Raw genomic sequence first — 108613 nt, 5'->3', positions numbered from 1 at the left:
CATCTGTTCACAGACACAAATTGCTACTGCCTGTGCTGTGTCTGTTCAAGGACAGAGGAAAAGTTTCAAAACTGAGTCAGTACCTTTCACCAGCACTAAATCCATATTTTGAAAAACAAGACATAAAAAGGCAATGATTATAATATACTAAATGAGAGACAGTACTGTAGGCCAACCATTATTTTTTCCTTCAGGCTGCAATTCTTTATGCCACTAAGCTTCTGGTGACTCACACCACCATATTGTACCAAAAATGCTCTCAAAATGAAAATTGCTAATGACTTCTTTTAGCCCAATACAAAGCTAGGAAACAAGTGCAATTCAATGCAGTATTTCCAATAGCATCATAAACATCTTTCCATGTAAGTTTAAACTAATGGCACTCAAAGTTTTATCTCCTGCCTAAAGCTATTGTCATACTTTGAATAGCTATGATATAATATTTGGAAAAGAGTAGCATTCTTGCATATGGCACACTGCTTCACAGAGTTAACATACCTTTTATGTACTTGAATGGGTATTAGTGGAACACAAAAAGTCCTTTCCCTTCTTAAATATATTTATATTATTTTTATGACTCCACTGCTTTAAAGTATTTGCCTTATTGTGAGCAACAATTTCTGGGAAATCAGTACTCTGATACCTGTTGAATTGGGAATAAACATGAGGAATTAAGAGATCTGTGTGCAGTTGCAGGACCATGATACTGTTATGATCAGAGAGACATGGTATGATGGATCATATACCCATAGAGTTGAAACAGATGGAAACAGGCTCTTTTACAAAGAACAAGCCACAAAGATGAAGCAGTGAAGTTGTCCTTTATGTGACAGAACATTTGGAATGCATGGAGACAATCGAGAGCACTGAAGGGCAGCCTGGCATGGGTGATATTACATTGGATATCTGCTCTAGGCTACCTGGCAAGGAAAAACAAGCAAATGAGATCTTCTGCAGACAGGTAGAACAGGAGCTCTGATCAGGTGTACTATTTTCACTCAGTGAAAAGTAAAATATGTTCCTACAAAACTATAAAGCATGCAGATCACCTGACCCTTGGGCCACAGGCAGAAGACTAACATCACATTAATTTTGTGCCTTTTTCCCACTATTTTCAGATCAGACAATGTTAGGTAATAAATTCAGTTTCTATTCAGATACCATGTTAAACCACAAGTACATTTCTCAGTGAATAATCTGCAGGTGAATAAATTACTCGGGTCTAGTGAGGCACATGTAAAATATGCAGTGCAAATGTGCTCACTTCTCATCAGTTTCTCAAGCCAGACAGATATAAACCTAAGAACTGAACAGGATGGTGGGTGTCAGAGAGAAGTACTTGTTCCCCAGCCTTCTGCTAAACAATGGGGTTTTTGCAAATCAATGTTAGACAGTATTACATTAATGTAATTTTTTCTTTTGAGGGTAAAATCAAATGCCAGTGACAAGAACTACTATTCACCATCATTGTACTAAATTTCCCTGATTACATATGAAATCATTAAACTGGAACAGGAAAAGACTTGTTATTATGTTGCTGGCAATACCACTGTAGTATACTACCTGTCCCAACTATGCAACAGCAGCTGATGAACAGATATACAGCAACATTAAAAAACATTTTTAGGAGCTTTGATGGAAATAGAGCAGTGTAATCATTGTAACACAGAGTGTTAACACAGCACCACTGCTGCAAAAACACAAGAGTTACCGGAGTTAATCACTGGTTCTACTGTTGACATGAATAAGTTAGAAATGGGGTTGAGTGCTTTGTTGATATAAATCCACTTTACTTTTCATTCTCTAAACAGGATGAAGCAAATGTGATTATTTACCATCTCATTTACAGCAGTTCATTGTCACCCATTTCATAAAGAGTATTTCTGCTACTGCAGTTTCTCTTTCAGAAGCACTTAGCACAAATACACTTCAACAGAATAAATTCTTTACAAAAAATATTTTTCTGGCTAGGTCTATATGTATTTTATATGAAAGGTCAAACTGTAGCAAGTGTTCTAGTTAAAATGTGATAATTGTACATCTGTGAGTGCTTCAGACAGACTTATTTTGATTCTTTTGTTTAGTGCTTAACTAACACATTCAACTTCTGAAAGTGACAAATGAACCCCGAGAATTAATTACACAAAACCCAGTTACCTTATTTACCTCACCCAAGCCACCATACACATCAGGGAAGTGAAGAATAAAAGAATGAAGTTACATGATTTAGCTCAAAGCTTCTCTTATTAGCTAAGTACAGGCTCAGCTCCTCTTTTAAACTTTGCCACTCATAGTTTCAACTCCTACCACTGAATTACTCATTGCCTTATTAGTTTAGAAGGCATAATGCTCCAAACTCAGAATATTTTCAAGGACTGCAAATACATTATGTGGTAGATAAATGAATTTAAAAAGAATAAAACGTGTTCTATAATTTCCTAATGTTTCTCTTTGTCAAAATTATCCCCCCAAATCCCTTTTTAACCTATTTTAATTCCTCATTTTAAAATTATCTTAGGTTAAATTTGTAACCTCTTCCTTTAGCTTAAAAACAGGTATTGTATATATAGGCAACTATAAAACCTGGTGTTTCTTCACTAGCCTAAAGCTAAAACAATCTAACCCATATTTTAACATTTTTGAAAGTGAATTTGAAATATGCTAGAATAATGGCAAATTACTAGAACAGATGCAGAAATTACTTAGAGAATTTTACAAGCTTTATTACACACGGAGAAAAAAACTCCAAACAAAACTGCCAGAAATTATCAGGAAACCTTAAAACTACAATGCTTCTTATGAAAAATGCAAGAATGCTGCATTGGAGAGATCATTCCAATTCTATGAATACACTATATAGAAGCAGTGGAGCATGTTACACTAACGAAAAAATGACCATAGATGTAATGAAAGTTTAAGCTGTAGAAGTGAAAGAATGGTTCTTAGCATCTGGAAACATAATTTTGTATGTCGCATGCCAGAAATAAAGTCGAAGGTAATACCTCCTGCATAACCACCTAAGGCAGATGAAAAAATAGCAGAGTTCCGGTTATCACTGTTAAAATTTAAAAACATAGCCTCGATTCTCTTCACTCCAAAGAGTTTTGCTTACATATTAAAAAAAAAAATCAAATACTGGGCTGCAGTCACACTCTCAGATATGTTGTGCATGAACCTAATCACCTTTGCAGGTATTTCATCTGTTTACAGGACACATTTTCCAATGGGTGAATATGCAGCCAGTCACGGTAAAAGAGGATTGTTAGGCAACTACTGTGCAAGTCAGCTTCTCGCTTTAATGTAGCCACTGGGACACTTCACTACCCAAACACAGGGACTGCACAGACTGAAGAGGGTTGATTTCTCATTAGTTTTGTGACTATCAAGCACCATATGAAAAACTGTATACAACATACTTCATGCTGACCCGAGCTTTATATGGAAAAAATAGAGAAAATAAAATATATTTCTGCATTTACTTTTATTTCAGGCATTAAAGTTGATTTGCAAATTAAATCTCCTTCCTAACTGGAAAACCTACAGAAACAGAAAGTGCCTAATTTACCATAGGTGTCTATATGAACCTTTGATTAAACTTTGACTTATCTATCAAAGAAAGAACTGATATCTCACCTATTTCCAAAAGCATAGGACCATTAACCCACAGAGTTCACTTCCATGAACTTCCAGAGTTATCTTGCATTTTCAACTCAATGTCAGTTTGAAAAGTGCATTTCTTTCCTAGGTTCTGCAAACAATATAATTAAACAAGATACAGTTCCAGAAATCTTGATTTTAATTTACAGAATAGCCAGAAATATTAGGGAAGGGCACACCATTTAAAAGCAAGCCATGTTTATAAGAAAACATTACAGAAAAATAAAGGAGGAGGATAATTTTTGCGAAGGTGAAGAAGAAAGGAGCCATGGTCCTCTTTGCAGCTGCAAAATGATGTTAGAGATGCAGGTACACAAGGTACTATCAGTAAGTAGAGACAGCTTCTGTTTGCTCAGCATGCAGGGGTCACATCAAGAAAGGACTTAGAGATGAACAGAAAAAATTAGCAGTTATGAAAGGAACCACTCTTACTCAAACAACAAAAAAAGCACTCTTCTCCAAAGAGTGTACAGCGTAAGATCAGCTTGAACAGGAAAAAGTCACATTTACTTCACAGCACAACCCTTCCTCATCAGCAAGACCTACAAGCCTCTAAATCACAAACTAACCTTACAAGCTCCTGACTTGGTGCTTTCCCACAGTACCAGCTGGCAGAAGTGATCCTCTAGGCCTTCCCTTTGGAAGCCTTCAAGGACATGTGTTCTTCTGCCCAGAGTAGTGAGCACAACCCTTTCCTACAAACTAGAGTGCTCACAATTACAGTCAATACTTAAATGCTTATCTTACGTCTTATTCTTCCTTTAGAAAAGTAGCCAGCTGTCTCCAAGACCCAGTATTACCAGACATTCAAAAGGGATGCAATGTAACAAAATTTATCACTGACCTTTGACTGCATTATCTACCTTTTGACACCCTTTGTCTACACTAACGTGCTCAGCATTTGGGGATTCCAATAACTGTTGCTAATAATTTCGTAAACCACATGACACTTCTCCATGTGAATTTCCCCCCAAATACTCTGACTCTAGCCTGAGTTCTATTCAGTCATACGCCAACAACATTTGCTTTTTAAGCTTGTGACATTTTAACGTGCAAGATGAGATATTTCATTGTCTGGCCAAGCTAGAAATGTTAAGGCAAAAAATCTCACTGAGACTCATCTTTCAGTCCTGGAATACTCAAAGAAAACTAATGTTACTATGTTTTTAATATGTGTACTTGTACACAGTCAGTTTTACCTTAATGAAAAGCTATTGCTGGTCAGTACCAGAAGTATTTTGGATTTATACTCGTTTTCTACCTACAAGATCTTTTGGACTACTACTATTTAAATATTGTGTCTGCTTTTTTGACCAAAGAATGCAAGAAAGATGCATTCAGACCTTTTAATTCTTAAAACAATTGTTCTATAGCAGACGGTATAGAGGGAATGCATTCAGTGACCCTACTTATGTACGTCATAGATTTGAGATTTGTGAGACCCCAAGACCTCAGCCTCCAACGCATGAAATTTCTATATAACAGAGACACCCCATGTTTGCAAATTATTGTAAATCTTGGCACATACATGTTACAAAACACTGCATTTTCATTTCCAGACTTAGTTCAACATCTAAGCATACTTTTCAAAAAAAACAATGGAGTACATTATCCACATAAATTTCTTATATTTGTATTTTAAACTATAATTCACAATCACTTTTAACATTAATAAACCCTACTATTTCTCTACTTTTTCACTATTCTAGTTCAATATCTGATGATATTGAACTAGAATAATGAAAATAAATAAAATTCTGCTGCTTCCTAGAACAGGTATATGTTTTACAATTATATATTTGTAAGTTTAGCTTCAGTCATCTCTTCTGGTTGATAAAATGCCTACTGATTTGACAACCTTCATCTCAATTATTTTGAGAAGAAACAAGTTAGTGTTTAAAATGGGGAGGAAATGTTACTCAGCTTCTCTTGATAATTAAAACCAATTTTTCATTAAGCACTACAGCTCTCACAAAAATATGTAAAGTTTATGACAATACCTAGCAAAATGTAGAGCTTGATTATTTCTAATGAAAAATTATGTAAAGAACTGCAATTAAGTCATCGGAAGCATGATTTTGCATAATCATCATGTGGAAAATACTGCAGGGATGATCTTATTCAATATAATCAATGTCATATGTAACTGTTTAGCTTTTGTACCCATTTTAGGATGCTGATGATAAACAATTTCCTTACCATTCTAGAAATGTTTGCCTGTTTATGAAAGAAAATTCGACAACAGGAAAAAATCTAGATGATTGCAGTTGACACATATTCCTAACATAAAAACACTGTTGGGCTTTTAGATTATCCATTACTTCATTTACAAAAATACTCAAGAGATTATGTAACCAGAAATAATGGTGCAAGGAGAGTGCCAAAAAAGGTCTAATACGTAATTGAGCTTGAGCAGCAGCTTACTATCAAAATATCATCATAATGGTTTGCTACAATGGTTAGAAACCTTTTTTCTTCTCTTTCAACTTACATATGCAAGGAAGCAAATAAAACAGCTTGGCATCTAATCTGGACATTTTCACCTCTTACCACAGAGCTCTTAACATATTACTCCATGACCTTGAGAACAAAAATATTCAGTTTAAAGACAATATTACATATTATATATAAATCAGAAATAAAGTCAGATTCAGAAGTCAATTATGGCATATTCTTTGTACAAAATTGCCCAGAAGCATAGACCTATACCACATCAGTTAAATTCTCTTTATTTTCTTCAACTTCTGTTTCTATTCATGCTCAGCAACTCACAGAATGTAATAAATATGAACTTGTTGCACATTCATCAAATATGAAATGAAAAAAAAAAAGCTCTTCACCACTTTCCACCCATGAATATATGGCTAAATATGTGGCACTTCATCATTTCCCACTAACAAATATAATGTTTCCATAGTCAAAAGTCTTGTGTTATATTTTCTGGAATGTTCTATGGCTTTATTAAATATAGTAACAAAATATGTTAATGCAATTACATTTTAAAAGAAACATCATAATCAATGTGTATGAATTAGAACCCACAAATATAAATACTGAGAAGAGTTGTTAATGGTTAAAACTCTTCATGCAGAAAGCAGTGATATTGCAACAGATTTTTTACTTGGAAGACAAAGTACAAGTTTATCACTTCATGTTAAAAATACTTATGCTAAATGTTAAACTAAGACATTCATTCATTAAGTAAATGAACAAGAATAATTTTCACACAAAAGATCAGAAAGAAAACCAATTCATCCTGATCACTTACAGATCATGTTATTAAACTTGTTTCTACTCACTTTTACACCCTGAAGAAAGTGTTTTTGTTGAAAATTACAGATTATTTGCTAGATGAACTAACAAATCACGTAGGCAATGCAAGTTAAATATACATCTGCTGAAGGAGGAGATATAAATGAAAAGAAAGTTAAACTAAAAGCATACTAATATTTAGGAAAACCTAAATTTAGAGAACATATTCCTCTGTGGTGTAAAAGTGAATTCAGGATTTTAAATTGGGTGAGGTTGGATTGGACCTCATGATCTTCTAGTCCAAGACACTGCTCAAAGCAGAGACACTTCCCTTATGTATGGCCAGTTTGTTTAAAGGCTCCCCAGTTCGATCCTCCTCTACTGAGGAAAGTTCTCACTACTCTGGATGCTCTCTCTGGACTCAGGAGTGTGGAATTCTTGAAAGCAAATCTTATGAATAGAGACTGAGGCAATGCCTACCTTGAGTATCCCAGATTTTCTATATCCTTTGGGGCCCAGCACCCTGCACCCACTCAGCAGCAGACGCACATTTTCCAAATTCTTTCCTTTTTTTCTGCCGGTAAAACCGTAGAACTCACTTTTGCCCTTCACATCCCTCACCAGCTTCAGTTCCATCTAGTCTTGGCTTTTTCTAAGCCAGTCCCCGCACCCTCAAGGCAGCGTTTCTCTCTTGTCTCCTAAGTCCCTACTTCCACATCCTATATGGTTGTGACTGAGCTTTCTTATGAGCTTTGTATCAATTAACACAGGCCTCCCATCAGCTTCCCTTGACATTCAGATGAACAAACCTTGAGTTTAGAGGAGGTGATCCAGCAATTCTGGATCCCTCTTCTCTCCGGAACTATCACATGGGTTTGCCACAAGCAGAACTCTAACCAAAGCAAAGTTTATTCCTCTGAAATTCAAAGCTGTGATCTTATTTGCCCTGGTCTTTTCTTCCAGGGTCCTGAACACCATCATTTTACGGTCACTGCAGACAAAGCTAAGACAACCTTCATACCCAGTTCCTAATTATTGACACCAGGTCCACTAGAGTGCTTTGCATCATCAGGTCTTCAGTCAGCCTGTGTCAAGGAGTCATCACCAGTGAGCTCCAGATGTCTCCTGGAATGCTTGTGACCTGCTTTGCTGTCCTTGCAGCAGGAAGGAATTTATAGATTTTATGATAAAATCCAATCTTAAAACCTGATTGTTCCTCACCAGAAATTGCCTAACATGTTTATTTAAAATTAATGTTTGCAATTATAGATGGCAACTCTGAGCCAACAGGTAGTGGTCACCAAATCTGATCGTGACTGCATATTAGTAACATCTTAGAAATTGTAAACTAGTCCAACTGAATCCAATCTTAGCAGTTCAGAAATACACCTAAAGGCTGAAAATTCAATAAACACCAATATTTATGCATGAAATCTATGAAATTATTAATAGCTCAAGTTTCCACATATTTTTACTTTGGCATGGGTAAGCAATTGGTAAATGTAATCTCTGCCTCACGTTTTGGTCAAGAAAAGCATTTGTCAAAAACATACATGAGATTTCAAGATTGTACCTACATAATATATCCCTACATAATTCAGACAGTGGTGGGCATGGTTTTTTCCCCCTCAACAGTCCCATTTTGAAGGGCTAGCAGGTTTGCAGTGTGATACAGTGAAAAAGGATTCAATACATGGTAAGGAACATTCAGATACTAAGTAGAATGAGACTGGCAAATCACTATAGATCCAGAAAGAACTACTATCCATGCAAAGTAGCAACAAGTCTTCTGGCTGAAGCTGTAATCCTTGTTGGCTCTATTCTTTGCATACATGCAGCACTTTCACTTATAAAAATTATGATCTCGCACAGAACTATCACAAGTACTCAGCTGCCTCACCCCCATACGCAGAGCACAAAGGGCAGGAACCCTTGCTCACTTTGCTCCCTTAAAAGTCACTTACAACTCAATGTCCACAGAAGGCAGTGCCAGTCAAAATGAGAACAGAGTATATGATATGGGAAGTGTGCTGATAACATCTCAGAGGATCAGACATGCTGTCAGCAAATAATTATTCCTTGAATGAGAGTCAATGTGGATGCAACTGTGAATGGCAGACAGCATCCACCAAATTTGTGAGAGAGAATAATTTCAGCTCCAAACAATACTTCTTACCAAAACTTGGCTACTAAATGAATGACCAAGTTGAAGTCATAATGTTTGGCAAAAGTCATTGCAGCAGTACATTTATCAAAGAAGGTAGTTGTTGATTGCCTTTGGGAAAATGACAATATTTTAAATATGAAGTACATAAAACAAGTGTTAAACATAGGGATATCCTAGGCTAACTATTTTAATACATTTCTTGGAAATAACTGAGTCTTATAGAATACAAAACTCTGGCTAAGGTAAACCTTTCATGATCCTATAGCAGTGCAAATGATGATTGATATTTCACTGACAGCAGTGCTATCTTCCATAAAAGCCATCTCTGATTGAAACAGCATTAGATCATAACTAGAATAAGATAATTTGAAAGCAGGTTGGTTTTGCTTCTAATCAAATAATGTCTGGTGTAAGTCTTTACCTTGTGGTATTGTTCTTTGTAGACCTTGATGCTTGTCTGTCCAGTGGACTGCTGCCACAGCTAACAGTCCTGGCGCCAGTGTATATAGACTTGTTCAAAGCCTGCAGAAAGCACTGGATAACAATCCACCCATCTGGATTGTCAACACTAAAGCAGCAGACATCTGCCAGAGTAATTTGGCTGACTCTGACAGGCCCTCATTTATGGGAATTACCAGGCATGCTGGCATAGAGGGATGTAGTATGTCCAGAAACTTAGTTGATTTCTCCTGGACAGCTTCCATCAGAATCTCCAGTGTGACTCCCATTCTGTGCAGGAGCTCTTGAGAGCTTTTATAAGTATCTGGCTGTACTTTTGAGTATCAGTGGTAGCACAGTCTCTTCTGCAGACAAAGGTAATACACAGTAGAAACTGTATGATTAACAGCCTGCAATTTCTCTTCCTCAGAGTCTGTAAGACAGATGTTTCAATCATACACAAAGTTCACATACTTGGGATGAAAAAGACCTGACTGGAATTGATATAACAGAAGCAGGTACAATTTGGTTACATTTCTGGCATGGATAATAAAGAAAATATGTTCAAGGATACGAGATTCACTAAATCATAACGTCAGTCCTAGTCCTTGGAAAGCAACAACAAGCATTGCAGTAATTAGGAGAACACAAATTGTAACGTTCTGTACACCATTGTGCTAATACCACATGAGTAGCACCACAGAAGGTTTGGGTTGGAAAGGACCTTAAAGATCATCTAGTTTAACCCCTTGTTTTTAGAGTAAACAGTAGAACAGCCAAAATCACAGACTGGTATGGCAAACCAAAGAGAGAATACCTGGTGGATCTTTTGTAGGTTTTAAATTTTACTTCACAATAACAGAATTAAAAGACAACTGATTCTTTTTCCAGAATGCAGGAGGAAAAACCCAGACCCCACCTTAGGTACATAGCTCAGCTTACCATGTGAAAACTATACTAGAGCATTTCTGTGTGTAAACACCTCTGGCTTTTGTGTTTATTTAAAGAATAACTCACAAAATAGCATATCTCAAAAATGTACCTGACATCCAAAACAGTGTAAAAATATTTCATGGACTCATAATGCAACATTATTGTGCCATAACTACCAAGACTCCAAACAACTGAGGCTTATACTCTATCATGAGAAAAAAGCATTAGTAGAAACAATTCAGATGAAATTCAATTGTACTTAAAAGAGAATGAAATGTAAAAAAAAAAAAACCAAAAACAAACCAAAAACCTAAGAAAAACAAACAAACCCCCAACAACAACAAAAAAACTTAAATAAAAATTGACATTATTGGTAAAAAAAAAAAAAAACAGCTGACAAACAGTAAATTATTTGGATTTTGACAAAGTGCCAATTTACTGAACACTTGCTCTGCAAAAAAGGAATTGTGGTAGAGTTGGTTTCATTCTTCTTATATCTCCACGACAGCAGCATGTCAACTCTCATCACGCAAATGGACTCAGATGATTCAGCTCAGTAAGAGAACCTGGACTGACATGTGGAACACAACTACATCATCAATAGGATCAATGAACAAAATTGATAATATTCCTTTAACTTAGCCCGACCCCTTTCATACAATAGCAAAGAAAAGAACTGCTGCTCCTCTCAAACACCAGCTGTGGTCAGTCTTAGAATTGCTGTGTACCATCCAGAACACTCACTGCCCTTTAAGGGGCTTAATCCACCAATGGTTCCAGCACCATTGCTAAAGGACTTTCAAGAGTCAACATTTCTAAAAAAGTGTTAGTGTTAGTGCCTTAGTGTTAGTTATGCAAAACAAATTACCTCAGCACTATCAAAATGATATGAACAGTAATGGTGAAGAGTAGAAATCACAGGAATTTTAGCAGGCATGCACTGGAGAGCCAGCTTCAAAGCCTCTCACAGACATCCTGGGCTCAAATGAAGCTCAAAATTGCAGTTGCACCTCCTGCTCTTTTCCTGTATTTTTTTCTTGGCTGAAATCCTCTCATCTGCCTGCAAAGGAAAGAGGCCCTGTCTTTCTTATCCTCTTTATTGTTCTCATAAGGAAGCTCCTGCTGTTGGTTGGTTACAGAACAATTGACTGTGGCTTGTCCACAACAGTTTTGTGGACTTCTCTCAGAAACGCAGATTTTTACATGAAAACAGAATATTTCAGTATCACCTCTGGTTTTTTCCTTAATTAAGATGCTACTACTGCTTAAGGAATCTTCCTTCCTCTTTTCCTCTTTCCACTTTATTGATTAATTGGGCATCATTAACAGACTTACATATGGACAGTTTTGCAAAAGGTCCTTCAGAAGAAGAAACTTAGTTGTTAATTTGTTTTGAACAGTTCAGTTAATTCTAAACATAGCCTATTGGCAAATTATTCCTACAAGAATAGACCATTTTATACAACAAAAATAATTCTAAAAAAGGACAGACACAGTAACCAATATGCTTATCACTAACTTTGCTAGAAGAAACTATGCATAAATTGTTCTCTTCTGCTGCTGCACAATTCCTTAAGAAATATTTACATTTCTATGCACTTCCTGAAAATGAAATTCTGAAATGCCTTTCAAAACAAACAGCAGAAAACATTTTGAAGTCTTTCCAACTATGATATTAATTTATAACACAAACAAATGTAACATTTCATTCTATAAATACACATAACTATAATTCAACAGAGGACTGAAATGGATATCCTGGATCTTGGGCAGAAATTTGGTAAAAGTCATCTCATTTGTGGGGTTTCACCCCCACCCTTTTTTTGTACATTCTCCTGACAAATTTATAGAAGGTAAGTTTAAAGTTCTCCAAATATTTAGAGCTGTGCTTCTGCACAAGTCCAGATCTGTCCTGTTATATGCAGAATTGAGCCTATTTCATGGTAAATCAATTTACTGATTCTAGGTGACTACCAATTCAGCAGGAGGAACAACAACACAGTGCCAGGCATGAGTCTTAATTTCCTACAGTCAATAATGAAGTGTGCTAATTACCTCTTATCTGCCCTGTGAACTGCTGATACACTCTTTCCATTATTAGCACAGAGAATCTCCACTTTAACACCTGCTTGTTGGGTTTGGTGGGAGGGGTTTGGAACTAAAACACTGAGGTATTTAGATAGACTAATACACAAGAAGGGATTAGTATTTTCACAACTCAGACTAAAATACAGCTGTTTGTATAAAATGTACAAGATTCAAACTAAAAATAAAACAAACAAACAAACCAACCTCCACAAATCATCTTTTAAAATCAGAAGTAGCAAGCCACTGAGCAAATTAACATTGACCAATTATTTTTGTGCTATTTTAAGATTCAATAAAATGATTTATTAAGGTTGCTTAAATAGCTTCTCTTGCATTGTGAAGTTTTTCAATTCTGATATTAGAAAATAATTGACTTTATACAATACATACCTGCTTTATTTATTCTTCAGTCAATACTAGGCATTAGGTTCAAGCCTTTGTACATGGCAGTTACAGTAGTTACAAGACTAAATGATACTATTACAATCGTTATGTACCGCATTCCTAGAAGAATTCAAAATGAGTATAAGAGAAATTCCAGGCATGTTATCACCTAGATTTTATTTACTTCCATATACCACAGGAGATTTCAGATGTTAAGAGTTCATATTTTGTTGTAACTAGATGCAAAGTAGAAGCTAGAAGAATTTCTCAAAATAATTGTTATTGTTCTGAAAGCAGTACTGGGTTAATGTTTTCTATTTAAGAATAATAAAAAAAAAGTCACGAATAATGGTAAAATATAGAGGCTGATGTATCAGAACATTTTACATTTTTACTAAAATTGAAAGTTGCAGGATGAAGAAATAGAAGTGTAGATATCAGAGTGCTAGGATCCCCCAAGGCATTATGAAGAGCTGTACACAACACACATTGCAAATCTGCAGGTGTACAAATGTTTTCTGCCTGTTCAGAGCAGTTGATAAGTCACTGAATTAATTTACAGACACGTGCTCTGGATTTCTTGATAGCCTAGTTAGAAGTTTCTACTCATCACTAGAATCACCTTGGATCTTCAACAAACCTTAAAAATTAACAACTAGTTCAAGAAACAGTAGAAGATCCTGGGGCAAGTACCACAAGTTTGCCCTGACTTCGTATTCTTTCACAGATATCAGCTTGTGTCTCATAGTAGACAATTAGATAGATGCTGTAGATGGACTTTGTGAATGACCCAGGTCAGTTGTACTCATTGTAGCTGTGCTTTGTATTAAATGACAGAGGCATTTGAAAGTGAGCCCCATGTGAGATGCTGCACACTTGTGGGTGCCAGAGCTTCAGAGAAGCAGACGCTCCAGCCATCTACCCAATTACTGGGTTGATAGCTTGTTCTCCAACCTTTAATAGACAGACCAACATATAAAAAGTAAACCTTGCTGCCAACACAGCTCCAAAGCACTCCTCCTGTTCTGCCAAGGCTGAGCTAAATGAAAAGTACCTGGAACAGCATACATGGCTTTTGCTTTATTAATTGAACAAAACTGTACAAATACTTAATGTGAGGGAGAAATACAAATTAGCAAACAGAGATTGGATGAGAAGTATTAAACCACGTACAATCAACTCTCAAATTTGTCTCCTCTGTAGCCAGGCAATTAAAGTCAAAGAAAACACTTCAATTGCCCAGAGGCAAGTACAGGCTCTATAGCAAGGAAATGAAAATAATAAGAAGAAACAATTCTGTTTGTGAGAGAGGCTTTGCCCGGAAAGGATTAAATGCACTTTCTTCATTTGGAGAAAAGTGGGCACACCAAAAATTTTCCTTAGTCAAAATTTGCTTAGTCCAGCATGACATTTTCCTATGAAACATCTTACCAAGAAGTTACTTTGGCAAGGTAGGTGGTTTTCCAGGAAGTTAGCAGTGAACAGTGGCGAATTCCCTAGTGCTTTGCCTTGAATGGCAGCATGCTTAGTGCCCTGCACCAACCTAAAGGAAAAAACAAACATGAAGTACCAGCTAAGAGGCACACAGCCACTGAATGTGTGGTTTCCATCACTGACATTAAGAGATTAACTAAATTTCAGCTGGCCCTATTTGCTTTCCAGGTAACGCAAAAAACCCCAAACCAAAACAAACAAAACCAGCCAACAACAAAAAACCCAGACCCAGACAACAACAACAACAAAATGACAGTATGCAGACACCTCTACCTTTTCTTCCACAGGATAATAGACACATTTCACTTTTTAAATGAAAAACTGAAGTTTAGTTTTCTTTCTACATTCTTAGCAATCATATTTGACTATGTTATATTTCTGGCTGAGAAGAGTCCACTTTCGGTAAGAAAATACAGGCAAACATAGTTAATTAGGAATTAATAAATATTTCTAGCCATTAACTCTGTATAATGCAACTTGACATAATAGACATGAAAATACAAATTAATTATTTCAACTTTAACACAGTAGCAGTCTAAGCTATCATCAAATTTCAAGAATTTCAACTCTTTAGTGAATCCAGTTTTGATCAAAAGAGATGATACATCACACCTTTACAACAATCCTGCTTACTTATGTAGATGAGTTCTTCTTTGTAAATTGCCTTAATCAGAGGTAAGGCTTTATAAACAACACAAATGGACATTACTTTTTCTGGTTTTCTGTGAACTTTGTTATACTAATCCACCAAAAGGAACTAATCTGTTCTAAAAGCATACAAAGAAACAAATTATCCATGACAAAGAAATGTTTTAGTTCTAAACAGCTGGGATTAGATGGATTATTGAAAAGGTTACTCTTTAATATGAGTCATTTTAAAAGAATGAACTCATCAGCCATTGAAGTAGTTTCCATTCAACCTGTAGAATATATAAAGCGTGCCATTCCAGAAATGGAAAACAATTATTTACCACTGGAAAAGGTTTCTTAGAATTTGAGAAGTACCAAACCTCTCAAGTGTTAAATAACTAAAAATGTGCATCACATCATACATCCTAATTCTCTCTCTTCTCTCTCTTTTTTCTCAAGGTCTTCTACTCTCTGTTTCAAAATCTCTGCAAGAAGTAGAAGATGAAGATATGTTGCTAGCAGCATTAAATCTAGGAAAAACTCTACGAAATGGAGATAAAACTATGAACAGGGGAGTGATACCTTTGCTGAAGCACTACAAGACTGAAGACAGCACTGTTTTCAATGAAAAGAATGCTGGAAACACGAAGTTTTTGGTGAGTTCAGCTATACATTTTGGCTTAATTGTAAAATTGAAACTCATTTATACCCTTTTAGAAAGCAAGTACAATGATTTAAAGCAATAACCATGTAAATATACAAAAAATATCAGTTTAACATAACATAGTCAAGAAAAAAAATTCAACTCTATGTATCTAATGCCAAGATTCTAAATGCGTAACTTGGACAGTTGAATGAAGTCTGATTTTTACCGATAGTAGCCAAAACTTGGAGGATGGGCAGGGGGGGAACCTATATTTATATTTGATGCATGTCCCTATATGCAGCAACAGGTTTTTAACTTTGCCAAACATGACACTCACTATTTAATTATGTCCATTAAACCATTTTGGCCAAAGATGTAAAGGAGGCGTTACTTTCAAGATATGATCTTGAAACAAAGAATACCTGCACTGTTGAAGTATAAAGTACCAAATGTGAACACAACTCACTTTAAAGATAAACCTCTTGTCTTCCCTCAAAACAGGACAGAGGTTCCAGACATGATTTCTTCAACCATGTTATGCCAATCAACTTAGGTAGAAAACAACTACCTTATCCTGCACTGAAGGGAGCCATGGCTTTTCCAGCTGACACTGAAATTCAAAATATTCAGTCAACACAGGAAAGAGAGACCACAGATGAAGAAAATTCAGCTAAATTCCCTATAGGAAGAAGAGATTTTGACAGTAAATATATTTTATTTTTACACAAAAGATTATTTCATTCTGGTAAATTACAGTGCAATGTCAATATAGCAATTTGATAAAGGTTCATTTAGAACCTCCATGTCTGTTATGATTCGGTGCACAGGGGAGGGAGCGTTTGTTAAATAAATATTTCCAGAGGCCATAAGAATTCTAGTTCTTTGATGATATAAACTTTCAGACTCTTATTTTTTCTCCTGTAGTCCTCAGGTGTATGCTGGGAAGAGTCTATCGACCTTGTTGGCAAGTGTGAAAACTACTGATCTCCACCATATTCTTTGAAGATTAAACATTTTATTCTGAATTTAATGTAATTTGAAGTTACTGAGTGTTAGTGTGGTTGTACATACGCATAAAAAAAAATTTCCCATCAAATTGTAGAGGGATACATAATTCATTACCAAAAATAAGTGTAATTATTAACAATGTATTGTTACTAAAAAATAAAAGACTTCAGCATAATCCAGACTTGTAAGCAGTTGTCTAATACAATACACAAGATACTTTCAATTATTTACATATGAAAGGAAGTAATTCATGAATTTCACCTGTTTTCTTGCAAAATTTTACAACTGTCAACATACCATGTACATGAAAACAAAAACTTAGAGCTGAAAAAAGCGAGTTAATTTTGCCTGACCAGCAATCAACTTATTCTTACTTGCAGTTTTGGTCTGTTTTCTTTTTTTACCAATTTTGCTGTCCAAGTCCTTCTGAGAGCTGTTTGAAGTCTTAAGTCTTTTAGTATTTTTTTGCAAAGATGGTTCACTTTCCTTGTCACAGATTATTTTGTCGTTATTCAAATCCATCTGTTCATTCTCGGAGTTCTTGTTCCTTGGCTGACAACTCAGCTTTCCCATTTCTGTATAACTTCTAGTCTGGTGAACACTTTCAGAAATAGTTCCAAGCACTGGTACATCAAGACATGAATTTGTACCTTCTGTCATGTAAGAATATCAAAAACATATGTGAAGAAATAAAAAGTTACCTGAGAATATACATCCTTTTTCTATAAGGACTACCATGTTATTTTTTTTCTTTTAAATCAAAACTAATGTATTACCAATAAAACTAAGCTACGCTGGTCATTGCTATTACATTTGCTATGTGTTCATAAGTGCATTGCCAATTTAAAATTACACTGCTCAAAACATGTGATAACTGACTTAAGGAAGTGGATTTATAACTTTAAGATATTGGAAGAGAGGGTTAAAGGGCATAGAAATTTTATATATTGTATAGTTTATAGTGCAGTAAAACAAATTTTCCCCCCAATTAATGGCAAAAATACAGATTTGACTTGGATTACTTTTGCAGAATAACAACAAATATGTCATATATGCAACATATATATTTTTTTTTACCTCAAGATAGCATCAACAAATTTTTCAAACATTTCTATTTTCAAAGCATTGACATTACAGTTTTATTGCAAAAAGATTTAACTGGCATATGAGACATTGAGAACAATGAGATGTTTTTGTTCTTTTTGTTGAAAACATTTATACTGAGTTCTACTAAAGGCTTTTTGGACAGCATTTAAAATATTACCTATCACATTTATTTATTCAACCCTACCACAGCTTACCTGTGCATTTTCCATCTTTTGAACGTTGCTTTGGTACAGGATGTTTGCAGGTTGGAATTGCATGGGAATGCTGACCACTCACTTCACTCAAATCATTTTTATATGTACAGGCAAACTGGGATTTAATTGAAGACTGCTTCATCTGCAAATACCAATCTGCAATTAGCTTTTATTATTTACAAAAGAGAAAGACAACACCTGCAAGACTAGTAAAATAATCAGCTTTCCCATTCTTCTCACAGAAAAATGGATATGCTCACATTAAAAAAGAAAATTAAGTATTCATTTACAAAGTGTAAGGGCTTTCAAGGATAATCATTTACTATTCTATTAGAAGTCCTAAAATAATTAAAAAATCTCTTCTTCAGCTCTTTCAGAAAGTTACACATTAACTCTCTCAGAGCTCCAGCTTAAAGTTTTCTCTCTTAAGTTAGGCCTTAGTCTTCCGATAGACTCCACTGTTTTGAGTAGGTGTCATAGCTACCACAGTCAATTTCCATACTTCTATAGGTCATCATCTATACTTACACCTGAAAGGGGAATATAAAGTGCTATTTCAGATTTCCCATTTATTCACAAAACAAAGCCATTTCACTATTGAATGCCAATGTCTAACTCCACATTTGTCAAAGCACACTCATTTAGCTCAAGTCACAGGTAAAATTTCCTCAGCTTATTCTTAAGTTACAGTTTCATATCACCTGAGAATTTCAGGTCAAGCTTTGTACTTCCCATACCATTGATCATAAATGATATAGATTCTGCAAGACAAATTCTGCCCCCACTTTCATCTCAAAGTGCACTGGATTATACAAATTACATTGAAAGATGTAGCACAAAGCAGATAATTACAATACATTTGGATTTTTAGCTAATAATTTTAACACAACAAAGGCAAATTTAAATCAATTCGAGCTGAACAGGTGCAATAGCAAAAACATCAGAGAAAAGAACAAGCAATAAACACTGTTACAAAATAAATATTGCTATACAAATAGATAGCAGGAGTGATTTTGTTGAATAAGAGGTTTACAGCCACTTTTCTGATTAAAAGGTTTGCATTATGCAAGTATACTTTTCTTCTTAGCACAAGCAAGATTAAAACTCACAGTTCAGATTTGACCCTTAGAGATATAATTTTCTTCTAACTCAAATTCTCAGATTTAGAAGGGAAGAAAATAATGTTTCCAGAAGCTGCCTTTCACAGAGAACTTCATCCACAAAATTCAGTCACAATTTATGCCACTTTCATCACATCCTGCTTTCACACACATACATAACAGACTCAAGCTTATCACTGACATGCAATCTAGTTCTCTTCATGGTACTGCTGTTGGCCAGGTGAACACACTGGTCTATTTGGAGAAAAATATCCCATTCATTTACAGAAACATAGTTGTTCTTTCTGGTTTAATATGCCTGGACATACATGGTTTTACTTTAATCCTCAGTATTCCCTTCAGGAGTCAAAAAGGCTAAATTTTCCCTGTTGTCCATCATTCTTAAACTTCAATTTATCTGGGCCGAATTACAGACTGAGACAACATGGAAAGAAAAGCAGATTTAACAGGGCAAACTAGCAAGCCTGACTCTCAACAACTCAAATCTCTTTCAAGTGTTAATCTACTTTGTACTTAAAATATTTACCACAAAATAAGACTATATACATAGACATTTCAAGGTTTGTGTGCTTCAAGATTAAGCCTCAGCTCACTGACTCTAAGTAGAATCATAGAATATGCTGAGCTGGAAGGGACCCACAAGGATCATCGAGTCCAACCCCTGGCCCTGCACAGGACAGCCCCAAGAATCACACCATGTGCCAGAGAGCATTATCCAAAGACTTCTTGAACTCTGTCAAGCCTGGTGCTGTCACCACTGCACTGGGAGCCCGTTCCAGTGCCCAGTCAACATTCAGGTGAACATCATTTTCCTAATATCCAACCTAACCCCCTTAAAAAGCGTCATGCCATTCCCTCATGTCCTATTGCTGGTCACCTGAGAGATCAGTATCTGCACCTCTTCTTCCCCTTGTGAGGAAGCTGTAGACTGTATGTCATTAACTTTATACTCTTTTCAGAAAGTGTTTTGAAGTATAGAGCAGCTGTCTAGTTTAAATTTAATCAACATCATATTGTACAATTACAATATTAAGAAAATTAAGGGTTGCATCTCCTTTAAGCTTCAGGTTACTGTAATATGAATGAAAATATTTTCCAGTACTTGATATGTTTCTGAAAAACTTCATCTAAATCCTTTAAAAATTCCTCAATTCTCAATTATTGTTCAATAAATGAGACACATCAAAAATTATGCAATACCTTGAACAGCTTTCTATCACATTCATATTGCAAGAGGCAAATAAGCTACAATTTTGCTAAGCTGATGAATCTGTAATAAATACAGCATTAAAAACAAAATTTGAGCAAGAAAGTCTGATAGCTACCATTCTATAACCAACAATAAATGCAGTTATTTTTTTATGAACAACAGTGTTTCTTTTTTACCACTCCCATCTGACACTTCACTAATTCAGTTTGTAGGGACAGAAGATGTGGAGTCAAAGGACAGAAGTCAAGCTCAAATACTGAAAAACAGCATAAACTCATCTGTGTTTCAATTTCACTAAAGCTTGAAATATGTCTGTATTGCATCACCTACCATTCAGGCATTTGCAAACAGTACACAAACCTTTACCAAACCAGACTGTTGATGCTAGAAGTAATCTAGGGGGCATATATATAGTGTAAGACAACTTGTTGAAGCAGTCAAACATTTCAACTAGTCTGGGAATGTATATTCACTAGTATAAAGAACTGTATTACATTGGGTGAAGTAGCAATAAGCAAATTTTAACAGCCTGAAGGCAGCACAAAGGATCACAAGTCTAGCGCTGAATTAGGAAGTAGAGCTTCACTGGAATGTTTTTAAGAAGAAAGATCAACCTAAAATTTACTTGAAGCACACAATGAAGCCTGTCAACAGCTTGAAAAAGCTCTTAGGAAAAGAGCTCTTAGAGTTCTTTTAAATTAAATTCCATAAAATTCACTGCTTTAAGAGCACCACTCCAGTGACCCACAGCTCAGGGAGAGAAAAAAGGTTGGGAGATCACTTTGCTAACTGAGTAGCTGCACACGAAGGGCATACAACAAACGCAGCCTTACTATGCCCCCTTTCCTCTTCAAAAGCAAGTGGGATGTTGCTCTTATTCCCATAAGAAGAAAGAAATTCTGCTTCATTTCAGAAAAAAAAAAAAAGGTTCACTGTTTTCACTCTTCAGCTGCAAGAAGGTAGGAGAGAATTACAACTGGTTCAGCATAAGTAGGTCAATCAGAAGTCCTATAAGAAGCAGATAAAGCAGTACATTCTCCCACCTTGACATCTGTATCTCGAGAAATTTTTCAGTTGGTCAAGATGCCCATATAAAACATTCACTTTTATGTGAAATATTAATGGTGCATGCTCTATTTATTTCTAAAAGTCAGATTATAATCTGTTCCAGATCTCCTTCCAGCATCTGCATACAGACAGTACTGCCAATATTTAGTCACTAAGAATGTTGAGATTTGGTTTTTATACACTGGAATGGCATAATAGAATTTGAAAACCTACATCAGTAACAACAAACACATGTTTTTATTTTCTAGCCAAACAACTAGAGTACTATCTGGAAGAAAAGAAGAGATAAAAAGAAATTTATTTTCTCCACCTTTACCCTTTTCCTTTTAGAAAAAAAATCTTCAAGGAAAGTTGAAAGAAGGAGTTGAAAAAGGGAAGAGAGTACAAAGGGAAGAGTAACAAAACAATAAATGATCTTTCCCAAACCCATGGCATGTTATTAAAAAAATATCCTGGATAGCTCAGGTAGTGGCAAGCTTTTATTGTACTGAAACAATCACTTTTTTTTTTAGTGTGATATTGTACCAGCCTTTTGCTATCCCAAAATAACCTGCTACTGTTTTGAGAACATAAACCTCAAATCACCTAATTATTGGCTTTCAAACAAAACTCACGGCTATGGATCCTAAATAAAGTAGTTTAGGGGTTTTGTAGAAATAAAAATGGTATTTTCTACACAAATGTGGTTTATCAACCGACACCAAGTCTTTCTTCAGATTTTGTAGTGAACTTAAAACCTTTTCCTTCCCTTCACTTCTCTAATAAACTATCAGTCAATTTTGGTGTTCTCCTTAATTATACTCTCCTTAATTATATATAATTATACTTTGGAAATAAATATTTCTTGCAACGACAGATGAGACTACTACCTGAAGAAGATTGTTTTCTTTATTACTATGACTCTTCTGTTCACAATTACAGTGGGCATACAAGAAAACTCTTGATAACTTCCTGTTCATAGTTTTCCAAGTCACAGTTTATTTGTACTGGAATCACAAACAGGCAAAACAATTCTCTCAAGTAACAGCATTTAGAGAACTAAGCAATGAAAAATAACAGCAGTGCATGAAGCTAGATATTAAGTCATTTTATAGAGACATGAAAAAGTCACATGAGAAAGGCAGACCAGGATTTTTGCTTTGTGGAGCTTTTTTCTTGGAAGGATTTCTATACACAGTAAAATTACAATGAACTTCAAGCATGCCAAGATTTGTTAGAGTTCTTAAGCCACAAATTCTTCTTAAAACTAAAACTGCAGCTATGTTCCCAATTGGAGGGAAATAGTGCCTCATATAGGAAAGGTTGTCTCCAGTTACATTAAGAAAAAAACACACCGAACTACTGAAAGTTCTTGCAGCTGTTTCAGGGTAAGTCTGTTAACAATACAGCAGGATTTCTAAAACAAAATATTAAAAGGCTAAAATAATCTTAACTTTACAAAAAAATATCTGTTACACTCTCATATATTGCATGCTTACAGCCTAATAACTTTGGTTCGTCTCTTCTTAACTCCTGAAGTTCTCAGTTTTACTCATTAGTGAAATCCCATTAGTTCAGGAACAGTACTTCACCTACAACTTGAAAGTCTCATTAATATTTTGCAGTGCAGAAGAAAGATGAAAATCTTATTCTGCAACATTTTTGTTGTCCTAAGTTGCTCTTCAGCCTAAACAAGGCAGGGTTATTGTAACAGCCTGTTCATTCCCCTCTCACACCACTAAGCAGGGTTTTAACAATGCATTGAAATCAATAAAATAACTAGTCGAAGAAACAGGGTATCTACTCATTTCATAGAAATAGAAATATGATTCAAAAAAGCAGACATAAGGCTGGACAAACCCTTTTCAGATAAAATAATTTTCTCCTGTCCAATTAAGCTTCTTACATATTTCTGTAAAGCAGAGGAGTGGTAAGGACAGCTGACAAGAGACATAACTTAATACGTGTTCCACAGACCTTTCTGAATTAAAGACTCCTTCTACAAAATACCATTCACCAGAAGACACTTCACTTAAGCAGTAGATAAACTTGAAACTAAATTGTCTCCCAAAGCAAGACCAAGTTTCATATCATTATTCTTACCTACTTCTGCTAGAGGAAATGAAACAATACAACATGCTTGTTCCCCAGACTTCTTTCTCATCAAGCAATACGAGCAACACTTTTGCTTGTGAACAAATGCCATTATAGCTAGGTGATCTTTCTGTGTTTCTTCCAGTATTTAATGAGGATTGAGAGACAAAAAATATTTCTTTGTCATTCACTGTTGCCAGGAGTTTGTTTTGGCACAACGGAAATATCCACAAGATTTATTTTATTTCTGAACACCAATTGCAGTTCATAGCTACCTGTTTACTTTATCCACTGTCCTTATTTTTAGATACTAAAACACACACGTGTGATGATGTATCCTAGGTCCAAATATTATCAAACTGCATTCCTGCACACAATTCCACAGAAGCTGAGAGATCAGTTCCTCTTAAGGAAAGAGAGGGCACAACAGCTTTTTTTTCTCTCTTACTTTTTTACAAATTTATTTTTAATTCAGGTGTTTCTCTTTTTTCTTTCTAGATTTTACTGAATTTCTTCATTTAACATACATATTGATGGGACTCAGCATACAGCCAAACTAATCACCACTACTGTGTTTTTCATCCCTTCTCAAATATCATGGAAAATGTAACTTTTATGGGACAAGTCCTAATGAAACATCATTAATTTATACTATAGACTAACCACCTAACACCTATCAGAGGCAGCATGGTAAAAAGGTCCTTCGGGCAACTTTTTTGAACTAAAGCTACCATCACATATATGGCAAAAGCAACTTCGCTGAAGGATCACAGATATTGAGAAGAAACATCATATTGCTATTCCCTTATTCAAAATGCAAATATCTGGTACCTCTTCTGAGTCAATTCCTAACATGAGTGCAGTATGCATAACAAAATTTGTAACTGTGAATTTTACAAGCAACCTGTACACATTTCAAGATGGTTGCATGGAATAACAATGGAGACTGACACTCACTGTAAGAAGGTGGCAACTATTACAACAGTACTTGAGATCTGCAGTCATGGACAAGGAATTCTTTGTGCTATGTGCCATACAGTAAGGACCAAACAAAAATTATTTCTACCAAGAGACATTACAATCCTAGACAAGAAATATATGGATTCATGGAGAAAGGAACTGAAATGAGTCACTGTAGTGGGCATTTATCTCAACAAAAAGCACTACTAAGGTTTGGGGAAAGGTTGATTTAAAGGTACTGAAAAAGGTTTGAAAGGAGTTTAATGAGTTCTGCAGATAGCTATAGGAAATCCCTTCAGCCATAAGAAACCGTGTAAAAGACAGCTAAAAGGATTCATCTGAAAATTAACAAATGAACAACAAAGACTGGTATTGCAGGCTGAATATAAGCAAGGACAGAGCAAAGCAGCAAATTAGAAAAAAATCACTGGATTCAGACAGGCTAAAACAAGTAGTTTATATGTACCACAACTTAAATGAACAGACTGAGATGCGAACAGTAGGATAGCATCTAGTGTCTAATCACTTTGATAAGAATTTTTTGGATAGCAATCTCAGTGAAGAAAGGTAGGCGAAAGTTGCAACTACCAAATCCAAGAAAAACACACAGCAGTACTTCAAAAAGTAAAATGGACACCTAATAAGTTACACTTGAGTAGACACAGAGACAGAAAAAAATTCCAGAAGTGTCGTGGAGTGAAAATATAACACATACAATACCTAATATGTACAGTACCTTCTTCAGTGTTAAATATACCAGGAAAGACAGACTTACCACCTCAAGATCAAGAGCTGGCTATCCACAGAATAGTATAGAATTGACAAAAGATGTCCGTTTTGACACAAGAACACTAAGGTCACTCTAGATCTGTGAATTGTTGAAAGCTGAAGTTGTTTGTAGATGTATGCAGCCACAAAGAAAGTACAGAAAGAGAAGAGAAAGATAGGGGACTTAATTTCTTCATAACAAAAAAGAAAGAATATGGAGGAGTAGAAACATGCAAATTAAACTGTAGAAATTGTTAGAAAACTAGAGAGAAAAAACCCAAAAATAACATGAAAGATCAACATTTTAAGAAAGAAGTAGGATTTTATATGAGAGGGTGGAATTCAAATATGAATGGCAGAGAACTGAGTTTTAGTTATAGAAGTCAGTAGTTGTTTGGCACCAACCATTTTAGTTGACTCATATTTTTGCTTGTTTCTGTCAAAAACTTGTCAAACCAGCAAATGTCTCAAATGTGACAGGTAATTACTTTTAGATAATAATTTTTGCACTTTGATACTGAACACAGCTCTTGCATCCAATTACAAAACTTCCATTAATATAAGGGAATGATGTATCTCAACATTTTATGCACACACCATGATACGTTTTTGCTATTTGATGAGTAAAGCTGCAATTTAAATATGTTGTTTACATAAAATTAGAGAAGCGCCTTTATCAATTTTTCATAATTTGCCTATGAGTTTTAAACTAAATTTCACCCTAATTAGTGCATGTATCCAAAATGCCCATCATTGATCCAATCCACAAAAAAGGACTCAGAATGAAGTTGGAGCATATTTAAAATGCATGCTGAAAACACTGACAGTGCTATTCATTTTAATGTCTTTCTACTTCTTAGGCATGCACTGTGTGTTCAAGCTTATCTAGTGTCCAGTGACAGAAAGATATTTTCCATTGTGCTGTTCTAGAACCAGTTCTGATGACTTAAAACACGTCTTCCTTATATACTAATTAGATTTGTGTTTTTACATATTGTCAGGACAAAGTTTGCAAAAAACATTATGCCACTACTTTTATTTAGCTTTCTGTTGAAATAGAGCAGAAGAGAAACTCTGCTTCCATCCATAGTCTCAACATTCAAGTCTAGCAATTTTAAGGAGAAATACTATGTAAAATGAAGTACACTGAAAGACAGCAGTTTTCAGAAATATTGTTCTTTTGAATAGAGCCCCTCACAATACCAACACGCTCTTGTAAAGTTCCATTTCATCTACAAAAAGCAAACATTAGCATCTTTATTTTACTGTTCACAAAGCAACGTTATGGAAATGTCCTCAGATTGATACAAACAAAAAGCATCAAAAGAAAAAAAGCATTGAAAATGTCATTATTACAGCTTTTCAATGTCTGTTTTATCAAAACTAAAATCAGGTGAGAGTATTCAGTTTTCTCTGTTTTCAGATAGCTTGGTTTATTTCTATGGTCCTGAAATACACAGATAGGTAAATGAACAGAGAGATTAACCCACTAAGAAATCTTCATTAGGAAGTACTTTAAAGTTTAAAGCCTCTTTTTTCTGGAGTTTTAGATATTTCTATTCATATTACAGTACTGCTCTAGTTGGGCCAATTACTGCAAGTTAATCACAATTACATTTCTTCAGCTATGGGGTAAAAATCTCAAATATCTGGCTGAAATGTAATGCTGCTATTTTTATTTTATCACTATTATTACAATGCCTCTATAGTGGCATAGCAATTACTACAGAGTACCTTAATTACTTTTTCATCCATAGATTTCAGAATACGTTGTCTAAGAGGTTTTGGAGAAGATCCATCGGATCGTGCCGGAGAGCTACATTAAAAAGAGATAAGTATTTAGAACATGTAAAAGCAATTAGTTAATAAAAGTTTTTGCCATACCAAGTTCCTCAGAAACAGGAAGGCAAATATCTTCACTCTCCAAGCTTTACTTTGATTTCTACCTTCCTAAAGAACCACGTACATTGTGACAACCGAAGAGAGCATAAAGAAACCAAACCAACAGTTCCAATTTCTGGTACTCATTTTGCAGTATATTTCCAATACTGTAGCTCTGCAGACACAGTATTATTAGTAGTAGTAATGCTGGTGATGAACTTCTAAGCCACCATTCTACTTACACCCCCATGAACAGCATCAGATTGATATTCAGTATAATTTTCCTCCTATTTGCAGACTTCTCAATAGAAATATTCACACAAAATGTTTCCACTCTTACATGCTATTATGTAACTAGTTATGTACATCAACGAAAAAATTTGATGCTTATGATGAAAAAAAATTAATGATGCACATAAAGGGGGATTTTTTGGTCTTGCAATAAGAACTAAGCTATGCTTTCGTAAATGATTACTTCTCTCTTTAAGCTCATGGCAGATCAATGTGCATATGAGGACAGGTTTTTCATTAATAATTCATTCTTTATTTACCTCAATTCATCCAATTTTTTTCATAAATAAAATTTGGTTTCTTTAGTTTGCTCTTTATTTTATTTCTAATTGTCTGTGGTGCAAAATTTGTGCCAGCCTTGCAATGGTTCTCCTATTTTAATTGCCAAAATATGTAGCTTCAAAATAGCTTCATCATGTTACTGCCTACACTATTGTTCTGGTTCATGAATCCTCTTTTTAACCCATAGTGTCAAAATTCTTAGCATCCTGTTCTTTCAACAACTGAAGATTCCTCAGGACCAGTGACCAAATAAATCATCACTGCTTCTTCAGTGCATGGATAGGGGAGTTTCCTTGTCAGTGCCCAGAGAAATGGGTTTTCAAGAGTCCTTCATAAAGTCTGCGTGGCCCAGAAATGTACACTCTCAAAAAGTCCATGCTACAAAAGTATCTTGAAGATACAGAAAATGCAAATGAAGACTTAGAAAACCCTTGAAAACTCAAAACTGTTCTAAAATTGCTTTCCTTTTACACCTAATCTCACAGCAGACAGCACTGTGTTTATTTGCTTCGTCTAAGTAACATCAATGCTTTGTTAGACACTCAGATCCCTTAAAAAATCCAAACAAACTAACAGAACAAAAGCAACCTCCTAAAACTCACCTGAAAAGTGTCAAAACAGAGGTGATACCAAATAAATTTAAACTTTCATTGTCACATAACAGATCCGCTTTGTTCTGGGTAGGAGGACTGACAGCTTCTTCATCCAGAAGAACTAGCAAGACCTTTACAGTATCTCTGCCACAATATGCAGTGCCATGATTTATGGAATGCAATTTTGGCTGCAAGTAAATAAAAAGGAACATAAAATGGCAAAGTTCAACAAGCCAGGCCAATAGCTCACCTCCAAAATCAATCCACATCAGCACAACATGTGAGAACCCCCTCCTTCCCTTTTCCAGTAAGCATTTATGGGGAACTTCTCCATGGGAAAGTTTCTCATCCCAAGCAATTAGTAGAGTTTAGATCACTTCCAACTACAGGTATACACTGATGAGTAAGTCACATAGAAAAATATACAAATCTATGCTGAAACTGTGCAGCAGAAATGAGCATTCTATGTTCTGGTACACAAACACTTTCTGGTGAAGTCCAACCAGTCTGACAAACAATCTGCTAAAGCTGTTGGTTAAAAGCAAGATTTCCATCAAGATTTGACAACAGAGGTACTTGGCACAATTTCCTGTTGTTTGGGTGAGTTCCTCATGATTTTCCCCAAGAATAAAGAATTCCTTAAAAAGAAAAAACCAATCCACATCTGGAAGTGCTCAATACAACAGTCAGCAGTACGGATGGAGAAATCCAGAGCCACTGTGGGACTTTACAAATTGAACGTTTGCTGTAATTTTCTTTAAAGGTACTAGGAATTCCATGGAGAAATTTAGGGCTTAATACACAGTGGTAGTTTTAAAAAACTATAGGCTCTCTTATTTACTAATACACAGAAACATTGAATGCCCTGACTTTATTCTGAAGGGCAAGACAAGCAATGAACTGCATTTATCTAATCAGTTAACTGCTTTTAAACACAGTCTTGAAAAGATCAAATTCTATTTTTCTCTCTATTTGATTACATCAATTAGTGTATGTAGCTTTCAAGAAACCATAGCAACACATGTCAGTCAGCTACTATAAGTTATAATCAATGGCTAGAAATAGCAATTACAGAAATGGCTGTTACTTGGCTTTACAGAATTGGCCTATTTCAGTACCATTTAATTTCCTCAAATTTTATTCTGAGTCTCTTCAGTCATTACATCACCATAACATAGATTAAATGTCATGTGTGCCATTGTGAATTTATCTTAATGAAAAAAGTAAAAATTTGGCATCATCTTGACTGATGATACACAAAGGAAAAAAAGTCTTTAGAAATAACTCAGAAATCTCAAGTACTACAACATCAGAGACTCAACTCTGTGTACTAACCATGGACAAAAGTCCAGGGCAAAATAAGAATTCCAGGTAAGACAACAAAAAGATCTCGGAAAGACAAAAAAAAAATCTTGTTTATAAATAAGCTTAAAATTACAAATCAAAATTTTTTTTTAAATAAAATAGTTGCCCAGTCTTTCAAGAGTAGTGACCATTAGCTACTCCAGACTATTCTGCTTAGTTGCATCCAGAAACACCAGCCAGATTCCATTTACTGCAGTAATTTTCTTAGGAAGAAATTAATCATAATTCCTATTAGTCACTCATGCAGGCTTCAACACAAAGTAGTGCTTCCTGCTGCATAAAGTAATAACTTTTCCTGGAGCTCTAGATTCTTATAAACCAGGTATTTGCAGGAAAACTGAGCAATGATGGAAGAAAACTGCCACTGCCAGGAGAAAAGCAAATATTTTTCTAATGAAGTTACTCTTTTCAGGTACATTTTATGAGGAAACAGCCTTACTGGGAGCTAGTGGAGGTATAATTTTCGCCTCTATACTTATTTTAAATTTGCACTCAAAGAAATGATTCAATCTCTTACATAGGAAAAAACCCCTAACATCCTATTGAACCAGAACTTATACTGAATTTAGATTTTTTCTGAAAAATTATAGCATCATGGGGTTACTCTATTAAGTGAAATCAAAACCAAACCTCCAAGATCTATGTAAAAATCTGAACAAAGCATTAATCTTTGCTGTCCTGAGATCTTAAAAGAACAATACAGATGTTCTAATTTTTTATAGAGTTCAAATTAATTTGGAAAACTTATGGGACCTTTTCAATTTTGCTTTCTTTTTCCATTACAAATGGCAACCTATCCCTCTATATGTTTAGTAAAATGTTCTTCCACACCAAGGTCCATTTGATATCACTATCTTAACATTTTTCTAAGTTCCCTTTTCCACCCCTCATCTCTGTGAATCATCTGTTTAAGGATAATTGTTAAAATAGACCTTCATCACAATCTTCACAGACTTCATTTACATCAACAAAAAGAATTCCCCACACCAAAACCAAAATAACAAACAATGCTGACAAAGGCAAACAATTTACACATATTCTATCTCTCATTCCTTCACAATTAAAAAAAAAATAAGTTTCCCCACACTTAGTCTGTTCTCTATGAATGTTCAGTCTACATTTTGGTCGTTACCTCTCTCAACTACTGTCCTTATCTCTAATTCCTCAGGCCCCACAAAGGACTGCAGTGGTTGACCCTAGTTAAGCTGCCAGGTGCTCGCCAAGCTGCTCTGTCCTTCCTCCTCCTAAATAGGACAGGAAGTGAAAAAATGTTGAAAAAAGCTCATGGGGCCAAAATGAGGACAGGTTGTTCACTTACCAATTACCATCATAGGCAAAACAAACTTGACTTTATGAAATCAATGTAATTTATTGCCATTTAATCATAATGGGACCACATCCTTCTTCCCAGACTCTACATCACTCTCAGCTTTTCCACCTCCTTCCCTCAAGTAGCACAGGGGGATGGGGAATGAGGACTGCAGCCAGTTCCTAACACTTTTGTCCCTTCTGTTTCTTCTTCCTTACATTCTTACTCTACTCCTCTATGTGGGATACCTCCCATGGGACACAGCCCTTCACAAACCTCACCACTACAGCTCCTCCCCACAGGCTGCAGTTCAACAACTGCTCCAGTGCGGGTGATTTCCACGGGGTGCAGCCCTTCAGGAACAGGCTGCTCCCGAGTAGGACACCTATGAGGTTGCAGGTCCCACCAGAAAATCTGCTTCTGCAAGGAATTCTCCCCATGGGCTGTAATTCCTGGCAAGAACCTCAGCCCATAAACCCACTACAGCACTGGATTTGTGAAGTCAAGTGCCACAGGCACATCCAGACAAGTCATCTCCAATGGCTCTCGTTACATCCATACTGTGGGGAGTATGGATGTACCGTGGGGAGTACGGAGAAGAGGTTTAGCTTAACACCCACCATCTTCTGCTGTGCACCCAAGTGTCCTCACTGAAAAAAACAACAGCAGAATCTGCCCATCCCCAAGTAGGTGGGGTGTTCCAGCAATAACTGACTCAAGAATTGACAAAAAACCTCAATATAGAACCACAGACTCACAAAACTGAGTTCATAAACTGCCCTCAGGTGCCCATCTTGAGAAAAATATTAACTCCACTCTGTTCTCAACAGGATAAGGTATTTATCCACATTCCTAACATCATCAGGATACAAACATCTTTGCTATCTTCTGCCTCAACAAGGATACTGGTAAACACTTCTATGAGTTGTCAGACTATGAGCTTCTGGAGAACGGTAAGAAACAAGCATCATTTTGGAAAAGCAATGGTGAATTTCTCTGAAGAATGAAGTTTCAATAAAATGCTTTTACCTGGCTTATAATGATCTACATAATTTTTCTAAATTTTATTGGTAACACAAGTAGCTAAATGAAGACAGAAGTGATGATATTTATAATTTTTTCAGATAAGAAAGAAACAAATAGAAGGATATGAAAGGGAAACAGGGAAATACAGGGAAGAAATATTCATAGCACACATGAAAATGAGAATGAAATATATACTCCAATATACTCAGTGGAAACACACATTTAAACCAGCTTAAACTGGCCAACAGGCTCTGGCTGGTTTTAGCTGTTTCAAAAAAGAAAAAGGATATTGAAGGTTTGAATAAAATTTGTTAAAAATCTTTTGCTACCATGGCATAATTCCAGTGACTTCACAAAACAAAGCATCCTAACAATTCTAAACACATTCAAGGTGTCTATAATTTTTTTGTAATTTGCTAGAAAAATACATGGCATTAGGTATCTTATACATCAACAATGTAAAACAAAACCATTCAAGCTGGTTGATTTTTTCATCACAAAAATATTATTATTGAAATCTGAATAGATTCAAAGTACATGAACCACAACTAGAAATCCTGTATTATACTCTAAACACCTGACTTACAGAACTTAAAATATCCTGATTCCTTCCAAGAAAACAAAATCATTGATAGTTTCATTAGTGTCTTGAAACACCAAAAGAGAAAAGGTTACACATGATTGTTTGGGGCTTTAACTCCCCTCCCACTCCACATTTTACCATGTTTTAGACTTTGTTCATATTTAACCTTACTTTGAATGCCTTAGCCTTAGAAGTACTTGATGTTGAACTAATTAAAACCTGTGTGTTTTAATAAAAAATTACTGATACATGTTCTCAAATCCTAATTCTACTTTCATGAGGTTCTTTTGTTGGGAAATTTGTTATAGATTTACTTCTTTGAAATTAATGGCAAACCTGAGGCTTCTAAGTATCTACATTTATAATAACTGGACAACCAAATTAAGCTTTGAAGATTATTTTATTTACAAGTTTGAGGTAAGAAATTTAGGTTATGTAAATCAGCTATTTGAAATCCACAGTGTAATCCTCAAGTATAAGTCTTCCAACAAGTTTAAAACCACAGCAGAGAGGAAATGACACTACTTTTGTACTGTTAGAAAAAGATTATACTCTATAGATAGTCCTTTAAAAATGAAAAAGAAAACAGGCAAAAGACATTTGCTTTCTTATAAAACTAAATAGCAAAAAGAACAAAAGAAGTCCCATTACCCGTGCTGGACTGACTCCAGTAGTGCTAGCAGTCAAGGTTTCCTGTTGTGAATCGATAATATTTTTAATCTTCAAATCCAAATCTTGTACAACTTCCTCTACTGCCTGACAGAAAGGATCCCCATTGCTTCGGCCTTTTATCAAATGCATCTTCACTGTTGACAGAATTCGCCCCCCTGCAATTCTGAAAATAGGCACAGGGTCATCTCCACATTAATCTTGGCAACACTTTAGTATACCTATTAATGCTGAACATAGCCAGTCTTCATTGTTAATCAGAGAGAACAGCTTTGATCTTTTAAATCAAACAGCAGTGGAGATGTATTGTCCAACACAATAGTTTGCTAAAAAAAAAAAAATTATTATAAGGAAAGGTAATGAATTCAGCATTTAGTAATACTCTGAGCTGCAACACAAACTAACTTCTCCTTAGAAGTTCAAAGAAAAGTACTTTCTTTAAACCTACATTTACAGTTTTGCTCATAAACTGTTAAGTGTAAACAAATTTTTTCACTCAAACACGCATTCCTGTTTAATGTCCAATTAGATTTTTGAGTCTTTTGTGCTTTGAGAAGGTGCTCCAAAATCCCAATCTTCTTTCAATTTTATTTAAATAGATAGTAATAGATAGTACTTTAATTAAGATTTTATGAAAGAGAGAATAAGCTCCTTTAGCTAAAAGCGTAACATTTTTTCCAGCCCCTAACCAGTATGTTTTACCATTGCTTGAGCAAAGAAAATAAAGCATTACAAGAACCACTCAGCCCTCCTATATTATAATGTATCTCTTCCCAACAGCTTTTTTTTCTAAATTAGGTTTAGAGTCCACACCAAAGCAGAAATTCAGCATCCTGAGATGCTATTGGTACCCACAGAATAATTTTTAGATACATTTATGATGCTGCAAGTGACAGTTCTGTCAACACCCAAAAAGCAATGGCTTCATTACTCCAGATCACATAGCCAAGAGTGACATGACTTATTTTTCAGCTTCCTCCATGCTTACTGGTTTCCTTCATGCTCCTGCCAGCTTGCCCTAAAAGGGTATCTTGCAAATGCAAATAAAGATGTTTTTTGTATACATTAAATTCTGAAGATAAATTTGAGAATTACAGTTTGGAGAACCTTCATCAAATGAATCTCTCCATGTCTACAATCATATAAATATAAAATAATTGGGCAGAACTAGATAAGAACAGGAGTTAAGTCAGACAAAAAATTGTTTGTTTATATTGTTTCCACTTTAAATACATGGAGGGAACTGAGCCAGGGACCTTACTGTTTTGGCTTATTCTGGGTGAACAAGACTCCTGTAAATAACTTGAAAAACCTGAAGTAAACATGCAACTATTTTTTGTGGGGTTTTTTTTGTTTTTTTGTTTGGGGTTTTTTTTATTGTCCTTTTTTGGGTTTTTATGTGTAAAACCCAAATATTTCCACACAATTCTCAGCTTCAGCTTTTACAGACTAAAGATTATACAATTCACATTAGATTTTTCAGGCTTCATTAAACAGAAAAACTTACGCTTTGAAGAAATTTAAGAACAATGTATGCACTTGGCCAAAAGAAAAATCCCCATGTCAAGTCTCTCTGTAGACTTGATCCTGTAGACAGATGGGTCTGTTAAGACCCATCCAGATCTTGGAAAAGACAGTTTAAAGAAAAAAATTTAAAAATCTACTGTACCACTGCTCCAAATCCCACAATTCTATCTAACCACAAGAAAATAAAACGTTCAAAGGGAGGAAAAAAAAAAAAAATCCACTGCAAGTTGTCAAGAGGTAAGAGGAGAGCATTGTTGAAGAAGAGCTCTGTTTCAGAGATGCATATAGGAACTGTAGCCAAGTCTCCTGATACTTCTTGCCAGACTGATCTGTTTTCCTCAATCCTAACCTTACATTTTCCAAAATAATATCCTCAAACGAGAAAAGTATTGTATTAAATTAGGAGTATCTGTTCCATAAATACTGCACTGAACCTAGAACTGCAAGAAAAATGAGCAGGTGAAGGGATTGACTGAAATTCCCTGTGAAAACCAGGGTCACTTATTTCTATCTACAGGTATGTTGAACTTACATCTTTATCATTTGCACATATTTAAGATATATACACATATGTATGCTGGAAGAAAAAATATTATTGTACAACTAGTGCTGGGTACTAGCACAGTTAATTAAGATAATTATGCCCTTAATTTAAATGCTTCGCTCTGCATGTGACTCAATTACCTTATAGATTTTCACTGGGAAAAAATAACAAACTTTTGACAAAAACATTTTCATTTTCTATGTTTACTTTTTTGCCTTTATTGTCCAATGCCAACTAAAGATACTAGAAATAAAAGTTCATTTAGTATCTTCTTCTCCCCATATTCCTTCTCCTTTTCCAGGAATGAGTTCCAGTCTCCTAACAGATATACAGAGTACTAACTGGAGCAAAGAAAAGTTTATTTACACTTCAACTAGAATTTATATCAACAGGCCAAGACATAAAATGCTGATTCAATGTGTGCAGATTAGTACTGAAATGCCCTGCTATAGCTTATGCCATTTTACACCAGAATATAACATAAGTTGTGTTGTGTCATTAGTCTTGCATATATATATATGTTGAATATATACAATATATATTATAAATATTATGAATACATATAATATAATGTCATTAGTCTTGCACATATGTAATGTTGAATCTAGTTATTAGATCCATTTCTAGTGAGGTTCAAAAAGACTAACTAAAAGCATGATGATAAAAGTAAAATGTGGTAAAAAAGCACCTTGGGGTGTTTGGGATTTTGGGGGTTTGTTTGTTTTACAAAGATTGGCTTCACAAAGATTTACAAACCCTATTCCAGATTGTTCTGATATTACTCTTTTATAGATTTATTTTACTCAGAAGATCAGTTGAACTTAAACAAACTTTAAAATATCTGACATCGCACTAAAAAAATATTTATAGTAATAAAATAAAGTTGGAAACTGTTATCCACTTTGCAATTCCTAACAGCCAGAAGGACCACAAAGGTTTGTTTTAAATATAGAATTACATATGCAATATGCATCTCACAATAATTTTTACAGCAGCAAAAGTGAAGAATTTTTTCTCTTTTTAATTCTGAAAGTGGAGCAAGAAAACTAGTTGAATTCAAGAATGAACCTGTTACGTTAAACAAAACAATGCCATTTGTCTAAGGCAATAGAGAACTGAAAAGACCTTGTCCCTTCTAGTCAGTGCTCCTGCTAAAAAGCTTTCTGGGACGTTTTATTCAGATCACAGGCTACTGATATGTGATATTTTAGGATAAAGTGCTTCAGTATCACATCTATAGTCTTTTAAACTGCATTGAAGGAGGATTCTTACCAAATTCAGTCAGCAAATATAGTCACCAAATGCCACCATGACACATTGTAAAATAGCATTTTTTTTTTAAAGCTAGTAATACGATTCTGTTCAGAGTCACATGCAGCATTTCTCTGTTCCAAATGTATGAACCAAAAGAAAAATCAACTAGAAAACCAAATTCTATCTTCATCTATGATAGAAATAACAAAAGGAAATTCATCCGTGTAATTGTAAATGGAAGAAAAACCCCAACACTTTAGAAACAACCATCTTCCACTGTCCGACAGAGAATGTTTGAACAGATGCCTGAGGTCAATAGTACAGTGGCACCCTTCCAATGAATGGATCCAGCAAAGTCCAAACATGACCATCAGCAAGAAAAGTCACAAATATTTTAGACCAACTGACAGAAGGAATGGCTTAACTTCTTCAGCTTTAACCAGCACTAAAACAAGCAGGATTCAGCTCACAAGTGTCTACATATAGATAAAATGAATCATATGTAAAGAATGCCTTCTTTGCACCACCGCTCCTAAAGAGAGTTTTAAAAGAACAGTACAATGTAAAACTCCACCTGTTACCCAGGCACTGGACAAATCATATCTTTTGTCACTGGTTTCTTCTACTAAAAATATTCACGGATCTTGTGCCCACTTGAATCCTTTTTGCCTTACATCATCCGAGGCCCAACCTGACCCATTTCTATCTAATTTTCCTTATCAAACCATCTTTTCTTATGTAGAAGTAACTAATTTATAAGACAATAATAGCATACCTTGTCTATTCTGTTCCTACTGAGATTGCCAAATTAACAAGCTTCTCTGCTTACCAAAAATCTAAATGACATCGGCAAGAGCTCTTCTTACAGAACTCAGGCCTTACTGTGAAAAGTTAATACAATGCAGGGGCACTTTTATTTATTTTCTGGAAATACATCTTTTTTGGAAAAGACTAAAATAGCATGAACAAAGAAAAAAAAGTCAAGAATATGGACAATACTCAAAACCTGATAAAAAGCAGAACAGACTCCTAAAGTCTATTCCAGGAACAGAAAAGAATACATCAAAATTCTATTACACTAAGTTCAACATTTTTATTCATTTATTTCAAGTTCAACAGAGGTAAAAAAAAAAGATGACAAATATATAGCTATCTGATTTAGGTAGTGGGAACAAGTGCCAGAAAAAAGATCACAAACACCCAGTGATCACAGGGTGGGAAGAGATCACGGCCTTTTTTCCTTGTTATGGATTTAAAAGATGTTTTAGAACTTGACAAAAAACTGATCAGTTATCTAATTTTTTGGTTTAGAGCTATAGGAAGAGATTAGCAGTAACTCCATTCTCAAACACCAAGCAGCAAGATGTCAACTAGAACTTGATCTACCTGGGTAGAAGAGTGAGTCAAAATTAATCTAGGAAACAATACACTACAAATGCTTCTAACAGGGCAGTAACCATGCCTTTAAAGCAAATCTAAAGTTTTATTTCTAATTATGTTATATGCATAAACTAATAAAAGTTAGCAGTTCATGTTAATTTAGATTTCAAGATTTCAACAATAAAATCGTATCAGTGAACTTATCTAGATTTTAAATACATCTGTAAAAAAAAACTATATCAAAGCACTCAGTACTCAAAAATTCAACCTCAAGCAATGGATGTATGATTATTAATCTAATTTCCTAACAGATGTCAACATTAAGTGAAGACTCTTCCTTAGACCCTTTGGAGTTTCACAGTTTATTATATCCATAACAAAAACACAGCAAAAAACCAATCCTGTTGCAGAGTATTTTTTTTCATGTTGCTGCTGCTTTTGCTGTATGGGCTAAAATTTCTCTTTTAGCTTGGTGGAAGAAACTAGAGTGACTCTTCTTATTCTTCATCCCAAGCTTTGCTACCCAAGTCTGGTGACAAAGGTAGTATAAAAGTAAACAAGTAATCTTCCCAGAATAAGTCTTGATAAGCAGTCATTGAATCCCCTGTGATAAAGTTCTGAAAGGCAAAGGAGCTCAGGAAAGCCGTTATTAACTATAATATAAATGATATTATACTATAATAATATTATGAGCACAAGACAAGTCCATCACAATACTTAGGAAAATATGCAGAAATATCAGCAGACCAGCTTGGCTAAACAGTGAACTGATGACAGAGCTTGAAGGCAAAAGGGCTTCACACAGAATGGTGAAGAAGGGTCAGATCACAAACGATCTAGAAACATCACCCTAGAATTTAGGGATGTTTTCAGGAAAACCAAAGCTCACCTGGAGTTGAGAATTATAAGGAATGTCAAAGGAGCTTCACCTGCTGAACAAAGAAAATGAGGGATCTTTGCTGAAAGGCAGATTTTGCAACAGTGTGGACACAGATAAAACAGAAGTACTCTGTGCCTTCTTTGCCTCAGTCTTCACCAACATGGTCTCCTGGGCCTCTGATAAGAGCAATTTTTCAGAAAAGAACTGCCAGCAGTGGATAAAGATCAAATCAGGCTTCACTTGACAGTACTGATTACATTCAAGTACATTGAACCAAATGGACTGCTTCCAAGAATCTTAACAAAACTGGCAAATACCCTCACATAAGACAACTTCCTATCATCTTTGAAAAGTCATGGTGACCAGGTGAGGTCCCCAACAAACGGCAAAAAGCAAATCATTGCAAAAAAAAAAAAAAAAAAAAAAGACCAGACAGACAGTTTGGGGGACCACAAGTTCAGCAGCCTCACTTTGTTCCTTAAGAAAATAATGCAAAGTCTTCTAAGAAAACATATCTGGGCATATGAAGGATTAGGTGGTGGCTGGTAACTATAAGCATGTATTTATCAAGTGTAAATTATACCTGACCAATCTGTTTTCCCCCTATAATTAAACTACTTGATTTGCAGACCAGGGGAGAATGGTGGGTGCCATTTAGCTTGGTTGTAGCAAGGCTTTCAACACTGTCAGAGAATACTCTCAACATACAAGTATTGATGCTACAGTCTGGATGGATGGACAAAGAGAGGAGTTAACAACTGGTTGGATGACCACGCTCAGAAGGTAGCAAACATGTTGTAATAATGCAGTAACACAGGGGCCTATCCTGAAACCTGGTTTTTTTCTATTATCTTTGGCAGTGACTCTCTAAAAATACATGCTCATCAAGTTTGCAGATGACACCAAATTGGATGGAACAAGTCAATACGCTTGAGGGCAGAGCTGCCATGGAAAAATACCTAAACAGACAAGAGGAACGGGCTGACAGGAACCATATGAAATTCAACAAGACATGCGAAGTCTTGGAAAGGAATAACCCCTTGCAACGATACAGCCGGGGAGCAGCTCTGTGTAAAAAACCTGGGAGTCCTGGTGCATGTTCAGCAAGTGAGCCGTGAGCCAGGAGCATGCCTTGGCAGCAAAGAAGGCCTACAGTATCCTTGGCTGCATCAACAGTAGCGTAGCCAGTAGTCTGAGGAATGTGATTATCCCTCTCTAATCAGCACTCGTTGGACCAAATTTAGAATACTGTGTCCAGTTTTGGGCCCCCAGTCCAGGAAAGACACTGATAAACTGGAACAAGTTCAGCAGAGGACTGCCAAGCTGGTCAGGGAGACATGCCCTTTGAGAAGTAGCTAAGGGAACAGTTTGTTCAGTCCGCAGAAGAGAAGGCTTCAGGGGGATTTACTAAACAGCTTTCCAATACCTACAGGGTGGCAACGAAGAAGATGGAGCCAGACTCCTCATGTTGACAGACAGTGAAAAAAGACAATAGGCATAAACTGAAACAAGAGAGGTCCCAACTGAATATAAGAAAAAAACCCACAACTTTTCACCATGAGGACAAAAGCAGTGGAATAGGTTGCCAAGAGGGAGATTAAAAACCTCCAGGGATGGAGACTGTACAAAGCTTCTCTGGATAAAGCCCTGATTAACCTGAGCTGACTCCATAATTGACCCTGCTTTGAGCAAGATGTTGGACCAAAAACTTTCTGATGTTCCTTCCAACCTGAATTATTCTATAATCCTAAATTTAAGCAATCCTATATACAATGTTTTGCATATGCTTGCACAACTTTCCAGCAACTTTAGACCACAAACCTCCAGGGCTGTGTGAACACAGTCCAATTAACTCAAAGATCCAGCACAATCCCAGACAGAGTCCAATGTGCTTTCTCTCCCCAAACACTACTGCACCCCGAGATGCAATTACAGCTTCTCAAAAGAAGCCCATAAGAAATAGCATTTTCCCTGTCGAGGGGAAGCTGAGAGCACTAATCCACACGATGAAGGCGAGCTATACGATGCTCCAGCAGGCTGCGGAGGCTGCAGGGGCCCGGGATGCAGAGCCGCTCCGAAGCGCTGCGCTCACTCCGATGGGGCGAGCTCGACTCGGCTCCAGCGTGAGCTGGGCGATGGTGACACCCAGTGGCCACTGCCTGCTCCGAGGGCAGCGCCCAACTGAGGGGAAAACACGCTGCCAACCTCCCAACTCTGCTACTCTACAGAATCGGTGGGGATTTTTAAACTATAAGTATACACACCCCACACACCTCCCCATACGAACCATCAAGCACAGTAACCAACACAACAAATGACCTTCCGTCATTCAGCTTTAAGTCACACGCATTTTTTTAACAAACTTGGGAAAAGTAACTTCCAGAAGTTCTCTTGGCCTAAAAGAAAAGGGTTTCCAGAAGGATGGATTAGCACTGCAGTTTCTCATTTATACCAACAGGAAAGAGTTTTCAGACCCTAAGGTGTATAATAATCATCTACTTCACTGACAAATATAACATTGATATGCTCCTTGTCAAGAAACAGGTGCAAAAATGAACATCGAAGTTCTCCATTTACTGTATAAACATTGTCTAAGTCTTGCATGTACATATCTATAAATAGTTTTAGCATTACAACTTTTATGGCACCTCCAAAAGTTAAGGAATATTCATGCTACTGATTCTTGACAGACTAGTGATTTCTTCTAGTCTTAGACATCTAGAGAGTGAGGAGAGGCAAACAATTTCAATACGCCAGAGATTTATAAGAACATTCAGTCTTCAGTGACTACACCTTGAAATTACCAAAGTTCATTTTGTCTTTCCATTTCTCCTGCTATCAGGAGTGCCATATTTTTTGAACCAAACCGTCAGTTTCATTAAATTTCCACTCTGACAGATTTCCCTTTGTCCATCTAATCTACTTCACTTTCTTAGTGAAGTAGCTCCTCACTAAAATAATTCACTTTCTTAGCTGAATGATGGGGAGATGAAAAAGACATTTTTGTTATTCTCCATAGGTTAGCAGATACTTGGTTAAGCAACATCTCCTATTAAGTTCAGAATATTCTTAAGCACTTCCCACCACTCTCCAAGATCTTCAATTTGGCTTCCAGATTCCCAAAGCAAAGGAATCAAGCAGATGAAGAAAGCCTCTTTTCAACATGTGTTCCACAATGACCCACCATTTATTTGGCTACTTTGTATTTTGTACAATTACAAGTTTCATAAGATCTCCACTGAAACAAAATCAAACCAAAATAACAGACTTATTGTTAAGTAAATAACAAAGTACAGCATTTTTCTTGTGGCATAGCCAATAGAGAGACCTGGTTAGGGCAGGTTGGCTAATCTTTGCATCAGAGAAACAGCAATGCTGCAGAACAGGTTGTCTAGTTTGCTCTTGGATTTCTCAGTGGGCTTCTACAGATGAAGCAAGTCAAGGTTCTGCTGCATTGCTGCCTTTTTCCCCTCTGGTCTTTAGTTTACAGCAGTAACAGAACTAGAGAAAATTTTTTTGCATAGAACTGCATCCTCTGGAACTCTCGACAACTGCCACATGACAGGTAGGACACAGAGACAGTCGTCATCCATGTGACATACCAAACACTTGAAAACATCTATAGATACATACATAAAAACCATATTTTACATTGTGAAGGTATAAAGCCCATATGGAGTATGAGAGGTACTATAAACACCACAGTACAGCCACCTTCCACTCCTGATCAGCAAGACAAACAGTGATACTTAAATGCATACAGCCAACTTAATGCACATGCCAGTATCTGACATTAACAAGATTTATATCCCAAAACAAATGGAACAGCAGGTGCAGCAGGGAAAGCTACACAATAAATATCTGAATGCTAAAAAGCATTTCCAAGCTCTAGAGAATTCACCCAGTGAGAAACTGGTAACTCCCAGCAACTATCCAAATTTTCTCACATTTAGACATGCTCTCTTTTAGACAGAGGAGTAATTAACAAGAGATAGCATTTCATGTTACACTTTTCTGGACTGTATTTACCTGAAAAAGTGTTTTTTTCCATACTAAAAAGTTCATCCACATAACTATTTTTCCATTTCTCATTTTCTATCAATATATAGTGCCAGATACAATTTAAACAACGAAAAAGAGCATACACTACATAAGTTGAGCTAATAGTTTTCTTTAATCACCAGCACAGACAGTATGTCTCTGGCATCCAGGATGTTGAAATGAAAGAACAAAGAAGCAGAATAAAAAAGACAAAACTGCAAAACAACTTCAGAAACATTTCCCGCTTCCAGCTTCAATGGAAACTGAACATTAACTTAAATAAAGCTTACTTATAACATTTTGTTTTCCACTGTGAGGATTAGATTCAATTTAAACTTAAAAAAAAAAAATTCTTTAATATCAAGGACAGAACTATTACAGCTGATTTGCCAAAGATCTGTATGGAAAAATTACTGATTATAAATGAAAAAATTATTAACTTCTATGAAGCTTAAGAAAATAGCTCTTCCCTCAGTAATAATGCCAGCACTTACCAATTCAAACCCCTGTGTTACATTTACACTTCTGTAATTAATCACACATTTATAAGCCTGCCCAAAAGACTACCTTCAGTTCTTCCAAAATGTTCAAAATCAGTGACTCCACCAGAGCCTCCCTAAGAAATAATTCTTATGCCTCAGTTATGTAGCTAAAATGAAAGAAAGAAAGGGCTAAATAACCAACACTGTCATTTGTTAGCAGCAATAAAGACTCCTTTACATAAGGGTAAACAGAATATGACCAAAAGGAAGCAATTAACTAGCAAGAAGTAAAGCACATATCAGTTTATGTACTTACCAGACTTCACAAGGTGGAATTCTTTGTAACTTCATTTACAACCAGGCAAGTAACCAAACCACCATACATATGTAATTTGGTAAAATTGAATACAAAAAAACCCCTCCAAAAATTCATAAACTTACCCCAGTTGTTCTTCAATTGTATTTCCAAATAAGGTTTGATTTTTAAACATTTATCTTTAGTAAGTCAATTATTTAAATTTCTCTTGTTCCTCCTCATTGGAACACAAGCACAAGAAAAGGAGGTGCTCATCAAGACAAAAATGTAACAGAAAATCTATTACCTTGTATTTAAGATTTCACCAACAATTTCTTGCAGCTTGTCAATAAAATTAACAAAGCTGGAAAGCCCTTTTACATGGGCTCTTAAAGGATCATACAAAGAAGATGCAGAGTCTCTTCCTCCAAGTTCCATGGTCCGGATAAAAGATGTTGCCATCTATTAGGAGAAATATTCAGAAATATCAAACTGTAGACATTCATGAACTGTACACATGTTGAAAGTAAGTCTCTCCTACAGGTCTGCAAACTGTGCAACAGCTAGCTGATGGCAGAAATAACTTACCTGAAATCAAACAATGCCTCTTAATTGCAAGCTTTGTACATCTCACCATTTGCAAGATCAATACTTAAACAGTACAGTAATATTAAAAAAAGAACACAAGCCAAAGTAAAAATGACTCAGCTAGTTTGATATTTACATCAGCCTTTTGAAAGCTTAGGACAAAAAACTTATTAAAACAGGGTACAGAACTCTTTTATTGTTGTGGCTGTTTAAATGCTCCTGCTGGCCTCACAAAAACTATTTTTGTATTCAGAGGGCTGTCTGTGACCCAAGAACAATTTTAACATAAGCACGTAGAAGTTCACTTCAGCATTATAACAGTTTTCAGAGATGCAAATAATGTATACTCAAATCTTAGCAAAAATGATGACAGCTAAGGCTTCTGTCATTCTTCAAGTGTCCATATATTTTGATATGCTGCAAGACATTGAAAAGATCTGCCAAAAGTATACCTTGGAGTACAAAATTTTAAGGCAACAGGGTGAAAGTAAGGGTAACAATCCAATGCACTTGACACAGATGCAGTAACATTAAATCTACACATAAATTTTCATTTCAGACTACAGAGCTAAATCATAAAGCTCTTAGGACAGGAAAGAGTAAAACTGGAATTACTCTAGCACATAAAGTAAACCTGCCAGTATTCCTGTCTTTGTGCTAAAGATTTCCTATGGATCAAGTACACAGTTCATAGGACCTTGCCTTCCCAATGGAAAATACTCCACTTTTCAAGATTTCTACAAGACACAGATGCCAGAAAAGATGCCTTCTTTACACGGTAAAGAAGTTTCCCCCTCTGGCAACTGTGAAGATGGTAAATCCAGTCCACACATGTACAGGTTTTTTATACAAAAACCAACAGAGCATTAGGAACTAAAATAATTAAACCTGAAAACAAGACTTCACAAATTTTCCATATTTATTCAACCATAAAAGTTTGAGAATGCAGCTGCTTCAGTGACTACATACCCATACTGTTTTTAACTTGGACTGCTGTTGTCTGTACTGAGGTTACACTGCACACAAAATTTAATGACTGTTTTGAATATGAGGGACTACAGTGGTTCTGTGGACAAAGAATTCTTATTTACCTTATTTCGACTATTTTTGAGATGGCTCTGTGCTGACAACAAGTATTGCAAGTATAAATGCACCTCACATACCAAACTAGACTATTTAGCAACCAGGAGCACTGGACGTGGATGCTGTAGTTTTTTAATTCCTACACAAAGGCATTGAGAAAGACTATGCCCCTGTCTGGTGGGGTTTTTGTCCAGCTCTGCCTCAGAGTAAAATGAGCTGGGATATCCCACATCAGTCTCAAAGAGAGAATTTCAAGACTGATCAAGCTGCAAGTGACATGAAAGTATCACCTTCCCCAAATTCTGAGTCAAATCTGAGAAAAAAAAAAAACGCAATAATGCCCTTACAAATTTTGGCTTCTGTTCTACTCTACATTTCAAAGGCAGGGTTTTTTCACCAGCTTGCTCTAAGAAAAGAAATTTCTACACAGAAATACTTTAGGTTCCAGATGTCCAAGGTTCGACAAACACATAAAAATGCTACTTTATTATTTAACCAAAATATTTACAGCACTTTAGAACTGAAACATGTTGTAATGCATAGTTAACAGCTTGGTTTTGTTAATGTTAATACCATACTGTTATATTGAATGAATTCAACCTCATTTCTATATTGGGTCAGGTTTTGGTAGGCACAGGAGATAGAGGGGTTGCTGCTGTGAGAAGCTGCTACAAGCTTTTCCTATGCCTGCTAGAGCCAATGCCAGGCACCTTCAAGACAGACCCACTGCTGGCCAAGGCTGAGCCCATCAGCAACCACGGTAGAGCCCCTGGGATAACGTATTTGTGAAAGAAAAAACAAACCAAAACCTGCCCAACAGCTGCTGAAGAAAAGAGTGAAAACAAGTGAGAGAAACAACTCTGCAGTCACCAAGGTCAGTGAAGACAGGGGGAAAGGTACCCCAGAAACCATAGCTGTGATTCCCCTGCAGCCTGTGGTGAAGACGATGGAGAGGCAGCTGTGCCTCTGCAGCCCATGGATGTCCACAAGAAAGCAGAGATGCACCTGCAGGCTGTGGAGGAGCCTATTCCACAGCCTCCATGCTGGAACAGGTGGATACCTGAAGGAGGACATGACCTGCAGGAAGCCCGTGCTGCAGCAGGCTCCTGGCAGGACCTGTGGATCTGTGGAGAGAGGAACTCCTGCTGAAGTAGGTTTGTTGGCAGGCCTTGGGAGCCTGTAGGGGCTTCATGCTAGAGCAGTCAGTTCCTGAAGCACTGCACACCTTGGAAGGGACCCACAGTGGAGCAGTTTGCAATGAAATGCAGCCCATGGGAAGAAGTTTGCACAGGACTGTCTCCAATGGGAAGGAGCCCATGCTGGAGCAGGGAAAGAGTCTGAGCAGCCCTACCCTTACAGAGGAAGGTGCAGCAGAGAAAGTGTGTGGTGATCTGAGTGCAACCCTGGCTCCCCATCCCCAAGCTACTGTGGGACAGGGGATAGAACAAATCAGGAGTAAAGTTAAGTCCAGGAAGAAGGGAGGAATGGGTGAAAGGTGTTTTAAGAATGGGTTTTATTTCTCATTACTCAAGCTTGATTTGATTGGCAAAAAACTAAATTAATTTTTCCTAAGTCATGTCTGTTTTGCCTGCGACAATACTGTTGAGCAAACTTCCCCCATCTTTATCTGGGCCCATGATAATTTTGTTATATTTTCTCCCCTCTGACCAGCTGTGGAAGTGAGTGATAGAATGGCTTTGGTGGGCATCTGGGCAGGGTTAACCCAGTACAATTGCTTTTAGAGGTATTTGGTAAGCAGAAACATCTTCCTTCTTTTGCTTATTTTATTTTATATGCATACTCACAACCTCACTTGACACGATTAACCACGATTTCAAGATTGTAGAAGCAGTAATAAAAGCCTATCTTATATTCCGGTTGAAGACAGCAAACCTTTTCAGGACTTCAGTCACTGTTTTGGATGAACAGTCTCGATGTCTTTTTTCCAAAATCCCATTTTAGAACTCCAGATGTATACACACACAGACTATTTTTTCTGTCCATCTTGAGATCTCATGACCAAACAAGCACCCATTTTTTCCCACAGAATCTATTGTCTTTTTAGCTTTAAAATGATGTCCATGGTGCTATTTGACTTGGCTTGCAAACATCAGTGTTGAATATTAGATTAAAGCCACATTCGCTGTTTAGAGAGCTACTTCATTGACCTCCAAGAAGTTTCATTTGACACACATACCAGGAAAATGGACATTTTTCTCTCCTGTGAGGCATGTTTCAGGTTAGTGAAGGCTTCTCTACCAAGTCCTCTGTCAGGAACATTTAGAATATGAGCCAATGCCAGATCATCCTTAGAATTCACCAAAAGGCTTAAATATGAACAGACAGACTTCTTTGCCAGGATTGTCACCTGCATGGGAAAAACATCACACAAATTGGTAAATCCATTGCTAAATTATGTTCCATTTTATTTTAAAGTTAATTAGATATGTACTGATATAATTTTTGGAAGAGTAAGAATTCACCTTGCATCAACTCAAAATGCTACTTTATGTATGAGGGTTCTGGAAGTCTTGATGAAAACAAACATGATAAATAAGTTAGAATTGTACATATGGTACTTGAATATTCATAAGGTGTTTGAGGGTTGGATCTCTAGTCATTAAAATTGGTTATAAATATCTATTTAGAAACCTCCTCACAGACATTCCATGTAAGAATTAAACCATGTAAGAATTTGCCATTAACTTCCAAAAGACTAAGATTTTAAACTACTTGCCAGCTCTGCCACAGATTCAGTAATTTTTTTCTCTTGGCATACAGGGGATTTCAATCAAAGAAACTCCACTGACTGAGTTTGGACAAATTGTGACCCAGCCCCACCCATACAACCAAAATATAATATTGTAATCACTAATATTGCAGCACTGTTCTGGACCCTGTGAGAACAATAGTCCCAGAACAGAACAATTTGCAGTTTTGCCACAAACAAAGGAAGAAAAAAAAAAAAAAAAAAAAAAAGGCCATTAACAAAAGAACATATAACAAGAAAACTTCTATCTGCTATGGAATATCTTCTTATATCACAGAATGTATACAACAAGATGTAGTAACAAAATCAAACATGTACCATTGACAGGCTGCAAAAACAGTCCTCAGAAAAGGAAAAAAGAGCGAAGAATATTTTTACTGCACAAGTCAGAGCAGCAAGAAAGCCATTGTGGTAGTGGTGGAAGTGCTATTTAGGGGGAGAACCTCAGTTCAGAACATATCTTCTTGTTCAGAAATATTCTGTGTTATACCCAAATATTGATTTGAAATTGCCATTTATTAAGAGAAAAGCGAGTTTGGAAATGACTAAAGCTCCAGCATTTCAAACGCTGTTAGAGAACATTCAGAGATTCTTATTTTGGTGGTTGAAAGGGTAAAGGGAAAGAATCAACCCTTCTAGAGAGTCCTTAAGTCCTCTATTGGGACAGTCAAGCCTTGTTTGCTTTGCTACAGCTACCAATACAGTGGCTATTCAGATTTCATCCATATGAAAGATTACTTCACTTATTTAATGCTTAGTCCAGACAATGTTTGAGTGATGGTGTACTTGCAGAAAAATTTATCCTACATCAAGTGTCTGCCATTCTGGACTGTCTTCCAGAACAGAAACTTCAGCACAGAGCCCCATACACTCCTACAATATACTCAAGAGATACAAAGTTTGAATATGCAGGGTTTATTTTTTTTTAACCCAGCCACAATTGAGTAACAACAATCGGAAAATAAAACTATGTTATATTTCATCTTTTCAATAGATACAGAACATTACAAGAAACAAAAATAATTTTTACCTTCATACGCTCCTGGCCCTGACTGTTGATTTGTGTAGGAGTAGAAAGAACAGAACCATTATTTTCTTGTGCATTCAATACACCAGAAATAAATTCCAACAGTTGAACCTTTAATAAAAAGATCAGAATAAACTTAAATATGCAGATGACTAGAAAACAAAAATGGTTTTAAAACCTGGTGTAAACCTACCTCTCTGCCACTTTGCTAGTGTTTGAGGTTAGCACAACCCTTAAAACCTACTTTTAGTTTTAGTCTTTAAAAGTAGAACTGTTCTAGTAGACAAATGAGGTGTAAGATTCAAATTAACTTAGAAATTATTTCAAACAGTTATGTTATACACTTGCACTAAAAGCCTCTGCTTATGCTCTGGAGAACATTTAATATGTTATGCCAAGCTTAGAAAGAGCTCATTAACTGACCCAGGTTCCCTGTCTTTCCCATGAAAAGGGGGAGGAAAAGAAAAACACATTAAAATCCCCAGACTAACAAAAGACCTGCAATAAGCTACAACAGAGCTGTGACTGAGTGGGAGAACTGGAACTTCTAAAAACAAAATTTAACATGCAAATACATGTATTGTACAGAAGTTTTTGTTTAAAAAGCATGGTATTTTCAGAATGGTAATCATTAAAAATATTTTGGCTGCATATCAACATACAACCAAAACTCCATGACATGTTAATTACTAAGCTTTGTCCCAGTTTTATTAAATCTCTACAGGTTATTTTCCAATTCAATTTATGGCAAGGAGTGATTTATTCATCAGTTGAATCAGAGTTGTGGGACTGCACTATCCAGCAGAATAACAGAGAGAAATAATTTTTGAGTAAATTTAAGATTTCTTAACATTTAGTAATTTAAACTCAAGGGCTTCCCCAAAAGAAAAGAAAAGTAACTTCTGAATAACCCAGAGCTCCTGCATATAATCAGAAGTGTCATAAATCCATAACTGGAACAAAAAAAATGTCAAAACAATATAAGAGGTCAAACAAACATAATACTTACAGGGGATATGCTTTCATCTTCAGGTAAAAGTCCAAGACTATAGCACTTCTGACATATGTCGATTAAATCGAACATATTGCTTCTTGCTAAGAAGGCATGATAGGCTTTTTTCACGTCAGCATAATTTTCAGGTTCTTTCATGTTTTCATATGATAATCCTAGTTTGTCATGTAATAAATACTTCCAAGTTTCCAACACATCACTAAGCGATACTGTGAAGTCTCCATGGTGCTAACAGAACCAAAATAAGCAAAAAAATATTATGTTCCATATTCAGTATAGCTTTGAAAATAAATTTAAAACAAGCTTCATATATATTTGAAAATCTATTATAATTTAAATTTATCTCAAAGTCTTACTTATAGTTGAAGTTCTTCTATTGCTTTGCATTTACAGTTAATTCTGTTGTATTCTGTCAGTATTTGCTCTTGATCTTTAAAATACCAGGCATGTATATCAAACTTTACTCATGACAAAATACTCTGAGTGTTGCATGACTGCTTCTTGGATAAAGTTCTTCATTTGCAGAAATAGTTTTCAGCATGGCAGGCATTTACTTCCCAAAGGCAGAAAATATGGTTCCCTTACCTTGCTTCAAGCAGTGAACTGGGAAAACATATGTCAACTAAAAAAAAGCTTTTCTTTCTTATTTTAATAGTTATACTTTAGCCTAACATTGACAGTGTTGCTACATAGTTCTAATAAATACATTAAAGCCATGCACACCCCTCTGTTACTAGTACTATAACTAACATTGACTATACAGTGTAGACTACACTCATCCTCTCAAAATTATTAGATTATGTTCTGTGTGCCCCTCTTCCTTCTCCTCCAACTACTTGCTCTTACCACTGTCTCTTTCACTACTTGACTCCTCACTTTTGTCCATACCCTGCTCTTCAAACTGAGTACCACTCCCCATTTCCTGCTGGTAAACTTCTGTCCACACTACTGGTATCGAAAGCATTCCCCAATGTATGGAAGCAAAAAAAAAAAAAAAAAAAAAAAAAAAAAAAAAAAAAAAAAAAAAAAAAAAAGAGTTGTAATTTACCATGAAACATGATATAAATGCCCTGTGACCAAGTAACAAGCCTTGCTTTGCACTGTCCATAATGGCAGATGGCTCCTGTCTAGAGCAAGGATTTAATTCTGCTTCATGACATTTCCACATTAAGCAAATTACTTATAAACACCATTAGCAACAGAACACAACATGAAATAAGAAAACATGAGAAATTCTAATAATTTAAGTTATTCCAGCCCAAATTATGCCTCCTTTGGTTTCTAGCATATTTAGTACAACTTCCTCAATAGACCTCATTAAATACACAATTCCAAAATCTTGGAAGTCAACTATTTTGATATTGTGTAGGCAAAGAACTACAAGTGAAAATTGAAGAACACTCACGCATATTAGCTTCAGAGCACTCTTTTGCCTTTTAATTTGTGCATGGGTTATTATAAATCAGCACTGTGAGCTTACATGTTATTCCACATATCACCAGAACATTTTTTCTGAAAAGCACCTGATTTTCATTTCAGCCCCTCAAAAAATTAAACATATATTCATATTATAACCTAATTTAAACAGATCAAAGCAGCAGTAGATGGGGGGAAAAAAAAAGTTGTTTTCTCACTTTATTTTGAATCAAAATCCTTCAGGATACCAAGTTAAAGTACAACTTCATAAGGTATCTAATAAATCAAAACCTTTCCTCACCAGATCAAGGGCCTGCAGAGATTAGCAAAGTTTATATTAGTGCTGCAAAAATATTTTAAATCCAAATACTGCATTCCAGATATTAACCTTTGTGATCAGGCATTCACTGTGATGGCATATTCCATTACTTACACAGTCAATTTGTCAAGTCTCTGGTTTTAAAATTAACTTTAAAAATACTATGGTGTTTTGCAGTAAGCATTTGTCTAATAGCTTAATAGCTTAAGGAAGTTCAAAAAGTCACATGTTTCCATTCTATTATAGGCAGAACAAGTATTTCATTTCATAGGAATAGAATCAATAAGGTATTATAAAGCATCTTTACTTCCTGGTAGTGCAGTATATTAAGTTTCCTTGGGACTCTTGTCTTAGAATGTCTGAAATCCAGTACCAATATTCCATGCTTAAAGACACCATTTTTCACTATTTTGTAGGTATTGCAGGTTTTCTAGTGCTAGCTACATAGCAAATAAATTTCTATTTTGACGGCAAATTATTTTAAAAATCAGAAAGTTGTGCATTTCAGCATCAACATGTTGGCTTCCACCTTCCCCAAACAAATGCTCATAAACCCTTTCTGGAATATGGTGTAAAAGACTGCTCTGCTTAACTACCAACCCTGCATTGGGTCTAGTTCTGGTCTTTTCAGGCACAGTCCTAGACTGCAGTATTGTTTTCTGGCTTTGTCCTTGAGTTGGGCAATTCTGCACTCTTGTCACCCCTAGTCCTGCTCAGCCTTCGTTGTTTGCCTACAATCTCACACAGCAGAGGAGTTCCTAAAGTGTGGTACATAAAGCACACTGAAGTTGGATAATGCAGCATTTTCAGTAAGTTTCACACTGTGTTGATAGTGCTGTGTACAGACTGAGAAACTGGTTCATGTGAACACAAGTGTGTGGACATCTGATAGTTGTTGGGTTGCAATGTGCAGAAACAGTGAAGTTACAGGCTGACAGCCCAAGCTTAGAGAAATGATAATAGTATAAAATAGTAATAAATAAAATGACAATAAATAAAATGAACCCCTTTTTCTTTGGGTGGGTGAGGGGGGCTGTCAAAGGAAGAAGAACCAGGGCCCAAGAGAGCAGAGGTATACTCTGTTTAAGGAGGACTAGAGAGCTAATGTATGTATGGGTCAGTAGAACAGTAGCTGCAACAGCAGAATCACAGCAGAAGCAAAGTAAAAATTTTACTCATCCAAACAACAAACCAGCACATTTCTAAAGTGTTTTATCAATTATAGTGATAATAAAAACACAAGATTGAAAATTTAGAACCCTGCTGGTTAAAAACACACAAACCAAAAACCCCCACACATCCTATCCTTGCTCCCTCTTCTACCCCTCAAAACAGACACCTGCAATACTACAAAGAGACGGGCGTGAGGGAGAAGTCCTATTGACAAGCTAGGGAAGAAGCATCAAGACTGAAGTAGCAAGAGTTTTAACACAGTTAAAACAATTCCAGTTGAGCAAAACAAAAATACATGAAACTAACTTATAGTTACTTTTTGATTATATAGTGTACAGGAAAGACAGTAGAACAGCCTCAGTATATAATTTTGTTTAAAAAGAAATCCAGGGAAATTATTATTACTCCAAACTTTTTTCTAAAGAGCCTGTCCATTGAGGAGAAGGCTACTCAGCACTGCTGAGACCACATTTAAGTACTGTGTCCAGTTCTAGGTTTCCTCAGTATGAGAGAGCCACACTGACAGGAGTCAAAAAAAGTTCACGTTATCATCCACAATGATGATTAAGGAACAGGAGCACCTCACATATGAGGAAAGGCTGAGAAAGCTGGGGCTGTTTAGTCCAGAGAAAAGAATGCTCAGGGAAGATCTCCTCAATGCATACAAATATCTGAATGGAGGGGGCAAAGAGGATGGAGCCAGGCTCTTTCCCAAGGTGCCCCATAGTAGGATCAGAGGCAATGGGCACAAACTGAAACACACACAGAAGGTTCCCTCTGAACATCAGGAAATACTTTATTACTTCGAGGATGCCTGAGTACTGGCACAGGTTGTGCAGAAAGGTTATTGATTCTCCATCCCCAGAGACAATTTGAAGACACCTGAACATGGTCCTGGGCAACTGGCACTGCCAGGTTGCCCTATTTGAGGGAGGCTGGATAAGATGACCTCCAGAGGTCCCTTCCAACTTCAACCCTTCTGTGATTCTGTGAAAAATTAATCATGCTGAAGAACAGCCAAGACATCTCTTAGTAGCATAATTACAACCTACTACAACCAATATGTCATATAAAATTGCTACAAAGTTAGTTAGGAGTGCCTCATTACCAAAAGGGAGACAGATAGAAGAATTTAAGGGAATAACACTAAAAAACAACTCTGCATTTTTCTTCATTTGCCAGCATGGAAACAGGACAATTTGGGAAAACATTTTAAAAAATACAAGACACTGAATAGAAGACAATATTCTTCAGACAGCATACAAAATGCACTCATGGAAGGACAGAATAGAACTAAACCACACACCAAAACTGCTTTTATGGAGAACCAGAAATACACAAATACAAATTTCTAAAGAGAAAATATATTTCTAAAATTAACAATGAAGCACTTTTTCCTCCAGTATCAAAGCTTTCATTCTAGAAGAGAGTTAAAACACATTTAAGACAAGTCTGACAACTTAAACATGCAGATTCTGGAAAAATAATTGTTTTACACACTTCAGTTTCCCATCCCACTAGCTAAAACAACCATAGCCTGAAAATGACAGGTAATTATTTGACCTGATAACTCATCTTCTACCCCTTCTGATCCCCAGGTGCAAACTGTCAATGCAATTACTCTTAGCTGAACATCTTGAAAACTGTCACTCCTATTTCAAACCTTGAGGAAGGTTCTTCTTCTTGAAAATGTTCCTAGATTCTAGATCTATACTAATCAATCTAAGTAAAAGGTATTTGCTTCCATCACAGACCGTATGCCACTTGTCTTTAAGTCACATGGCCACAACTGTGCTACAAACCAAAGTATTTTCAGAGGCATTGAAAGGATAGAATTTTTTTTCATTCATCCCTGATATTTGATCCATGTTTATCACATTGTTTGCTACCCTTACTCTGGTGAAATTTAAGATTAATTTATTATAAAGCTTTCAAACTTTTCTGGAGTTCTCCAAAAAGCTTTGTTATTTTTCATTTCCACTGCAGATACAGGTAACAGTTAAAACACCAAATCCATTAAAATTGTCCAGGCTTCTAAAGAAAGAGAAGAGTATTTTGGTTGTTTGTGATAGGTCGGATGTGTCGGGTTTTTCTCAATACAGCCACTCAATAGCCTGTTAACAAAATTATTTTTATTGCAGTAATTGACTTCATTGTAATAGATTTCTATTCTACAAGTGTTATGTTGACAATATAGAATTATTGTATTTAAATCAGAGACCTAACAAGGGACATGCCTACAGCTATAATACTCTGCATCGTAGTTTGAAGTTTCAGTGCTGAACAAAATAAACCAGACATATTTTGCTTTAACACTGTGAACTTCAAAAAGGATAAAATCTAAAGAAATTGTGCTTCAGAGGAAGCACATGCAAATGCTAAAATAGTTTTAATCCACATATGCAAGCCAAGGTTTGTCTTATTAGACCAACCAGTATAATCAGAAAAAAACAAATCAGGTTTTTGAACACTTATTCTTTCTTCAGATCTGAAAAAAAAGCTAAATATTTTGAAACTAAATTAATTGAAAGTAACTGCTATAATTTTTGTTAGATCATCTCTGAAAGAAAAGAATTTCTAGGAGAGAGGAATATTTTCTGGAGGAGAAAAAAAAAAAAAAAGGAGAAAGTAGAATAAATTAATTGCCTCTAGTGGAAGGGAAAAACTTACTATAAGGAAAACAGGGAGCAATGAACCATAACCTTTCCATGTCTGTAAGTTTTGGCATACAACAGGACAACACATTATAGGTCCCAGAGCTGGCTTTGGAAAACTGTCTGTAGTTTTCCCCAGAATCACAACAAACACGACAGACAGTGACCACCTCCATATGTAGTTTTGCGTCATTGTCTTTTATCAGTTCTCCAAGAGTTAATTTTGATGCACACTAATTTTCTCATTTTACCTACACAGCTATTGTGAGGACACCAGGACCCTGGCTGGAATTTACTACATTCTATGAAGTACAAATGGAGTATCTTGGGATTCTAGTATCCTTGCTGTAATGTTTCTGACAGTGGGGGATGACTTAATCAGTTTTATACTTAATGTTTAGACAAGAGACACCCCCAGTCTGCACATTTTACACTACAACATTTTTTCTGATGCACAAACTGAAGCAGGTTTTCTGTTTGTTTGGGTTTTTTACTGGCTTAGGGATTTCACTTTGATGTGGTTCTTTCATTTCTGGTATGTTTGTTGATTTGGTATGTTTGCTTTAGTTTTCTTAAACTAAAGCTTTGTACTACACGTTTGATTTACTATGCAACATTTGACTAAGTCTTCCAACAACAGTCATTTGTTTTCATCAATAATTAAGTTAATTGACCCAAAAAGATACCTTTAGGTTACTAAAACAAATATTGCAATAGTTCTTGTTCAACGAGACACAGGCAAAGGCCTGATTGTATATTGCAACTGTTTCTGGTATGTTTCAGACATCCTCCAGCTCTGACAAGCCATAGCGCTTCTTTCAGAGACACTTTAGAGTTGTACCTCCCCTTCACCATTTGACAGACACTTCATGTACTCACACGGAGAAAGTCATATAATTCCTGCTGGTACTAGGTACACACTCACAACTTATATGTACATATACAGATCTTCACCTGACAAGTGTCAGGAAAAGCAGCAGCCAAGAACGGACTGTGGCAAATATGACTCAGGCAGACTATACCAACTCAGTTTTATACTCATGTTCTTCTCATGTCATTCCAAAACATTTTCGGAGCACTCAGAAAAAAAGATGCACCCCAAATGTCCTAGTTCTCCCACCCTGATCTACAACACAAAAGAAACACTGGATGGAAATAAACAGAAGTTACGTGATCAGCAGAAATACACTAGTGTTTAATATTTGGAGCTTAAACATACATGTAAGGCAATTCCATACTCCCACCTGTCTTGCAGTTCCTTTTTCGAAGCCCTGATTCAATAGTGCACTTAATCATATTAATTTTCTTGCCTTGCTGCAGCTGGCCCTCAGACACACCTTATTTTAACACACAGCAAGGAAGTGACCAAAACAGCCATTTCAAGTTGGTGCCTAAGCACTAAGTGTAGCAAGGTAACCAAGTCTGAGATGTACCAAGAACACACTGAAAAGAATGCTAACCTGCTTGTTGACTTCAGCCATGGACAGTTGTAACGCCATCAACATGCAGTCTGCTCCACACACTGTAGTCCTTTCAGAGTTGGAAAATAAAGGCCATTGTCTTCTGAAACACTTGACCAAGTGTAAAATTTTTTGCTGGGAAGTAGCCATTGCCACGAGTAGAAGATAGAGATAACCAAGGGAAAAATGACTATAACTATGCCAGAGGCATATGCAGGTCTTCACCTCCCAACAAGCTGTGCAAACCCTGTTGTATCTTCTTAAAGTTCCTGGAATAAACTCTTCCAGCTAAACCAGACTTGCCTCACTGTGACAGAGTAACTGTGATGATAAGGGGTTAAAAGTACTTATGTATGTAACGCCTTCTTGAAGCCCTTACTTTCCTTGTACATTGTGCCAACATAAAGGAATGTTATCACAAATATGACAGTCTTTTTGTCTCCAAAAGCAGCCTCAGAGTGTCTTCAGTACTTTCTGCATTTGCTGTACATTCAGATGAGTGTCTATGAGGATGTTTCAAACCTGGAAAAAAGAGACTTAATATTTCTAAGACTTACTAAGACAACTCTAAACACCTTTGTTACCTTTATAGCCTTCTTCCTTTATTTTTTTTTAATTCTATAAGCCATTATCTCTCCTGACAATAATTGGGAGCACTTCATGCTTTGGTCTTTCTCACCTTCTCGCATTTGTCGAGACAAGGTACATGACAATGTAGTACAAATTTGCCTTTAAACTTGTTCGTTTCTGAAACGAAGTCCCCTAGCACTGCAGTGACAGCACAGGAGCGATACCCATTCCATTTACTTACAGAAGACAAAACTCAACCTTTGACCTTTTCTCACACAGCTGAGGCAGAGCCCATAGCGCGCTTGTTTTTTGGTGACTGGCACGACTCTAATAAGTGATGAAGTGTGGGCAAGGGGCAGGGAGAGCAGGAGACACTGGGAAACAAGCACGACTGTAACAGCAACTTCTTACTCTCTAAAGTATCTGAAGCAGACAACCCACTTTGTAATGTGAACATCACATGGGGGTCACAGAGGATGAAACAGGCGGGCTGCAGGACAGCGTGGGGCAGAGTAAAACCTCTCCGGAGGCTTTTCTTTCTCTCCACTCTGAGAGGTTTCCGAGAGACAATACCTGTCACTCCCAGCGAAACAGCCCGAACAAGCCAAAACCTGCGAAGCAGCCCTTAACTCCCAGAAGCCGGAATTGGCATTACCCTTGCCGCCGAGCGCTCCCGGCTGCGGCAGCCCGGTGGCCCCGCTGCCGTCCCTCAGCGCAGTCCCAGAGCGCTGCCGCCGAGCCGGCGGTGCCACGGCCTGTCCGGGCTGGCGGGGCCAGGGCGCGGCGGCCGCGTTCAAATCCGCCGCGCTGCCCAATGGGCGCGGGGCCGCTGCCCCGGAAGCATCCGCGCTGCTCCCGCCGCCCAGGGGCGGGCCTTGCTGGGGAACGCCGGGGCCGGTGCGGGAGCCGGGGCCGGTGCGGGAGCCGGGGCCGGTGCGGGAGCCGGGGCCGGTGCGGGAGCCGGGGCCGCGGAGGTGCGTGTGAGGCGGGGCAGGGCCACCCCCATGCTGGGGGAACTGCGGCAGCCTGGCTGGGGAGCAGTAGCTGGACCCTGAAGGGAAAAGGAGGAAGTAGGAGGGAAAATGATGCGCGTGGATGGGGGGAGGTAACAGGCGCCCACGCGGCTCGGTTGCCGTAATCGTGTTTACTAGAGAAATGAAGGTAATAGTGCTCTTGGTATTGTCAAGCTGGTCTGGTGACCGATAATTGAGGCTGAGAAAGTTGAGGTTGTTCAGCCTGGTGAAGTTTGCGGGGAGACCTCACAGCACCTTCCAGCATCTCAAGTGGCACTACAGGGAAGCCGGAGAGGGACTCTTTGTCAGGAACTGTAGTGGTGGAACAAGGAGCAGTGGGTACAAACTGAACAACGGGAAAGTTGAGTTAGATGTGAGGAAGAAATTCTGTACGGTGAGGATGGTTAGCCACTGGAACAGGTTGCCCAGGGAGATTGTGGATGCCCCAACTCTGGCAGTGTTCAAGGCCAGGTTGGATGGGTCATTGACAGCCTGGTCTAGTGGGAGATGTCCCTGCCCATGGCAGCGGAGTTGGGGACTAGATGATCTTTAAAGTCCATTCCAAGCCCTTAACATTCTAAGATTCTGTAATGGCTTGTGTTCATGGGAAGCCTTAGAGGAAGAAAACTATGGGTACAGTTAAAATTTGCATTTGGCTTTAGGAACAAGGTTATGCAAGTTGTATGGCTAAAGTGCTTGTGGTAGTACGGTGGTTTGTTGTATGACTTAATAAATAAACACACAACTATGGAGAACATCTCTGTGTTTGAGTGATGCCTGTGTCAAACTTGGCTGGCTCCCAAGCAAAACATTCAGTCTTGGATGCTGAGACCTCCAGATCATTTACACACCAAAAGCTGTCAAAAGGTCAGAGATTTCAAGCTGGTTGTCCACGTGGTGTATAGTTAAAGGTCTGATTTCCCAAAAAGACGTAAACTAATGTCAAATCTGTACTGGCACTAAAAGGAGTGATTCTGAAATCAATTGTATATCTTGGCCTCTTGTGTTCTAGCGCGAGAACCTGATTTTCTTGAAAACTGGTTGAATGCATGACCCTGTTTTCATTTACGGTTTTGCAACCCTGGTTAACTTGGTTTTTAGTTATACACGCAGTCTGTAAAGAGGTAGACAGGAGAATTTGAAGGCAGCGATGTATTGTTTCTTGTCATTTGGTTGAAAATGTTAAACTGCTGTATGTGACTTCTCTGGCACATGCAGTTACTTGGTTTTTTGTATTGGTGTTGGGTTGCCAAGGGTAGCACAAAATCTGCAGTTATTGCTGGAGTCTGTAGAGACAGTTTTGAATGTATGTTAGGTTAGTAAATATTTTGATAGATGAAACAAACATGCTACATCTGAAAATAATAAGCGTAAGTGCAGATTTTGTGTTCTTAAAATTTTCATTTGCTCTGCCACAAATACTCCACATTTTTATTTATGCAAATGAGTAATCTATATTTTTTTAAATTTTTGTATAGGAATGTAGATTTTCATCCTGGAGAAGACATCACTTCTGTGATACGTTGACTTAGTTCACTGAAAATGAAGCAAGATTCTACTAGAAACACTTCTTACACTGTGGATTGCGAGGATTATGTGCACGTGGTAAAATTCAATCCATTTGACAGTGGAGATTCGTGTTCCCTCATTGCTTATGGTGGCAACAATTACGTGGTTGTTGGGACCTGCAGATTTCAGGTTAGTCTGTGTTATTGTTGTTTTTGTTAGATGCCCTTGAAACTGACTTTGCCATCGCAGTACTGCAGGAAGACTGGTCATTTTCCTGTTTCCTCCTCTCTTTGTGGTAAGCAAAGGAGAATTTTACTTGTTTATTACACTAACAAGACTAGAATACTTGCTCTTCAGGAAAATATAAATATATATATATAAAATACACACTGATATGTCTGTGCTAATTTTATAGGTATTTCTTTTTAGGGATGAACTGTAGAAATACTTACCTAACTTTTTTTTTATCCCAATTGTCTTTACTGGACCTCCCTCACAGACTGTTGAAAACACTAAAATTTCTTACCTTGAAATTATTTAGAATTACCATATTGTGAAAAATTTTTAAACGTAAAATACTGAGTGTTGTATATTTTTATACTGGATAAAATGTTTTTCATTAGATGGGGTTTTTTGCCTAGATGCTTGACAATCAGTTGGAGATGATTGCTTGGAATTTCTAAGCTTTTTTCCTTCATCTTGCCTCTTTATTATACAATAATTTTTGTAATTTTTCCATTATGAAAAATAGCGTAGCTGATATTTTTATTATTATTATTATTATTATTATTATTATTATTGTTATTCCCCATGGTCTTACTGTTGGAAATTTTCTGAAGAGCACCTAGTGCTAACCACAAAAACATACTGATATTTGTGTTGCTCTCTATTTTGTTTCTGGTGTAGGCCTTGAAAAGGAAGTAATTAAAATTTTGACAACCACTGGTACAAGGTGTTTTTTCTATAATCTTCATATCCTCCCTTCCCTTCCTCATGTGGAGTCAATGAGTATTTCAAAGCAGGAGAGGAAAATGTTATTCTTTCTTCCTGTTGAGAAGCATTGAAAAACTGTGGATAATGTCATGCATCCTCAGCTGGGTTCTGCTTGACTACGTTATGCCGAGGGCATACAGAGGTTTTTTACCTTAAAGCAGAATTGTGACATAGAGAAAATTGTGTAGAAATATCCTTTGAGGTGCTCCATTGGATGTTCTGAAAACTTTTAAAAGCTTTTTAGAGGTCAACTTATTGATGGAGTCAGCAATCCCAACTCTTGTTTCATTTTTCCTTATCATGTGGTATTCTCACCAGTGGGAAGAATAAGCAAGCCTGTAATTAGGGTTAGATGATAGAGGGCACCTTTGTATCTCCTGCTGTTTGAAGAGTGATGCTCTGAAAGCAGCAGCATTTTTTCATGGTGTAAAAACAACTCAGAGAGAAGACAGCTTCAATTACATGCTTGTCTTTTGTTCCCATTGTTTCTTCTCACTGCAGTTATAAGTGGATAGGTGTTATGAGTGGATTTATCTGTGAAGATACTACTTCTACAGAGAATGAGCTCAGCATCTTTGTAGCTCAGTTCTGATTTTTGTGCTCTGCACTGGCCTCTGGCTTGAGACTGAAATCATTTAATGTATTTTTAAGTACTTAAATATTTCAAGTTAATACCTTCTGTATGTTCCAGGTTTTCATTTTTAAGGTGTTATGATCTAAAAAGATCCCAGTATGTATAATTTTGAAAGCCTTTTAATTTCATAGCAATCTGATTTGTTAGACATCATCAAGGCATTGTTCTGAATCAGCTAACTGCAATATTTCTATAGGAGGAAGATGCAGAAGTGGAAGGCATGCAATATAAGACACTAAGAACATTTCACCATGGAATCAGAGTTGATGCCATAGCGTGGAGTCCTGAAACTAGACTTGATGCTATACCTCCCCAGATAAGGTACTTAACAATAAACAACTACAGTGAATCCTTGTCTCTTACCTGTTTTCCCTAAGTCCTTAATATTGGACAGTTCAAAGCTTACGAGTGAAATCTAACTCCTTAGAAATCACGAAGTCTCTGAACTCTTCAGTAGTACATTTTTATTCTTACAGTTTTTTTTTTGTTCATTTGCTTGTTTTTTGTCCTACTTCTTGTGCTTCTTGACCTTCTTCCCAGTGAACAAGCAGTAAATAATATTTTTTTCATTATTTTTATGGACCTCAGACAGACATAGTTCTTTCCTTGTACATCTGTGAAGAAGGATTTCTTTTAAGAGCTTTGGTAAATGTGAGATGATTTGAATGGCCTCCTTTATAAAGCTATTTGTACTGGTTTGTATAATATGTGCTGTGTTTCAGAGTAGGTCAGATACTATTTGTGAGAGCCATTGAGGTGTAAATCTAGAAAATCTAGAAAGATAGGTATTAAATGTGAACTTAAGAATTAAAATGTACTCGGTAGTTTGTGTGATTCTTCAAAATTACCATACTTGCTTACTGCTCCATTTTGTACAGTCTTTTGGGTTAAAATATGTTGAATAGAAATTGGTTTATGAATTTTATATTTCAGTATTTTAAACCACTGATAATGAGGGTTGTTTTTTATGCTCTACCACTTAACTTCTTCCAAGGAAAGTTTCAGCGGCATTTATGAGAGATAGTTCAGGTAATTGGTAATTGATCCAGATTTAGCTTTGTAAAATGTCTTGCATTTCTTTCTGTTAATAAGTATTCTTGGCACTTGATGCACACTATTTCCAGATAAGCTCCAGTTATAACTCTGCTTGTTGCCAAAGCAGAAAAGTTAAGATAGATGCTTTTGGTTTTTTTCAAAATCTGATTTTTTCTTTGCATCTCACTTTGCATTTTTAAAATGAAGGAAAACTGATAAAAAGTCAACTATTGTTGATTGACTGACGAGCCTTATTTTGTCTGTTGAGTGTAGGTTTTGTACTGCAGCCTCTGATAGGAAGTTAAGGCTGTTTACTTCTGACCTGCAGGACAAGAATGAATTTAAGGTAAGGGCAGATAATGTGATTTTTAAAAGATTATTTAGTTTTTAGTGAAGTCTAATCTTTAACTATCCTTGTGGTCCATTTGTGACAGATCCTAGATCCATCATCTCTAGGGATAATCACTGTATTGCAAATACCTTTCTGTGTTTCGAGAGGGAATAACTGTAATTATCACCTACATGATCTTCTGATTTCCTTCAAAATTCTTCCTGCAAAACAATGTCCCAGTCAAAGTACTACTATTAATTAGCTGGTTTTGATATCCAGTTCGAAGTGGTTTTGGTGAGGTCTTAGCTAATGATAAGCAAAGCTAATAAATAAAAAAAACTGGGGGAGAGTCTTCCTTGGTTTTTATTGCTTTAGAATATGATAATGCCTGTTTTCATGAGAGGGGCTTATTGGGTATAAAGGAGAAAAAACCCAGACTTTTATTTTTGGTGTGTTAATTTGTATTAGTAAGACAATGAGATTTGTCATACAGAAATTAACTGAATTGTAGATGTCATTTATGTGGCCACTGATAATAGAATGAGTAAAGGCATGGCATAAGAAGCAAAGATGAATGTTACTAAATGTCTTGAAAGAAAATGCTCTTTATCTTGCTTCATACATGCACATACTTTTAATTTCCTTCTTTCAGTGTTGGTCATCTTACATGAATTTGCCACTGAGCAGTGGGATAACTGACATAGTTACAGCCAGCTTGGTGGGATTTCTGACAAAATAGTTCTAAAAGTTCTTAATGCTCTTTGCTTGTGAGTTGATGTCTGTCATTCCTTATTAAAGTTATCTATTTATGTAGTATCTGCCAGTTTTGTGAATTTCAGGCAACATGCTTTAATGTTAACCTGTGAATTAAATCTTTTAACTTAGCAGAATGTAAAGTTTCTTCAACGTTGTAGGTAATGGATGGATAATAAGTTGAAATAATGAATAACATTGAGGTGCTGCAGCATGTCCAGAGAAGGCAGTGGAGCTGGTGAAGGGTCTGGAGCAAAAGTCCTGTGAGGAGCAGCTGAGGGAGCTGGGGTTGTTCAGTGTGGAGAAAAGGAGGCTCAGGAGGGACCTTATGTCTCTCTACAATTGCCCTAAAGAAGGCTGTAGCCAGGTGGGGGTCAGTCTCCCAGCCAAGAAGTGATAGGACAAGAGGAAATGGCCTCGAGTTGTGCCAGAGGAGGTTCAGATTGGATATCAGGGAAAAATTCTTCTGTTAAAGGGTGGTCTAGCATTGGAACAGGCTGCCCAGGGAAGCAGTGTGATCACTGTGTTCAAAAACCTTATAGACGTAATGCTTAGGGATGGACCTGGCAGTCTTAAGTTAATGTTTGGACTCAATGATCTCAGAGGTCTTTTCCAACCTTAATGATTCTATGATTGCTCAGTGCATATGCAATACAAATGAGAAGTGTTGGCTTGAATTTAACAGTAAAGCTATTAGCTTTATTTATGCCAGCTCCACCACTGAAATAAGCTGTCCAAGAAATTTATTAAGGATGTACTCTGGCTGAGGAAAAAGTAAAAATATGTGTTGTTACTGGGACAGGCTTGGTCCAATGTTAGAAATAATCAGAAAACAGCTAAAAAGATATATTTTTACTTATTAGTGAGGAACCCATTAATGAAAAGAAAGAATGTGGACTAGGGTGTTTATGTCAGTAAAAGTTGTCTTTGAGACTGTCTTCTGAGTTTTTTTGATAGAAAATGTGGAAAATCCTTTCTCTGGGCAATCATCTTAATTTCTTATACCTGGATGATCATTGTACTCTAGATTTCTTGTCAAGAAAAGTAACACCTAACTGATTTAAAGCACAGGCAAAATCCCAGATGTTCACAAATTCTGTGTGAGCTATGCTGATCTGGCTTTCAATAAAGTTTGATGGCTTTATTGTGGCTTCTTATTAACAGTTAACTGGTACCTCACAAAACCTATTTCATAAACCTGAGGTTGAACTCAGGATGACCACGTGGAACATTTTGATCCATTATACGGTGCACACTTGACACGTGGGATCTTCAGGAGAGGTACAGAACATGGAAACAAAGCTGAAGGAAGTATGTGACTATGTTCAGAACGTAATCTTCGAACATTTTGTCTTTTATAGTAAACAATTAGTACGTGTTGCTTCTGGAGGGACAGATGGAGTAATCTTACTCTGTTTTCCCAGTGGAAAAACTGTCTTGATGTAATTATCAGCAAGGAACTTGAAGCACACTTGAGTTTTCCATTACTTTGTCGACACAACTAATCCAAAATTTATGGGTTGGATCAAGCCCAGAACAAAAAAACAAAAGGTAAAATATGACTGATGGATCTTCATGAAACCTTTTTCTTCTTTTGAGGTTTTCATTTGGAAATGAATTATGGCTTCCTTGTCCTGCTTCAAATTTTCCTTAATGCAAAGCATATTTCATCAGAACCGTAGAAATAAAATGAGGTAGGATATTTGAATTCAGAATGCTGAAAATTGTCAAAAGACTTGGCATTCTGTCTAAATAGTTTAGCATCATCTTAGGATCTATTAGTTGTAGTATAATCCATTAGGTTTTAATAAAATAATGACTTATTGGAAAAAAATAAGTTGGCTGCTGCAAATGTTTCTGTATTGAATTGATGAGGCATTCATAAAACCTTTAGAGAGGGGGATTTAGTTCTTGTGTGTGCTTGAGATTTTTTTTTATCAGTTCTGCGTTTGTTCCTCAGAATAGCTACACTTAAAGGTGGTGTGTTTTTCTTTCAGAAAACTGTGGAACTTGTTTTCATTCGACCTTGTTTTCCTCTGCAATCTCTCAGTCTCATGCCGTTAACCAGAGGATATTTTTGTCTCATTTTTATGATACCTTGCTGAGCAAAACAAAAGCAGCTATGCCTTGAGACTTAATCAGTGGGACTGAATAGAAGAGATTGGAACAGTAACAGATACAGCTACACATGGACATTTGCCTGACTTAAAATTTTGTGAGATTTCTGTCAAAAACACCATAGATGTTTTTAATGAGAGATTCAGAGATCAGACTTCTTTAATGTAGGTGGATCATGCATACATTCATTTCCTGGTCATTCTCCTCTTTCTGTCTGAGATTTACTATCTTCTACCTTCAAAATTCACAGGTTATAAAAATGATAAAAAGCTCTGGTCTGATTCACTTATCTCTGTCAAGCAAAAGCATCAAACTGACCTCTGTGCTAACTACAAGGAATAGTGGGGAGGTCTTTCCACCTACAGTATGAATATACACATGAATTAGATATTTTAAAGAAATCCAGTTACCGATAAACACTTTCTTTACCTTCTAAAAATGATAATTTTATCTTAACACACATCTTTCCATTAGCAGGTCTGTTAAGTACATTGGTGGAACAGTCAGCTCTAAGGTAAAAGTATTTCTCTTTTCTGGTTGGCAGACATTTGATGGCCACTCAGATTACATTAACGATTTGGTGTTTGCTCCCAACGAAGGTCAAGAAATTGCAAGTGTAAGTGATGATCACACCTGCAGGTATGCATTTTTGTTCAAAACACTATTAAAAAACTAATACTGAATTTTTTCTATGTCCACTTAAATAAATAAGCTTATTTATTATTTATTTATTTTTAGTGTGCCTTCATGGCCCTCTAACAGGACTAGTCCACTAACAAGACAAGAAATGGACTATTCTTGTTAACTTAGGTTGTGGACTGGCTTTTTGTTGTGACTTGTGAGTGGTCTTTTTTCAAAGCAGTATTTTGAAACACCTAGATTCAAAATTAAGAAAACTGTTGTCTTGGATTTGCATACACTATTTTTCCTCCTTCTGGGATAGGAATAAAGTGAGAATAGGAGAGAACAGACATGCATAGCTCAGCACTGAATTATACAGACTCTCTCTCTGTATACTGTCATCAGGTAGGTCAAGTTTAAAACCAATGTATGTATGTGAAGTTGTCCACTTACCCAAAGTTATTAGCCTTACCAGGAGATAGGATGACATAGCCTGAAGACAGCACCATACTAATACAGTGGTACTGGCAGCTCAAAATGCCATGATTACAGCTACTTCATACCCAGGTGTTTGGATATTTATAACTGGAAGTAGATAATGCTGTGCAGCATGCTGGGTAAAGGTTTTTGATGCAAGAGTTTGTCCTTGTCAAAAGGTCACCCCTCTTCCACTTCTAGTAGTGTGCATGAATCTATTGTGCTGCTCTTCTTAGCCCTCCAGTGCAGTTGGAGAGATCAAGAGAGCAGCTGTGCAGGCTTTGCAGGTCATCACAGTAGAGCAGCAAGAGAGTTGAGAAAGTGTCATCTTTGACTTTCTTTACTCTGATGAGTAGGCAGTTTTTCCATAGATGTCTAGTCCATATTTCCAGCAAAATCATTAGGAATGAATAGTAGAAATGTATGACTTACCTGTGTCTTGTTCTGATTTATTTCCTATCCTTGATTTCTTTATTAAATTTAAACTCATATTCGGCTTATTCAGCAAAAAACTGTTTGACCGTGTGGCCTTCTTCTGTTTATTTTATGAAATGCTCAGCTTTCCTGGGATGAAAGAAAACTGTTTTAAAACCAGTTGTCTAATTGATACTAATTTAAAAGGAAATATAATTTATGTAATTAATATATACTAACACGATTTCAGCTTAGTAACTATGAAAGACATTTTATGCCATAAACCATGAAGTCTTTGGTTAAAAGCCATGGGAAATAAGTAGGATTTTTTTTGGCTACTTGAGTTCTTATTTTTTCCATTCACGCATGTGGGGCATGAAGACTTTTTCTATTGAATTTAAAGGTTACACTTTTAAAACTAATGGAAAATGCATTCCTTGGGACTTACCAAAATCATTCTTTACTTACTCTGTAATTTGCTTCAGTAGTAATGTAAGAAGAGGAATAATTCTTATGTCTGTACTGAATTTTTTAGCCTAAAATTGTTCTCAGGATACAAAATCTGCTAATGCCTGTGGAACAAAGTTCTAGAACAATTAGTCCAAGTGTTGAGTTCCACTTTTAAGTCTTAAAGTTTTAAAACAACATTTGAGTATGTACTGACTATATACAAGCATGTTTAGGTCTTCCCTGGTTTTACTCAATAGAAAGTTTAGGTTTAAGTTTATCAGAGACCTCTAAGGAAGTGAAATTTCCCGTTTTCATCCACTAAATAGTTTTGCCACAAGCTGCTGCAGTTGTGACATCTTGGAGTGGGGTTCAGTCATTTTGGTTGGAGGACAGACAGTGTAAGTGGGATACTGGTTATATTCAATGTTCTTACCTTTAAATTGCTGCTGTGTCACTCTGAAATTCTTGCTGTTTCTTGCACATAGTCTTTATTGGCCTTGATCTCACAGCACAAACCTTTTTTACAGCTGTGAAGTAGAACTGAACTAAAAATGCTCTTGCATAAAAATAATTGCAGTGGTCATGTGTGGTAGGTGGTTGTGAAGGATGGTGTTTTCATCATGCCAGTGTCCTCCCTGACACGACTGGCTCAGGTGTAAAACTCCCCCAGCCCGGGGAAGGTCCCATCCACACAGGACATTCACACACAGGCCTGAAGGTTTTCACCCCCGCTGCTGGGCCATAACTGGCTCAACTACACTGCCGCAAGAGGCGGCTGTCATGGCATGGAAGGGGTCATAAACCATCACAGACATGCAAAGCACCCCCAGACTCATTTCTGGGGCCTTCCACCTCAGGACTGCACGTGATCCACAGCGTTGCAAAAGATCCACAGTGTTGGAAAAGGCAGGGTAAAACTTCCCCCCAGGGCAGGTGCCTGGGCATTCCCACATAAAACTGAACATGTATTAACCCATCAAACTTTGGGGGTCTCTCCCATCTCTGATGGCTGGAGACTGCTGCCATCACTTTGACCAATGGCGTCAAAGTTGCAACAATCAAGTTTCATCACTGGATCCATGGGTGATGGTATCTTTCTACTATTACCCATTCTTTTTCTTTCTTTTCCTTACACATTTTCTTGTTATTTTTATCCTTTTATATTGCTATGTTACTATAGATAATAATAACCAAAACAACTACGTATCTCCTTTTCATTGCAACCAAATTGTTCTAAAATAAACCCATATATGTGTATTTATGAATACCAATCATTAATTATCATTTCACTCTAAGCTACTGCAAGGGGTCTAGTGACAAGAACATGACTTACCCTTGCCTTCTGAGCTGGGTTGTAAAAATGGCAGAGGAAATAGCTAAAATAGCTGATGTTAATAATGTCATAATATCATAAAAACATGCTTAATGAGTAAGAAAAGATATGACGGCTTTAAGGAATATTTCATTTAATTCTTTGAAACAGCAAGGCATTATACACTTCTTTGAACGTTTGCATTAAGTGTAGGAATGTGTGCATCCCACTTTGTTAATGAGATCCGTGTGTGTGCAACTGTCTGTGCACCACTCTTCAAAAAAAAATTACTGCTGGCTTTTTCATTATGATTTGGAAACGCAGTCTAGGAGTCTGCACAGATTCACATGTATGAATCATTTTGTTCTGATACTTAATGAAGCCAAAAAATTGTGGGAAATGTTTGGAAAACACCATGAGTTCAACTGATACCCTCTGCTGTTGGTGGTTATAGACACTATCTGACATTTCTGGAATTACTTAATGCAAAATACCATCCTGTCAAAACCCACTAATCTCATATCCGTGCTAAAATGAACCTCTTGATTGTTAAAAGGTTAATTCAGTCTTACTGATTATTACCTCATACTCCCTCCTTATGTGGAACTGAAAGGTTACTGACAGTGTCAGGCCCTTAATACCAGCCTCAGTCTCTCTTTTAACTATTTCTTAAACTACATCCTCTTCCTTTCTTTTTGAGTGCAAAAGAATGTACAGTTGAATTATCTTCCACATTATCTGTGAATGTACTTGCCCTTTGATTCCTTTCTGAGTTCTGTTCATTGCCTTAGGCCATGGCTCACGTCACTTCATAGAGAACTTTGTGAATTTATCAGTCACTGTGAAGTTCAGCCTTGTCTATTACACGTAGGATAAATGCCAGTCCATGAGAAGGTTGATTTTGCTCTCTAAACAGGGATTAGGGGGAAAGGTTTGATGTCACTGAAAGCTAAATTAACTAGAGTCTTAGAATGTATTGTAGTGTTTCATCTGGTTTTAGGGGGGGTTTATCTGTAATGTGGTTTTTTACATGGTACTCTCATGCCCTAGTTATTTTGTGTAGATTTTTCTCTAGACAGTATGAAGGAAAGCTACTGGTAACTCTTGTTTGTGCTTGAATCTTACCTTGTTTATCCAATAAATATTTCAGGTTTTGGCTATACTAAAAAGTTGTCATTATCACTTATTTCTGCCTCCAAAACCATATTCCATTTGCATCCTCCCATTCCTAGTGCAGTCAGGTATGGATTTCTGTCAAAATTTTTATAAAAGTTCTCTGATTCCATGTTCTTTCTTCATCTGTTTGTATGATTGGATTTTCCAGTGTTCCTTCATATAAGAAATGTCATACCAAAATACTTTTTCCTTCTGAGGTGTGCTGGTTACATTTTATCAAGCTAATTGTGCATTATAATTTATGAAAATAAAGAAGCCTTGAACTTTTTTCAGAGTCCAGTCGTTGAATTTGCACACTTTTTGTATGCATCCCTGTATGTCCCCCAAATGTAGTCCTACACGATTCTGTTACATTGTACAGCCATGGTGCAAGTATTAACCAACTGGTGTTGCACAGTGCAAGAATTAACTGGTCTCCCGGTCAGCTTAAAAAAAAAAAACAACCAAACTTTCTGGATCAAATGTTTGGAACATTATTTCAGTCTGGTCTTAATAAACTTTTAGTTAGGAAGTCTTCAAAATATGAGGATGATGTAGTAATTTCCTTTGTGACACATTATGGCTTATGTTAAGAGTCACACAGCCCTAGAATGTAGTCTAGCCTATAAATTGGTTTTAAATAGAAATCATTGCATTAGATTTGTTTAGAAGTTACTTTATATTTTAGAAAGCCATTGATAGTTGAGTTTCCCAGTAACAGTCATACCACAGAAGCATTTAGTTCTACATCTACATTGGGAACAATAAGCTGATAGCTCTTAACAGCCATTTTTTCTGTAGTTGAAAGGACAGAATTGAAGCTTCACATTTTTTCAAAAATGATGCATGGTCTCTGGTTTTGCATTAGATAACTTTAAAGGTATTTCAGTAGTGGTAGTAGAAGTGTGTATTTCTTGGACTTAGTCCTGAGTGTGCATGGCCTGAAATGTGTATTAGTGAAGAACAGTCCGTGGAGATACTGCGCTGCCTCTCCTGCCTCTACCGACACTGCAGGGTATAATTGCAGCACACAGTTAGCAGTGAGAAATAGATCAATGCTTGCATATCCAAGTAGATATTACAAGAAGCTAGAGATTACATGTTTTTTAATGCCAACATCTGAAATACTCTAATTGCTAATTGTTTAGGAACAGTGACATTTCCTTTGATCACCAGAAGAAAATGGTGAACATGGGTGAGCTTTCTGAAGGAATATTTGTACATTTCCTCTGTGAAAAGACTTCATAAAAACTTAAATTCTTTGTCAGTGAAATAAAATTAACTACTAGAAATTATTGTGAATATTACACCTTTCTCTACTTCTGACCAGACAGAGGAATTTCTATAGTTCACTTTTGCCTTTCATGTCCTGCCTAGTACCCTCCAGATCTCTGATAGCCACATCCATGTGGAGTTGGCAGAAGACCTTAGAGAAAGCCCGTGTTGGTTGTGTGTTCCGCAGTATTTACTAATCTCTGCACGTTCACGTTCCTTTTCTGAGATCTCGTCATTCCTTGTGCTCAGTGAGGAACAGCTTCACTCTACCTTTGTGTGATCACAGTAACAGGAATCTTTCCCTTCTCCATAGTCCTCTAGGCATTCCAAGAGTGATAGGATTTTCCTCACACATGGAATATGTCTGATGGAGATATAAAGAAATGTATTAAAGTTAGATATTAAAAAAAAACCAACAAAACCATGTTGGACATGAGTAATCTTTGAATAATGGATCAAATATAGTTGATCATGCTTTGTGGTTGGGAATCAGATGTCAAGGTTTATTCTAGCCCCTACCGACTCACTAAAATTGTTTGAAATCTTTTGTTGGAAGAATTCCCATTTTTACTTCCATCTTCTGGGGATTTGAGAAATGCCTGAAGATTGCAATCTGGTTTAGTTCTTTTACTATTGCAAATGATGATTTTTATCCAGTTAGCATTTGGTTCTGCTAGTTAGAATTATTCATAATTCAGAAACTTAGAACATAAAATAAAGATCATCTCCATTGCAACAAGACAAGTTTTAAGAGTTCTAAGGAGGTACTTTGCCAGCTGTAATAAAAGTCCACTGTATGAAGAAATTACTGCACATATGCATCCATATTCATGCATATGAGATATAATATAGCTGCTACAATGGAATTTGAATGCCTTCAAGCTATGACATAACTGCAGTTTTCGTTTGTTTGTTAGTTACAGGATTTGAGTGACAAGAGAAATGTACTAGTATCTCAAGAATTTTCTTTAACAGTATTTGCAACTATCTGTATTTGAGTTGGTTTAAGTTTTCTGAGTACTGCAGTAAATAATTTCTCAGTCCTTAGTTACTTAAAAAATAATTATTTTACTGAGCAGATTTCATGTTATTTTTGACACTATACGTTGATCAAACTTGGGTGCTTATTTCAACTGTGTTTATTCAAACTTTTCTCCAATAAAGTTTTTGTGGAGTTTTTTTTTAAATGTCAGAAAAGAATACCACAAGCTCAGTGACAAGTCTATGCCACGATGGTTTGTGGGAAGAGAAGGAGAAGTAAGAGAGTGACACAGTGCAGGGTTACAAAAGATAAGAATGTTTGGAGAAAAACAGACAGTATTTTACTTTGGTATAAAATCACGGGAGTTTTAGTAAAGCTTCAAGAGCTTTGAATGGGAGACAAAATCCTCAGTCTTTTTGGATTGATTTATGTGATAGGAATGTGGACAAAATGGGGAGGCAGCATCTGTAGCTGATTTAGTTATGATTACGAGTAATTTAGTAATTGAAAATCAGTTTGGCTAAATTTTTGGGGTTTGCACATTTTTTACTTGTGTTTTTCACAAAGAAATACTGAAAAGAGTTAATTGAACACATATGTAATTTTACAGACATGATGTGTTCAGACAAGGATCTATGTTGATATGTATTGCTTGGTTTGGTTTTGGGGGGTTTGGGGTTTTTTCCCCCAAAACTAAGTTATACCATATTTGGTATCAATAAAGAAAATGTAAGAGAGGGTTTTATCCCTTTCCCTCCCCATACTGTTAGTTGCTAACAGTCCTGCCATTCTTACAAAGTAAAAAATACAAATTTGGTAACTTTATAAATAACAAAGTTAAGGAGGTAAAAAGCATAAATTTCTGTCTCAACACCTAATAACATCACTCATTTCAGGGAAGGAAACATAATGGCATATTCCTTTTGCCAAAATGATTCACTGTCTTCTGTTGTATCGTAATTTTCTCCCTGCACAGTAAATACACATGGGAAGTGTTGATTTGACTTGGACAAATCTACAAGGCAAAATTTTTGGCAGTAGAAGAAAGTATTGTATGTTTCTAAATTACCTAATCAAGTAGATATTTCATTTTTTAAACACTTGTCAGGTTTTTGTTTTGACTTTTTTTAGTAAGGACACTGATTCTTCAAGATTAGAGACCCTGTGTTTTCTACGGGGAGAACAAATATTTGATCTATTGTGGTTTGGCATAAGAAAACAACATTGTTCATTAAACATATTTACTTTATTCCCATATATTTTGTCTAGACTTATGATGTATTAGTTAAGAGTTTTTTTAAATCTCTTAAATATAAGGCTCTAAGCACCCTGGTGAGATATAAACTGAAAAAGTCTGGAGGAAGTCAGCAAAAATCCTCTAGAATAAACAATAATAGTACGTAGCCACTCATCTAGCTCAAAAGACTGGGCAGAACACTGCTTTTAAAATTGGCTGTTTCTCAAGTTTTGCATGTCAGCAAGGAAGGATATATATGTACGTTTCAGTATCCAAATGCATATAAATAGTATGTGGTTCAGACTGATGTTCACAACTGTGATGTCTTTGTCCTACAACTGAGATACTGATTTTGTAGGCAAAGAGGGAGTTGAGCAGTGGCTGTGAGGTAAAATAGGCTCAGTTTGGGGTTTGTTGCATTTTAGAAACAAAGTAGCTCCATGGCTCATTAACACTCATATTGAACACATCCAAAGAAAACTCACCCATTGCCTAACCTAGTTTTGGTGTTTCAGCATACACTTTCCTGTCAATCCATATTGACCAAATAGTGTTGACTTTTAAAATTTTTTATAGCTGCCAGATATGTACTGTAGGTGTTTCTAAAGGAAAAGGTTCAACTGGCACATGTGATTTATCTCATGCTCTCCAAGACCCTTTGTTGGCTAGTGTTACCTCTGCCATGGATCCTTCTGTTTGCCTTAGCTTCATTTCTGGTTTCTTATATTTCCATTACTCAATCTTGTCTTACTAGGAAAAACTGGAAACTAGTATATTAGGCAGCCAAAATACTTTAATAAAGGGTCTTACCCTTTACATGGCAATATAGATGATTCAAGTTGTTTGGTACCACACTTTAGGTTCCTTGTATCAACTGGACCAACACTGACCTTCCTGATTTGTACTGCCTCACTGTTATTTATGGTACAGTACAAAGGCTGTAGTGTTGTCTCATGAAAAAGTGGGAAGATCTCATTGAGATTTCATGTCTAGATAACTAAAATGTCAAATTATTTGAACAATTAGTTAAACAGAATCAAATTAGTTAAACAGAGGCTCTGCTTAGCTCATCAGTGTTAAAATACATTATCTGTAGCACTGGCCACTTTCACTGACCTTCAAATGATACAGCATGAACACTATTTCATTTGGTCACTTCCTTTGTGAACATATTGTGGCACTTGAAGTTAATGTATTTGCAATCAAATGGCAATAGTTTAGTAGTTTACTTTTTTTTTCTTTCTTTCTTTTCTCTCTAGGGTCTGGGATTTGGATGGAAATGAGAAGGCCCATTTTGTTTTACGTTCTCCTGGAATGAGTGTTTGCTGGCATCCTGAGGAGGCTTTTAAGGTTGTGGTTTTCAGCTTTTTGCCCTCACCACCTTTAAAATAACAGGAGGGGGGACACACCTAAAGTATGAATTTTTGATGCTGTAGTAACATTGAAGTTTGAGGAGCTGATTTACACTAATTGAATATTGGTTGGATCTGCTAATATGGAGTGACTGTAAATGAATTCTCATTATCATTCTTGTCATTTTACTGTCAGTCCCTTACTCCTCCCATCAGAAATATTCCTTCTTGATTATGTACATCAGTTGTTGATAACTGTTCTGCTGATTGCATAATTAACTTACAGTTACCAGAGAAGAGCTCAAGTTTTTCTCAGTCACGGTAACATGGTTCACCAATAACGCAGACTCTTTATAGAACATGCCAAGCCTTGAAAAGTATCTGTTTGAAGTTAACAAGGGATTTTTGCTGTTGTTGTTCTTGCTTGAAGTGTATGAAATATGTTCTGAAAAATCAAATCAATAGACTGTGATTTTATACTTATCTCTTTATTGTACTGGGGACGATTAATCAGCTGGTATGTACCCAAATATCTAGCTTTATTAATGGTCTAGTCCCTGCAGTCTTGGATTTATTATTCCTGTTGTGCCTATCAATAACTGCCTTAAGCAGCTACAAATGGTTGTTCGGGTTACCACAAAAACACATACTTATACCAGAGAAAAGCAGTCAAATAAGATATCAAAATATTTACATAGCAGTAGGGAAGGAGGCTCTCTAATCTCATCACACTTTCCACCAATATCAATATCCATCCTTACAAAGAAAGGAAGCTGTTCACTAGGAAAACTGTTGATTCAGGTGGCATCAGAATTGAATGGGTTAGCTGCTGTTTGCTACTGGGCAACTTTGTTAGCACAAAAAAATTAATAGATTTTCCCAAAAAATATTGCAATAATCCACCAGTCTTACATATTATTAGCATGTCTTTTCTTAGACCATTATCAAAGACAGGCACAGGATTTTTTTTTTTTTTTTTTTTAAAGAAAAGCCCATTCCGAAAGCTCATAAAACTTGATAGATTTAGTTCTTCCTGAAAAGCTTATTGCAGGTCAAAATGCTTACTGCACCATGACCTTTAGTTTTCAGAAAAGTATGTTTTGGTGACAGTTCTGTTTTCCCAAACAAACTTGGGTGATTGGAGCACTGGTTTTTTTATGCTTCTCTGTCTTTCTTAATTATTGTTCATGACTTATATGAAAACGATTTCTTCTCATGAAGAAAAATCTCATTTCATCATCTGATCATTGGAACGGGTTGCCCAAAGAAGTTGTGAATGATCACTCCTTGAAGGATTCAAGACCTGGTTGGATGGAGCCCTGAGTAATCTGGCCTAGTGGAAGGTGTCACTGCCCATGGCAGGGGATTGGAACTAGATGATTTTTAAGTTCCCTTCCAACCCAATCCTTTTATGATTTTGTAATTTAATCAGGAAACTCTTTCTATGATATTTAAAAAACAACTGCTTGAGTGTTACTGTAAAGGAAAAAAGTTTAGATAAAATCTAAATCATAAATTTAGATAAAATTTATGGGAATAAACTAAATATATTTAATGAACAATGTTGTTTTTTTAGATAAAATCCATGTTACAGGAGGAAGTAAGAGATGTTATATAAAATCAGTAAGAATGAATCCAGATTCCACAGCCACACTAATTAATACTTTGCTTAGAATGATAGAACCACTTAGGCTGGAAAAGACTTCTAGGATCCTTGAGTCCAACCTTTGATCAAACACCATCATATCAACTAAACCATAGCACTAAGTGCCAGTCATTTTTTTAACACCTCCAGGGATGGTGACTCCACCACTTCCCTGGGCAGCCCATTCCAGTGCTTGACAACCCTCTCTTTTTTACAGCACTTTGTCAGTCAGTTCTTTGTGCTCAAAACAGAAACTGTTAAATGTTAAAACAATAACTTCTTTGCTTTATAAAAGCACAGTGTCTTGGTGGTTATGAACTGCTGTTTCTAACCACTGAAATTATACACATAGATATCTATAGATATATAGAGATAAAATAATGTAATCGTCAGGTATAACAGTGTAACAGTAGTATAGATTAAATTGGGTTTTTTTTATTGGTGAAAGAGCATCCCGGAGAATGTTTCCTGGTATGAAGTGAAAAACTGTATTCATTTAGTACTATTAATATTTGAATGAATGAATTCTAGGTTTTCTATAGAGTAGAAAAGATTTAAGTTCCATTACATGCTAAGTTTACCACATTTTATAAATTTATTTCAACAGCTGATGGTGGCGGAGAAGAATGGAACAATACGATTCTATGACCTGATTACACAGCAGGCCATTCTCTCCCTGGAGTGTGAACAAACACCACTGATGTCAGCAGACTGGTGTTTAAAAAATACTCTTAAAATTGGAGCAGTTGCTGGAAGTGATTGGCTGATCTGGGATATCACTCGCTCCAGGTCATTTTATACCCATGACATAGGTTTCTTTATTCTCTTCCTAATCAGTACATGAGGAGATGCAGGTACTTGGCTAATACAGCATGGCAGTCACAGAATCACAGGATGGGTCAGGCTGGAAGGGACCACAATGTGTCAGCTGGTCCAACCTCCCTGCTCAAGAAGAGCACAAGGCGCAGGATTGCATCCAGGCGGTTCTGGAATACCTCCAGTGAGGGAGACTCCACACTCTCTTTGGGCAACCTGTTCCAGTGTGTGCTCACTGCACAGTAAAGAAGTTCTTCCTCGTGTTCAGGTGGAACTTCCTGTGCATCAGTTTGTGCCCATTGCCTCTCATCCTATTGCTTGGCAGCATGGAGCAGAGCCTGGCTCCATCCCCTTGACACCCCCCCCTTCAGATACTGAGAGACATTGATGAGGTCCCCTCTCAGTCATCTCTTCTCAAGGCTGAACTTCCCCAGCCCGTCCTTGTAAGAGGTGCTCTAGTCCCTTACTCATCTGTGTAGGCCTAATGCACTGTATATTGTATCAACTGTTCAGTAAATAAATGAACAATTATCAGGAATTACGATACTGATACAAACCATTCCCTGGTATTCTTTGTTTCATCTTTATCAATATTTTCTGTTAAAAATAACATTGTCTTTTTGTCCATTTCAGATAGTATCTCACTACTATTTACCTCTCACTGTATGTGTTTGTTAAAATTTCATTCCAAGTCATAAATAGATAACTATTGATCCATAATAAACTGGACAACTACTTCAGTTTTCCTACTCCAAACTGAGATTAAAGCTGCAGGAATGCTCTCATTTTCCCTTAGCTGCTTCACAGAGAGTAGACAATGTGTCCCGTTCAGTGTACTTTTGGTACTTAGAGTATGAGCTGTAGTTGTTTGCAGAACAGTTTTTTACCCTGAATGTCTGTTTTAGTTATCCACAGGATAAGAGACCTGTCCATGTTGATCGAGCCAGATTATTCAGGTATAAGTGTTGTCTCTATTTTGTGGGTTTTATCTATTTAAATCTATGTCTGTGCAGGCAGTTGTGAGTTTAGTAACCTGGTTGTGTCTCACTTAAGTTATTTTTAGGGGGACTTGGTCTATAAACTGTGAAATTTGTGAATGACCCACATTTATGTGTAGCATTTGTGTGATTTGTTTGTTTGTTTGTTGTTTTTTTTTGTTTTACAACAATGTGCATATGGGGCTGTGGGTGGGGAATCATTTACAAGCTAATTCACTAAATGTATTTCTCTGCTGTTAGTAGAATATGTGACATCTTCACACAGTTAGTGACAAGGGAGGGAACTCCACTCTGTGTGCACTTCTGCTGGTATGGTATTTGGAAAGTACATTCATTTTACTCATAGGTGGATTCATTCTATTCATAGGTGGTCCCGAGTGAATGAAAATCTGTTTGCAACCACTGGATATCCAGGAAAGACAACTACTCAATTGCTGGTTCATCATTTAGGACATCCCCAGGTAAATTTTTAACTGGAGTTGCATCTGTTTTCCGGAGATCAGGCTCATGTTACTTAAAAGCTACAATAAAAAACTAGCCCAAACCATCCAGAACTGCTGCTGAGTGTACCTATTTTATTTTATTTTGTTTTGTGGCATTCATGCTAAGGAAAAAAAAAAATTGCAGCACACTTAACCTGCTCTTTTAAAAGCTGTTTGATCTATATGTTTTAGTTTGCTTTGCCATATCGGTTCTAAGGGGAAGAAAAATACCTTTAACCTGATATTTAATAAATCTGGCAGTATTTCTAGTTCCAAGGAGGCTAAAAACAGCTAGTTGTATATTTTTCTGGTTTTAACTAATTGTATTTTAAATCATTAATGAAAATGCAAAGCATAGGAAATATTTTGGTTTTGCTGGAGTCAGTATGTATTTGTAATGCTTACAGTAAAAATATTACATCCAAACATATTAGTTGTGAGTACATTGAAATAATAGAAGTAATTTCATTTAAAAAGGTTTCTAAGTTTAAGATCATGCCTTTATAATAATAATGTTTATACTAATGTAAATAGTTGAAACTATTTGTTATTGTGGAATATTTTGCTGTGTGTTACTTAAATGTAGTAAGTAGCTACCGGAACTATGTTGCAGAGAATCAGATTTTTCAGTTGAATTTCCGTGGTATTTTACCTGTATTTGTTTAGGAGTATTGAATCTGTGGTGTTTATTTGTCTATGCAAGTTGGTATCTGCAGTATAGAAATCGTTTATAAGGGAAGTTGTATTGATCTCTCTCTCTCTCTCTCTCTTTGTGTTTTGAAGCCCATTCTTACTGGAACTGCAGCTGTAGGATCTGGTTTGACATGGCACAGAACTCTTCCATTATGTGCAGTCGGAGGAGATCATAAAATTTTCTTTTGGGTAACTGAAATGTAAAATAAGCATTTGCCTTCAGTATGAAACTTGACAGTGTAATGCCTTTTTTTCTAGTAAAATAAAGAAATCTACTCTTTGTAGTGGTTTTCTCTTGGACAACAGAAGAAAGAAGCAAGCAAGATATAAATCATTGGTGTTTGATTTTTAGCTTGCAAGTACAAGAGCTTTTGTAAAATTGGTTATCATACATCTGATACTTGGTTATTTCTATTAAAATAAAATTTACTTTTTAAATATGATATTTGGTGTGAAATGAATTTTTAAGGGATTTTAAAAGAGATTTTGTGTCCCAGCATCTCAGCCTGACAATGTCACTCAGTTAACACAGCTCAAGTACTCTGAAATTGTGCAGAGTACCTGCAGAAAGAACACGTCTCTATATTAACTTTCCTAACCATGACTATCTTACAAGAAAAAAAATATGCAGTAATGTACTGTCATAAAAAGTTGTCCCTGGACATTTTTGAATAAACTAGTTACCACTACCAGTGAAGAAGCTAATGGTAAAATCAGAATGAGAATTTGAAGCAGTTTTATTTCTCTAAAGATGACAGAGGGATATACTTCAAGCCTGTCAAACAGCATAGTGAGGTTTTTTTCTGCTTAAAGCCTTTTACTTCCAGTCTTTACAGGAAAATCAAAAGCATTCTGCTTTCTAGAAACATATTTTTCCTGTCCTTCCCTTACAAGACCCAGAACTGAAGTAAAAGAAGAAAAAGACAGAGATAACTCCTGTTTTGAGTATGTTTTTTGCATGCTTTTGCAAATGAAAGGATGTCAAGATGTTTCAGCTAGTGTAACAGCTCATTACAGCATCATAGCCGTCCTTATTAGCTGTAGTTAGATTTTAAAATATTCTTTTGTTTGTTCCTATTTATGTAGGACACATAAAACCAATTCAGAAGAAGGACATCAATAAGTGAGATTAGAGTCACCTTTTAAAACAAAAACCCGTATTGTATTTCTCATAATCCTTTATCTTTGAGAACTTTTGCATTCCAACTGCCACCAAAATTTACCTAAAATGAATATAAAGTTCCTTTAAAGTTCCAGTCTTGACTTGTGTGTGTTTAAACTGTAAAATCAGCAGACTGCAGGATGCTTCAAGGTAACAGTGCTCTGTTTATCTTGTATCCATTATCTCTGTTTGACCAGAGATAGCAGCCTAAAGGTTTAATTCACTTGTAGCTAAAAATCTTTGTGGGTCTGGAAGGAAGGATTGGCCTGAAGCACTGTTATCCTTTTGGTGTGTAGTGAAACTGAAACAGATGTTTTTCTGTCCTCAGAGAAACTTTACACAGCTCCTGCCTATGCAGAATATATACACTATACTCAGGACCCATATAGACAAGGGCAGTTTGCACCAGGTATGTGCAGGTGCACTCTTGAGTGAGACTTTTTTGGTTTAGAATTGCTTGAGACCCAAGAAGGACAGAAATTCTTTTGTTCTGTAGTTAATTCAGAAACCAGGATGTTTGCTTTTCATACTCTGTTTTTAAGGAATACTTAAAACTGTTTAGCCAGGAATGATCTTGCCAAGTTCAAGGTTCTTCATTTTATACTGGAAAGAAGCAATATGGATATTTTTAAAAATAAATAAATAAATAAGAGCAGCTAATGTTTTTAGCATGTTCCCCGTGCTCTTTTGTGCAGAACAAAATAATTAGTTAATCCTCTGATGTTGCCTTAGCACAGTACTTGGAAAACTGAAGCTTGACAAACCATTTTCAGAGAACTGCAAATCCTTTATCATTCAGTTTCCATTTTCTCTTTTTTTTTTTTTTAAGAAACCTACATAATACCTCATATTTGTGTTTCTCAGTCTATTTGACTGTCAAGGGTTGATAATTCTCTGAACTGTTTGCAAGATTTGTACAAATTCTGGCACACCGAGATTATTGAGATTGGGGGGTTGCTGAAATTCAGTTGAGAGAAAAATCATAGAGGCAGTATCAGTTTCATAGAGAAACTTTACTAGAATACCCTTTGCAAGCATGGATTTAGAAGACTCCATGGGAAATCAAGTAAATGTTAATCCACACTGATCTTTTCAGCTGTTCATTGGACCACCTTATTAAAAACAACTATTGCCCCTTGTGGAGGATCAGGTGACACCATGTCTGGAAATTTTTTTGGATCAGCTTTTTCTGTTTAATTTGTCTCTCAGTTGTATAGCTGTTTGAGTTCTGGGCTGATTCTAACCCGAATGTGGTGTCCTGGGACCTGTAACAGTGTACAAGCACACAAGATGCATATGAACACTGTAAGCTACAGTAGCACTTGCCAGTTTTTCTCAGCTTGTGCAGTTTTGTTTTGCAGTCGACCTGAGGCTCTGGGTTTGTGCAGTATATGGAGCAGATCAGTTTCAGTGCTTTGAAACCTGTGTTCTTGCCTTTACTTTCCTGTGTACCCTAATCACAAGACAGGTATTTTTTACTAATGATGAAGATAGAGCTCTGATCAGTTTTCTGTACACACGGCTTTTCCACTCCAAGTTAGCCTCAGCATCTGCAAAGTTAACATCCTCAAAATACTAATGTTCAACCAAACTTCATTTTGCTAACTCTTAAACACTCTCTAATCTATTTTCCTTCACTGGAAGGTGGAGCTACACGGCAGGGCCTTTAAATGCCAGCATATATATGTACTCATGCATAGGGTGTTAACTGGCAGCTGTTAAATACTGTACAGTACTTTTTCCTCGGTCTGACATTTATCATTCAGTATGGGTGCTGGTATGAAATACACTTTCAGTTGTACACACTGTAAAACTGGATATTATCACTCAATTATTTTTTATAAATCCTCTCCTTGGGAGTTCAGTCATTTATAGTTACAGTTGAACAAGTTAATTCAATTAAAACTTTTTAAAGAGGTTTTGGAAAATTTGGATAATTTTCCTCTGTTCTCTGTTTTTCACTTTTCATACCCTGCATTTCCTAACTCAATCTGGGAGGAAAAAGTGCTGTGTTGCACTTTTCTATGCAGTATTTTTGGCCAAATTAAAAGCAGGAAGTACCAGAAAGTTCACAGAAGAGCATATTCTTGGGAGATTTCTTACCCAGCTTTACAGACTAACACATTCTGATAAGATCTGACTATGCATTTACATTAATTTTCATTGCCATTGCCTAGAAAAATTGTATTATAGACACTTTATGATAAATGAGATTAATTCTTCTTGAATATAATTTAGTTGGATTTTAAGGTAATTAAGGTGGCTAAATAACTCAGATAAGTTACAGCTCTGTTGCCTAACACAAATTTGCACAACTCCTGTAAGCTAGGAATTGAAAGCTAAACCCACTGAATTTTTTAGGTTAGTCTGCTGCTCTTCCTTTGGGAGAGGTGAGAAATTGCCAACAACATGTCAGTGCTCCAAACCATAGTATTGATGCCTTGAGGTGGCCACCTAAAAACAGAGACTAGACAAAATAAGAGAATAAAAGTCGGTATGTATTTGAAGGGCCTTCAAAGGTACACCCTGGGCAGTCAAAAGGCTACACCCAAGATGGATGCTGAGTCATGAGTTCTTCACACTTTAATAAGTTTGGTCTATTTGCATATCAGGGTTAATTCCCCAATTATAACTTCAGTAAATGATGTAATTACCACAAGTTTGCTGCCCGCCCCCCCCTTCTCTAGGCTTTAGTTTACACATTTTGGGGCCTGCTGTCCTTGAAGAGCAAACCTAGAGAGGCTTGTTATGTCTAACCAGCATGAGAGAACAGTAGTTAATAGGCCACATGAAACTTCAGAGTTACCCACTAAGCAGTGCAGGATTTGAAAAATACAAAAGTTAAAACCTAAGGCATCAGTATGAATCACAAGTTGTTCAACAATTCAAGCAGTATGGACAAAAAAGTTTGCTACACTATCTTAGTAAGAGAGTAATAATGATGTGCATAAGACAGTAGGTTAGTAATAAATACATTGTGAAAGCAATAAAGTCACAAAAAGCTGCTTCAGTAAATAAATGAGAATTTTATGGAAACTTGAGTAACAGAACTAAGTGCTCTGTGTACAGCCACCATGGATTCTGTATATGAATTCGTAGAATGCTTGGTAAACTGTAATAATTTGGAAGTAAACTGAGAATTTTGGTAAATTTTAAACCAAAATTAGCATAGCACATTTGGGGTCTAATCTTCAAAGTATTACAGTAATTAGTGTGTCTTTATTTATCTCATCACATTAGAAGGTTCCACTGGACAACCTCAGATTATGGTGGTTTCTCAGTGCCCTGAATTCAGGGGGGTTTATTAAATTTATCAGTATTTAGATGTAACCATGGAGAATTTCCACCAAATATGGAAATACACTACAATCTATTTGGACTTACTGCTGTAAACAGGGACTTCTGATCACCCCAATCTTGTCTTTTTCGGAAGACCCCAGGGCCATTCCGTATTCCTTATTTTTACTCCCCACATCCAACGTGTGGCACTTCCCCAGTCAAATTTTTGTTTATGGGCACAGGAGCAGTTCCTTCACTGGCTTTTCTCATTATTTCCTTGAGGTTTGACCGCAGGAGACGACGCTACCTAAACACTACCATGCAGGGCCACGTCCTGAGGCCTGTGGAGTGCTGGGTGTCAGTGTGACCCCCACTGGCATGGCCGGAGCCCCTCAGCGACCGTCACCACGTGCAACACAGAGCGGGTACCAAAGGAGGCACCCCAGAAGCTCAGGGTTTATACTCGGGGTTCGTCCTTGGGCCGGCAATGAGAACTCCGGCCCGGGACTGCGTTTCCCAGGAGGAAGCGCGGGGAGCGGGCGCGCCCCGCCCCGCGGAGCTCGGGGTTTGTTTCCGGGCCGAGGCTGCGGAGTGCGGCCGTGCTGCGGAGCGGGCCTGCGCCCGCCCCGGCCCGTGGGCATGGACGAGGACGGGCTGCCCATCGTGGGCTCCGACATTGACCTCACCAAGGTACGGGCTGCGCTCGCCTGGAGCTCCGGGGCTGCCGCTCCTCCTCCCCGGCGGCGGCTGCGCTGGCCCTGGTGCTGGGCGAGCCCCGCGTCCCCCCCAGCTCCGCGGCCCGGCCCGGCCCGGCGGCAGCGGGCGAGGGGAGCTTCCTGTGCGGTGGCGGTGCCGCCCTCGCACCCGGGAACGAGCGGACTCAGGTCCTCAGCTGCGTCTCCAGTGTTTTCCAGAGGCATTTTGCTACAAGTTTTGTGATAACGTTGTATTTAAAGACTAAGCCGTTTCAACGTGGATCTGTGAGGCAAATCCCGTGCAAAGTTGTTTATTCATGTTTTTTAATGTTGTAGAAACTTTCTTTTTAAACTTAGTTTTGTAAATACCGAGCATCAAGACAGGACAGTTCCAACTGACCCAGTGATTCTTCCATGCTCTGTGCCACCCTGCAAATTTCTGCTAAGGTCATAAGCACTGCTTGACAAGTTTTGGAACCACAGAATTGAACTTTAGCAGATCCTGTTGTAGAGGTGCACAGCGTGAAGGCTCGAGATAGTAGCAACAAAAGTCTCACAAAAAACCAGGATGTTTTAAGATTGCCATAGTGAATTGTATATTGAATGCACTGATAAATCAAGGACTAAAGACTAGAGAGTCACTGTATTCACCAAAAAAGTGCAGCAGAATCTTGGCTGCCAGTAATATTCCTTGTGAATCTTCCACTTAAATCAATGACAATTTCATAGGATAATTTTGTCTGTGAAGTTTAGGACTTAAAGCAGTTGTCCAAGGTTATTAACTCTGAGGCACTATAATTTTTTACTTAAACTTTTGTGTGTAAGTTCCTGATTCCAGTCTTCTGTAATGGTTTAAATAAAAATGCCAACCAACTCTGTGTTACAATATGACCACCATTCTTTTTGGCAAACATGAGATTCTACATTTTAGTCTGAAAAGTATGTGAGCATCAAAACTGATCTGGAGGATAATTTTTGGTAATTTTAGGGTAGTCTGGGCTTGCAAATAAGAACCAGTATGGGTAGCCACTAAATACTTAGACAGCGACATCACTACACTTTAGTTTTCATCATGGTGTTAGTTGTAACTGAGTATTAGTATGGCTGGCCAAATTTGCTTTTCTTTCTTAAACTCCAGAAGGAAAGATTCTCATTTCCTCACTGTTTTTAAAAAACATCAACACTGATTTTCAGGAATATTCACTATTTCATCTAAAGGCGGTTTCTTTAAGGTAACAGTCCTTCATTTATTGGGTCTTGTTGCTTTTTCTGTGTGTCCTGTAAACTCGCAGCTGTCATGTTAGTAGATTTTTAGTGGCAAGGGATTTGTATGAATGCATATGTAAATCTGTGTATTAGAAAATGGTTTGTGTATGCATGCATTCATAGTAGGCACACTTAAGACAGATTTCCAAATAATTTCTTCTAAAAAATGTGTATTTTTTTAACGGATATTTGAATCCAGAATGACATTGATGTGTAACCTAATTTTCTCATATTTTTTAATGCAGGTTCCTGCTATTCAGCAGAAAAGAACTGTAGCATTTCTAAACCAGTTTGTGGTTCACACAGTGCAGTTTCTCAACCGCTTTTCTACTGTTTGTGAAGAGGTATGTTTATTATTTTCCCAGCTGTCCATTTATACAGTTTAAAAAATTCTAGAAATGAGAACCATTCATTTAAATATTTTTGATGCAGTAATACTGGTAGCTTAAACCAAAAAATACAGTCTGCTTTCTGTTCAAGGTTTCTCTTGAGTAAGCGCTTAAGACAGAATTTTTCCCCGAGGAATCCACATGAACTCCTGATTGTGCCACACTCAGTCTTGTTTCCGTAAACCTTTGCATTTGGCACAGTCTTGAACTTTGTGATACAGGGAATTTTCTCTGAGCAGCTTCATCTCTGGCTCTTGTCTTGTTATGGAAGAAGGATGCTATGTTCCTATGGTGCATCAAAACTTACTTTCAGATTTTATCACCTGTACTTTAAAAGAGTGATGCACTGAGCTCCGAGTGTAAATAATTTTTATGTTGAAAAAAGGACATTTTTGGCAAGTGATTAGCATAGAACAAGAAGCCCTTAACTTCAGTTTCCTGTAAAAAGAGAGAAAAATACAAATATTTAGGATTAGTAAGTTTATGTGGTGACTTTGGAGTCAATAGAAATACAACAGACCGAAAAGATTAAAATTGTCTGCTGAACAGGACAAGAGTGCTTCCTCCCTTGTAGAAAGGGTGTTTCCTAATGTGGCTTTGAGTGTAACCTTTTTGTCTTCAGAGGTTTTTTGTAATTTTTCATTAGTTTATTCAACAAAGAATACTATACAGCTCTAGCCAGCTGAGCTAGGGTAGCAGTCAAATCCAATAAACCTAAAGTGTGTAATCTGAGAAATTCTCTAATTTGTTGGTGAAGTTTAGAGCCAGACTCGTGACAAGTATAAAATTTGGCTACCACATGAATATATGGAGCTTCAGAGGAAAAAAGTCATTTTTCCTGGATTTTAAAACTTCTTGTAACGTGATAGGTGGGACAGTGTAACTGCCTGATGCTGTTGTCAGTTGTCCAAAACTCAGTTGTCACCTGATCTCAGTATTCCCTCTTCCACGGGCACTGTGGAAATCAGAACACATCTATTTAAAGCCACCTTGAGCACGCAGCAGCACTGTGAAGTCTGCCTAATAAAACAGTTATTAGTTAACCAAAATGTGTTGTTACCCAAGAGACTAAATAGTTGCTTTATGTACTCCTTGAGAAGTTTTTTGTATTTATGAAGTACAGAAGTGTTTTTAATGTGAAAGGTCGCAGTTAAGTCAACAGATGCCAAGAAACTCAAAATCGGGGCTGACACCATCCTTAACTCTAAATTTCTTGGCTCTTGTCTAGTCAAATAGACCCATAAAATTGCGTAATTGTCTTTTGTACATCTTTCCTACCCCTTTCCCAGTTACATGTAGGACACATAGTTCCTTCCAATAGGAACTGACTCCTCTTCATGAACAAAGGACCATCTGTAAACAAGTCAGTGCACTATCCAAAAAGACTAACTCCTGTCAGTCTCCTTCTACTTTTTCTAGCATATTGGCAGAACTGCCATTTTCTTAGGGTGTTAAAGTTCTGCTTCAGAGCCAGGCAGAATCTTGCCAAGGTGCCAGAAAGCTGTCAGAATGGTACATATCTGCCAGCCAGCACTCTAGCCAACTTCACTTGGACAGGTCTGGTGGAGTATGGTAGTGATTAGTTAAAAGACTGGCAGTTCTTATGGAGTAATTTAGAAAAACTTAAGTTGTATTTTAAAAAAAGTCAAAATTTGATTGAGGTGCACCTGGAGCATATGAAGTGTGGTTAGTTCTGATTCATTGTGGTTTTTTACTGTATAGGACTTTGAATCACCTGCTGTATTAATTATCAGATTTTCTCTGATACTGTTTTCGCTCAGTTACATACGCACACATCATCTCTTTTCGTCTTCTACATTTATAAAAAGTTCTGAAGAAAGATCCTTTGGTAACTGGGAGAGTGCAATATGTCTACCATTATTCTCCAGTTGCCCCAAGTAATACTCTATTTACTTTGGCTTTCTTTTGTGCATAGTCTGTCTTCACTTCTGTCAGTCTTTCTATGGGAAAACCAATGCAGAGTAAAATTATTTAAAATTTGAACTGCTGTAGCTACTGTACTAAAAAGGGTTGTCATTGCTTCATTTATTTCATAATGTGATAATGTCATTTGCACTATACTCTGCCTTTGGCCAGGAGAAGACAAAAGTGATTTTTTTAAACTAGATGCAAACTGGTTTATATGTACAAGTGTGTAAGGGAGTGTTTTCACATCCTAATTGTTTTCTGTTGTAGAAATTGTCAGCACTCTCTCTCCGTATCCAACAAATTGAAACCACACTCAATATTCTGGATGCAAAGGTTTGTACGGATATAGACTTCATCTTCTGACAGTGACAGCCTCCTAGATTATGGGAACTACCTGCCTTTTTATAGTCTGAATTGAGCAAATAAGTTTTCATAATTATTTGAAGGAGCTTGTATAAAATCCTGGTATCAAGAATTCTCTCTTTGCATGCCTTACACTGTGTAACAGTTGAATATGTAGTTGATACAGAAGAAAGGAACCAACAGTACCTAGGGGAAAATTTGAGTTTGTTAAGCATATGGAACAGGAAAGGAGCACTTTTTGCCATACAAACTCTAATAAGGAAATTCTTGCCCCCTTTGTAAAACAAAAGTATCTTTGTATGTTACTGGACTGTAAGGACTTCAGCTGATATAAGTAACTAGATAGAAGCCTTGTAAATCTTTTGATACTGAAATGTGGCCTGAACTGGATCTTAGCTAATGCAGATGTGTTTGATTTATCTTCTTTAGCTGAAATGACAAAAGGATCTAATCTATGGTCCTATGTAGGAAATAGAGTATATAATTTACTAAAAGAAAAAAAAAAAACAAAAATAACCCCAACAAAATCCCATGGTCAATAAACCACCCACTATAAAGTTTTAACTAGTTCTTCTTTCAATAATGATGGAGGCAATTTCGGTTGGCTTTTCTGGGAGCAAGGGTGGAATATTTTGAAACTGTTCATTAAGATCTTGGTGGGGAAAAATAGTGTAATAATACAATCAGAGCTTACTAACTTATTTATTTCAAAATATTTAGGAATGATCAGTATGGCTAATTTTTGCAGAATTCTTCATAATCATGTTAAATAGATTTTCCTTCAAATAGATATGCAGTATGTTAGTATCCACTCTCAGCATTTCCTTAAAAAATGTGAAAGATGTAGAAAATTGAAAAATTTGTAACCAGTCACCCATCTGTTAGGTGATAGAGCTGTTCTTGCCATGATTTCTTTCACTGTAGGGGAAGTAGCAGAGATTGCATGGCTCTCATGTGGTTGATAAGTGCAGTAGCAAAATGCTAGGAAGGTGTGGAATCCTTTCCTCCTCTGAAACCCTGTGTTAACAGTGAAAGCTCCAATGGAGTGTTTGGAGGGTTTTATTGTAGAAGGCAGCTGAATAGAAAGATTTTTCCCCCCCCAATCAAAATACCAAAACTAGGGATAAAAAGTTACAATTTTGCTGATGTAAAACCTACATGGACAATAAGTGGTAAGCAGCATGCTGCAGATTTTGTTGTACATATAGTCTTATGATGTGCTCATTGCTTAATTGATGATGTTTTTTGCATTCAGTTATCCTCAATTCCTGGCCTAGAAGATGTCAAATTTGAAGTGTCCAGTGCAAATGTGAACAGTGTTACAAATGGTCCCGTGGCACAAGCTGCTGCAGATCAACAGACAGCTGTATCACCTCAGTCTGGGGTAAGTAATGAAGCATAATTCATACCTTGAAGGAAAAGAGCTCTCCAGGTCAAGTTTTTAGTGTCATTTGAAGTAGACAGAAGAAGCAAGTCTGTTCAAGTGAGCAATCAGCTGTAAAAATCTAAAAGTTTTTCTCTACTGACACTGTTTTAACAACTGACTTAAAACAAAAAAGGCTATACCCTTTCTTAACTATGTGGCTGTAGTGGTTTTGGTTCAGAATATTCATTACTTACTTATTTTCCTTCTGTGAGATACGAATTAGGAGAAAAGCAAAGCAGGCACAAACCTTAAACAGTTGCAGTACAATGAAAGAGTTTTATTACTAATAGAATTAAAAGTAAAGAGAAAATAACAAGAAATTAAAGCAAATCCCCCCTCCCCTTTCCAGCACTTCTCTCCTTTTACCCAGCTCACACAAGGGATAACAGAACATGGGATGTTAGTCAGTGTTCCAGTTCTTGAAAAGTCTCTCTCTTATGCTTAAGGAAAAAAGGGTTTTTCTTCAGTTGCACGTGGTTCCCAAACTGCCACCAATAGCAGACCCGCCCGGAAACAATCAATCTGCTGTGTGTAAAACATCTCTCCCATGAAAAATCTCACAATTCCTTCACACTGCAAAACATGGGCCATCACATGGGGTTATTAATCTTTTTAAGGATAAGTTATTTTGGCCTGCACACAAAGGCTTTTCTTTGCCACAAGTCTCTAACAGCCTCTTACTACTTCTTTATAGTCTGGCATAGGCACTCTTCACAATCTTCACAGGCCACACGAGGATTCTCCATCCCCCCATGTACTTCAAATGGATTAAAGAGACAAACAGTTTGTGGTATTACAGTTTCTTACCACGGCATGCAAGAAGGTTTCTTTTAAGCTGCGCGCCAGAATCGCGGCACCGCCCTCTTTTCTCCTGTCGCCATGCTCAGCTCCGTCCCACGGGACTCACTTCTCTTTCTCTCTGACTCTGAAGCCACCATGTTGAAGAGTGTTCTTGTTCGGGCTTTACGGTGGGGAAAGCCTCGCTCCCTCTGTGCTGCTGGCTGCGTGGTGTCCTCTTCAGTTCAGCACGGAGTGTGCTGGCTGCAGACAGGAGGCTCTGCCGGCTCCCGCTGGCTCCGCCGGCTCCGCATGGAGAGGAGAGGGACCCGCCTGTCCTCAGAAGCCGCGCTGGATGGTTTTAGCTGTGAGCAGTCCATGGCTGGTTTGAGCTGCCTGCGGCTCTGGGACAGTCCCCCTCAGTGACCCAGGGTCCGTGCCGCAGCGATGGGAAAGGGGGAAAGGGGCAGTGGCCCCGGCCCAGCGGGGCCGGGAGGCTCGGAGCCCCCCCACCTTCCAGCAGGTGAGCGCGGACAAAAGGCAATTCCTGCCTTTCCGTGCGGTTTAAATATGTAAATTGTGAGAAGCATCATTGGTCTAAAAGACTGTCCATCAACTCAGGGTCAACCCAATACAGTGGCCTAAATGATTAGAACTAAGTCAAATCTAATGCTAAATTTCTCCTTTGTCTTCTTCAATCACACTAAAATATGAACATGAATTACATCAGGGGGCTGAGAAGGTCATGAATGAAAATAACAATTCAAATCACATCATTCCAAGTCCTTTCTTCCAAATGTGAGCTTTTAGCTTAAATTGGAATTTCTAGCATGCTTTATTCTATAGAGTTCATAACCTTGAAGGTTTTCTATATATTATCCTACGTGTATTGGAAATGCCAGCTTATTACAAGCAATCAGCATTAAGATCCTATCCCTGCAACTAATTTTTTGTCATTTTGGGGAGTTTAATGTGTGTGGTTGGTTGATTTTTTTAAGCCAGACATTTAAATCCCGGGATCACCACTTAACTAAGTGAGGCTTTTGGCCCATTTGTAGATGGAGTTCTTTTCCCAGTTTCCTCTTACAGTTTCTTCTGATGGAATCTTCAATTCTGATCTCTGCGCATTCTCTTATTTGGTGGAAGTTGCTGTGGAGAAACAGTAGCTGGAGCACTCTGCTGCTTTTGCCTGCCTGTCAAAGATTGTAACTGATTTGCAAGCAGCACATGGGAGACACTGGACAGCACTGCATGTTCCATCCACGTTAGAGAATAACTCACCATTAGTTCATTTTCTTTAAAATGTTCCTCCTCTCAGATATTAAAGTATATAAAGTATATTTAAGTATATAAAGTTCATTTATTTCTGAAAGGATGTTCCCAATGCTGCTTTCAAGTGATTAGTTTTGCAGAAAAAATACAGTTGTCTGTGTTCTTTTAGTAGTAGTAGAACTTCTTGTCATTTTTCATTTATATGAATTAAATACTTTCAAGGAGTCTTCGATTTCATTGCATTGTCCTTTAAATAATGATTTATACTCGAAAGTATAGTTTAGAAGTTACATGATCTGTATGAAACCCTTGTCAGGGAATCAAATATTTTGAGGAAAAAAGGCATTGGACTACTGGAAGAGATTTATAGATATGATCCTTATAAATATTTTTTATGAAAAGACCATTTACATTTAGTACTGTGTTATTCATTAAATACAACTTAACAGGGTTATTAGGGGCTTTTTGGTTTTTTATGTGTTGTTCGATAACTTAAAATTGTAACTAAAAATAGAAAGACACTCCTCTAACTGAACAACAAAAGAGCTGGATTTTGTGATTTCATATGTCTTGAAAATCTCTCTCTGTGAGTGTAAATCAGAATAATCTTGATGAAGAAGAGTTGCACTTTACCTTTCAATATCCAGTTTTATGGGTTGGAATCTCTCCATGGGTCTGGTGTGTACACCTAACCATTAAAGGGTTTGTTCTTCATATACAGCAGAACAACACACAAGAAGAAGGGTTACAGAAAACGGAGGTAGTCACAGAAAATGTCACAACTGTGGCCAAGGATCCAAGATATGCCAGATATCTCAAAATGGTACAAGTGGTAAGTCAGTTCTCATGTCATTCCTTGGCTATGATGTTATTTTTAGGTGGAACGTTACACACAGCTGTAAGCGGACGTTAAATGTCGGAACACATAGATTGCAACAGTAATCTTTAGGCTAGGATAACATCACAATATTCTAGCACATTTTCTCTAATAAATGAATTAGTGTAATATATTCCCTCAGACAGGTTCTGGCAAGATCTTTCTACAAAATTCTGCTGGTATACTTGTGAACTGAAGGTGTGAAATGTGTAAATGCAAAGTGATATTAGCCGGAGGCACAAAAGATGTCACTGGAAGTGTAGTTGTCCTGGCAGAATTGGAGTCATTCCCTGCAGACAGACATGATTACAGTTTGATTTTACTGTAGGGTACAAAATACAGCTTTGCAAGTATAGTCCAGAACAGCAGTACTTTATATTTCTGTAAGGACCAAAATAGAGGTTACAAGGATTGCTTCGCTGTTTTGTTCCACTCCAGTTTCCTGTTATTCATGATGCAGGTTTTGTTTACCTTTTTAGCTGTGGTCTATGCTACAGACAAATAGGAAATAAATGAATGCAATCTCAATACTTACTTGTGTGAAAGCTAATGAAGGAATGAGAAGGTGAATGGGAGACTCTTTGTGACATTTTTAAGAGCTCATTTCACATCCACATAATTAAAAATGGGATTGGAAACAAAGAATTTATTTCAATTTATTTTCAATTTGTCAGTGGAAATTTTCCTCTAAAATCTATATTATAATTCTGGAAAGTATGACTATGTCATAGTATTAATAAAACTTTGCTTGTGTTAAAACTAACTTCATGGTTTCACTCAGTCTTCAGAGAAATTATTACGATTGGTCTGCTTCATCCCTTGAATGATGTTCCAAACCTTATTTTTCACTTGAATCACAAATTGGCACTTTATGGATAGCTTATTACAAACCATTGGAAAACCTACCAATGGGATAGTAGCAAAGAGTAGAACACTGTGTTTCTGTATCGATTTAATGCCAGACTTCAAAGTGGATTTGAAAGTGCTGGATGGTCTAATTACTTTGAATTTTTTTTTGTGACTGCTAGAGGAGTGAGATCTCACTTTCCACATTTCTCCTGTGTACTGGCAGTTCCTGGTGACTCCTCTGCCAGTTGTAAACAGTGTGGTAGGAAAGTCAAACTAACATACTACAAATTAATGTGTGTTTTTGTATTTGCCAAACTTGTCTCCTTGTCCGGTCAAGTATTTCAGTTATGTCATTTATTTGTCCAAATTAAGTTTCCAGATGAAGATTTGTTTGAACTGATAATTTATTTATTGTTCACAGTATTTGTAGTAAAAAGAGCACCATTCTACACTAAAAGTAGCTCTTCCATGAAATTGTGACAAACTCATTTTGGTGGAGTGCAGTTGAGGATACTAAATTCTTACTTCTTAAAGTTTCCAACAGTATTCCAAGAAATCATACAAAAGCAGTACCATATTTGCAGATTAAAATTTAGGAAAGCATGAAAGGTAAAGGAATTGTAATGCCCCGATTGTATTCTAAACAGGTACAGGTACAATCTTAATTGTTTTCCTTCAGATAAAAAGCCTACTCTTAAAGGGCATTTTGATTAAACTTCAGATTAGTTTTGTGAATCTATGATATATGAGGATACTGAGAGGATTTTTTTCTTGTAGATTTTAATGCACACAATGTTGGAATAAAACATACTCCAAGTGTGAACATGGAAACAACCCATTCTTAGAAGTCCTATACCAAGTTCCCTTTGATTGAAGCAAATATGAGTTCTGCTTTGCCTGATCTGTCTCAATTCTGTTTTCACCTGGTTTGAGTTGATGCATAAGCAACTCCCCAGTGACTTCTGAGGTGGGGAAAAGTACCTTAAGAGCAGTCAAGCAGGAGGAAAAGCATTATTACAAGATGATGTATAGACACGCAATCCCTTATGTCCAAATCTGTACTAGAATAAGTGATTTTTTTAAACTGTCATGAAATACTCAAATATTCACCTTTGTACTGTACGTGAGTTGGGAAGTACTGAGATGTTCTTCTATTTCAAGCTAATACATTGCAACTGTTTGAGTGACCTTTTTTGACATTATGTCTGATAGATTGCTTGAACTATGTACCTGTGTGTGCTGTTCCACAATCCTCATGCACAAGCCTTAATTGTGATTCTTGCTGTGGAACTGTCTCTAGTATCACATCTTTCTCTGGAACATTAGTCATGGCTGCCCTTTATTTTATCATTATTTTACTTCCTTTTGCACAAAAGATACTAGTCCTATGCCACTTGCATTTAGAATTTCTTAGACCACCAGTAGCTTTGTCCCTTTCAAATCAGAAATTGTATCCTCTTTTTTTTCTTTTTTGTTTTTTTCTGTATCCTATGTTGTCATGGAGTGATCCAGATGGTATTTCTGATGGTTTCCAACAGGAGATGGCAAAGCAACAAGTTGCCTTTGAGCAGCTCTAGGGGGAAACATAGGAGCAGTTTGTTGGAATGTATCTGATGAGAGGACGTGGGTCTTGGATATGTGATCCAAGATGAGGGGATGTTTAGGTGTTGATGAATAAAATAAAGTGCAGAAACTGTGGAAGGACTTGCAGTGAAGCGAAGGAATTTTTTTAACACATACATAGTTGACTGAAATCTGTCCACAAGTCACAGAAGATTCAAGCCTGACTGCACAAGCAGTTGTATTCAGAGAAGTCGCTTTTAAATTGTGCTTCTGTTCTCATGTCCTGTTTGCCTTTTTCTCCATGCTTTTTAGACTTCTCCAGTTTTTAACACTGCCCTAAGAGATCCTTCTGGAGTGGTAGCAGATGTACTTCCCTGGTTTTCCTCTCTCTCTTGGACCTTCAGCATGCCCAAGTCTTTCCTAGCACAATTTTTCTCTGCTGTCTTGTGCTACATTGTGCTTTCTTCACATTCTTACCCATACAGATAACTTCAACTTCATGATTCTGTTTGCATGAATTGCAAGTTTATCTATCCAGTCTTGATTCTCTCCCTGCAACTTTCTCTAGATGTTTTGCCATAAATGTAAGAGGGGTTAAAAGGGCCTTTTAATCTCAATAATTTCTTGCTTCTAGGTTCTTGTTGATGGCAACTGAGATTATTGTTCCATGCCGTTGTTTGACAAGTGACATGCATCAATTTATATCAAAGTGTGGTTTTAAAGTACCTGTGTAATTTAATTCACCTGTTTGTGTCCAGTAGTTTTATATTATTCTTCCTCCTGCTACACAGGGTGTTCCTGTAATGGCAATACGAAACAAAATGATTTCTGAGGGGCTAAATCCAGATCTTCTCGAGTAAGTAATTTGTGACTCCCCATAGGGCTGGAGTGCAACCATGTGTTTAAAAAACTTGGAGAAACGAAAGGTTGTTCAAGGTGGTGTGAGTTATAGCAGTGACAAGCTACCATTAGACAACGTGCATTTAGCAATGAGGACTCAGATGAAAGGTCAGTAGCCATTTTCACTGCACTGTTTAGACTATGAGGTATTTCCCAGAAATTTTTTTCAACACTCCAATAAGAAAAAGTCATTATTGTAGAGTAGTAAGAACAAATTCAATCTTATTTTGCTGGATGCACGAGGGACAATGCAGTTGTTTCCAGATTCTCTCAGTAGATGGAGTGCACTACTTGACTTCAAAATTGACAGTGTAAATTGAAGTCAGCAGTTTAAAATTTTGGCTGTTGATTGAGTTAACCTGATGTGAAGACTACTAAGAATAGATAGTAATTTTCAAAGCTTCTCATCTGGCCATAAACATTAATTTTAGTCTTACTTTACAGCTGACATTTAATTTAGTTCTACTAGATTATTTCACAGAATTTGTTAAACTGATGAAAGTATTAACTTTCATTCTTACATTATAGCCACCAAAGTGTTTGAAGTACTTTTGCATTCTCTTCAGAAACTGTCAGGATATTAGAAAGTCCTTTTTTCCAGTGAAGTCTTTTTACATTTTGTAAAGGCTTTTTCTGAAACTAGCAACTTGTTAAATAAAATAAACCTGAAGTGTCATCATATGATGAGTCACTTTAGCTCCCAACTACTTCCTGGTGTCTAAATAAGCCTAAAGTAAGTATTCTTCAGTTGATATTTTTACTGATTGAATGAGAAATAAGAAAAAGACCCTGTGCAAGTTGTAGGTAGCTTTAGCAAACATGGGTTTTCTATATGTGTGTTAAATGTGTTGTATTTTTTGCTGTGCTTTCAAGTCCATACCTTTTTATAAGTGCTGCTATTTCTTCATGTTTGGGTGCATTTTTATAGTAGATAAATCAAAAAGATAATAGGTTAAATTTCAAAAGCAATTTTTTAAAAAGTGTCTGCTTTTCGATTGTCTATTTTGCATTAAGACAGAAACATTATTGCTGTGGGTGGAGGCTCACAGAATATGTTTGGGGTTAGATCTCAAAGTTCATCTTCAAAGATCTCTGCAACAGTAATGCTTAGTCAGATTTTCTTTAAAATGTTATTGGTTTGAAAACTGTTTAAAGAAAGCTGATGATTTGGCAGGGTTCAAAATGTAGAACATTTTAAGGTGTCAGGGGTGACTTAATTTTCTTGCTTTCTTGTCTTAATATTATAGTCTTCTTTTTATATATATATCTTGCCATTCACAGCACATTTCTTGGGTTTTCAGGTTCCTTAGGTCTGCTCACTCAGTCCCAGAAAAAATTAGGAAAATGTCCACATGGCTGTGTGCTTGGTCACTTGCTGCAGGCTCCCCCAGCTCCTTGCCGTTGGCTGAGCATGGGATTTTGTGGCTGTAGATGTGCTAGTTCTAATAATATAGTGTTGTTTCTACACTCTCCTTTTGGCTATTCCACTTCTGTTATTGCTCCTTTCTCAACTTTCTACAGTGTTTTGTAACTGCCTATTCTATCAAGCTCCCAATTTACCTATCTTTGACTTCTGTTTCTTATCCTTCCTCTCTTGCCTGTCTTCAATTCCAGGAGAGTTTGTCCTGCTCTCATGAGCTAAAGGAATTCAGCGCCATCTTCCTCTTCTTAATAAGAGGTTTTGCTCTGCTCTCTCCAGATCACATGTCTTTGCACAGCTCTTCTGTTTTGTCATTACCATGGCAACAAGGAATAATATTGTGAAGTGGTATTTGCATGAGAAAGCAATTGCTTTCTTAATTTGTTTTAGAGGTGTGCAAGGGGGAGGGAGAAGGCTCTTCTGCAGTTCTTTAATACCCTTCTCATCTTTTCATGCAAAATGTTTAGGAACACTTTAAAGTTACCTCAGGGATTCCCAACAGAGAAATTAGACTAAACAGAACTAATGTTGGAAAAGAAAGTCTATGCCCCCAAGATAAATAAGAACAGGATGATTAATACAACTGTCATCTTAGTTTAAAATGTAATATTTTATCCAAAAGATGTTAACTGTCATACGGGAAGTGCATTTCTCTGAATGTCATTTTTCCCCAAGTATACTTATGTGTGTATTTTCTACCTTGCTTTCAGACTTCACCAGGCTCTGTCTTGCTTGTATGTCAAACTCATTACATATTCTCCATACATCCATGGAGAGCCAGCATCTTCAGGCAGTAATGTTAGTTAGTCTTTAGATGGCTTGCTTCTCTCATCTTCATTTCCAGTAGATTCCCCAAGCAAACATTTTGCCACAGTGTTAAGATCCATCCTAAATATTCTCTTTAAAACTAAATACAAGAGGTCTGATCATTTGTAGTCAATAAAAATCCCATGGCTGTTCTTGCATGTCAAATTTAACCCAATGTTCTAGCCAAATTCCACTCTGAGTAATTTTTTGCTTCTCTAAATTATCCCTGCAGTTTTAGTTGGATACAATATTGTTCATTTCCTGTCTTATTTTTTTCATGTACTATTTACACTGCTCAATGGTGTACAGAATGTTCCTTTCAGCCCTAGAACCTCTGAAGATTAAAAAAAATTGAATTAATCATTATTGCCTGCTTTCAACTCTTTCTACAAGTGTTTGCCACTTCTTAATGATCTGTCATCATTTCTGATGGCATCAAAGGCATGCATTCACACTGATGTCTACAGAGTTTTGATGTCCAGTGAGTTACAGTTTGTAGTGTTTGTCTTTCAGTTGTAGGTGAAGCAATACCACTAAGGTGTGAGTTTGTGAACCATAAACAGTTAATGTGTCAAATGTTGTGGAAATAAAGTGCCTGCAGTTGTCGTGAAAGGACAGTGGTGTTACGTGCTGAGTTGCTTGTGTTCTCAGCTGGATTTGCAACATGGAATGTTTTTGTTGCTTGCAGGACCCCAGATGCCCCTGTGCCTGCCTGGGGAGATGATGGCAAAGCAGAAGACAGTTCTGATAGTGAATCTTCATTCAGTGACTGAAGAGATTGATTCCAGCCTTTGGAAACCTTTGTTAGGTGCTCATGTGTTTGGAGCTTTAGCAGACAATGGTTTGATGTGGATCATATGGGTGGCATGGTTTATCTAATGACATTTTTAAGAACTAAGCTCCTCTGTGCTCTCTTCTGGAAGGTTTGAACAGGCAAAGTGTTTCAACCTGAACCCTTTCCCCATGAAAATTAATCATGAGATCCTTGCAGTTTTTAGGCTGCATCATGTCAGATTCATTTCTGATTCTGCTGAAATTACTTTGTAGAGCTCCAAGAATTCCACACCTCTAAACCTCCAGGTCTCTAAAACTGCATTCTGGTCATTGTTAGATTTTCTACGTAACACTTCTAACCTAAATTGCCTTCTTTCTGCCCCTTCTTCCTTTACTTAAAGGTAAATTCACTTTTGAAAATGAAAATGTTTCATTGATGAACTGAACTATTTTCTCAATATTCTATATCTGCAGTGGTGCAACAAGAATTACACATAAGTCAACTCTCTTACGGTGATTGCACATCAGTGATACTCAGATTTGAGAAAAACTAAAATACAAGTGAAAAATACATTAAAATGCATTTTGAATCTATTTTGAAAGCATATACCACTATTCAGTACCACGTTAGAGTCTGTATGAAGTTGGTAAATAAACCCCTGCTCTTGAAGAGTTGATCTATTGAATTCAGGGTGCAGTGTTGTAGAAAGCTACAGACACGGCAAGAGTGGTTTGAAAATGACACTGGGAAAAAAGCAAGGGACTTGGAGATTATTAATGGAATCTCATTACTTGTTCACTGTTACATCGGTCAGTTGAGACCATTTTCTGACTTCCGTTGGCCTTACTCAAAAGAAGCTGTGGCTGAGCAGTTTGCTTAGGATGAGAAATCACCTCCAAGTTGGTGTATTTGCTGATAATTTCAGCAAAGAAGCTAAAATTCAGTTTGTTTAATGATCAAACTACCTTGCCACCTCTTGAGGTATGCATTGAGGAACAAAATAAAGAAATGCACTAGGAGCCTGACATGTCCTGAAGATTCCCCTCAAAATTACTTAATGTGCTCCATGACTAAAAAATGATACTTCATTAAAGAATCTTCTTTAATACAATTTGTTCCCCATGAAATCCTTCTCAATCTGTTTGAATTCCCCAGATTGTTGTGATTATACCAGAGTGCTGTGTGCCAGGCAGTCATTAACTTTCTGGTATTCCACATTCTTGCTGTGACCAAGAGAAGACAAAAACTGAAGCTCCAAGTGTGTAAGTTTGTTAGCTTTTATGACTGAGTCTGTACCTTCTCTCCTCATTGTTTATGGCACTTCAGTAGGTTACCTGCTTTTTTTTTCTGCTGTAACTTAAGCATGGCTCCCATTTAAGCCTGCAGATGTATTTATGCTCTCCATAACCTGTAAATCAGAGTAATGCCTGAATCCCTACAAAAGCATATATGCACTAGAGAATGTCTAGAGATGGTATTTTGATGATGGGTTAATTACTATTGAACACATAAACAAGAATACTTAATAGTTAACACTTGGTAAAACACAACAAATATTAACATATTAGCAATAAGTATTTCAAATGTAAATGTGATAATGTTATTTCAGAATGTATATATTGAAACACTCATGACTTTTTAAAATTTATATTTGGAAACTCATTTAAGCAGTCTGTATAATAAAAGTTATACTTTGTAAACCAAAGTTGTGGTTCTATTTTATTGCTATATCTCGTTCTAAACAAGACAATGAAAATTCTTCCGAAGTCTCTGCAATTCAGGTTTCTCCAAAACTAATTTTGCTGAAGTTATATCAACCTGCTAGCCTAAGGGGAGAGTTTTGGAAATTGAGGTTTGGAGTTAAAGCTAACCCATGGTGGCACTCTGACTACCGGAGAACTGAATATCCCATGGCCACTGTTCTAAGAAGCAAATTTAAGGAAGACTGAAATTACATGTTTGATACTTTTGAACTGACATGAACCTCTGTAAGGAAGTAGCATGATTTAAAGAGTTGAATTGAGAATTATTTTTCTAAAGAAATAAACAAAGTTACCAAAAAGACATTTAAGAAGATATAGCTTCATTTGTTTATCATTCTGTAGAAACTATTTGCGTAAAATTATTTTGAACTGAGAAAACCCCTAAAATCAATTGTCTTTTACACCACTGCAGATACACTTTTATGTGGAATGAAAAAGAAAGCCTCTGGCCTACAGATACTTGTTAAAATAAAAGATAATTAATCAGTAATTATATATGTCACATAAGTAATTATATATGTCACAGTTTCATTAATAGGAGTTGTGAATTTAACTGCTTAAAGACTTGTAGTTTTTTTTCAGGCTAGGAGTTTACTTTGGAATAGTGCAACCTTGGTAGCCTGGCAGAAATATTAAGAAAATCTTGCCACTGTGTCTCCTCTCTCAGCTGAGTGGTGCCCAGAAAAAATCCAAATGTCTGAATTGTGAGGAACTAGGTGGACAAAAAGATAAAACCATCCCTTTTTACATTCAGTGTCTCAGCAGCCATAGTGCTTCCGCTACCTTTGGAACCTCTGACCACTGTAGGTTCTTCTGTTCCTAAACACATCCCTTTACTTTTAAGTTGTAGCCAAATTCAATCTGAGATGTTTCAGCTTAGGACACGCGCTGACACAAGGAGCTATTAAGTGTAGGATGGTTGGTTTGAGACTGAATTATGTCAGCTGTGCTGGTGCTCCTTGATCTGCAGCAGTTTTCTAGAGATGTGGTGCTAACCCAGACAGCTGGAAAGTCCTTAACCGCAAGCTAAATACTATAAGCAGAGACTATTCCAAGGTGCTCGTTATTTGCCATCTGTTTTGGAAGAGAAGATGGAGTATTTCAGCTTGGCAGCACAGTAATTAGATATATGTAATACTTTCAAGGGAGAATGTCCGTATTTAAGAGACTTTTATTTTTGAAAGCTTCCAACAGTGAAGGACTTTCAGAAGATAGAGTATACATTAAGAAGTGTCAGTAATACGCATCTAATATATCCAAATTTTGCATGGATTTAAACTCATCATGTGGGGCAGTATTACAACTTGCAGGCATGAAAACTACTGCAGAGTGTTGCTGGAATAACTACTGAATGCATCTGTTAATACTAATTATGTACTACTAGTAAACTATTATATTCTTTGTTTAAACAAACTTTTTTAACCCCATCACCGTATTCCTCATTTTGCAGGTGAATGGGACTGCAGAATGCATAAAGGTCAGTTTCTTAACGGTATTACAGGCATTTTAAATGCCTATAGATGCCCTTAGACTAGATGCATACCTGTATTTTTGTAAGCGAAACCTCAAAAAACTGTCAAAAGCAAAAACAACATCTGGACATGATAATAACTTCATAGTGAAGTCCTGGTTTAGCACTTGTAATCATTAATGTGTTCCCTCTCAAGTCTTGTGTTCAGCTACATTTGAAAAGAAAATTGATGGTTCTTTTTCCAAGCTGAGTCTCTTCCTCTCTCTTGTTTTTCTTTCCAGTGTGTGTTATTTACACCAGTGAGTAAGTGTATAGTTTAACATTCTGTGAAAAAAAAAAAGTATAACAAACTATAGCCTGTACTTGGAAAAAGAGAATATCACTAAGATCAGCACTTTGAGCTGTGTGTGATCAGGTCAGTTTTGGTTTCCGTAGTGTTACGTAGCAAGAAACTTAAGTTCATCATGGGCTTAATCTTCCCGGAGATCCCATTTTCCCTCTGAAAAGCTGATCCGAGGTAACAGTCTTACAATGAATTTGTCTGCAGAACGGGACATGTATTTTTTTATTCTTCAGAAAATTTGGCATCCTGTTGTCTGAAATGCCTGCACTGGTGTCCAAAGTGTTACTCTCCTGATGCTTCGTGTGCTGGTATCTCCATTCAGGGCCCTTTGCAAGCAAAACAGGAAGTGCCACATTAATTGGGGCCCGTGGCTTCATTAATTGTGCAGTTCTGTCTCTGCTAGAAGTCAGTACTGAGTGCCTTAAGGGAAGATGTGAGGAGCACCACAGTGTTCCCGCAGTCCCTTTTCCTGCCACCAAGACTTTACTCCAGCCGCAAGTAGAGATTGATGTTCGGTACTAAATTACAAGTTTGTTAGTTCTTCCAAAAATATTTTCGTTAATTTGGGAAGCTGTGGATATTCCTGCTTTGTGTTTGACTCACTAACTTTGCTAATACAATACTGGTTTAAGGGAGTTCCATGGGCTTGTTCATTATGAGGGTAACGAAGCAGAAAATTGAAATAATATTCCTCATGCCATACAAAAAAATGAGTGACAGAAAGATGCTTAGCATAGGATGTGTCACATTCTGAAGAAACAAGTCTGAATGGCCATAAATTAAGATGCACGTCATTGGGCGAGGACAGATGTAGCACAAAGCACTCCATTTTATTTGCTTCTTTTTTTTAAAAAAATAAGTTAGGGCTGTGTCTTGACCTTAAACTAATGGATTCTTTTCTCATTCAGTATATTTCCCATTTTCAGGTTAATGGGTGGAAAGGAAAATTCTGAATAAAAATTACTTTGCAGACAGTTCGTTTTCTTTGCTTCAGACTTCAAAACTGGTGCCCTCTTCCTGAAGGAATGAAACAGTAAATAATAGTATTCTCTTCTTTCGATAATTCACTCTTCTCCGCTCAAGCTCTTATATGTTCTTCCTGGGCTTCATTATGGCCCTCTGCCCTTGTCTGTAGAATCAGAAGCTGTAGTAAAGTGAATGCTAGGCCAGTCTTTTACTGGAAGGAGCATGTATCCGAGTGCCGAAAATACAGGGCAGAACAAAGGGATCTGAGAGTAATTTTTTACATTTATGTGAGCAGTTCTTTTTATAGGTAATTACCACCAACTGTTTGATAAACCTTATCCTTATCTCACCACTCTTGGAGTGGTGAGAAGTTGAGTACACGTGAGCCAACCTGCTGTGAAGAGTTGGACAGTGGAAATAAGCTTCCAAGGCCCGTTTTAAGTAACAGCTCTCCTAAGAACTGTGATTATCCTTTTTCCTTTCGAACAAATGATCTCTAGGGTTCAGTTCACTCCATGCTCCCAGCAGATTGCATAATCCTGGTGTGATTTCCTATAGCACAGTCTGCACTGCTTTTCCAGGTCATGGGGAATCCTTCCCCAGTGAGAGCCAAACTGTTCACAATGAACATCTTGCGGTATTGATTTCTCTTTACTACTACCCAACAACTCTCTGCAAAATAACACTTCTGTGTGCTGAGATGATCCTTTGGTCTTCTGGATCCAGTTCACCTACTTTTAAAGTAGATCATAAGTAGGAAAGGAAATGAACAGAGAAAATAAGTTGTCTTTTCTCAGCTGTTTCATCATTTGTTTTTCCCTCAGGGGACAGCCAGTATTTTTGTAAAAATGGATTAGGTGAAAAATAGTTCATAATGCTTTATCATGGGTTTGTTGTGGTTTAGGGAACTGATGTCAAAAGCTTGCCTGCCTGCACAAAAGCGTATGTCAAGAACATAATTTCAAAACAGCTGAATTCAGTTCAAATATCATGAGTGGGAGTTTATTAGTAGTATTTTTGCTACTGTAACTTCTCCTTGCCTCTTACTTGGCTTTTGTATTTGCCTCCTCTTCTGTTGTAAATGTGAGGCTTTGTTACTGTTCTTTCAGCCTCCTGGCATCCTTGCTCTTCATTGTTGAGCTGGCCTATTACCATATTTGAAACCAAGCTCTCCTTTGAGCCCTTGCATTTTAAAGGTTAACTTTGTGATGCTTTCTGCATATTTTAATTGTGAGAAGTGTTTTAGCCTGATTTACCATGGAAAAACCATCACTCTATACACGTGTCTGTCCTTAGTTTCCCTCAACTTGCAGAACCTGTTGGCTAGTTTCAGTCACATTTGAGTAGGGAGGAGAGGAAGGCATCCCAGAGAGCAAGGTTCTTATGGATTTGATAAAAATAAATAACCAACTAAAAAGGAGAGATGGTGTAACAGCATTTGAGCTGAAGCATCCCCAGCTGAAGCCTTCTTAAACCCCAAGTGGTCCATGCCCCAAAGAGGTTTTACCCAGTACCCATTCATGCTTTTCCCCTAATGTTAGGCCCTCTCAACAGAAGCCTTTAACCCTCACTGGTTACAGCCCTAACTCAGCTATAGGGTGCTCAGCTGTATTTTCTTTATTCAAGCTGTGTGTCAATCAGCAGAACACCACAACACTGATTCATTGCCAGTGAGGTTATAACCAGGGGCAGCTGGTCTGACCAGCAGTCAGAACCTGAGGTGCAGTAAACAGGGCTTCCTTTTTCCAGGGTCTCCTGTAACTTTTTATGAGCATAAGGCTGTGTGGTCTGTAGCCCTGCTGCAGGAAATACCCACAGGAACTTACATCTTAGAAACCAAAGCTAGTCAAGCACATGCTCGAGCTCCCTAGGAAATCAAATTCTGTTCATTTCCCTGAACTTCTTGCTCTAAGTATACAGTTACCGGAAAACATTTCAAAATGTGACCAGCTTGGATCAAGAGAGATGCCATGCTTTTGTGGTGACTGAAGCCTTGGCAGAGAGGACAGGAACAATAGGACAGTTCTCTTTGGGAATTATTTATATTGTGCTCACAAGTGGACCATGCTGTGCTGGTGTTGTGTAAGGCAATCCTCAGGAAATCAGGTGGGAGTACAAACTTTCCTTTTGCCGTATAAACAGAATGTGTTGCATAACTGAACTTGTCTTTCTGCTGTTAGGGATGGTTTTTTCCATTTCAGTTACTGTGTCTATATTGTCATACATATCAGCGCACCCTGCACTAGCTGTTTTTTCCAGGACCTGTCCCACCTGGGCACCCATCCCTTCGCTCCATTACATGCTGTTACTCTCCACAGGATGTCCCGGCATTGCAATGAGCCTCAGCCACCAGCAGCACCAAACACAGCTACCCATCGTCAGGCCCCAGCTGGCTGCTGCTCCCCGTGTTGCTAATCTCACCTCTCCCGGGGGCTGAATTGCTCAATCTTGCCCGAGTATTTGACACCGGATTCTTTTGTCAGATGCCTTTGCTAGGACAGTGTGATAAGTAATGGACACGCTGTCAGGAGCAGGGTTTGCCAGATGACACACAACAGGGCTCTGCTGACCCAAAAACTTGACTTCATGAGCCGTGAGCCCCACCTTCCCCTGAAAGGGCTTCCTCTTTGAAAAGAGGTTATGGTTTGTGTGTGTGTGTTAGCTTTTAGTATGTCTCTGTTGGGCAGCTCACCTACCATTTCATTCACACTCTGAGCACACAGTCAAGCTAGAGCCACAAGTAATGTCACACAATCAGCTGAGCTAGCAGCCATGCAATTTTGGATGCCATACTTTGGCCATTTTCCAGTACATATCCTTGTTGTGGGAGACTCATCACACAGGAATCACCTGTCAAGAGGAATGCCCTGTCACACAAGAGGAGCTTATGATCAGCAGTTGTCACACAGTGCACAGAGGGCATTTCATGTCCTTTCTCCAATAACACACACACCCCAGCTTAGCTAGAGGATGGACAGCTTTTCTGATTTTAGGTTTGCATAGCAAATTCACTTTAGTGCCAGTCTTCACTTAATAGTTTTGCTTATCTTTTTTCTCTAGCTTACATACCAAAACACAGTGAACTGGAGAGAAAAAAACATTCATTGATGCTTAACTTCATTATGGAGAGAGTCTTTATTGTTGGGGAAGATGAAACATTTATCCTTAGATTTTGAAAGTTTTTATTACGTGAGCTCTTTCACGTCACAAAAAAAAAAAGCATCCACACATGCACATTCTCACATGTATACTCCTAACTTCCCAACATGTTGATATTTTCAGTTCCAATTTGTAACACTTCATCTGTTCCTAAGCAGTGCACATTCTTTATTTATGTTCAAGATCCAAGCAAACAAAATTCCTTCAAACATCCTTCTGAATCAGAGAAGAAATGACAGTGAAAAAAGGCAAAACAATTAAATTCTCCCCACTTACATGAAAATTTTACTGAGGCTTGTTTTGTTACATAGTGTTATAGTGAAAACAGATGATATTTGAAACTTGGCTTTGAAGCAGGCCTCCCTTCAGCCTCCACAGGCAACCTGACATTCCCCTTCTGCACTTCACTTCCAACAGTTCTTTCATGCAAAACACTTCCCTGTTTATCCTCCAGACAAATTACATTTGCTGGTCTTAAGTCATTTGTGTACTAAGAAAATGATGTGTTGTCAAGCCCGGACCTCACTTCTCTTTCTAAATCCTTTCTTTCATAAAGGATGAAATGAAACAGAGAGGGAATTAATTCATTGCACTTCTTTCTTTTCTTTTAAGGTGTTAGGGTGGCTGCAGTGGGATCAGCTCCTCGGTGGACAGCGCAGTGAGCAGCACATACAATTAGCCTGTGTACCTTGCCTGATGGCCAGGCTCAGGGAGCAGAGCTTCAGCGGCACTGCTGACATCAGAAGAGCAAACCCTACATATACCTCCCCTAATCTGTGCTCTTTGTAAAATGACTGTGAACAGTTTAGCAAAATGTTTAGCCTGTTTTGATAGCTGGACTAAATTGTAAACAAATGGTAACCACGTGCTATTCATGGCAGAATAATTCTGCTTTGTTTGGTTTTATGACAGCATTTACACAGTATTTTTTGCCTTAGTGACCTACATGAGGTTTTTGTCTACAAGGACTACTCTTTTTCTTTAAAAACAAAGAATTAACAAAGTAGATTATGGCAGGTTTGGTTTTTAACTATAGCAGCTGGTAATTTGATGGAAACCACCCCCAGTAAGCTTCTTTGGTGTTTTCAGAGATCAGAAAATCTCTTGCTGCTGTCCCAAGAGCCTTTAACAATACTCAGTTGAAGTTCATTAAGTCAGGAAGCAATGGCAATACACATTACTATTCTCCGTAATT

The 108613-nt window shown here is 37.1% G+C and overlaps 4 protein-coding genes across 9 annotated transcripts; 3 read left to right on the top strand and 1 right to left on the bottom strand.

The window, feature by feature from the left end:
- The first annotated feature begins 15390 nt into the window (after positions 1 to 15390).
- Positions 15391 to 16704, top strand: PMCH (pro-melanin concentrating hormone). 2 transcript variants are annotated; one of them, XM_048302514.1, is made up of 3 exons: positions 15391 to 15699; positions 16191 to 16392; positions 16614 to 16704. In XM_048302514.1, the coding sequence occupies exons 1-3, from the start codon at positions 15448 to 15450 to the stop codon at positions 16661 to 16663; spliced, it is 504 nt and encodes a 167-aa protein (XP_048158471.1). In that variant the 5' UTR covers positions 15391 to 15447; the 3' UTR covers positions 16664 to 16704. The 2 variants fall into 2 exon arrangements, with proteins under 2 accessions (XP_048158471.1, XP_048158470.1); XM_048302513.1 differs by lacking the exon at positions 16614 to 16704 and having other exon boundaries at positions 16191 to 16604.
- Positions 16685 to 58415, bottom strand: LOC125325458 (PARP1 binding protein). 2 transcript variants are annotated; one of them, XM_048302511.1, is made up of 11 exons: positions 58246 to 58415; positions 57103 to 57624; positions 50078 to 50308; positions 49072 to 49179; positions 47469 to 47639; positions 43908 to 44062; positions 33180 to 33363; positions 28255 to 28433; positions 26933 to 27014; positions 17999 to 18140; positions 16685 to 17350 (listed from the first exon to the last, which is right to left on the bottom strand). In XM_048302511.1, the coding sequence occupies exons 2-11, from the start codon at positions 57250 to 57252 to the stop codon at positions 17016 to 17018; spliced, it is 1737 nt and encodes a 578-aa protein (XP_048158468.1). In that variant the 5' UTR covers positions 57253 to 57624; positions 58246 to 58415; the 3' UTR covers positions 16685 to 17015. The 2 variants fall into 2 exon arrangements, with proteins under 2 accessions (XP_048158468.1, XP_048158467.1); XM_048302510.1 differs by having other exon boundaries at positions 58328 to 58409.
- A 180-nt stretch (positions 58416 to 58595) lies between these two features.
- On the top strand, positions 58596 to 80410 carry NUP37 (nucleoporin 37). Its single transcript, XM_048302122.1, has 10 exons — positions 58596 to 58646; positions 60164 to 60383; positions 62018 to 62142; positions 63130 to 63202; positions 66603 to 66697; positions 75241 to 75331; positions 77586 to 77767; positions 78700 to 78750; positions 79160 to 79253; positions 80058 to 80410. Exons 2-10 carry the CDS (start codon positions 60228 to 60230, stop codon positions 80169 to 80171), a joined length of 981 nt encoding a protein of 326 aa, XP_048158079.1. The 5' UTR covers positions 58596 to 58646; positions 60164 to 60227; the 3' UTR covers positions 80172 to 80410.
- A 4563-nt stretch (positions 80411 to 84973) lies between these two features.
- WASHC3 (WASH complex subunit 3) lies at positions 84974 to 101421 on the top strand. 4 transcript variants are annotated; one of them, XM_048301850.1, is made up of 7 exons: positions 84974 to 85098; positions 86615 to 86713; positions 88955 to 89020; positions 90306 to 90434; positions 93250 to 93357; positions 96606 to 96670; positions 99630 to 101421. In XM_048301850.1, exons 1-7 carry the CDS (start codon positions 85048 to 85050, stop codon positions 99712 to 99714), a joined length of 603 nt encoding a protein of 200 aa, XP_048157807.1. In that variant the 5' UTR covers positions 84974 to 85047; the 3' UTR covers positions 99715 to 101421. The 4 variants fall into 4 exon arrangements, with proteins under 4 accessions (XP_048157807.1, XP_048157806.1, XP_048157808.1 ...); XM_048301849.1 differs by having other exon boundaries at positions 93247 to 93357; XM_048301851.1 differs by lacking the exon at positions 99630 to 101421 and adding an exon at positions 96739 to 97390 and having other exon boundaries at positions 93247 to 93357; positions 96606 to 96702.
- Positions 101422 to 108613: the final 7192 nt, after the last annotated feature.

The sequence above is a fragment of the Corvus hawaiiensis genome, chromosome 4, assembly GCF_020740725.1.
Source record: "Corvus hawaiiensis isolate bCorHaw1 chromosome 4, bCorHaw1.pri.cur, whole genome shotgun sequence".
In the NCBI taxonomy this organism is placed as follows: Eukaryota; Metazoa; Chordata; class Aves; order Passeriformes; family Corvidae; genus Corvus; species Corvus hawaiiensis.
This window is presented reverse-complemented; position numbering and strand designations above follow the sequence as displayed.

What these genes read in the sequence shown, in the direction of transcription:
- LOC125325458 (XM_048302511.1), bottom strand. Translation starts at nt 57,252, where the DNA reads ATGGCTACTTCCCAGCAAAAAATTTTACACTTGGTCAAGTGTTTCAGA. An exon ending in AAGATGAAAGCATATCCCCT is followed by an intron (nt 49,180 to 50,077) that starts GTAAGTATTATG and finishes TTTTTATTAAAG; the next exon opens with GTTCAACTGTTGGAATTTAT. An exon ending in AAAAGATGGAAAATGCACAG is followed by an intron (nt 17,351 to 17,998) that starts GTAAGCTGTGGT and finishes CTTACATGACAG; the next exon opens with AAGGTACAAATTCATGTCTT.
- WASHC3 (XM_048301849.1), top strand. Translation starts at nt 85,048, where the DNA reads ATGGACGAGGACGGGCTGCCCATCGTGGGCTCCGACATTGACCTCACC. An exon ending in CTGTATCACCTCAGTCTGGG is followed by an intron (nt 90,435 to 93,246) that starts GTAAGTAATGAA and finishes CTTCATATACAG; the next exon opens with CAGAACAACACACAAGAAGA. An exon ending in CTAAATCCAGATCTTCTCGA is followed by an intron (nt 96,671 to 99,629) that starts GTAAGTAATTTG and finishes TGTTGCTTGCAG; the next exon opens with GACCCCAGATGCCCCTGTGC.
- NUP37 (XM_048302122.1), top strand. Translation starts at nt 60,228, where the DNA reads ATGAAGCAAGATTCTACTAGAAACACTTCTTACACTGTGGATTGCGAG. An exon ending in GCTATACCTCCCCAGATAAG is followed by an intron (nt 62,143 to 63,129) that starts GTACTTAACAAT and finishes TGTTGAGTGTAG; the next exon opens with GTTTTGTACTGCAGCCTCTG. An exon ending in GATCGAGCCAGATTATTCAG is followed by an intron (nt 78,751 to 79,159) that starts GTATAAGTGTTG and finishes TTCTATTCATAG; the next exon opens with GTGGTCCCGAGTGAATGAAA.
- PMCH (XM_048302513.1), top strand. Translation starts at nt 15,448, where the DNA reads ATGTGCATCACATCATACATCCTAATTCTCTCTCTTCTCTCTCTTTTT. An exon ending in CTGGAAACACGAAGTTTTTG is followed by an intron (nt 15,700 to 16,190) that starts GTGAGTTCAGCT and finishes CCCTCAAAACAG; the next exon opens with GACAGAGGTTCCAGACATGA.